Source organism: Canis aureus, chromosome 23 (genome assembly GCF_053574225.1).
Source record: "Canis aureus isolate CA01 chromosome 23, VMU_Caureus_v.1.0, whole genome shotgun sequence".
Taxonomy (NCBI): Eukaryota; Metazoa; Chordata; class Mammalia; order Carnivora; family Canidae; genus Canis; species Canis aureus.
In genome coordinates, this window is record NC_135633.1 from 42885520 (window position 1) to 43029698 (window position 144179).

The window sequence follows — 144179 nt, forward strand, 5'->3', positions numbered from 1 at the left end:
ACTTATTTCATTCAGCATGATATCCTCCAGTGCCATCCATATCGATGTAAGTAGTGGGTATTCATCCTTTTTAATTGCTGAGTAATATTCCAAAGAAGTACCACATCTTCTTTATCCATTCATCTGTCAAAGGACATCATAGCTCCTTCTTCAGTTTGGCTATTGTGGACATTGCTGCTATGAACATTGGGGTGCAGGTGTCTGATCATTTCACTACACTTGTATCTTTGAGGTAAATACCCAGCAGAGATATCCATCTATCTATCTGTCTATCTATCTGAAACCAGTAGTTTCAGAGAGTCTAGATACAAAAAAAAATATATTGGTTCATCTGTTTCTATTCTTCATTTTCAAAACTGTAGTATTATTATGATATGCTATTTGAAACCAAGAATACTACTATACAGTAGTATAAGATACAATGTCTATTTATTTCTAATAATCGTACATAAATGTAGCCTTTCACTAATTTTTAAATCTATACTAGAGCATCTAGAATATTCTGAAGAAATCTGGTACAGTTTTTATTTCCAGTACAAATCAGTAAAAATATCCTAAAGACACCTAGTCGAGGTCCAGCTTTAGCTTCATCTTCTCCATGAAGCCTCTCCTCATTTCTTCCCGCTCTAATCTGCCATCTATACCCTATAGTCATACCTACAGCTTATGAAAACAGTGTGCATTTCACTGTTTTCTGGTGTTTCATGGAGAGTCCCTTTGCCTTTCAGACTAGTGTGATTAGAAGGGAGAAAACATTCTCTAGAACTCAGGACCTGTTCATCTTCACCAGCTCTATGGCATCACAAGGTTTTCTTTAAAAAATATGTAAATTGGGCTTTCAGTACACCATAGGGATGAATATAAGAGACATTGTCACTGACTCTTTTTATGGATCCAAGTACTCTACTTGTTTTGACCAAAGACATTTTCTGGCTGTAGACTAATGGGCCATGACTAATGAGCTTGTTCATCCAAGCATGGGTTTAGTTACTTGAGTATGCAGAAGAGGAGAAATTAGCTTGGAAAAGCAAATACTACTACTACTACTACTACTACTAGTAGTAGTAGTAGCAGCAGCAGCAGCCGCAGTAGTAAATATGCCTCACACTTCACATTAGTATTTATTTTGGAGTTTAACAATCACTTATATTTTCCACATTTACATATCACAATTAATCCTTCCAATAGCTGTTGAATAGGTGGTATAAAATAATGAATCAGATTGTGAGTTCTGTAGTCAGACAGATCCTGGTTTTAATCTAACATTCCCTATGATTTTAGTTTCTTCAATGGGGGGTAATCATTCCCTTATAATAAAGTGAGGATAATAAGGTCCTTAGTTTATGGTAAAGGTTAATAGACATAATGTATATAAAGCAAATAATTCATAGCAGAGAAAAAATGATCAGTAAATCTTAAATATTATTAGCGTTTTCCTTGCAATTATTGATCTGCTGGTATCACAGAAGAATTACTTTCATGCCATTCTTCTTATTTATAAAGTTCTTGGCACCTGACTTAGAGTCTACACTAACCAATTTCTGCAGATATCTTGTGTGATTGTAATATCTACCCACACTTCACAGTTTGTTGACCTTCTCAGGCCTGAAGATTTCTCTTCCACTCACCTCAGCATCCATAGTCATAATTGTGTCTCTTCATTATCCAAATTCTCTGCTCCCGAATCACTAATTTAAGCATCCTTTTTTCTGACAATCATCTCCTGTTCTATCTTGCTTACTCAAAGTCATGTGGAATCATCAGCACCTCCACTTCATTTATACTTCTGCCTAAAAATTTTATTCTCCTCCTGCCTTTAATTACTTTTAATCCAAGTTTAGAACTCATAGTCTTCATTTTAAAACTCCTCTGCCAAATCTAATCTTTCCTTCCTGCTCTATTTTTTTAAGTCAAACCCATCTAGAAAATCCTACACCATTTCAAACCTCTTTTCTCCATTCTTATGCCTAAGAAGTCAAACATTGGTATGAAAAATTTACACAGATTTAAACTGGTTTAAATTTGTGATGAATAACCTCAATAGGTCTAAACACCTAAACAATTCTGTGGTATTTCTTAGATAATTCTTAATTTATTTTCTGCAGGACCTTTCTCAGACCTCCTCAATTCTCCTCAAATCTCTGAATATATCAGTTCTTTCTTACTTTAATAGATACCCGTATTGCGATTTACACAATCACACACACACACACACACACACACATGCACACCCTCCTCCTGAAATGTTGATGTTCTTTAGGCTTTGGACATATGTTCCTTTGCCTACACTCTCTTCCTTCTGACTATTGTGCAATGCTTTTTTTTCCCCTCAGGATACTCTCAACATCTATGCCCAAAGCATTACTTACTATTCATATATTATCAGCTTCTTATATATCTCCAGCTAAGATCTTTTGAGTTCCAAACCTAAATTCCAACTTGGTTCCTTAGTATCCCCACTTGAATGCCTCAGTGGCATCTCAAATTTAGCATGCTGAGAACTAAATTTATCTTCCTCTTCAAACCTAATTCTCATTTATACTTTTCCATCTCGACAAATGGCAGAGCCATCTATCCATTCCAATACCTAAGTCAGAAATCAAAGGTGTTTCTTTAATCCCCTTTCTCCTTCATCAAGTCTCACTGAGGATACCTCAAATTTTTAAAATCTGTCCATTTCTCTTCATCTTCAAAAACACCACTACTACCTGTGCCAGACTTCAGTCTACACTGTCATTGTCTCTCACTGCAACCATTTTTTGACCATATGCCTCCTCATTCATTGGTCATTATCTAGCCAGACTCCACATTTACATAAAACATATCTGATCAAATCATTCTTTTTTTTAAAGATTTTATTTTATTTATTTATTCATGAGAGACACACAGAGAGAGGCAGAGACACAGGCAGAGGGAGAAGTAAGCTCTGTATGCAGGGAGCCTGATGTGGGACTCGATTCTAAGACCAGGATCATGCCATGAGCCAAAGACAGACCCTCAACCACTGAGCCACCCAGGCATCCCTTATCAAATCATTCTTATGCTTAAAATCTTTCCAAGGTTTCTTAACCATTTTAGAATAAAAACAATGTTCTTAACATATCTTGAAGGTACCATAGGATCAGGGCCCTATCTATCTTTCTGACACATCTTAGCTTATATACTCCTCATTCTCTATGCTTTCTAGTCTGCAGTGTCTGTGAGGGAAATGCCAGGCTATTTTGTTCCCATCTTATTCTTAGTGTGTTCCAAAATCCCTAGAACCTGGGTGGTGCCAAATATATAAAAATTGATAAATTAGTAGCTAAGTGACTTATTCAAGACTCTTAGTACAACAGTAGGAAAGACCAAATCAAAGACCCTAAAAATTTTCTAGCAGAGTCCAGACTAATCTCATCATTAACATATTAGAGATGAATTGAGCTAAATATGGACCAGGAAAAAGAAAGGCAATAGTATCTTTCTTGCCAGATGCATCCACAATTCCTAATCATTAATATCATTAACCCAGATTGAATTGGCATTTCTAAAATATCACCAGAAAAGGAGGAAGAGGAGGAAGAGAAGAAAAAGGAGACGAGGAAGAGGAAAAAGGAGGGGAGGTAAATAAAAGGCGGGGGGAAGAAGACTGCTGAGGCTTTCAGAATGCACATCTGAACTCTAATTACAAACTATTCATTAGGAAAAAAAAAAAAGTAAGATGACCAAACAGAAGAGAGCTTAAGAAAAGCAAAACCAAAACCATTTTGTTTTTATTTTCCCCCTTGCTTCTCTTTCATTTTACCTTCTTTGTAATAAGTCTTGAAAATCATCGTTTTTAGCACAGCAAACTAAACAAGCTCTTGGCATTTCTGATACAAAAGAGGTGCCATAATTTCATGCCTTTACAAACACACACTGTGAGCAATCAAGGGAAAAAGGAAATTAAAAACTAATTCTGGTGTTTATTCTACTCATTTATTTTATCAGTCATCTCAGTCTCACACTGAATAACAATCAACAGTGTTTGACAGACACACCTAGGGGAGGCGAGACATCTTCTCTCAAAATCTCCAGAAAGCTTGGAAAGGAAAGCCAAATAGCAATGCTTCAGGGGGCCGTCTCTAATTATGCGATCAAAAAGCATCAGCACTAACATTTCCAGTAAGTGTAGAACTACTAAAATCAGAAGTTGCAATGAGATATCAACAATTTTAAAAACTGGAGTTCCTTTATCACAAACTCAAAATATTTGACATCCCAAAACCATGACAAGGAAGACTGTCTCTAGAAAAATAGACACTTAAAGGAATGGTAACCAATCACTAAAGTTTATCTGTGGCCACACCTAAATATAATTATGTAGTTTGAAGTTCATCTTGAGGCCCGTGGTGATCCCTTTAGTGCAGATTCCATTTATGCCTCACCAGCATTATGGAAGTGATTCATAATGCATAAAACCAAATTACCCATCAGAGGAGAGCTAGTCATTTGCTGCTTTTGAAACTCTACTCAAGAGCTTGAGGTGGGAGCTAGACAGGATGGGAGCCATTTACTTTAATTATCCTTAAACATCAACATTACAAGTAATAAGGAGGCCTAACTTTACTCAAAACAGTACAAAGATATGCGCAGAACACACAACACAAAAAGAATGCTACTGAGGCATATGGATTTCTGTCTTAATAATCTACCTCTAATATTTGTAGCAGTCAGTAATAAGTACAATGTATGCTTTATTCCAGTCTTTATTCCTAAATAAATCTTAGCAACCAATGAATCAGTAAGTATTTATTGAGAAGTGGTTGCAGGTTGGTTTCCCTGGAAGCAAACTCTGTGATGGATAGTTGCAGGCAGGAATCTATTGAAGATCAAAACTTGTGAGGGAGTGAAGGTAACAGCACTGGATGGAAAGAGAAGCTGGACAGTTAAGTCACAACTTAGGCCTTTGATGATCCTAGATTCCATGTAGAGCCCTGCACTGGAAGAACTTCACCTCCAGAGAGAAACCTTCAGATGGAGGCAGGAAAACTGGGCCTTTTGTATCTCTCTCACCCTCAACAACAAGTTTTTGAATACAAGCTCTCTTCAGTGAAGAAAGCTCCAAAAGAGTGACTCCTTGGAATGGTATTGAAGGTCTGGGTAACATGGCATAAAACTCACTAAAAACTTATTATGGGGATCCCTGGGTGGCGCAGCGGTTTGGCGCCTGCCTTTGGCCCAGGGCGCGATCCTGGAGACCCAGGATCGAATCCCACATCGGGCTCCCGGTGCATGGAGCCTGCTTCTCCCTCTGCCTGTGTCTCTGCCTCTCTCTCTCTCTCTCTCTGTGACTATCATAAATAAATAAAAATTAAAAAAAAAAAATTAAAAAAAAAAAAAACTTATTATGTATCTGCTCTGTGAAACCCCTGATATTAGTAAAATTATAGGGAACACAAATTGACATCCAGCAAATTCGTACTTACCCTTTGTGTCCCAGCCCAAATATTTACGAGGTCTGTGGACATTTTCTAGACAAAAAACATTTGCTTCCCACTCTGTTTTCTCATCACCACTGTTTGTGGTAATCCTTATCAAACCCAATCACTCGTCATTGATTCCTGGTCTGTGTCCCACACTGGCCTATGTGTTCTTTGAGGGTAGGTTGCAATTTAGATGTCACTTTCCTAATGAAAACCTTTCAAAACACCCTAAGTAGCCATACTTCATTTGTGATTCTCAAGAACATCAAGCTTATGTTTCTACCTAGCATTTATCCTGACTCATAATTTTTAGGTTTATTTGCCTATTGTGAGACTACTGATGAAACCATCTAAATAAAACTAATCATTTAAATGTTGATGGTTTTATATTTGTATTGGATCTAATTAGTGACCTACAATGAATCAAATTTTGGTTATGTATTTAAACACTGCTGGAATTTAACAAAACTTCCATTTTTTATACCAAGAAGCCAGTTTCTGTATATATATATATATATCTTGTTTATTTCCAAATCTCAATTTAAGGTATTTATTTCATGGCTGCTCCTTCTTTAAGACTATTTTTTTTAGAAGAGTTTGTAAGTTCAAAGCAAAATTGAGGAGCATAGAAATTTTCCAGTTACCTCCTGCCCCCACACATGCTTGATCTCTCCCATGATCACCCCCACCCCCAGAGGTGTACATTTCTAATAACTGATGAACCTACAGGGACACATCAAAATCAATCAAAGTCCATAGTTTACACCAGGGCTTACTCTTGGTATTGTACATTCTATGAATTTGGACAAACGTATGATGACATATATCTATCATAGCATATCATACAGAGTATTTTTCATTGCCCTAAAAATCCTCTGTGTCCTATTCATCTCTACTCCTCTCTATACCTCGCAACCCCTGGAAACCACTGATTTTTCACTGTCTCCATAGATTTGCCCTTTACAGTACACTATATAGTTGGTATCTTATTGTATGTGCCCTTTCAATATCGGCTTCTTTCACTTAGTAATATGTATTTAAAGTACTTCCATGACTTTTCATGGCTTGATAGCTCATTTCCATTTAGCACTGAATAAATATTACATTTTCTGATTGCATCACAGTTTTCTCACCTACTGAAGGGCATTGTGGTTGCTTCCAAGTTTGGCAGTTATAAATAAAGCCATCATAAACATCTGTTATTTGTGTGGACAGAAGTGACCAATTCCTTTGAGAGTGTGATTATTGAATCATATGGTTAGATTATGTTTATCTTTGTACAAAACTGCTAAACTGCCTTCCAAAGTGGCTGCATCATTTTGCATTTCCGCCAACAATGAATGAGGGTTCCTGCTGCTCCACATCCTTGCTAGCATTTGATGTTGTCAGTGTTCTAGAGCTTGGCCATACTAATAGGCGCATGGTGCTATCTCACTGTGGTTTTAATCTGCATTTCTATGATGACATATGATGTGGACCATCTTTTCATATTTGCCATCTGTATACCTATATTGGTTAAGGTTCACTAAGGTGTTTGGTCTACTTTTTAATCAGCTTGTTTATTTTTTTATTGTTGAGATTTAAAGTTCTTTGTATATTTTGGATAATAGTTCATCAAATGTGTCTTTGTAATTATTTACTGCCAGTCTGTAGCTTGCCTTATTTTCTTGATATTACTTTTGCAGAGTGAAAGTATTTTAGTTTTAATAAAGTTCAGCTTATCAATTATTTCTTTCATGGATCCTGTTTTTGGTGTTTCGTCTTAATGCATTACCACATCCAATGTCATCTAGGCTTATTCTATTAATATTTTAGTTACTGATGCATTTACTTAAGTCACTTGCTTCAACCCCCAATTAATACATAATTAAGCTGTGAGTATTAGAAAGCATAATTGCCAAAGTGTTTGGATTTCTACAATTCAATGTTTCTCCTCTACAATCAGGATTTATAAAACTACTAAAACAGTAACTTTTTTAAAAAAGACAATCAGGGTAACTCATAGATATGTAAGAGTTTGTCTACTAGATCTTGTAGGTGATATTGCCTTTGGTCATTCAGAGGGAGTTAAATATCATAAATTGAATATATTCAACAGGTGTTTGAAATTTAGAAAGGGGAAATTGGAATCTTTTTTTTTTTTTCAGTACAGTCCCTTATTTCTTCATCTTTCTCTGCTACAGTAGTATATTTTGGCTGCAAAGCCCTCTGTCCACAGAGATAAATTTTCCTCCAGGTAAATTAGGCTGTTTTATTATTAAACACTCCCTCAGGGATCCCTGGGTGGCGTAGTGGTTTGGCGCCTGCCTTTGGCCCAGGGTGCGATCCTGGAGACCCGGGATCAAATCCCATGTCGGGCTCCCTACATGGAGCCTGCTTCTCCCTCTGCCTCTCTCTCTCTCTCTCTGTGTGTGTGTGTGTGACTATCATAAATAAATAAAAAAATTAAAAAAAAACTCCCTCTACTATTGCTAAAAAGCCTCTAAGAGCATAAGTAGATTTAATGATATCAACAATTACTATATCTGAAATTCAGGTCATTGAAGCTGAGCTCAAGGTCAAAACCAGGCCAGTTTCTGATTTATAAACATTCACTTTGCAAAAAAAGTTTAAAAGGTCGTTGCCCACCTGGTGTGAGATTTCCTATCACCCATCACTCAAGCTTTGTGAAAAGCAATTCTTTGAATTCAGAAATGGAAACTGAATGATATGAAAATAGGAACACAAAAAGGAACTTGATCCTGAAGTCTAGGTTTGGGCTGGACGCATGACATGGTAGTCCACTTACCCCAAAATATCTTCCACAAACTGCTTGATATGCCTAAAATGACAATAATTTATTCAGTCTAACACAGGATAACACAATGGTTAAATGTTTTGACTCTAGAATCAAACAACCTGGATTCAAATCTCAGTTCTACTCTCACAAGGTATTTGTTATAAACACACTTTTATATTCTTCTGTGTTCATTTGCTCACCTGTAAAAAGTGATAATAAGAGGACTTGCCTCATTGGATATCTGTGGAACTAATGAATTCTTCTACAGAAATTGCTCAGAACCATGCCTAATATGTATGAAGTGGTATTAAAGATAGTATGTGAATTACTGTTATTGAACCATGCTTCTATCATCTCTATTTTTTAAAATTTATTTATTTGAGAGAGAGTGAGAATGAGAGAGCACAAGCAGGGGGAGCAGCAGAGGGAACAGCAGAGGGAGAAGGAGAAGCAGGGCCCCATGTGGCTGATCCCAGGATCCTAGGTTCGTGACCTAAGCCAAAGAAAGGCAGACTGAGCCACACAGGTGCCCCTGTCATCTCTTTAGTAACAAATTAACTGAGGCAATAGAAATTCTAATAGAAGGAAAGAAGGGAAGAAGGAAAAACTAGAGTGATATAGAATGAAGAAATATTTATTCAGAAGTGAAGGAAGGTACAAAGTGAAAGAAGGAAAGGCACCAGAAGAAAAGTACAGAGTGGGATGTGGCATGGTGTCAAGAAACATTTAACCTGATCATTAAAATCTTGGCCATGACTGAAATTATATCGGAAGGAAACAGCCACTTCCTTACCCTTCTATATCTTCCTTTCTTTTGCACAAAATGAACCAGTGAGTCTTAAGGTGCAGAACTCAATCTAGGGCTAAGGCCTTCAAAGATCTCTCAGATAATATGAGCCAAATGCTTTTAACATTGTTTCTATTGCATACCTAAGTTTAAATTATAACTAGGACTTCACAATTCAAAGTTTGGATATAGTCTTTTGCCAAACCTTTTGCAACTCTAAGCAGAAGCCTGTGGAAAAACCTCCATATGAAGCCCAAGGAATAGAAATACAATGAAAAGGACAAGAGTCCTGATGACAACAGCTGATACACAGAACCCAAAATGGAAATATAAAAACCATCTGTTAAAAATTCACATTTGATGAGTTGCAAGCCACTGGGACTTTTTAAGGCTTTACTATCTAAGCATGGCTGGAACTGCACTAGTTGCTGGATGCTCAGAGAAGAAGCTGACTCCAGTTTACCTGGAGCTTGGGCACTAGTAGTTAAGGAGAAGCAAGAATAAAGGGAAGATAACCATTAAGTAGCCCTTCTCAGAAAGCAACACAGGAGAAAGAGGAAGGAGGCTGAACAGATCTATTTCCCTAAGAGTGCAGATTCTGACACCTTAGGCCAAAGGGAGAGCCATTTCAAACAAGGTCATGTTAAAGCAAGAAGAGAGAAACTCTTTTTCCAAAAATTATGTAACTCAAGCTTTCTAAGAATCTCTAAGCTTCTTATATTGAGTACTTAGTCTGTGCCAGAATGAAGGCAGATCACTTACATGTAATATCTTACTTAATCATTATTAAAAAATTCTATGATTGACTGATTTTTTTTAGTCCATTTTATAGATAAGGGAACTGAGAACCACAGTGAATAAGATAGTAAGTGGTTTTAATAAGGTCACAAAACTGTTTTGTGGTGAAACTTCAAATTCCTCATTAGAACCTGAAAAGCAATATAGTTTATACTAATAATAGGATATTCCATAAAATTTTTTGCTCTCTATTTCCCAAAGAAAGAAAGAAAAAGTAATAATAACAATTTAGAATTTCACCAGGAAACTCAGACTTGTTTCAAACATAATAAACTTCTGCAATTTCAGATACACTGATGATTCTTAGAGGCAAATAATCACCTCTTGCATATATAATTCAGTAAATTATCTCTCCCAAGTAGATAGCATTACAAAGCTTTGTAACAGATCATGTGAGTTAGTAGATTCAGAAAAAAAGTTTATTTTTTCTTTAAAAAAATAAAACTACTTAAAAAAGTGATATAGTCTTGTTTCCTTTCCCGATACATATGATTTCACAGATGCTTATGTACACACACACACACACACACACCCTCTTACATCTACTCATCTCCTCAAGAGAGACAAGAGTCCATTATAAACACATTAGATTAATTTAGCCCTGTCTTTTCTGTATCGTTAACTTGTTTTATTCTGGCTGTCTATATGTCAGTGTACATTAACTTCTAAGAGAAAAATTAGAATATCCATCCCAAAGCTTAGCTAAACTTCATCATCATTCTTCCTTGACAACTCGGTTCTTTGACCCCTTTTTAATCTATGTCCCAAGTTTACAGTTAGAGAAAGAAGCAAGAGGGTGAAGTTGATGTTAAGTAAGAAAGCATTTTTGTCTTTCCAGTGTATAAAATCATTAACTTCAGGAACCAGAATAGGGTATAAAATGCCATCTTTTAATATTATTTTCAAAGATTTTTTTCAAGCAGGCCAGCATAAAAATAGAAATGGTGCAAGCAGACTGATGGAGACATATCAGACATGTAATTAAAGCTATAGGTGTGCAGAGTACTGTCAGCCCAGACATGTATTGTCACTGATAAAGAAAAAAGAAAAGAGCTACAGACTTTTAAAAAATCTTTTACCAGTTAAATATATCAAAAATATTTCCAAGACTTTGGAAATGTTGTACAATATGTGTCAAAGAGAAGTCTCATTCTCTCTACAGCTCTGCTTAATGTTTTATGTTCCCATCACTTCTGTTCCCTCCTCTTTTGGTGATATACATGTTGTGTCTGTGGACCTAAAGGGAAAAATCATGTAAACACAATGTCTGCATTGATATTTTTATAGTTTGTCCAGAGTGAAGACAGCATCTATTGAGTGTGATGCTATTCCATGGCAGTGTATCAGTGAGAGACTTTGTAAAAAAGAAAGGCTAGATGCTAAGTTCCTATTCTGCCTACTAGGTAAATTATGTATATTGCCTATTTTTTTAAAATTCTAATGCCCCAGTTAGATAAAAAATTAGTAATTAAAAGATTTTATGTCATTTTTTAAAATGCCATGACTGGATGTGAAATGGGATAGCCATTCATTGACCTTGTGTGAAATTCCCATTTGGAAAATACTGGAAGTTAATTAATGCAATATTATTCTATTTTATTTTATCAATTTTTAATTTAAATTCATTGGGATCCCTGGGTGGCGCAGCGGTTTGGCGCCTGCCTTTGGCCCAGGGCGCGATCCTGGAGACCCGGGATCGAATCCCACGTCGGGCTCCCGGTGCATGGAGCCTGCTTCTCCCTCTGCCTGTGTCTCTGCCTCTCTCTCTCTCTCTGTGACTATCATAAATAAATAAAAAAAAAAATTAAAAAAAAAATAAAAAAAAAAAATAAATTCATTTTAGTTAACATATAATGTATTATTAGTTTCAGGGGTAGAATTTAGTGATTGACCAGTTGCATATAACATCTAGTGCTCATTACATCAAGTACCGTCTTTAATGCCCATCACCCAACTGCCCTGTCCCCCCACCCACCTCCTGTCCAGCAACCTTCAGTTTGTTCCCTAGAGTTGAGTTTCTTATAGTTTAGGCCTCTAGAATATGCCATTAATTGAGATTTTACAAATCTAGCATTTACATGGAAGGCAACGAAGATAGCAAATATTTGACTAAACTAAATGATCCTTTGGTCAGAAGTGACAAAAATCCAACAAGGCTAGTTTAAACAATACTGAGGAAAGCAATGAAAAAGAATGATTATTGAGAACTTTCTGTATTCTAGGCATCTAGCTAAGTATTTCTCATATATTAGCTCTCAGAGAATATCCCATGGAGCAATGACTATTATTATCTGTTTCTTGACAGATGAGGAAATGAGGCTTAGAGAGCTCAAGGTACTTGTCCACACCCACAGCTAGATAGTGATGGTTTGAGTTTAGAAATGAGATAGTTTGATACTGATGCCACTGGGAAAGAAAGGAAATGTAGTAGAAAACTAGAGATGTTCACAAATCAAAGGAAGAACATAACAATGCCTCACAAAGGCAGGAAAGAGGACAGGAAATAAAATCAAGAATTCTTTTTCACCAAAATCTTCTTGTATCCTCTCCTCTTATACATTAGCAATGACCACATGTCAAGGAGAGCAGGCTCCCAATTACCTACTTTCACTACTAAACTGGAAAGGACACAGCCTCACTATGACCAGTACCCAGCATTAGAACATTCTAGGGAAAGGTCTATGAATACCTGCCCTTGGCCATGACACTATGCTGGTGAAATGCTACAAATGGTCCATTTGCAGGTTTGAAGGAGGTGGGAAGTGTTTGGAGCCATCATGGAATCTCATGTAGGGAATTGGGAAGGAGAGGTTCCCCCCAAAAAAGAAAAGTAAAAGTGCTGTTAACAGAGAAAATAAAGATGATTGTATTAGAATGGAAATAACAGTGGGTGTCCATTATGCTTGGGCTCAGGTTCTAGATTCCAGCTTTGGCTTAAGTTTGATGTGTCAGGGGTCTTGGGGAATACAAATGTCTTTGCAAATGTCTTGGCATTCCCCATGTCTTTTAAATTGTCTATAAAAGAATAGTCATTCCTATCCAACTTATTTCACAATCCTTTCCAATAAGAGAATGTTTTTTAAAAAATAAAAATCATTCATGTGATTTATGATCATTTCAACAAGGCAATACTTTGTACTATTTATGGAGATAAAAATGTTTATGAACTTAGTAAATTGTGTACAAGATTTTGGCTTGCTGAAGAGACAATTTCTTTCAAGGGCTTTAATAATACCGCATAAAATACCAAACTCCAAGTGTGAAATGTATACTAAATATAATTTTAATTTTTTTATGAAAGTAGATATAGAAAGCCTTTAGCTGACAGTAAATCCTATTAACACTTTTCATACTTCTATATTAAAATAATCATAACAAAATCTTCTATACACTTTTCACTAAATATTTTTGTAATTTACTCTTTAATTCATCTATGCATGTACTTACTTGTTCATCCAAGGTGTATTAAACTCCTACCACAATGAGCTCAAATTAATAAGTCTGACTCTGTTAATAAAGACACAGCCACTAGGCTCTGTTGATTTCACTCTAACAAATCTTACTAGTAAAAATGACCTCAAATTTGTCTGCTTTACTGATTCTAATAGTCTTGCTCTGCCATCAAATATAATTTTCCCCCCGAGGCAATGAGAATTTCATAATAAAAGTTTAATTTTCTAGAATCACAGGTAGCCTGTGATTTTGTTTTACATGTTACCTTAGCATTCTACCCTAAACTTGGTAGGTCAAACACCATACTACTAGATGGCTCAGCCCATATCAGTCCACTGGAAGAGTTAAAACATGTTTTAACAGAGAAGAGACAAACTCTCCCCCTGGGTTTGAGAGTTTCAAGAGATAATCGGACATTTATAATAACAATTTAAAAATTCCTTGAACCATTTCATTCTTCTAACCCCTCCTAAAATTTACCTAATCATGAGGGTAAATGTCTACTCAAAGAATTAAAATGAGGAAAAAGCATTCCTTGCTATCTCAATTAGTAATATCCAACCTAGGAACAGAAATAACAGCAAAACATAAACATCCTTTCTATTTGTTTCATGCACTATCATTAAACACCCAAGATTATGTTTGCCCATTTTCCATAATACTAAGTCTTTTCTTATACATAAATGACCCACATAAATATTATTTTTCTTTACTCAGTGGTTCAAGAAAAACTTCATTTCCACTGCCAATTCTTGCATACATGTCACCATATAAATAAACAGTTCCTATGGATAACTTTACATGTCACATAAGCAGACCTGCATATCTTGAAAGAATAGGTATAAATATTGAGGCCCACTGGGTCCACATTAACAGGGAATCAAAATAGGATTAGAAAGAAACTTCTACAACTCAGAAAGTTCAGCATTGGTTTCTCCCATAGTGACAGGGGTCAGAATAGCCAGTGCATCGTCCTGTCTTTTAAACTTATTTTACTCAGTGGCTGGGAAGAAATTACAAATACACCTTGAAAGTAAAAATAATTCTGAAATAAAAAAGAACCACCCAAATGAAATTTGATGTGAAAGCTCCTGACCCCATTTGGCAGAATAGAAACCTCTGCTCAGATTTGGTTATCTCTAAGGCAAATCCCCTAGAGTAGTCCAATCTATGTTCCCAGAACATTTAAATTTAGAATGTAATTTACACAGGAGCCCTCCAAATCTGACACATTCAGAAGCTCTCACTGAGTGGAGTCATATTTGTATTCAGCACTGGAAGATGCTAACTGCTACTTGCTAAAGTGGTGCAATTTGCTGAAATTTCTATTTTAAATCCAGCATCCTTTATTAAAGAAGTTAGTATGTGGCATTGTGTTCTTAGTTACCTGCCAAAAGGCAACCCCCATTTGCTGGAAGTAGCTGACAGATGCTTCCTTCATGATAGAACCTGACTGCCCATCAATGTGTTTTAAGATGTCCTGTTGAAAGTTGGGCTTTCCCATCAGTTTTATGCATCTCTCCTGACAAAGGAGAAACTGTAATGATAAAAAGAAGCTACCAGAGAAGGGAAAGAGCATATTGTCTTCTACTTGAAACTGAAGACTGCTATGTTTGTTTCTACATCCCCAAAAAGCAGCTGAAATCTAAAAAGAAAATGGGAACAGATTTTTCTTAAAAGTATTTCAAAAGAGTGATAAGCAGAGAGGAGAGCTTATCATTCAGAATAGAATTTCCAAATGTCTGAGTATCATGTCCATTTCTTTTTTTATAATTTTTTTTAAATTTTTATTTATTTATGATAGTCACACACAGAGAGAGAGAGAGAGAGGCAGAGACACAGGCAGAGGGAGAAGCAGGCTCCATGCACCGGGAGCCCGACGTGGGATTCGATTCCGGGTCTCCAGGATCGCGCCCTGGGCCAAAGGCAGGTGCTAAACCACTGCGCCACCCAGGGATCCCTTATGTCCATTTCTAAGAGTGTTCTCTGACATGCTCTGTCCCTGCCTACTCACTCAGTATCCACACCGTCAAAACTCCTACCTCTCCTGACATCCAGGCTTGGAAGACACAAGGCAAACCCTTCCTCCAGCAAAACCGACAAGGAGTGAAAGTGTCCCTAGGACCTCAAGTCTCCACAGAAGTGGCTCCTCCTCAGAGAAGGCCTTCCCTCACATGCAGACTTGATTAGCTCTCCCATTATAGGTTTTATTGGAATCCTGCACTTTTCCTTCATACTACTTATTCTGATTGCACAAATGCCATTAAATGATTATTTATGATATTATTTGCTTACTGCAGATAGTTTGAAGGAAATGAATAAGCAAATGTCACTAAAGCGTGGGGAAATACCTGGGTTAAAACTATGAGAAATTTAATTATTTAGTATGCTTTTCTACAAAACACCTAATAAAACAGAAGAAAAAGGAAGAAGGAAACAGCAGAGTGAGAGAGAGAAGAAGGGAGTGAGGGAGAGAAAAACAGATTCACCTGAGGGAATAGCCCATGGTAAATACAGTTTAAGATGATGGTGCATCTGGAGTTAAAACAATGTGACCACATCTGGATTCCCTCTCTCTTTTCTGAGCTCTGTTTCTACAGGTTGGCTCCTTTTGGTGGCCTTGCTTCATGCTTTCATGCTTACTGGTTAGTGCAAATAAAAGAGTCTAGTGCAAAAATAAAGAGTCTGCTTCTTTAACAGCAGCTGAAGTCATAGAATTGAGTCCTTTTGGCCATGAGTTGACTTGGCACATGTGCCCATCCTTGAGCCAGTCACTGTGGCAGGGATTTGTGGACATGCTAATTAGCTTAAGCCAATCAAAACTCATTCTCAGAGCCAAGCATAGGCTATTCCTTTCCAAATCTCATGCTTGGAAAATTCAGGGAACTATTCAAAAGATCAAAAGTAAAAATGGATGCTCTGAGCACAGGAAACAAATGTTTGCATCAATGACCTATTACATTTTGCACTGGAAGCCACAACAAGGTTTTCCATGGAGAAATAGCTAATCCAGATTCAGGTTTTTAACTGGCATCAATGTGAAATAGGTATCAAGGGAAGAGCATATTCAAAAAAGCACTGAATTCCAGTTCATTGAAACAAAATGCCTAACTCCATTTCCCCGTATTTTAGAGAAGGTGTCAAAAACTAGGCTACCTTTGAGCAGCCTTTGAGCTGCAGCCTTTTACTAATGTAAAAGCTGCAACTCAAATAGATGCATCCACCTAATTTACTACGGACTGAATATTTATGTCCTCCTCCAAAAATTCATGTGTTGAAACCTGGTCCACAGTATGATGGTACTTGGAAGTAGCCTTCTGTATGTGATTAGGTCATGGGGGCGGAGCCTCATAAATGTGATTGGTGCCATTATAAAAGGGACCGCAGAGAGCATCCTTGCCCCTTCTGCCATGTGAGGGCACAGTGAGAAGATGGCTGTGATCCAGGATGTGGGCCCTCACCAGACACCAAATCTTGTACTTCCTGGCTTCTAGAACTGTGAGAAATAAATGTTTAGTCGTCAGTCTATGGTATTTTTGCTATAGCAGCCCTAACAAACTAAGACATAATTCCAGTACTATTTGTGCTACACACAGGAAGAAGGGGAAACTTTCCTATCTCAGCTGATGTCACACCAACTAAAAAAGTTTATCAGTTAGCTTTGCTGCATAAAAATTCACACCAAAAGTTAACGGTTTAAATAGCAACCAAATATTCAGCACACAATCTTATAGAATGCAATTTGAGCTAGGCTTAGCTAATTTGGGCCTACAGAGTTAACCTTAGCCAGGAGTCACTAAAGCCAGCTATCAGGTCATATGGGGTCCCTTATTTCTCCTTAATGTTATCTATCAATGTTCAGTAGGTTATCCCAAGTTTACAAACAGAGCAGCAGTCTTCAAGGGGAGGAAGAAACCAAGAACCAATGTGCAAGTGCTTTTCTAATTTCTAGTTACATCACATTTGCAAATATCCATTGGCTACATCAAGCCACATGGTCAATGCCCAAGTTAGTGTGAGAAAACAGTACTCAGAGGCATGGAGAGAGGAATATGTGAACAAACTGGGGCTATCTTGACAAACAATCTACCACAGTGACCAATAATTTGACCCAAAGTATTAACCACAGGATCGCTTCTTACTTTTAAACTTGAAAAAACATTATTTCTAAGTACGACTTCATAAATTCTTAGTGCTGTCAGGATTTAGAATAGTATTTCTTATTCAGACAATTACCCTAAGACTCCAGTTCTGGAACATTGGAGGGATAAGTTTTCGCTTTACTATCTCACTTAACATCACTGCATTAGCCCTCTCTGACACAAATATTCACAACTACACTGCTAGTAAAATTCATAAGGCTTTTTTTTCCTTAGCTAAAAAATATAACATAGAAATTATAATTAGTGCTAATTTAATTTAATTCTGATCTTAATATTATCAGTGTTGTTTTCATTATTAATCTGCTCTCACCAGTTTCAATCAATTCTCAACAGTGAATCTCAATCTAAAAGCTCATGATAACCTGTTCAACTTGCAAATCAGGTACGATTAAGTTCCTGACAATAACAAAGTCTACTAAAAACTCCATAAATTGGGTAAATTAATATCTATCTTAATGAAGCTGAGAAAGTATTAAATCAAGAAATCTAAAAACCCAACTTTCCTTTTTAGCCATGAGGGAATAACAAGGACCAGATTTACTTTCTCACTTGAAATAACTAAAAACCATAGAAAATGTATGAAAGAATAATTTTCAGATTTCAGACAACAGGTAGTGCAGGCCAGTGATCCTTTAGAGAAAGGAAACATACAAACTAAATCTACTATTTCCCACTTAGTGACTGAAGAGAGTTTCCGGGTTGCAATACAAGGGAAGAGAACCCAAACAGAGCCTAGAGTCTTCCTGATTTAGAGAGAGAATTGAGAATTCAGAAAGGCCATGGTGACTAGAATTTATAGGGCAGAGTATCAGAGAGGACAGGTATACGGATGGGTGAAAACTAGAAAGAGAACGGGATGGTGGGAGTTTCAAAGATTGCAAAGTTCCTCTCATGTCTTCAGCAGAGCACCTAAGGCCAAGTAAAGAACTACCAAAAAGGAGCAGATGAAATAATCTGTAGGGTTCACAGAAAGCTTGGAGGGGTTTGTGTTCTCATCAGCTAGAGTGGAAAAACCTTGTGATACATGAGTAGGGTACTGGGGCGGGGAATAGCCCTAGGTTAAAGATTTCTCTGGTTATGCCTAAAAAGGCTTAAGAGCAAGCTGTAAAAGAATCAAACTGTTTCTAAGCAATTGAATTACATTCCAGAATATGATCAAGAATATTTATAAAAATGCAAAAATATCCAAGGTTAAATTCAATTCTTCATTCCAAAAAATTATTAAATTTAAAAAAAATTATTAGGCATGGAAAGAAGCAGCAAAATCCACAATAAAGGGGTAAAACATTAATAGAATCAGGAATGTAAATGGCACATGATAAATTGGTAGACAAAGACCATAAAACAGTTGTTGTAATTCTAATCCATATAACTAATGTCCATACATTAAAGAGGATAAAGGAAATCATGAGCTCACCGAAGTTTTTCATAGAAATTGATTTTAAAATTTATATAGAAAATCAAAAGACCTACTGTACCCAAAATTATTTTAAATAATTGTTAGAAAATTATTCTAGCTGATTTTAAGATTTACTATCAAGCTACATAATAAGACAGTGTGCTAGTGATATAAAGATAGACAAACAGACCAGGGGAATAGAACTAAATTATACCCACATGTACATTGTTATGATCGTTGACAAAGATGCCAATGCAGTTAAGTGGGGAAAGGATAATATTTTCAACAAATGGTGATAAAAATATATATACCTTAACCCTTACATCATTTATAAAAATTATCTAGAAATAGACTAGAGACTTAAATGTAAGAGATAAAATTATTTGAGGAAAGGAAAAGGGACATTGGTTTTGCAGAAGTTTCTTAAATGTGGCACAAAAAGCCTAAACTATAATAGAAAAAATGTTTAGGGGCACATGGCTCAGGTGATTAAACTTCTGCCTTCAGCTCAGGTCATGATCCTAGGGTCCCTGGATCACCCTTCATCGAACCTGCTTCTCCTTCTCCTCCCCACTTGTGCTATCTCAGTTGCTATCTCTGTCTCTCTCTCTGAAATAAATAAATAAAGTCTTTAAAAAGAGAGAAAAATCAATAAATTAGACTTCATCAAAATTTTTAAACTTTGGTTTTCAAAAGACACTGTCATAACAATAAAAAAGCAACTCAATGTTTATGGGGAATATTTTTGAAACACATATCAACAAAAGACTTGTATCTAGAATATAGAATAAACTCCTGCCACTCAATAACAGGAAAATTTGAAGAGATGCTTCACCAAAGAAGATATACTGATGGCAAATAAACAGATACAAGTCATTTTGAGAAATGTAAACTAAGACTACAATAAGACAGTAGGACAGATCCACAAGAAAGGCAAAAATTAAAAAGATTGATCATATCAATTGTTGGCAAGGATGTGGAGCAACTGAAACTCTCAAACACTGATCATGGGGATATAAAATAGTTAAGTCACTTTGGGAAACAGTCTGGTAGGTTTCTTTCTTTCTTTCTTTCTTTCTTTCTTTCTTTCTTTCTTTCTTTCTTTTTCTTTTTCCCCTAATAATCTTAGTCCTAATTTATGTCATTGAACCAACTTTGATTTAAAAAAAATCCAAAACAAAAACAGGAAATGTAGGAAGAAGTAGAGGAGTAGAAGTGTTTTTCCCTATTTCTACCACTGGGTGCAACTGAAATTCCCAGACATATATACAACAAACATGAGAAGACCAAAATGTAGAGAGAAAAGATAGATGAGCTAGAGGCTATAGGACTCAAGCAAGGAATGACTCAGTGATAAGTCTCCTGGTTTTCTTTTCCTTTTTTAAATTAATGAATTAATTGTTTTATTGAAGTATAGTTTTTGTTTTTGTTTGGGTTTTTTGTGGGTTTTGGGGGAGTAAGCGGCCTGGCTAACAATAGTTTGGCAGTTTCTTTAAAAAATACATCTACCAAATGATCAAGCCATTACATACCTAGGTGTTTATCCCAAATAAATAACAGGATATGTCAAAATAAAGACTTGTATATGAATTTTTCCTGGTAATAGACAAAATGTGGAAACAATCCAAATGCTCATCAACAAATACATGGATCAACCAGGTATCATAGGTCTATCCATTCAATGAAATATTACTCATCAATGAAGGAATCGACTATTGAAAAATACATCAACATGGATGAATCTCATATACTTAAACTAAAAAAATACATAATGTACAATCCCACCTATATAAAATTCTAGAACAAATTGATCCATAATGATAGCAGGCAAAACAAAGCTAGTAATGTGTTCTTTTTATTTGCTGAATATATTCTATTGTACAAATATAGCACGATTTGTTTATCTACTCATTTTTTGATGAAGGGTTATTTCCAGTTTGGGATTATTAAGAATAAGAATATTATGAATTTTCTTATACAAGTGATTCTGTGGACAAATGTTTTCATTTATCTCAGTAAAAAACCCAAGTGGAATTTCTGGGCTGTGTAATAAGTATTTGTTCAATCTCACAAGATATTGCTAAAGAGTTTCTGAAGTGGATGCACCATTTCCATTCCCTGAATGAAACTAAATATATGAAATATATGAGTTTCAGTTCTCCACATCCTCATCAACAGTTAGTGTTGTCAGTCTTTTTCATTTTCACCATCCTAGTGAGTGTGAAAGGGTGTTTCATCATGATTTCAATTCAAATTCCTCTGATGACTTATGATGTTAATAAATTTTCATATGCTCTTAATTCATTCATATGTTATCTGATGTGGAGTACCCAAGTCTTGCCCATCTTAATTGGGTTAGTTATACTTTGATATTTATAGAAGTTCTTTATATATTCTCAGTCTCAGTCCTTTGTCAGATGTATATGCTATAAATATTTTCTCCAGGCTAGTTTACCTATTTATTTCCTCAATGGTGTGTTTTGATAAGTATGTATAATTTTGATACTAAAAATTATAATTTTTTTACAGTTAGTACTTTTATGTGAAACCTAAAAACATTGCAAGATGTACCATATTCATAAATTGGAAGGTTAAATATTGTTAAGATGTCAGTTGACTATATTGCTCTCTGGGTTCAACATAATCCTACTGCAAAATACAGCAGTTTTTTGAAGAAACTCACAAGTAAATTCTAAAATTTTAAAGAAAATGCCAGCTATATACCTCTAAGCATCAGATTAGTATTGAAAAAAGAGAACTAGTTTAAATCACCAATACCATTTTATTTTTTTAACTTTTTAAAAAGATTTTATTTATTTATTTCAGAGAGACAGAGAACATTAGCACAGAGAGAGGCAGAAGAAGAGGGAAAAGTAGACTCCCCACTGAGTGTGGAGCCCAATGCAGGGCTTGATCCTAGGACCTCAGAATCATCAATGGAGCTGAAAGCAGATGCTTAACAAACAGAACCACCCAGATGCCCCCCAATACCACTTTATCTTAATAATTGCTATAAAATCACAGTAATCAAGCCAGTATGATATTTTAATGAGGACAGAAAATAGATCATGGGACATTATAAAGAGTTCATATTTTGACACACATAAATATGGTCAATTGATTTCATCAAGACTCCTAGTCAGTTAAATGGGGAAAGAAAAAGGATCTTGAACAAATAGTGTTAGAAATCTTAGGTTTACATAAGAAGAAAAACAAAACAAAACAAAACAAAACAAAACAAAAACCTTGATCACACTCTATTCCCAAGAAGTGATTTAGAATGGATAGCGAAGGTAAACTTAAAACATAGAACAATAAAGCTACTACAAGAAAACAGGAGAAAATCTTCATGTTCTTGAAATAGGCAAAGATTTCTTGGACAGAAATCTTAATTATACTTTTTCAAATTCTTCCCAGGCTATGGAATGAAACAGATTGGATTCATTCATCTGAGCTCATTTGTACATGATGTACAAAAGGTGTAAAACATGGCCTCTCAGAAAACAGCAAGAGAATATTTGGATAAACTAATCTTAAGAGGAATTTAGTACATAAGATTAAGAAGAAATTATATTGAAGCAGAAGAAACCTCCCCAGGTGCCTTTGTAATAAAAAGACTGCTTTCTTACTTTTGGGGCACCTGGGTGGCTCAGTCAGTTAAGCACCTGCCTCCGACTCAGGTCATGATTTCAGGGTTCTGGTATCAAGCCCCACATCAGCTTCCTGCTTCTGCTTTTGCTTCTTCCTTTGCCTTCCCCCCTACTTTTATCTCTCAAATAGATAAATAAAATCTTTAAACAGGAGACTGCCTTCTTACTTTTAAGTTGTATCTTGCTGCATGAATAGTTATGCTGCAGTGACTAATGTACTGTGGAGACCTTCCAGGACTGATCTGCATTATTAGGGTTAATGAGTGAGATTTCCTGGAAAGAGAGGTCATTTCCCAATGTCAATCATCTGATAAGAGGTGGGTCATCACGTAGGAAACAGGAACCAGGAGGCACAGTGAATTTTCTACTTTTCTTGGTTTAGATAGAGACCAAGAATTTATCAAGCAATGGCAAGTACCTAGTACATGGTGTCTCATTTAAATCTTTGCAGTCTTGGGCAGTGGCCTAGCAGTTTAGCACCGCCTTCAGCCCGGGGTGTGATCCAAGACCTGGGATAGAGTCCCGCATCGGGCTCCCTGCATGGAGCCTGCTTCTCCCTCTAAATGTGTCTCTGCCTCTCTCTCTCTCTCTGTCATGAATAAATAAATAAAATCTTTAAAATAAATAAATAAATAAATAAATAATAATTCTTTGCAGTCTTTAGAAGACACAACTAATCTAACATGTATCTGTCCAACTGAGTTCAGAAATGGGTTCAAAAATCTTATTGCATATAATGGCTTAAATGATAACCACATATTAGACTTGGCATGTAATATTATATGTTGGCAAACTGAATTTAAATAAAATATTTTTAAAAACTCAGGGACATTCCTGGTCTAAATGATTAGAAGAGGTCTCCTAAGTGGTATGTTTTAAGATAGTATCTATTAGGTGAAGTCCAGCTGTCTCTCTTTCCTAGGGAGAAACATAGAGAAGATTTTTCACATGGATGGTACAGACATTAGAGGCTCAAGAAAACAAGTTATAACATTCCAGACTTCTGACACTCTGTATTGATTGGTTTTGGTTATTTCCTAGATTTTAAAAAATTTTACATTTTAGCTCGGTCTATGCAATGCAATATTCATTTCCCATCTTCTTTCTGCCTTCCTAGCAAAACCCTGTTCTGTTGTATAACCTAACCTATTTCACATTGCCTTGTGCTTCAGACAGTCTATTGAGTCCTGATTGGTCGAAAATAATTATGGACAGTCTCAATTTTGTTATCAGTGATTGGTGTTTGGATAGGTATGTGATACAGGCTGGCCGATGAGACACAAAAAATCTGAGGGCATCTAAGAAAGACTCCCTTACTCTTTAAAAGGAACACATGAAAAGGTAGTTCTCTACTTCCCCTGAATATCCTCATGCCTAGAAATGACTTCTGAAATTGTTGCAATTATCTTGTGACTCTAAGTGACACCAAACTTAAGAAGATGAAACTTGATGATATCACTGAATCTCTGATCATATGGTGCTGTAGATCTGCCTTCCTTTGGATTTCTTGATATAGTCCCATAAATTAAAGTAACTTTGAGTACAAAGTTACCATTTCTTGCTACTAAAGCCACTCTAAATAATATCCTTTTTTATTAAAAAATTCTCATCCCTATCCCCATTTTAACAATTAGGCCATGGGGATATATGAAACAGGCTTTGGTTCATAAGTGATCTGAGTTAAAAGTGGAGTAGAACAGTTTCATGCCTTTCTGTCCCTGTCCTCACTTTGCCCAAAGACAGTGCCAACTTTGGAGAGTTTCAGTTTTAATTAAGGAAGACACTATTTCTGCTCAGACCTCCAAATCACACTAACGAGATCATTCTCTGGCAGTTCAGCCTTTCTGCACGTGGCCATTCTGCTCCGTAGCAGTAAGTAAGAGGGAGAAAAGAAAGCTACATAGATGTCTGCTGGCTGAGCAGGTACTTATCCAGGGAAGGAAAGTCAGCTTCATTAAACAATGATTATCAGATTCCAAAAAGTCACTCCTATATTTGCTTTTGTGTTTTAGAAGTTAGAACATTTAGGAGGCAAGATGGTTTTTATTTTAAACTTTCTTTTTTTTTTTTTTTTTTAACTTTCTTTTTTGATGCTAATCACTAAGTAACATTTTTTCCTTCTGGCCTGAGGTTTTCCACATTTGGTCTCTGTCTTCTTTTTGGCTTAATTAATTGGAGCCAGAATACCTTTCCCATCTGCCCTGTGTTACCCACTGATTTTCAGAGCAATCTTACAGAGGTGAAACAAGAACAAGAATGTGGTTCTTGGCTGAATGTGGTTCTTGGCTGATGTAGCAGCCGAGGAACTAGAAATCTGGTGGCTGGAGATACTGCTGGCTAGAGACCACATTATGAACATTCATAGGGAACCAATGGACTCCCCACACTGCTCTTACCCTACAAAACTCTGGTGTGTCCCAGCAAGTGAAGAGGCCACATCTGAACATGTTTACACATCCTAAGGTTAATCCTTTCACATACTGATGATAGTTATCATTCATATTGGCCCTAAGTGCTTTCAATTCAGCATTCCACTTATAGTAATGGTCCATCTTTGAACACTGAGTATGTGCCAGGCACTATGCTACCTGTTTTGCAGGTGATTAATCTTATTCAGTCCTCACAGCTGTCTTGCATAGCAGAGATTATATTTCTTTTATACCTGAGAAACTAAGTAAAGGAGAGTAATCTGCCCAGAGTCCCATACAATCTAAGTAGCATAGACTATATTTCACTTTAGTCCTATCTGACTCTTAAGCCAATTCTCTTAAGCACTAAACTTCTTTCTTTTTGTTTGGCATACCTCTCCCAAATATATGTCCCTGAGGGTATATACTCAACAATTAGCTCAAACTAAGTAGGCACACAAATGCTCAATACCCAGTTGCTGTTATTAGTATGGGATAATGTGAATAATATAGGAAAAAAGCAATTTTATTGATCCAGAAACAAATCTGGCTGAGTAACTCCGGTCTATGATGAAATTATCTTAAGTATGGCACTTATCTTGGTTATTTAAAATACAATTTTCATTAATCTAGGTCTAGGAGTTGGTGGCTATAATAGCTGCTTAGCCAAACTGTTCTTGGTAACAGGCTGAATCTAATTTGTGCCTTTGTCTATTGAAAAGAACATTAATTGATTAGTAGGTCACCCTATTACAGTGTTAATAAATGGGAAAACCTTGAGAGTCTACTGTTGGCAATTCAGTTCACATTGTTTTTTCATTAGTGTATATCAACAACTAGAATCTAAGGTTCTTGTGAGACTAAGATTGTCCTAAACGATGAGCCATTTGGTGGCAAGAACTATGTCCAATTTATCTCATTTCCCCCAAGAAATAACACACTGCCTGGCACATAGAAAATACTCAATAAATATTTGTTAAGTTGAATAAAATGTTTTACTTAGGTGGAATGAAAGTACATTTTATTTCTATAATGAAAATAATTTTTAATATAAGTATAAAGGGACTTTTAGCTGAATTTCTATTTTAAATGTATTTTGTGAGTCTGATATTAAAAGAGAATAGAGGTTGGCAAGTCAGGAACATGTGCTCAGGTCTTACTTCTTTACTAAGAATTTTTTGATTCTGAATAAAATGACTAACTTCCTAATCCTCAGTTTTCATAGAAATAATATAGAAAATAATACCTCGTGGAGTTATGATTAGAAAGATAGACATAACAGTTCACTCAGATTATATAATCTATATGTGTAATATATGTATAATTACATATGTATACATACATATGTATACATATACATATGTATATCATATGTATATCACATGATGACACAATATATAACACCATAGCACAGTGTGTTTGGTCTTTTTTTCTTTTTTTGTAGTAATCAATTCTAAAATCTCAATGACCTACAATAATGAATATTTACTTCTTGCTCACTTTACAGGGGGGCTTTGAGATGTAGGCTATAGTTCTGCTCTAGGTTGGATATAGACCTCTACCATGTGTCACCCAGAACCCAGGCTGAAGGACCTACCTGAAGGCTCATGGAAGAGAGAAGAAACACAGAGGACTAGTAGAAAGTTGCCATGTTTCTAAAAGCTTTTCCCATTTAGTTGTTCAAAGCCATGTCTCTAAAAGCTTTTCCCATTTAGTTGTTCACATGGCCAAGCCAAAATCAGCGCGTCAGGAAGCATCCTCATCTACAGGGAGAGAGGAAATTAATAATTTGACTAATTATGTCTACTATGATGTATTTTAACCTACTATATGTATATATGATGTACTATAAAGATGAATTTTAAAATTTAGTTTCCTTTTTCATTAACAATCAAACCAACCACACATCTCTTGAGTGTTAGCTATGTTCCAGACATTGTGCTGGTGGCTAGGAGCCACTGGATTTAATTCTGTTCTCAAGGAGCACAAAAATGTTTCCTAATTTTTACAATCTTAGTCTGGTACTATTGTGTTCCAAGCTATGCAAAGTGTTGAACAAGAAAATAATATTTTTCTAGTTAGTGTCTATTAGAAAGTATATTTTTGCTAACTTCTCTCACTTTAAAATTTTCATCTAAGTGACCTGAAAGAAACAATGTTGCTGAAAAACCATTTGACATTAAAGATTAGCAGGCAGCATCCAAGTTAGGAACTAAGTAGTTACATAAGTTAGCTCAACTTCTCTATATTCCATATTTTCAGCTACTTACTATCTTGTTAAAAGCTTTTGAATACTACCTGTTAAAGATGATTGTATTCAAATTGACATGAAAGACACTATATTTCCTTATTTTCCATTTATAACTTTTAAACATTGTTCAGAAAATAGTTTTCCTATTTCATTTCCTAATGAAAATGTATTGTTTCAAAAGGCCAGAAAGCTGACAGAACTCTGCTATTAATTGGAAATGTGGTCTGGGTTTTGTGAAGTTACTCTCTAAAAGCAGTGCTGAGCTTGGAAGTGCACATGTGTATTTATAAACACATGCAAAAACTTTCAGCAAAAAAGTTTTAGGCAGGTCTTGCATCAAATTACCGCATTTCGTGAGTTGCTGTGGAAACAGATTAGCCCTCTGGAAGTGCAAAACCATGTTTAAGTCTAATGCAAAGAACAATCCATAGCATGAAAGAGAAGAACAGCTGGGAGCTGAGGTAGCATAAGCTGACATGTCAGACAGTAGCCAGACAAAGTGAGCCAGGCACTGTCTGGAAAAAAAGGGCAGTGGGGGTTGGGAAGAGCAACAGAACACTGTCAACAGAGTCAACAAAATGGACCAGCTGTTCACTCTCATCATAACAAGAAAATATAGAGAATTCCAGGGATGAGGGTTAAATTTGCTGAGAGAATAAAAATTTTAAAAATCAAATGAATAAACAAGATTACCCAAAGCAACCTCTACTGAGAAGCTTCTGACAGGAAAATGCAATGCAAGACTCTAGGTTCTGGACCCTGTGCACTCACTGTTGACTTGTTTGGGATATAAACACTGATACTAGTTTCTCTCTCTTCTTAGGATATTACCCTCTTGCTTCATGGCTCTTTGGGAAATTGCCTACTTCAGAAAAGTCATGCTGCAGCACCTCTCTTCTCGCACCATCTCGAAGAGGAGAGGAAATGTCTATACTGAAATTGACTCAAGGAGGCATCTTGGGAGCATAGTATTGATAGAGTATTTTGGCAGAATTTTCTGGGAGGCAGGACATCTAGAGCTAAGTTAACTTGCTTTTCTGAGTTGCATTTTCCTTGCTGGGCAAAGGTAGGACAGCATATGTCAAGTGTGCTGGTGTCAGAGAAAAAGATTTGGGGATCAAATGGGTTGAAAAACATTATCTTCTTGAATTCTAAAGATTCACAATATCCTCTTATACACTAAATGTGCTAAGAAATCTCAAAGAGGGGAAAGGGCTGTTCAACTATGTTTAATCCAATGTGTCTCTCATTATTTGGCCAGAGAAGCTTTTTATTATTTAATATCTATTAAGATCCCCCAGTGACATTGTACCCTAGAGTTTGTGTTGGGAAATAATGGAGTAACTTTTCTCAAGGACATTTGCAGCTCTGAAATCTGCATTCTAGTCTATATTTTTCAACAAAAGTTGACGTGTGTCAATGCTTAAAAGCCCAACCTTGGCTAGCACATGAGAGAAAAGATTCAGTATCTTTGAAATGATCATTAAAACACAGAAGATGGCGTTGGTTTCACATATAAAGCATGGTCAGTTGATAAGTACAGATAGATTATTTTAGGGAGTAGGTGCTCTTCCAGCCTCCAGAGTATAATTGAAATGCAAGTCAAGCTCTTATCCACAGGCAGCATCAGGATAATATAGTTTAAAAATAGCATAAAGAGCAAACACTCTACAGTCCCACAGTTTAAAACTTAGCTCTATCATTAATTAAGTGTAACGATAGGCAAGTTACTTAACCTCCCTACATCTCAATCTCTTTTTCTAGAAAATACAAATAACCATAGTGTTCACCAACACAATACCTGACACATAATAGTTGTTTGGTAAAGGTTAAAAAACACAATTCAATTAATAAGAAATTAGGATGAACCTTAAAAAAATAAAAAAAGAAATCCTTAAGTCAGACCTTTTGATGACTTTCTTTCCAGTTTGAGTTAAGGAGGATATCTAGAGTTAACAACCAACACTGAAGCCACAAAACTGGTTTTTTCTTTTACTTTTACATGTTCCCCCTCCAAATTTATTCTCTCAGTGATACTCTTTCTAAAATCCAAATAAATATAATTGTGTCATCTGCCTACTTAAAGTCTTTCAATATCTCTTTATTGTCTGAAAGGTGAAAGTTAACTCATGTCACAAAGGACCTCACTTTCCTGGTGACTGTCCTCCCCTGCACGTCACATCCCTGTGTGCTGAAGTTCTCACCTAACCCCCTGGGATATTCTGAATGCACTGCCTGTGTCCTAGGTGGATGTCTTTCACACTTGCTGCTCCATTTGCCTGAAATAACCTCACACCCTCACTTGCCTGCAATTTTCTGAATTCCAGACTCAGCTTCCATCACCTCCTCTATCACCCTTCTCAGAGCTTCCTCCCACTCCAGTCCTCCCAGAGTCAAGTCTGCCCTCTGGGTGTCCTTACTAAACTCTCATATCCCATTGCATCATCCTTGGGCTGCACTGAGCCCATCTTAATATGCCAAACTTTCTGCTCTAGTGTTCCTCCTTCTAGCGATGCCATCCATCTACCTCTAGACTATTGAAAAAAAAATCTGCTAACTGAAGACAGAAAGTAATAGGGAAAAATTTCTCGAAACCCTTATCCTCGATAAATGTCTTTATGGCATGGAAAGATGTTTCCCTGAAATAAATGTTTGTATGTAATAAGTGTTCATAGAAGAACTGGAAGCTCAGGCGGTGCCTAGGTTTAAATCCAGGTTCCTCTTCTTCCCAGCTCAAAAAAAAAAAAAAAAAAACCTTGAGCATATTCATTTTCCTCTGGGCCTGTTTCCATTTCTGTAAATTATCATACCCACTCCAGTCTTTGTACAAGGTCAAGTCTAAAGTAACTGCTTTTTAGTTGTTAGTTGTGCTGTTTTTACTATTAGTTGTAGAATTTCAAGTTTTTCTTTACTATAAATTCAAAAGATTCAATATATCATCCCCATGTGAAAGTGTCTACAAACTTTAAAGAGCTATTGAACTGTTAGCTATTGAACTCAACTATTGAGTTGTTAGTATTGCTTATTTTATTAAACTCAACAGAATACTCAGTCAGTTGTGAACTGGCCTCTAGGTGTGGTAGTTTGGTTTGGGGCTGTAAGTATCATAAATAGTGTAGGCTACTTAGAAATTAAGATTGGGAAAGAATTTCTGAAATATCTCACCAGCCTGAATATTCAGTGTTGGGAGCCCTCACTGGTTCTGTGGCCTTAAGACTATTGTTCCCAGATGGCATCCCAGATTTGCTCTAAGCATTGCAAATTCCATCTTCTCTAAAATGATGGGTAATTGAGTAAAGAATGAAACTGACACCGCAACTGTCTGGCTCATCCATGTTTCCTCATTCTCAGTAATTCAGTAATTTAACAGAGAGCAGATGAAGGTTGAAGAACCAAATCCTGAAACTTCATTCATTCAGCAAACAGCTGTGACCTTGGGAGAAAAGTAAATGGGAACCCACATATAATAATTCTTTTTTCAGTTTGTTTGTTTTTATTTTCCCTTTTAGTAATGACGTGGCTCTGGAGAGATTCTCTTGGGGGAGAATCTGACTAAATGGTGAGGTGGGTGATTAAGTAACGAAGTGTTGTGTTTCCATTGTCTCACAGATGAGCACAACTCTCCTGTCCTCTAATCTGCTAATTCCTACATCAATAGGGTATCTTATAAGTCATGAATAAACATAAAATTTACAGAGCCCAATTAAGGGATTTATTTTATTACTTACACTGAATTATAAGCACAATTATTTCCTCCCTTCAACTATAACCACAAAGGACATTTTAAATTAGGATGCCTAGACTGAACAGCCCAGAAGACCGACTAGCAGGAAACAGGGACAAACCTAAGGCTGGATTTCTAGGCTGGCTTCCAAGTTTATACTCCTTCCAGAGATCAGAAATGAGACCTGGGCAGCATTTAGACTTTGAGGCCTCAGACAATAGATTTTTCCCGCTGACCTTTGAATTTAGGTGGCCAATTGGACGGCTATCAGTTATAATTAGGAATGCCAAGTGGAATACAGAACATCTGCTCAAAAATAAATTTCATATAAACAACACTTTTAGTATGACTAGAGACATACAGTAAAAATTTGGAATATACTAAAGAAATTGTTTTTCTGAAATTCAAATTTAATTGGGTCCTATGCATTTTTATTTGCTAAATTGACAATCCTGGTTATAATCAAACTAATGGCCTTATCCAGCTCCCTACATAAATTTTCCAATAAAGAAAAAAATAGAAGTTAAGTTCTTCCAGATCGTGGAGTGCTAGTCCCTGGCCACCGCCTCCCTTATATTCTACTTTCAAATCCAGAAAGAAATAGTTCCTTCGATGGTAATAAGGTACCAGTTACTTCCTTTGCCTAACGGACCTCTTCCCCAGTCTTCCCCTTAATTCTTATTCAGGTAGGAGTAGAGAATGGGAAGGTGATGGAGTATTTCAGCCAACGTGAAAATGTGCAAATTGCAAAGCAAACACTTGTAACAGAGAGAAACTGTTTCTAGATTTCTGTACTTTCCTTCTGAATAATTTATCTAGGCAAATAATGTAAGAAGATACTTTCTTCTTTTGGGAGATATTTCAATATGGAAGAAAGAACATGAGTTTGGGAATCAGGGAATATCGTTTCAAATCCAGCTCCCGTGATTTACAAGCTGGATGAGCTCTGTTTCTCAATATTTTTGATCTATAGGGATGCCTGGGTGGCTCAGTGGTTGAGCTGCTGCCTTCAGCTCAGGACATGATCCCGGGGGGTCCGGGATCAAGTCCCACATTGGGCCCCCTACATGGAGCCTGCTTCTCCCTCTGCTCATGTCTCTGCCTCTCTCTCTGTCTCTCTCTCTCATAAATGAAATCTTTAAAAAAATATTTTGACCTATTATATGTAACAATAATACAATATCAGTCTTATAGGGTTATTGTGAGGGTTTACATGGTATGATGTAGGAGAAGACTCAAAATGTTGGTTTTAGGTTCTCCTCCTCCTTTCCCATGAGATAGTAGAAAAAAATATGTATTTGTTTCTGCTCTGGCTTCTGACATAGAGCTCTTAAACCCCTTGTAATTTCTTGGGTGATAGGACTGTGTATTGTGTTTTAATGAAGTGACTCTGGATGGGCTTTTGGAGGACTCCTGGATGGGGGCTGATCAGTTGGAAGGCCAAGCTGTGATTGGAAGCTTCAAATGTAGGGACACCTGGTAGCTCAGCAGTTAAGTGTCTGCCTTCAGCTCAGGGCATGATTCTGGGGTCCTGGGTTCGAGTACCACATCAGGGTCCCTGCATGGAACCTGCTTCTTTCTCTGCCTATGTCTCTGCTTCTCTCTTTGTGTGTCTCTCATGAATAAATAAATAAAATCTTAAAAAAAAAAAGGAGCTTCAAATGTTTAGCCCCATACCCTATTTGCTTGAAGAGGGTGGAGATGTGACAATGGAGTTAATGACTGATCATGCCTACATGATGAAGCATCCATAAAAATCCCCAAAGTATGAGGTTTTGGGAGCTTTTCACATCTATATACTGAGAAAGTGACCCATCCTAATTCTGCAGGAACAGAAGCTACAGCACTCAGACCCTCATAAACCTTGCCCCATGTACCTTCTCCTCTGGTTGTCCATCTATATCTTTTATCAAATCTTTTAATGAACTAGTAATTGTTAAATGTTTCTTGAGTTCTGTGAACTGCTCTACAGTTTTAATTGGCATCTAAAGTAGTATGAGGGCGAGGGGGTCAGGCTTATGTGACTGAGTCCTTACCCTGTGGGATCTGACATTATCTCCTGGTAGACGGCATCAGAACTGATTTAAATTTATAGGATACCTAACTGGTATCACAAAGAATTGGTTGGATGGGGGCACATCGTTTGTGACCAGACGTGTCAAAAGTGAAGTGCTGTCTATGAAGGTAAAAGAAGATACACAGTCATTCTGACAGGTGTAAGGTATATGCCATCTATGTTTATTGCAGCATTATTTACATTAGCCAAGATATGGAAGCAGCCCACTTGTCCATCAATAAATGAATGAATAAAGAAAATGTATAAACACACACACACGCACACACACTATTACTCAGCCATAAGAAAATAATAAAATCTTGCTATTTTTAACAATATAGATGGATCTAGAGAGTATAATGCTAAGTGAAATAAGTCAGTCAGAGAAAGACAAATACCATATGAATTTAAGAACACAAAAAAATGAACAAAGAAAAAAGAGACAATCCAAAAAACAGACTCCTAAATGCAGAGAACTGGTGGTTGCCAGAGGAGAGGTGGATGAGGGGAATGTATGAAATAGCTAAAGGGAGTTATGAGTACTATCATGATGAGCACTAAGTAATGTATAGAATTGTTGAATAATTATGTTACACATCTCAAATTAATATGTTTGTATGTTAATTATACAGACTTCAATTTTTAAAATTATACTTCAATTTTTAAGAACAGGAAAACAGAGGAGACACACAGTGAAGAAAGACATAGTAGGGAAGAACTGAATTTTTCCCCATGCAGAAAGGTGGAAAAGAGTTTTCCTTCACATTCTCCTTCTGGATTCTTAATTCTTTAGAGGTTTATTCATTCATGAAAGAATGAAAAGATGAAACTTTTCATCTTTTAAACCTAAACATAGCACTGCTTCCCTATTAATCATAATTTCTCCTATTAATCATAATTTCTCACTATATTTTCCTAACTTAGAAATAAGTCCATCCAATCAGGAAAATGTGAAACTATCCATTCCCTTTGCTTGTCTATCAGCATATTTTCATACAGAAGATTTTGATCTTTGTTATCACGGCTGCCTCCATTCTAATATCCATTCTGCCATAGCTAAATACCACTTACACATGCATAACAATCTCATGTGAGCACTCAGAGAGGAGTGCTGCCTTAGAGATAATCTCTTCTACACCCTGCCTAAAGCACAAATGCTTTTAGATGTTCGTCCAACTTGGGCCTGAAGAAGATTAGTGCCAGGGAATTGCTATTTGGCAAAGCCGTTTGGAATACAGGAAATGGTTAGAATATGTTTGCAAAATTAGGCTGAAACCTGCCTAACTGCCACTTGTTCAGAGGTAAGCTTTCTGGACTCATAAAATTCTTATCTCTTCTACTTTAGGACTGCCTTTCAAATGTTTTTAGACATATCAGGAACTGCTAAATGATTTTCTTCCCTTCTTTTGGCTAATACTGTAAAAAATATTAAGCCTCCTCCTCAACTCTCATCTTCATGTAACTTTTGATTTCCTACCTTGTTTTTGGTATCTTGAAGTAATATGAATATATTAGAGTGACACCAGCTGCTATAACAAGCAGATCCAAAAAATATACGGTGTCTCAAATACATCAGAAGTTTATTTTTTGCTAGTGCAACAGTCCAAGACAGCTGTTCATGGCTGGCAGGTAGTTTTTCCCAACTTGATGTTATAGACACGCAGGATCTTCACATCACTTGACTCTCCGATGCCCTAGACCTTCATTAGCATTGTCTGCATCCAACAAATGAAAGGAAAAAGAAAAGTGTGGAGAACATACACATTTTTCTTAAAAACCCTTTCCTAGATGAGATAATCATCACTTATGCTTATATTTTAAGTGGGAAAAAAATCATATGTTCTCATCTAAATGCAAGGAGGGGATGAAGATGACCTTGGGAGGTATGGCCTCTACCTAGGTTGTCTCTTTCCTGCAACAACCTTATATCGTTGCAAAACAATTTTTTTGCCACAATAACTATTTCTGCTATAGTGTGGGCGTAAATCAGATTTGGCGATGGAGTCGCAAAGTGCTATGAGCCTCAGATGACAAGAACCACTCCTCTATTGGCCTTCTTTCTTGGCTGTGGCTGTGCTACCATCACTTTTACCTTCACACTCCTTCAGTATCTTCTACTCTGTTCCACCAAAAGACTGACCCATTTAGCCCCGGTGGCGTAGCTGCTTAGTGCTGCCTGAGCCCGGGGTGTGATCCTGGAGACCTGGGATCGAGTCCCACACTGGGCTCCCTGCATGGAGCCTGCTTCTCCCTCTGCCTGTGTCTCTGTCTGTCTGTCTCTCTCTCTCCCTCTGAATGGATAAATAAATAATTTTTTTTTTTAAAAAGACTGACCCATTACTTTATGTGCCCAAAAGACAAGAAAAATGCTGTTAATTATTCTGACACAGTAGTTTCATAGTATGACTATATATCTCAATTTCTAAGATTTTAAAATTTGAAAAAAGAAGAATCTTAAAATCATCACATATGTTATCTGCTGTTTTACACACACACACACACACACATACACACACACACACAGCAATGCATACCTTACTTTGTTGGGTCTTTTTTCCCCCCTTTACTTCAGAACTTCCATGTATTATTCCTCTTATCCAATATACCTACAGCACATAGGGGATTGTTTTAGCAATTTAAGAATCTCCTAATCACAGGATATTCATTGATCCATTCTGCCAAAACTGTGTTATAAGAAGTGTGATTTGAGATTGGGATTTAGAGTGTTTATGTTTTCTAACCTTATCACTGCAGTTAGTCACATTGAGCTAAGCAATGGCCAATGTAAGTGGCCTGAGAGTTTGAAACTCTGTGAACTCTCATCTCACGTTTAGTTCATTAAGATCAAACCACACAAGCAGTCGTGTCATTCACTTTTAATTTTAACTGAAGATAAAAGTTATAGTGAATTCCACAAAATGGGACAACCCTTCTGCATAAAAAGAATTGAGAACTTTCCTTCTGCTAAGTTTTGCAAATGATGAAAAAGCCTCTTTGGGCCTCACAGATACTCTTTCAGTGGACTCTCATGGGCCATAAAGATTTCACTATAAATCACTACATGGGACTGAGGCATGGAAGGATCCAATAAAGTGGAGATATGTTATTTGTGAGGAGTAAGTTCCTATGAAACTTTTTTTTTTTTTTTACCAGCCAAGTCAATAAATATTTATTGAGAAAGGTCTATGTAAAAAGACACTCTTTCAAGTGTTTTGAATAGTAAGAGAAGGGAGTTTCAGGGACAAGCAAGTTGCAGGGATCTGGCAGGGGTGAAATAGGGCTCTCTGGGCAGTCAAGGGGGAACATTGTTTCTTTGTTTTTTAAAGATTTTATTTATTTATTCATAAGAGATACACACAGAGAGGGGCAGAGACACAGGCAGAGGGAGAAGCAGGCTGCCCACAGAGAGCCCAATGTGGGACTCCATCCCAGTCCCCAGTATCATGCCCGGAGCCTAAGACAGATGCTCAACCATTGGAGCCACCCAGGAGCCCCTGTTTGTTTTTTAAGTAGGTTCCATGCCCGGAGTGAACCCAGATGCGAGGCTTGAACTCATGACCCTGAGATCCAACACTTGAATTGAGACTGAGTCTGATGCCTAACTGACTGAGGCACCCAGTTGCCCTGGCAGTCAAGGAGAAATGGTAGCCCCTCCACGTCCAGACAGGCAGTGTGGAGTTCACTCCAGTATGAATTGCACTATTATTATAAGGCTCAAAACTCAAACAGCAAGTTTGAAGATTTTCTTTTAATTAGGCTAAATGATCGTAAATATTATTATTTTTGGGGGGGGGTTCCAAGTTTTATTCAAGAACTCATACAAAATATTTGAGGTAAATAAGTTTTAATCCTCATCTTCCTCCTCTTCCTCGTCCTGGTTAATCTGGAAGTAACGCAACTCGTAACTCTCTTTGCTGTTAGCAACTACGCACAACCAGTCACGGAGGTTATTCTTCTTCAAATATTTTTTGGTGAGATATTTCAAATACCTTTTGGAAAAAGGCACCTCAGAAGTTACAGTAATTTTGCTCTTGCTTCTTTCGATGGTTACATCCCCTCCACCGAGATTCCCAGCTTTTCCATTCACTGTGATTCTCCCTTGAAGAAACTGCTCAAAATTGGCAGCCTCCATGATTCCATCTTCTACCGGGTGGGTGCAATCAAGGGTAAACTTCAGAACTTGCTTCTTTTTTTTACCCCCCTTCACCACAAGCTTTTTCACGGGCGCCATGCGGCAGCAGAGGCAGAAAGGGAGCATAATCTGTAAATATTAAAGCATCTTGGAATTCCTTAGCCAAACTTATGGCCCAAGGTTGGTCCTGTGTTCAAGCAGAGGTGGATTGCTAAAGGACAACACAGACAATGTGGAAACTGCATTTGAGCCAGCAAGGAGACATGAAGAGAGCAGGCAATACAGGTCTCTAAGATGCCAACCATGCCCAGTATACACTCTTGGAAACAAAAACAAAAGACAAACAAAAATAACTGTTTCCTTTAAATTATTCATTCTCCCAATGCTATGGATATGAGCTAAACCTTAAAACTGGAAAATCCAGTTTTAAAAAAAAATCCTCCTCTTCTCTTTTTTAGAGATGAGACAGATGAATACTGTTAAACTCTCTCATTTTCCCCCTTGCCCAGTCACTATTTATTCATTCAGCCACCTACATTTTTGCAAAGCTTACTTTTTGCAGTAAAGGCCAAAGGCTTCCTAATGGACTCTGAAAATGGCTGCATAGCCATGATGAGTGATCAGAACTCCTTGTCTCTGTCAGGAAAACAACCCGGGAGCTGCCTGCCATTTCCATTGGGGAGTTTTGGAAAGTTTCACTTCCAATAGCCCTATGAATGCATTGTTTTGGGGGCAGAGGAGAGCTCAAGAGGCTTGTGGAACATGAGCCCTGGCTTTTGAAGTTACTTTTTCCTGTACATTGATTTTTCAGAGTTTGATTTTACTTTTAAGACAGGAAATATAGAGCTAGGTTCCATTCACACTGTAAGTCATTTACCAGAAGAAAATCAAATCAGAAAGCAACAGAGTTGCCCCAAAGGCCCTAGGGCAGGCTTGGGGGAGAGGGGCATGGGAGCAGTGGAGGAGAGAGGGAAGAAGGAGGAAAAGAAAAGGAGACTGGAACTCCAGACTGCAAGGAAAGCCTATAAGCCTTTAATCTCTTAAGCACTGCAAAATGATTAAACTCACCTACCCAACACCTGCCTTAAAAAGAATGCAGATATGTGGAAGAAAAGAAAATTCAGAAATTTACAAAAGTGCACTTTGGACATCATGAAATATTCATTTGGGATTCAGAGGGCTGATCCCACTTAGCATGTTAAACACATATAGGTTCTGCTTGCAGAATTGGAGAAGAGTCTGAGCATTTATAAAACAGATCCCTGTCTCACATTTTTCCAGAGGGAGTGGACTAAGAAGAATCCAAAGTAGTAGGTGGTTTCTGGAAGGACAGGTCTGCAAATGGAGCATAAAAGGGCATTCCTTAGGTTGCTGAGGATTTTCTTGGATTGTACTCTGCTAATATGTGCTCAAGGCAGATATAACAGATGTGTGGGGAGACTCTAGAGGCATTTCTTACAAATTTTGTCTGGTTTTAGGGAGGATTTTTCCTCCCATTACAGTGTCATTATCACGGGTTGGATTAAGAAGGTTAACATAAGGGCTGTGTGTGTCCTTTACAGGACCATGTTCACTGTACCAAGAGAGATGAGTTCACTGCATTTGCTTCATTTTTTGTGATGGTTTCATTTTGTCCTCTAACAAGTTCAATATGCATTTCCAAAAATTAAAAATGCCATTCAACATAATCTTATCACTCTTACTTTTAAAACTTTTCCATTATTTTTCAAGTGATAGAATGGTTAATATAATTGTTTCAGTAGATAATTAGGCGCAGAATACAATAAGCAGCTGGAAACTCAATACACCAGTGACAAAAGAATATGATGAGGGAAAACTAAACAAGTGCCTGGCCAATAGAAATATATGCAGTAAAATTAGAATTATTAAATGGTCTTCTGCAAAAATAACAATCTGAAGACTTTGCATTTCTATACCATCATTATCATCATTATTAAGATTTTTATTATTGGGTCTGATCCTATGAAGAGCCAAAGAAAATAAACTACTATCTGGGAGTAATTTGTTCCCCCATATGATGTGAATTAACTTTGCTTGGAAAATAGGGTCCCATTCTGAGCACTGGGAAGAGATCACCTCTAGGGAGTCCATCCAATGTGAGTGCAGCAGCAGAGGCAGCAGCCAGGAAAACAGGAAATTATGAGGCCAGCCCTTGACCAGAGGGAGTCCCAGTCTGCTACAGCTCACAGAAGCTGTGTCTGACAGTATATTCCCATGGTACCGCAATCTCTCCAGGACTCCCAATGGGCTACATTACTTCAATATTTATTGCAGGGATTGCAGATCGTAGAAAGTTCAGTTTTTTCAGGAGTGGCACAGAAGAAAAAGCAAGGACTTGATATCCTATGTAAGCCCTCATCTATTATCTGAGCACACAGTAGGGAAGGGGAAAGTAAAGAACAATTTTTTTTTCTTATTTCAGGCAGCCTCTCCCTTCTATTTCTTTCCCTAGAGAGGTCTCAGACCCTTTCTACCCAATATATGCCTTATGCATGCTTGCCAAGTCAGTGCAATCATATCACAACTCAATCACTGGCACAAAAACTATTGACTCATGATTGAGATAGTCTAGTGGTCAAAAGCCCAGGATTTATCATGAAAACAACTTTACCACTTATGAGCTGTAGGCAAATGGTGTAATAATCACAAAACTGCCATTTTCTCATGTGTAAATTGGGTGATATTGAATTTAAGTTAAATAGATGAGGCACAGCATATGACCCAGTGTAAATACCCAATAAATGGCAGCCTTTAATATTATTTGATGCAGTCTTAAGAAATGACATAGAAGCCCTTTAGGCCTAGTATGTTGCTTCATTTGACAAAATTTTCTCTGTCCATCAAATGCTTTATGTTGGGTATATGAAAGGGATCATTGTTTCACCAAGGATCTTTTGTTTGCGTTAACTTAAACGAACTTGGTCTAGCTACAGCAAAAGAAAAAGAAGAGGAATGGAGAGGTGGAATATATAAGTGGTAGTACTTCTTAAAATCAAAGTAGCTACATCACCACAGAATCCTATTTCCTCAAAGCACCAAAAGTGACCATGTTGATAAAGAGACTGCTTTCAGCTATTTCAACTAGAAGATGCTAGTGTCCTGGATTATACGATTTAATTGAAGGAAATTCTGATGCAAACAAGATACATTTTGAGATGGATGGCTTACTCAGTGAAAGAATGAGTTTGTCTCTACTTGCTGGTGAGGTTTCAGATGATATTAATACTAGAATATATTAATAGTATACATGTAATATATATAATATATAGTAAGGTTATATTAATAACAGAAAAAAGAAATTTCAGGTGTTGTAGAAGGAATGAAACTAAATTCTTCAGTTATAGCAAAGAATGTTTTGATGAGGAGCCCTGAAAAAAAAATATACAATCACAAAATAACATCTCACAGGAAAAAGAAACTAAGATTGCTCAGAGAGTACCATCTGAAACTAAAAGTCTCACTACTGAATGCCAACTTCTTGATTCAACAGGCCTGAACTACAGTAATACATTCACTCTGGTGGAGAGGAGACATTACCAGGCCAGACATTTCCTATGGTGATAACCTATTTACCTTTGTACTTCTAGGCCCTCAGTGAAGAACAACCAGAAGAATTTTGAACTTAAAAATAAATCCCAATATTTTTCTTCATATTATCCATGCTGTGATATATTCTTAGCATATGTAAAAATTGAAGAGTATTTGTGTTCAATTCTGTTCAATCAATTTGTATGTCATCATATAATGTTCTAATATTCAGTGTTCATCCAAGTGTATTTTAGATATGATACTGTTTCTTGAGGGAAGTAGGGATATTCTGCACATTTACCATGCAGAATTTAAAATGTATTTTAAAATTTCTAGTAGGCACATTTTTTAAAGTAAAAAAGTCAGTGAACTTAATTTTAACCTATTTTAATATATTAATTAATATAATAATTAAATATTAATTATTTAATATATTAATTTTAATATATCCAAAGTATTATCATTTCACATGGAATAAGTCTGAAATATTGATGATATATTTTGTATTTTTTGTACCAAGTTTTTGAAATTTGGTGTACATTTTACACACACGTTATAACTCAATCTGGACTAGTCACATTTCAAGGGCCCAATAGCTACAGGTGGTGGGTGGATACTGTTTTGGAGGGTAGCTCCAGTGTCTTCCCGAAATCAATCACTAGAAATCTCTCAGTAACCATGTACTAGTCTCTCTGTCTGATTCTCTTTTGCTCTTTGCTCATTTTCTTCTCCCTTTGGGATCATCTTTCTCTGATTTCTCTGTGCATGCTTAAAATGACTGACCCACAGCAAGAATATTTAACTCTACTTAAAATCTAACCACACTCAGATGCTAACTATAATCCAAATCCCTAATCCATCAGGAAAAAAGAACCTAATTACTTAACTTGCCATGTGTCCACCCCAGTTCCTATCAACTAAGAAGGACAGGAAGAGGTATAATCACTATGGTTATCCGGTTTGAAATAGATCGCTTAAACCTACAATAAAGCGCTAATTGACTGTTTTCTGGGATTCCTGCCAAGACTAACATTTTCTGCAGACAATAGCACCTACCCTGAATAAAAATTGTTAAACTATGTTGGTGTTTGATCTTTTTTTTAAAAATTGAAGACATTATTTTTTGTTTGTTTGTTTAAGGCCAGATAAATATTGTAGGCTCCGTGGGTCAGGAAACAAAATTAAGGACATTATATATATACTGTGTAACCATTTAAAAATAGTAAAGAACATTTAAATTGGGAGATACCGTGTTCTGGTTAAGAATGAAAAAGTCACAGGGAGGAAAGGCACCGCACAGAGAATATAGTCACTGATAGTGTAATAGTGTTGCATGGTGACAGGCAGTAGATAGATACACTTGTGGTGAGCACAGTATAAGGTATAGAGTCCTTGAATCACTATGTTGTACACCTGAAACTAATGTAACACTGTACGTCTATGTACTCCAATATAAATGCATACATAAGTGCATACATATCATTCTTGGTTCAAAGGCTGTGCCAAAACAGGCCAGGTTTGCAGGACAGGCCATAGTGTGCAGACCTTTTCCCTCCTATCTCTGTAACGTACTATTACTAAATGATGGCCTAGGTTAAGCCTGATTCTTTCATCATCCTGTGAAACCTGCAACAGCCTCTAATGCTAACAGTATGATGAATTTTAGCTCTGCTGTTCAGAAATTTAAAAGAAAGAGACTGTGCTCTGCTGCAGCCAAGTGATCCCCATGATTAAGTGGGCCATGCTTCCTCCCATTGCTTTTAGGTTCTCTACAGTCAGCTTTCGAAGGGGCATTTCTCTCTCTCACACACACAGAAGGTAGAGCTACTGAGGAAACCCACCTTCTAACAAGCCACGCCTGGTCACACAGATCCTGGCTCACCCCCAGGTAAGCTACTGCTACAAGTTTCACACTGGCAATTATCCTCACTAGCAATGAAATCAAGCTACTTTCCAGGACAGGCAGAAGTACCAGAGCATCTTCTGTATTTAGTTCCTTGTCTTGGACACGTGGCTGAACCTGAGGTCATGTTCCATTATATGAAAATTAGAGTTGGGATGCCTACCTCACAGGGTGGCTCTAAGGACAATATGACTAATGCAAATAAATCCCTCAGTACCATGATTGACTGACATATGTGAAACCTCTGAATATATGCAGCCATGATGACAGTGGTGGTAATATGACAATGTATGATGACAGTACTAGCGATTAAAATTAGATAGTCAAACCAAAGAGTTTCTCCTAGGAACACATGAAATCACCTTCACATAATCTTAAGTTCCAAGGCCTGTTGCCCCATGAGCAGGCATGCTAATATCTGAGCCTTACTTATATGATTCAGATCTGGAATTCCCACATCAGTGTCCATTCCACACATTTCCAGTCATTCCCACTTCAAATATTCTAGTGAGGGGCAGCATTTGCCAGCAATGTGTCCCATGAAAATTTAATTCTGTAAGTCAGACATTTTATACCACACATGTGCATGCATGCACCATATATATACAACTTCTCTGGAACAAATGAGTTTGGGAAATATTGAGCTAAATTAAGTTAAACATGTTTCCTGAAACAGACTTTTAAAACACTTATACTATGATAGTATACACTGTGACTCTGTATGAGGGTACTAAAGAAAAGTATCATTTCCCAAATTTATTTGACAGAGATAGCCTCACTGAGCTGCTGGTAGTGCCAGCTTTCTTTAAAATACCATAATAGACATTTATTGATCAATTAATATATGCCATGCTTTCTACTAGAACTATTATTTTACTCTTAAAATAATCCTATGAGGAAGGTACTATTCTATACTATCAATTCTGAGGGGAATCTGAGGAAAACTCTCAGATAATTTATATTCTCCAAGCTCAGATAATAGAACCCAGATCTGAACCAGGTAATCTAATTCCAGAGCCTGTGCCCTTGATCCTCACTAAATCATTGAGAAGACCAGTATGTGATATCCTATAGTCCAGATTAGGAGCTAGATAAAGGCAAATCAGCAGGTAAAAGTGGATGCTTTAGACTTATAACAATAACTTCCAGAGCAGCCCCGGTGGCGCAGCAGTTTAGCACCGCCTGCAGCCCAGGGCGTGATCCTGGAGACCCTGGATCGGTCCCCACGTCAGGCTCTCTGTATGATGCCTGCTTCTCCCTCTGCCTGTGTCTCTGCCTCTCTCTCTCTCTCTGTCTCTATGAATAAATAAATAAAATCTTAAAAAAAATAACTTCCAAACTCTTTCCCTTTTCTTTAAAATGGTGACTTTCTCAAAGTCCATTTTTTTTTTTGACAGTATGAAGCTCAACCCACTTTTGCCCTGAGCCATTATATCGAATAATATTGAATTCGGATTCTCAGATTAAATGGCTTCCATTTGGATTGTGGGCTGTCTGCTGGAGTGCTCATGGTATAAGATCATATTCTTAGAGATATACAACCCTGCTTTCAGGTACTGGTTCAACCACTCAAAAGCTATGAGACCTTGAGCATATTATAAAACTTCTCAGAGGCTCGTTTCCCCATCTATAAATTGAAAATAATAATAGTTTTGAGCATCTTTCTAGATAGATCTCTGGAGGAAAGGAAAACAAAAGCAAAAATATACTATTGGGACTACATTAAAAAATGCTTCTGTATAACAAAGGAAACAACTAACAAAACTAAAAGACAACTTACTGAATGGGAGAAGATATTTGCAAATGACATATCTGATAAAGGGTTAGTATCCAAAATATATAAACTTATACAACTCAACACTCAAAAAACAAATAACCAATTAAAAATGGGCAAAAGATGTGAACAGACATTTCTCTAAAGAAGACATCCAAATGGCCAGCAGACACATGAAAGGATGCTCAACATCATTCATCATCAGGGAAATGCAAATCAAAACCACAATGATATATCACCTCACACCTGTCAGAATGGCTAAAATCAAAAACACAAGAAACAAGTGTTGTTGAGAATGTGGAGAAAAAGGAATGTTCCTGTATTGTTGGTGGGAATGCAAACTGGGGCAGCCACTGTGGAAAACAGTATGGAGGTTCCTCAAAAAATTAAAAAACAAAACAAAACAAAAAAACTAACCTGTGATCCAGTAATTTCACTACTAAGTATTTACACAAAGAATACAAAAACACTAATTTGAAGGGATACATGTGCCCCTATGTTTATAGCAGAATTATTTATAATAGCCAAATTATGGAAAGAGCCCAAGTGTTTATTGACTTAAGAATAGATAAAAAAGATGTAATACATACACACACATGTGCACAGACACACATGCAATGAAATATTAGCCACAAAAAAGAATGAAATCTTGCCACTTGCAACAACATGGTTGAATCTAGAGAGTATGATGCTAAGTGAAATAAGCTAGTCAGGGAAAGATGAATACCATAAGATTTCACTCATATGTTTAATTTAAGAAACAAAACAAATGAACAAAGGGGGGGGGAGGAGACAGAAACCAAAAATCAGATCTTAACTATAGAGAACAAACAGATGGTTACCAAAGGGGAGTTGGGAGGATGAGTGACATAGGTGAAGGAGATTAAGACTACACTTATATTGATGAGCACTAGGTAATATATGAAATTGTTGAATTATTATATAGTACACCTGGAATGAATATAACACTATGTTAACTATACTAGAATTAAAATTAAAAAAAAAGAAAAGCCTGTAAATTGGGAACAAGAGTGACACAGGAGGGATAAACTTAAAACTTCTCTAATTTCAGGATCCCTGGGTGGCTTAGCGGTTTGGCGCCTGCCTTTGGCCCAGGGTATGATCCTGGAGTCCTGGGATCGAGTCCTACATCGAGCTCCCTGCGTGGAGCCTGCTTTTCCCTCTGCCTGTGTCTCTGCCTCTCTCTCCCTTTCTCTGTGTATCTCATGAATAAATAAATAAAATCTTTTTAAAAAATGCTCTGATTTCTTTGAAATGCACATCAATTTCTATAATTATTAGCAACAGATTACTAGCGATACAACTTTTATTTGAGACCATGAAACAATGTGTCCTGATTCAGAGGGTGTAAACCTCTGCTTACAAAACTTGCCAGAAGAGTTAGGTGGTGATGGGAGGAGCCATTAAACTTGGAACATATTTCCCTGACTACTCATGTTGCTAACCTTAATTTTACTTGACAAAGTGATAGGTATGATTTTTCATTATTCCAGTAATGATGTTTGTATACACAGCAAGTCAAATTGCAGCATTCAATAAATCCTATGTTCCTGTTCAAAACAGAAAACAAATAAATACATAAATTACATATGTATTTATTTACATAGATAATTTCATATAAAATAATTTTTTTGTAAAAAATAACAGTTTTGAGAAGTGAATGAGTATATGCATGTAAATATTCATTGGATTTAATAAGTTAATATTGGTATATAGTTCAGTAGAGTATCTGGTCTATAAACAAGCTTTATGTAAGCGTTAGTTAAATAAAATAAACAAATAAATACAGAAAGTCTTTTTTAAAGTACACAGTGACCATTTGCTAATATTAGATATCACTATTATTGTGTTAGGAGAATTCATAAAATCTTACCAACTATAGATAATTAGGAAGTTGATAATTACTTTCATTAATAGAGAGTACCTGTATCCTTAAGTCTTTTGTAACTTAGTTCCTTATATACCAGCAAATTATTCTTTTTGTCTGGACACATCAATCATTATTAGATCCTTTGGGAACTGGAAAATAAAAGAAACTCCTTAAATCCTGAAATAACTGCTTAAATCCTTTGTACAAAATTTTAGTATTTTGTGGAACAAGAGAATATTCTTTCCATTTACACACAAGCCTACATGTCTCAATCACCTGAATTCTCACAGTTGCGCAGATTAGGAATCATGCATTAGAAGGCAGATTGCTACATGAGGCAAGCAGCCAGACCCTACAAATAACAGGACAGCTACAAATGAGAAAGAGAACAAAACTTATCCAATTAGAACTTGATGCAATTACTGATTGCTGTAATGCTCATTTTGAGTCAGTGAAAAAATGTCACATTATAATCTATACTTTTAAGAAAACATGAAGTTAAACAGTATAGAAAAATGTCTTCCAGGGACGCCTGGGTGGCTCAGGGGTGTAGCATCTGCCTTCGGCCCAGGGCATGATCCTGGAGTCCAGGGATCGAGTCCCACATTGGGCTCCCTGCATGGATTCTGCTTCTTCCCCTGCCTGTGTCTCTGCCTCTCTCCCTCTCCCTCTCTCTCTCTCTCTCTCTCTCTGTCTCTCATGAATAAATAAATAAAACCTTAAAAAAAAGAAAAATGTCTTCCAAAAATGGTTGAAAACATTTGGTCAAATGGTAAAATTTCAGTTACATCAGAACTTTTATTATCCCAAATTGCTCTGCAGTGACATGTCACTGTATTTGATTTGGTTAATGAGGACATGGGTTTACAGTATAAATTGTAACTTTTGTAACTTTGCCTACTAAATAAAAGAGAGATTGGTTATTTCACCTGTGTAAAATTCTATTTGGGCATTATCTGGAAAATAATAAGATTTCTCTAAGCATAAGCCAAATACTTGGAAAATGGTGTGCTCATGAAATAAGTTTCATAAAAGTGATGAGTAAAAATGTACCCCTGGCAATTATGTGTGGAGGCCTATTCACTAAAAATTGAAATTTTAGCAGGGTTTCTGGAGTGGTTTATTAGGTTAAGCAACAGACTCTTGGTTTCAGCTCAGGTCATATCTCAGGGTCATGAAATCAAGCCCCATGACAGGCTCTGCACTTAGCACAGAATCTACCTGGGGACTCTCTCTCCCTCACTCTGCCCCTCCCCCCTGCTCGCTGTCTCTCTCTCTCTCTCTCTCTCTCTCTCACTCTCAAATAAATAATATTTAAAAAATTTAAATTTTACCTTTTTTGCAGGTTTTTAAAGGCTCAAATTACAATGGATTAAATTATTGAACAATATCAAGTTGCTACCCAGTAATTATAATGCATAAAGAACTTTACAGGATGCTGTTTAGCTATTGTTTCATTTGATTTTCAGATAATAATCACAATAATAATGATGTTAGCAACAACAACAGTTATGTGTGGAACACTATCCTAATATTTTATATGGATTATCTCACTCACTACTTCAAAATAATCCTAAAGCTAAGTATCATTTTACCTAAGAAGAAACAGGTTTAGGATATTAGGTAACTAGTCACCCAGCTAATTATTTGCAGAGATTACATTTCCAACATAAGCAATACATTCTACATCACAATATACTATTAATTCCCAAAACTCTTTTTAGTATGATCATTTTTGAGAAAAATTAATTGTAAAGAAATTAAATAATTTCCAAGATAATTATCAGCAAGTAAACCCAAGCTTAAACTGAGACCTTTTTGACTAGTGATCCCATGCTTTTGTTATGTCCTTTTCACTTTCCCAGTTCAAGGAAGCACGTTATGTTTTCAAATTCTTAACTCAATAAAACCTCACACAAATAAACCCCCGCAGCACAGCTACAAAATGCCAAGCGAAGTGATCTCTAGGGTTTATAGGTAAGAACTCCTTTAAAAAAACAGAAATGCAGAAGTGACTTGGTCAAGACAGCTAGTGCATCAGGGGCTCTCTAGTTAAAATACCAGTCTCACTTACTCTGAGGCTTTAGCTCTAACTCTAGAAGCACACTCCTTTCTACATCTGATCCCAAATCATTTCTCATGAGCAGACAATTAGCATCAAAGTATCATTTACATAAGACAGGAAGGGAATGTGCTTATTATTTCGAGCCTGTTCCTCCTGCTGCAAATTTGTTAAAAGGAATGCCACTCTTGGAAAGGAAATTTATAGTCTGAGGACCAGTTTAGAAGTAATAGGAAAAAAAATGTAACATAATATAAAACATAATCCTCTACTTTCTGTTTGTCTCTGAACTCACTGGACGACTTCCCAGGTGAATGGGACGGACAGAGCCAGTGGTGGTCATTATGGCTGCTCAGGCTTTGGAATGATTCACAGCCTATACTCCACTTACCCACAGATCTTTATTAGACAGCCAAAGTAAGAGACTCACAAAAATCAAGGTGGCTGGGAGGTATGTTTCCATTTCTGAAGAGATATTCGCCCACCATCCTATGTAATTAAGACAAAAAAGTAGGTTGTTCATTGATAAGTCCACTGTGATATACTTCAGTGTTTAATTATGACATTCATCACCATTTGCCTTTGACTAAGAGAAATCCTGCCATATTTCCAGAGGCAACTAAATCCCAAGGTTGTATTAAACAATGCTTCTGGCCTAGGTAAAAACAGCATGGACTCTGGCTATGTCTGGTTCGTTAAAGAGCTCTTCCTGCGGCTCAACAGCAGGAGCCATGCACTGTGCCATTAGCAGCAGCAGTGGTACGCGGCCATCGCGGTGCGCAGCTGTGTGTATGCATTATGAAGCAGAGAATCCCTTTTCTGTTAAAGCCAGAAGGGAAACAAAAGAAGCTTCCAAATGTAGAATGCTTTCTCGTTTTCTTCCTATATTCAGCTCTTCACAGGGGCAAGTGGGAAAGAGGGAGACACAAAATAAAATTTCTAAAGCATAACAATTGTCCTGCAAATTAACAAGTCTTTGGTGACTCACTGGAAGAGAAAGAATTCTTCCATTTAAAGTGAATCCAATATTTGTAATATCATTTTTATCATACTAGAGCTACTTATTATGAATTCAAAAGTTGCCTTATGTTAACTTGTGTTATTTCATTACTGTATCACTTGTTTCGATTTTCATGAAGAATTTTCACAGGAAAGTTAACCCTTTACATTATATTTCCCTCTTGAATTTTGAAGTTTCAAACCAATAATATTGTTTTTGTTTTGCTGTTTTGTTTTGTTTTGTTTTTAGTTTCCCGAAAGCACTTGTGGAGATCCTCTGTTCAGGTACCTTGGATTTGGAAGCTTTGGGGTATGCTCTGGTCATTGTTACACTAAGTGTACAATTTTCTAAGTACTTTAGGGAGTTCCTTTAGTTCATATAATAATGTTTCCAAAAAGTGTTATGTTAGGTACAGACAGTAGTTTTAAGCAAACGGAACTCCTTTGCAGCATTTCAAACTTAGATTATAAACTGAGTAGTGGTTAGGATCACAGTTTACTTAGTTATTTTTATGTAACATTTAGCCAAATACAAGTGTACCAAATACAAATATATATATAATATGTACAAGTCACATGTTTATTGTGTATTTTTCAATAGTAGGATGGTTTGTTAGTTTGTTAGTCTGTCTCCTCCTAAAACTGAAAAATACATATATACCTCTGAATCAGATATTCGTTTTATTAACCAAAAGGTAAATAATATTAAATTTAAGTAATATCTGGCCAAAAGAATGTTATCAAAAGAAGTTTACCACCCATGATCAACATTGCTTAAGACCAGAATTTAGGATGGACATATAAAACATTGAATGTGAGCCCTGTGATGGCAGAGAACATTGTCTATTTTGCTTACTGATGTATCACAAACCTCTAGAACCATCTTTGAAATAAAGATGGCACTCAATTAAATATAAGTTGAATTTTTGAATGATTTTATTCATTTATTTATTTGAGAGAGTGTGTGAGTGGGGCCAGGGGAGGAGCAGAGGGAGAGGGACAAGCAGACTCAGGACACTGAGCACAGAGCTGGGCACAGGGCTCAATCTCACGACACTGACATCATGACCTGAGCCAAAATCAAGAGTTGCATGCTTAATTGACTGAGCAACTCAGGTGCCCCTAAATATAAGTTTAATTGTATTGATTTTTTACCATTTTTTTCAATCCACTTACAAATGCACAGGTTTTTATGATCCTGTGTGTGTGTGTGTGTGTGTGTGTGTGTGTGTGGCTTCTTCATCTAGAGGGACTCTTAGAACGGCTCTGGACCTTGCCCTTCCTGATAGCTATCTTTTTTTTTTTTTATTGCCTTTGCTTTATTTGTCAACCATCATCACATACTTCTAATGACACCTTCATGGCTTAAACTAGCCAGAATTCACATTTGCAACTTGCATCAAGGATCCCTAATAGAAATATTAGTTTTGTCACAAACTATCAGTCTCAAAACTCTATCCAATAGATGTAGTAATCCAGGACATTGTTGAAGGGAGGGGAGTGTGTGTGCATGTGCTAGGGAAAGTGGTTACTTTTTGTTTTGATGTTTAACTCTTTAACGTGGACCAAATGGGATTATATTGCTTACAACCACCTGGATGTGAAGTGAGCAGCCTTACTGAATAATATTTAATTATTGCTTAGACTTAGAGATGTGCCATATGGCTGCTCATTAATTGCTCATAATGATGCTTTAACTACAAATAATTGAAGTAACCAGGCCTTGGAGCTCTCTTAATTTATTTCCCAACCACTTCAGCCATTCTCTCTGATTCCTCTCCATACGGCCACCTCACTCCCTCAACCAGCCCATTCTTCCAGGCCAGAATTTCAGCCAGCCATGGGAGGAAGCAAGCCCAAACAACTCCTGTTTTCCTACTTTTCCCTTTGTAAGGTAGCTAGCCATTTACCATCTGAGAGGTCAGTCTCCCAGAAGGTCTCTGAAGCCAGAATACTTAAAAGGCCAGTATTCTTTTATGAGCAAAAAGCACATGCAGAATAGCCACATGGGCTAAATCCTATGCTTTTGGATCACTATGTTCTGCTCAGAAATCATCAAAGCCTTTTTATACCAGAAAAGTAACTACAAAACCTGCTGTGTGCACACAGGCTGGGTTTTCCTTGAGAAATTGGATATTATTATCAGTATCAGGACTTTAAACAATGGGTCATGACCCATTAGTGGGACTTAAAAATCAATTTAGTGGATTGAAGCCAGCATTTTGTTAAATGTTACTTAAAGTTTTGGAATTAGATTCTGTTGCTCTAAAAAAAAGAATCCTCATTTCACTTAAGCTTCACAAAATAGGTAAAGCTGAAACAAGCTATATAGATGTTCTGCGTAGGCAACACTCACAAAACGTGCCAAGAAGTCAATTTTGTGACCATGTTATGGTTCACAGACATGTAAGCAATGCTGTGTGCCCTCCAGTGGTGCCTCATTCTTGGAAGGATGCTGGCTGATAGGCTCATTTGTCCTTCTATGCTGCTGAAAGAATGAGCATGCTGTGAACATGTAAAGATATACTCAAGTGATAATCTTTGTATATAACTATTTATATTTTTGAGCCATGGATAAGTACCAGATTGCCTTTCTAGGTATGGAGCTTAAGATGAGTATTAGGATTATCCTTTTTTTTTTTTTTTCAAATGAGGAAACTGAGGACCAAGGGGCTAGATAACCTGGCTAATAAGCAGCAGAGCTTAGAGACCTCTGGTCACCACAGCTCTACACTGCTTTTTCACAAAACTGTTCAGGGGTCAAGCCTATGACCTCAAAGCACAGCACCGAGTTTATTCAACTGTGTAAAAGTGCTCCATCAGTGCATCCTGAGCAAATGGTCACAGCTCAAGAACAAAACAGGGGAAGGAGTGTGGATCTCAGACGTTTCTTTGCCCAAATTCTCTTTTTCCTGAGCTGCTCTTTCTCTCTCTCTCTCTCTTTTTTTTTTTTCCAGCTTCACCAAAAAAGAACTGCCTTGTGTGGGGTAACTATAATTTAATTTAAAAAGTTTGCTGAAACTCTCTCACCTTTCTTTTTTCCTTTGTGTAGTCTTCAAGATTTCTAGCTCTCATGAATTTCCTGATATCTTTTGTCTTTTAACTCCTCCATCTAATACAAAACTGGTTCGCTCCTACTCTGAATCACACTGTTTTCACTTATTAAATCTTCCATTTTTAATTTGCCTACTGAAGGCATTTGTCTATTACAGCTTAAAAATGCCATGACTTAATGACACCTAATAGACTGAGAAAAAAATTAAATCTAAACTATTGAAAACAGTCAGCTTTTTAAAAATATATATCATAAAACCACTCTCCAAGAATGCCCTGGAGAGCAAATTAGATAGATGGCTGCAGTTCAATAAAAACAACTTTGAAATGTATTGGGACTGGGTTATTACATGCTTCTGCTGCTTACAGCCGGCATATTTCCTCTTTACTGTAACTCGTAAGTTCAAGCTACAAATACTTCCTATTGACCTGAACTTAGCTGCACTTCAGGGTCCTTCTATCTTGACTGCCAGCTGCCTGCAGTATCTGCTAGAGGGATTTGGTAAGCTTTTACGATGACTCAGATTTTTGTCCGTATAAGCCATGTTTTATGTTGGACAAGTGGATTTTATTTTATTACGTTATTAAGATCCTACAGAGTGGTAAGAAAACAGATGACACAAGAAGGAGGATGACATGGCACAGGGATAATCGTTTGCATCAGAAAGGCAAGGAGAATCAGATTCAAATTTTTGTTTCTCGCTATAACCGTGCTACTTCCCACCTGGCCACTCCTTCCTCCACCTCAATGACTCTTGCCCCCTATTTCCCTTTGCCTTCACCATTGTCATCTGCATACTTTCCTTTCTTCCCCTATTTCAATGTTGAGGTTGAAAGGGAGCTGAATAGTCCAATTGGGGCTAGGATTGAAAAATGAGAGAGAAGTATTGCATAGTTCATGTGGGTACCCATTTCAAGGTACACATTCATTTGTTATGTAGACCCTCCAATCCTGCCAGCCACACTATGCTACGGTTTAAAGTATAGGACCATCTGTATGAGAGGCAAGATAGCATTGGATAGAAACGCTCTAACTCTGGAATCAGATGGACTGGGTTCAAATTATATTTCCATTAATTACTAACATGACCTCAGACAGGTTACTTAGCTTCCCTAAATCTCATTTATAAAATAAACAATAATAGGTACTTCATAGCGTGTCTGAAAATTAAATGAGGTTAGAGATATAAAATGTTTAATAAATGGCATATTGTGAGGACTCAATATATGTTATTTGAATTTTGTACTACCACTTGCCCCACCATCACTACTGTACCACACACTAGTGGAGTGATAGGAAGAAAACAAAGTTAGGTAGAGCTGTGACCACAACAGAAAGTCCACTACTGGGAGGAAAGGCAGAGAGGTAGATATAATCATGGAAAAGGCAGAGAAAGATGGAGCTCAGAGGGTACATGTATGTGGGCTACAGTTCAGATGAGGTGGGCAAGATGAGAGAGCACTTGCCTCAGAGGGGCTTAGCAAAAAGAGCCCTGAACTCTGGTCACAAATCACACATTAACTGGTGAGAGCGCCAGGGCAGACTCAGGTGCTTTGCCTCTTGTTCAACTTAGAGAACATAAAATGAAGGGCTAAACAGACCTCTGATGCCCCTTTCAGTGGGTGGATACTGTGGCACACACCATGAGTGGGTTATAGTCAGTGAAGGTGTGGAGAATCTAGAGGCAGGGGAAGAAGGAACGCTGCAAGGCAGAGACAGAAGGGAGAAGGTATTAAATACATTGGATAATGGGAAATATGGGAGGTATAGAGACATCCAGAAGAAAAGTAATGAACATTGAATGCAATTTTTCCCATTTTCTTTAATGCCAGTGCATTTGTAGGAGGAATCATCCCACATGGGTACATCAAGGGTAGTTCCTCAAATATCTGAAAGTATATAAGGAGCTTTCCTCACATGAGTAACTGCCCTCATGAAACATAAAACAGTTCTGTGGTTGTTAGATATGGTATCACCCAGTGGCCTTAGGTTAAGCTACACACATACACACACACACACACACACACACACACACACACACACACACACACATATTTCTGGAAAATACATTATCCCTAACCCCAATCAACCACCCTTATCTAAAACTAAACTTAATTACTTAAATTGAAGTTGTTAAAACTTCTAGTTAATTAAAATTTCTATATAAATACAAATAGGATTTCACACATATCAGCTGGCTGGTTCAAAATAAGAGGCTCCTGAACAGCATTTTAAAATATTCTCCCACAAAAATAACCCTGAATAATTATTTAGTCCCATAACATTCTGTTGAAAACTATCTTCCTGGAGCGCTCACTGAGCAATATTAAAACAGTAATATGCTCAATCATTTGTCTTTTTCCCCTTTGACTTGTTCCTCTCACACACACAAATAAAATGGCATTAGGAACACCTTAAAGTTTTCTTTCTTTAGCTTGCATTGTATTTTCTTATAATTATATATGTATATATAAACACATTGTGCGTATGCATGTGTGTATATTTTTTAAGCCATCCAACACTCATGCACTCTTCATCTGGTATCAGATATCTGCAGATATACCCTTCTTGACTTTATAGACAATATGGGATCCAAACCAAATCAAAGCAGAACACATGAATCAGGCGTACAAAAATCAGCACAGTATGTGACTTCCAGGCAATTCTGGTTCATTAATGGGCATATATTGCATCAGATCCTTTGAGATACAATGAGGATTTTGCTTGGACATTTGAACTTGAGCAGAATACTGGGACTACTTGTAGTATCTTGCCTCCATTATAGAAATCTTGCTAGGGAAGTAAGCATACACAGAGGAAACAGGCCTGAGAGATGGAGCAAGAGACTAATTGATTCCTGTTCCTACCATTTGAGCCCTTACCTAAAGCTTGAATGAGGTCAGCCTTACCCTCAAATTTTTCAACATACTCACTTTTTGCTTATAAGAAAAGACTGTTGAAAAATAAAAATAAATAAAAATTTTAAAAAAGAAAAGACTTATTTTAAAGAGATGAATATATAAATATATCTAATACAAATGAGAGGGATCCCTGGGTGGCGCAGTGCTTTAGCGCCTGCCTTTGGCCCAGGGCGCGATCCTGGAGACCCGGGATCGAATCCCACGTCAGGCTCCCGGTGCATGGAGCCTGCTTCTCCCTCTGCCTGTGTCTCTGCCTCTCTCTCTCTCTCTCTGTGACTATCATAAATAAATAAAAATTTAAAAAAAATTAAAAAAAATGAGATAAAAAAACACATTAAGCTTTATTAAATAAAATAATTATTTTCTAGTTGGAAGATACACTGAAATCTGACATTAAATCTGTGCATGCTCTTCCACACATGCACACACCCATCCATGCACACATACAACGTGGGCTGACTTTGAAGTTGAAAAAGGCCTGTGATATTTTTTATTTCAAGCATCAGTGACATTTTATTCTTTCTCACTAAAGCCTTGATGTGGTCTATTCTTTTTTTCAAACTAGCTTTTCATAGATATTCCTATTTCTTGGCTTACCAATGACAATTACACCATTCTGAGATATTCAAAGCATGGCCCTTCCAGCACGTAAAGACCTTAGGTTTTAGAAACCTAAATTTTCAGTTTGCCTTTTTATTCAACAGTCACTTAATTTTGCCAGTGATATTTCCTTTGAAAGAAACAGTTCACACTTTCTTCCTATCCAGTTTTTTAAGCTAGATATTTTTCAGGTAGATCACAGAGATAGCTAGCCTCAGATGAGAAAATTGTTCATTTTGAGGATTATCACAGGAACAATTTTCATTTACAGATGATTTTCTCTCCAAAATTTAGTCCCTCTCTGAATGACCTCTCTCTGGTAAATAACCCCAGCTGGTATGTCCAAGTATATCTGTGAGAAAACACACACATTTATTCAGATTTGTGGGGTGTCCCCAAGCACCCATCCTTGGCCTTCTTTCCCTTACTACATGTTCCTTTCTGGATAATTTCATCTATTCTCATGGCTTCAACTACCACCGAAATGCTGATGATGTGAAAATATATTTATCTGGCTCATTGTCATTTTCCAAATTCAGTTCTGAAATTTCTGAGTTGTCCCAGAGAATGCAAACCTTTAGCCAGACTCAGCAAGAAAAAAGAGAGAAAGGACCTCCAAAAAATAAAATCAGAAACAAGAGATGAAAAGCCAAAACTGGGCAGCCCAGGTGGCTCGTCGGTTTAGTGCCGCCTTCAGCCCAGGGCCGGATCCTGGAGACCCGGGATCAAGTCCCACATGGGGCTCCCTGCATGGAACGTGCTTCTCCCTCTGCCTGTGTCTCTGCCTCTGTCTCTCTCTCTGTGTGTCTGTCATGAATAAATAAATAAAATCTTAAAAAAAAAGAAAAGAAAAGAAAAGCCAAAACTGACACCACAGAAATACAAAGGATTATAAGAGAATACTATGAAAAATTATGTGGCAACAAATTGGACAACTAAAATAAATGGATATATTCCTAGAAATACACGATCTTCCAAAACTGAATCAGGAAGAAATAGGAAATCTGAACAGATCTATTACTAGTTATGAAATTAAATCAATAATTTTAAAAAACTACCAAAAAATCAAAGTCCATAACCAAATGGTTTCACAGGTAAATTTTTCCAAACATTTAAAAAAGAGTTAATAGCTATTCTTTCCATTAGGTTTCTAATAAAACTTCTCCCTATAAGTCAGGCAATATAATAGTTTTCTAGAGCTTCCATAACAAAGTACCACAATCTGTGTGGCTTAAACAACAGAAATTGATTTCCTCACAGTTTGGGAGGCTAGAAGTCCAAAATTAAGGTGTTGAAAAGTTTGATTTCCTTGGAGGTCTCTCTCCCTGGCTCATAAATGGCCATCTTTCTCTGGTGACTTCATACCATCTTCCCTCTATGGGTGTCTGTTCTAATGAACTCTTCATATGAGGATACAAGTTATATTGGATTTGGGACCATCCCAATGCCCTCCTTTTAACTTAATAACCTCTTTAAAGACCCTATGTAGTCATATTCTCAGATACATAGGGTTAGAACTTCAATATGAAATTTGACCATAACAGGCAACATAACAGGATTTTTTTTTCTGAGTCAAATACCTGAGAACAGGGTGGATCAAGGGCAGTGTGATATAGTGAGAACTATCCATCTCAGGTATAGTCAATTATGGGGTGCATTATATGGAGAGAATTTAAGCAAAATAGTACACTGGACTAAACATTGATTTTTTTTTAATCCCCATGTTGTGGCAAGTCTAAATAATGCCAGTGATAAAATTCTCCTCCTTCAAAAAAATTTTCTAAGTTCTAAATAATTGTCATGCTTATTCTTGAGTTTTAATAATATATGCACAAGTTTCAAATTAGCCTATTTTATGACATACTATAATAAATATTTTATTCTTCATGAAAATTAACCTAAGAATCTAGTTACATAGTTAACTCTCAACATATGCAGATACCTACACCTGTTTCTTTTTAAAGATTTTATTTATTTATTCTTGAGAGATACACAGAGAGAGAGGCAGAGACACAGGCAGAAGGAGAAGCAGGCTCCATGCAGGGAGCCTGACGTGGCACTCAATCCCGGGACTCCAGGATCACGACCTGAGCCAAAGGCAAGGCGGACACTCAACTGCTGAGCCACCCAGGCATCCCTACACCTGTTTCTTTAAAAAGTAACTTTGAATGAAATCATATGGCATGTCCTTCTCTGAGCTATTTCACTTAGCATAATACTTTCTAACTCCAACCATGTCATTGTAGATGGCAAGATTTTATTTTTCGATGGCTGAGTAATATTCCATTATATATATATATATATATGAAGATGTGATATATATCATCATCATATATTCGTATAAATGAATATATATATTATATATATATATTATATATATATATATATATCACATCTTCCTTGTATTCATCAGTCAATGGACATTTGGGCTCTTTCCATAGGCCATTGTTGAAATGGTTCAGAAGCATTCAAGATTATTTTAGGTATAGTGTATATCCCCATTTCCAATGATAACACATATTCTTGCATTAAAACAATAGATTAAAATAAATAAAAGTAGCACATTGATTGAAAAAATAAAGCAAGAGAACTTGAGGCTTCAGGTCTTTCATTAGAATGAAATGACCACTTGGAGTTGTCATTTGTGTTAAAAATTTAAAATATTGAAATAAATACGAACTGGGTGATATAATATTTTTGTTTGGAAAGCACGAACAATAAATATTTAGCAAATATATATAAAATATCTTGATGAATTTGAATAATGACTTTAAAATTTAAATGCATTCTTCTTTTGTGTATTGTTTTCAAAGTACAAATCAAGAAAGTAATGATGTATCAATTATTACATGATCATTATTGAAAATGATTTTATCATACAAAGAAAGGAAAGTTTAAAAATTATCTGCTCTGTGTGGCAAGAATTCTAGATAGGTAACTGAGAGACATTCATGATCCATCTCTTATTCTCCTTCCCTACCATTTAATATTAAATCCATACAGTCCTTTGGATTTTTGTTTTCAAAGCCTGTCTGATCTCTCCCTTCCTCTGTGTCCTTACTCCACCGGCCTTGTTTCAAGCTCCTACCACTTTTTGTTCAGGCTAATGCAATGTTCTTCTGTTTAGTCTTCTGATCTCGTTTCATCATATGTAATCATTGAAGAGAAGTGGCACAAAGATGTTTTGCATTTCGAGGTTAGGTTAGCAATTGTTTGGAGGGCTGTGAGAGTAAATATGAGTGACTATTTAAGGGACAATAGTAATAGTTCAAGAAGGAGATGATACTGCTTTTGGCTAGGGTGGTAGCAGGAGAGCTGGAGATATATGGACAATAGAAGTTCATAGAAGATCATATTCATTGTCTAAGGCTTTCATGACACCGTACCATAGACTGAGTGTCTTAAAAAAAATTATTTTTTCAGGTGTCTGGAGGCCAGAAGTCTGAAATCAAGGTATCAGCATGGTTAGTTTCCACTCAGGGCCTCTAGATGGAGATTTTCTCCCTCTGTCTTTTTTATGGTCTTTCCTCTCTACATGTCCTAATTTCCTCTTCTTATAAGGATACCAGTCATACTGGATTAGTCATTTTAATGATATAATTATAATTTGATTACCTCTTTAAGATTTCTATCTCCAAATACAGTCACATTCTAAGGAACTGGCAGTTAGCATTCCAACACAAGAATTTGGGGGAGGAGGATGCCTGGGTGGTTCAGTTGTTTGAGCATCCAACTTTTGGTTTCAGCTCAGGCCATGATCTCTGGGTTATGAGACTGAGACCCATGTCAGGCTCTGCACTCAGTGCTGAGACTGCTTGAGATTCTTTTGACCTCTCTCTCCCTCCCCTTCTGCTCCTCCCTCTGTTTGCAGGTGCTCCCTGTTTCTAAAATAAATAAATAAAATATTTTTAAAAATTAAAAAAAATTAATTTAGGGGGAAGAACAATTCAATGACAGAAATATACTTCAGAAGCCTACTAGACAATAAAGACTACAAGAAGCTGTTGCATGAAATGCACTTACATCATGTCCAGTGTGCAGTGAGTTGCTCAGTAGACACCATAATAATGCCATGTGTCTCAGACATAACAAACTTCATGCAAATTTCAGATCACATCATGCTTTCTCATATGACTAGCCTGAATATGTCTATATTTCTGCCTAGATTGTCCTCTGATTCCCTCACCCTCCCACCATTCACCTTCAACTTTTATTTTCCCACTGAGTTCATTATTTGTCATTTAAGACTCAGTTCGAACATCACTTCCTCTTTGAAAATCTTTCCCTCTTCTCTTCTTACAATAAAAATGTATCACTCCTTCCTTTACAAATCTTTTGTAGCTGGTATGCTATATAGTGACTAATTTTATCTGGTGGTATTGTGATAATTATTATAAATGCCTAAATCTTATAAATCTCCAGCTTCTCAAGGCAGAGCTTTTGTCTTTCTTACTTTACTGGTCAAAATCTAGCAATGTGCCCTGTACACAGTAGTCACTCAGTAAATGTTTGTTAGATGAAATAACATATACTAAGTGCACAAATAAAGCTATAATCTATATAACAGCTTGCATCTTCACAAAGTACTTTTACGTATAAAATCCTTGAATGGCCCAATAAAGATGGTACAGAAGCAGAGCAGCATAGTGCAAGGGACAGCTAATTGTGATCTGTGAGGCCAAGTTTATCCCACCATCTGTTTCTATATGGCCTGTGAGTGGTATATATATATATATACACTTGCAGGTGGGGATGAGGGAGCTTACATTTTTAAACACATTTAATAAACTTTTTTCCTTAGAATAATTTTAGATTTACAGAAGAGTTGCAAGAATGTCACAAATGCTCCCATATTCCCCACACCTAGTTTCCCTTGTTATTAACATTTTACATTACTATGGTATGGTTGTCACAACTAATATTGAAACATTATTATTAACTAATGTCAATATTATATTATAATTTCTTTAGATTTCTTTAGTTTTTGCCTACTGTTTCTGTTCCAGAATCCCATCCAGGATACCATAGTACATTCACTCAACATATTTCTTTAGCTCCTCTTGGGTGTAACAATTTCCCAGACTTTTCTTGTTTTTGATGACTTTGACTATTTTAATAAATACTGGTCTTGTATTTGATAGAATATATTCTGATTCAAATCTAGTGTTTTTCTCATAGCTATATAGGGTTTACAGGTGGTCTGGAGGAAAGACATAAAAGTAGTCCCATTTTCATCATATATCAAGTATACTGACATGCTGGTTGCATAATTTTCCACTGATGATCTTAACTTTGATCACCTGGATGAGGTTAAAGAATGATTTTTACATCATTAAAGGTTGGAAAAATTTAAGTGACTGTAAATAAATTTTATTGGAACCCAGCCATGTTCACTTATTTACATGTTGCCTATGGCTTCTTTGACATTACAAAGACAGCAGTGAGAGTTGCAAAACAGACCCATGGCCCACAAAGCCAAAAATATCAGCAATCTGGCCCCGTATAGTGGAAGAATAACTGGATTGAATCACACATAGTTGGGTTCAAATTTTAGCTCTGGCATTACCATCTATCTATGTGATATGTGGTCAATTGCTTAATATCTCTGAAATGTGGTTTCCTTATCTGTAAAACAGGAATATTAATGCCTATTTTAAGATTGTAATGAGGATTATGGATAGCATTTATAAATATGTCAATAATTAGCATCCATTACTCATCAAATAGAAGTTATTATCCCCCATTAAACAGAGAAAAAAGATTCAGAGAGGTAGAGTGGTTTGCATACCCCCTGAAAAATGGCAAACTGGAGTTCCAGTTTTGATTTTTTTTAATAGGTGCTTCAGCAGAAGGAATACCACAAGCTTTAAACCCAGCCTCTGCAATATGACTCTAGACTCTGGGTCTTACTAACTGTGTGTCTTTGGGAACATTAGTCTTCCTCCCTGAGACCAAGTTTATCTACAAAATGGGGCTAAACACATAATATTTATTACAGAAGACTGATGTGAAGATTAGCTGAGCTAATATATATAAATTCACTGTCACATGGGATAGAGTCAAGAAACATGAATTCAATTTTTCACAACATCAAGCTGCATTTATGGCAATAGAAAGCTATTTGAATAGCACTTCAAGGAAAATATTAAAAAGAGGACAAAAACACCAAAGGCAAAAAAAAAAAAAAAAAAAAACCCACAATAATCCCCTGATTATCTCTTGTTTGGATTATTTGTTTTGTACATTTTTCTATGAGCCCAGACATCGGGGTGACTACTAGGTATGAAGCATGGTGGACAGAGAAATGAATGTGATGCAGCCCCTGGCTGCGGCAGTTCTGAATTTTAGTTGATTGCAGTATAAGACTGGAAATGCATACTTCCTGTGAATTAAGAAATCCACAACTGAGGGGCAGCCTGGGTGGCCCAGCGGTTTAGCACCGCCTTCAGGCCGGGGCGTGATCCTGGAGACCCGGGATCGGGTCCCACATCGGGCTCCCTGCATGGAGCCTGCTTCTCCCTCTGCCTGTGTCTCTGGCTCTTTCTCTCCTCTCTGTGTATTCTCATGAATAAATGAATAAAATCTTAAAAAAAAAAAAAGAAATCCACAACTGAGATATAATGATAAATACATTTCTTCACGTGAGATACTCCACTTCTTTGAAGCACTTCGCAATTCCTATTGTCCTTACCTTCTCTGAATTCACCTCCAAAGTATCCATGTATCATGATGTCATTCACACATATGCATGTTTTTGCAAACTCTTCTTTCTTACTCCATAAATGCTTTAGAGAAAGCCCCATCCTGGTTAAGAAGTTAGCTTTTAGAGTGCATCCTAGAGAAGCGTTTTATTTTCTTTCTGGATCCTCCCTTGGCCAGAGTGTTGCCATCAAGACATTGCGGGGGCTTCTCTTGGATGGTACAGGCATTTCTATTTTTTATTTTTTGGGGGGGCGCATTTCTATTTTTTAGATGCTCATCAAATATTAAAAACACTCTGAAAAGAGTAATATCTTACAATATTATAAGTAGTCCATGAAAAAATGCTTACTTTGATCAGCAAAATAGGAATTCAATGAATTTTTAGCTTGATCTCACTTGGTGTGTAGAGTGTATACTTCTTTAGGACAAGGATATGATCAGTTTTCATCTCTCTTTTATCCCCATGCCCAGAACAGCACTTGCACATAGTAGACTCAGCAGATACTTGCTAAAGGATCACTTATACAACAATCAGAAGGAAAAGATTTTCAGTGCCCAGTGATTACTACATAACTTAATCATCATACTGTCATTTTCTTTCCCTTTTTTTTCCCTTCTCTGAATATTTAGAATACATATTCTGTACCATTCTAGATGCTAAGTGCTGGAATACAGTGATTAAGAAAATAGATACAGGGCAGCCCCGGTGGCGCAGCGGTTTAGCGCTGCCTGCAGCCCAGGGCGTGATCCTGGAGACCCTGGATCGAGTCCCACGTCAAGCTCCTGTAAGGAGCCTGTGTCTCTGCCTCTCTCTGTGTGTGTCTCTGTGAATAAATAAATAAAATCTTAAAAAAAAAGAAAATAGATACAGGCCTAACCCATATAGATATTACAGCACAAGGGAGGACAGAAACAAAGGTGCATTTACAATATAACTTGGTAAACGCTGTGATAGGAAGCATAAGTCACAGGAGATGCATCTAATGCAGACTCAGAGGTAAAGAAAAGCTTTCTGAAGGATGTGACTTATCTGAAACATGAAGAATGAGAAGTACAATCTGAATGCAAGTCGGAACCTGCCACGGCCCGGTTTCTTCATAGAATCACAATCAGAAATTGTACATAGCACAGCCCATCAACAAAAAGTAATTAAAAATGAATTCTAATCTTTACTTACATCTCACAAAGAACATTAACATAGTCTGGTTCATTATGCACAGCACACATCTCAAAATACACTATGCTCTCCTTCCCAATTCTGCAAACTTGCACTATCTACAAAGCTATATAAATGTAAAAAATAAAATAAAATCTCCCTTCAACATCAGGCTCTCCACTGCTTCTGTGTACATGTGTCTCAGTCTACATTCCATTCTCCAACATAACTGGAAGATTCTCAGCAATTTCTACTTCTACCACCAGCAATGATGGGTCATTTCAGTAGATCCATGACTAGTCCAGCTTGGACAAAAGTTTGTGTTAAACTCTGTGAAGTATGGTTCCTCTCTTGCTAAATGAGATTAATTACTTAATTACTAATAAAAATAATTTTTAATTAATAAAATTCCCATAATCATTATTGGAATCAGTCTTGCAAATGAAAGGTGGTAGATACTGGAGGAATAATCTGAGCAGAGGAATCATTTTGGGGTGCCTGAAGTATGTTAGGACAATAAGAACATAGCATGCACAGTACAGAGGTACACAAGAGAAGACAGGGGACACAAGTAGAGCCCCTATCATGTAGGCCATATTACTTGCTTTAATAAATTTAAGTAGAGGAAATTAAGACTATCCTATTACTTTCAATTGATAGACACTAGCTGCCTTCAGTGAATGTTGTCCCTTATCATCTAGCTTAATCTCATCTGTGAAAAAATTTAAATCCAAGTATTAGAAAGTTAAAAATAAATATGTTAATTAATTAATTTCTTTATTAGTCACTGGGAACATTAATATCTCAGCTGGATGTGACCAGCTTTGGCTCCCTCTGGCTTCCTCTTTCTGTTGCCTACAGTCTTCTCAAACACATTCCTTCCACACCAGCTTCTCTATGGCAGAGAACTACACTTTCCATGTCTAACCCAAAGTGCCTTCAAGGAAATGTCATGACAATTGACAAAATGAGCAAATGTTTTAGAAATAAACTAAGTAAAATTAACCCAAATGTAGGCTACATCATTAACTAACTCAAAGATATTTATAAACATGAAAGAGCTCTTTAACAGCTTACAAAGTATGCTCAGAGTTCAATGATATCAGCACATGGTATCCCTCTTACACATTCCATACATCATGTCTCCTACTTATGCTTCCACTTTGTGTATGTATCCCATGTGTACCGGTTCTATCAAATAGCCCTAGTCAAGTCTCCTAAATGTAATTTCCTCACTTATAAAGTACAGATAACAACACTTATCTTGGTGGTAAAAGCAGTGTGAAATGATTGTTGTGTAATAACTGTAGTATGTGAAATACCTGGCACAGGAATTTAACTAATGAATACTTAGGATATGCTAATTTCCTTCCCTTTCCTTTTTTGACATGTGGAAGAAACAAATTCAACTTTTGTTCTCTGCTTCATTCTTGGGAAAAAGAATAAAAATCTGACATTGATCTTTACCGTAGGGTATGCCATAGGTCTGAATGGATACAGTGCTATGGAAATGCTAACTCTTCCATGGGTCAAACTTTTACCTGTCTGGACACACACTTTAAAGGAATATATTATCCCAAAATGCTACCTTTCATCTCCATTGTCAATTCTGAGTATTTGTTGTGCTCAGAATGAGAACACATCTGTGAAGGCATTCTCATCTATCCATCCATCTTATCAGTAAAGGATTTATGAGAGGCAACTGGCTGGAGTTTAGCAAAGGCAAAGCTTCACTTCAGCTCCTTTTAGGCCAGGCAAAAAGTCCAGAAGTCCAGGAGAACAATGAGTTCTTCAGTTCTCTCATCTGCTCTGCACCAGGCTATGATTCATGTCATCCAATTCACCCAATGTTCTGTATTAGCTACAAACGCAAGACAAAACACTTCATAGGAATTGAACTGTATTATAAAATGTGGGTGGGACTTTGAGAAGAGATGGCAGAAAAGGACATTCTAAGTAGAGTAGATGCCATGAACAAAGGCCTAGGGGGAGAAGAAAACACAACATTATCTTGAAACAAGGATTAGCCTAATATAGAACATGCAGTGTAGAGTAGCTGCAAGTTTATATGAAGGAGAAAAAATAGAATATCTATTCTGAAAAAGAAAAACAAAATTAGAGAAATCAAACTACATGATTTTAAGACTTACTATAAAGCTACAATAATTAAATCAAGATCAGACAGTAAAGCTTTGCTAATACCAGAGAGATAGACACATAGATCAACAGGAGAAAATTTAGAGTCCAGAAACATACCCATAAAAATGTGGCCATTTGAACTTGGACAAATGTGCAAATATAATTCAATTGAGAGAGGATAACCTTTTCAATAAATTGGAACAAATGGTTGTCCATATATAAAAAAAGAACTTTGACCTAAGCCTCATACATTTTATAAAGTTTAACTCAAATCATAATTCTAAATGTAAAACATATAGTTACAGGATATTTAGGGAAAAAATAGGATAAAATCTCTAATACATGGAATTAGGTAAAGAGTTCTTAAAAATGACACAGAAAAAAAAAAAAAAACCTGATAAACTGAGCTTCACCCAAATCTGAAGCTTTTGGTTTGCCAAAGACACTTAACAAAAGAATGGCAAGATACAGACTGGGTGAAAATATTTGTGAATTACATATCCAACAATGGGCTTTATCTAGAATATATAAAGAATTTAAAAAACTCAATAATAAGAAAACAAACCTAATCAAAAAAGGTCCTGAACTTTACAAATAGAATATAAGAATGGCAAATAAGAACTCAAAAAGTTCAACATCATTAGCCATCAGGACAATGCAAATTAAAAACCAGTTTTTTTTTTGTTGTTGGTGGTGTTTGTTTGTTTGTTTAAGTAGGTTCCACACACAGCATGGAGCCCAACACGCGGCCAGAACTACAACTCCAAGATCAAGACCTGAGCTGAGATCAAAAGTTGACTGAGCTACCTGGGTATGCCTAAAAACCACTGTTTTAATAGCTATATTAACACTATTTGAGCAGCAAAAATAAAAATATTAAATACCAAGTGCTGACAAAGATGCTAAACAACTGGAACTTTCCTACATTATTGATGAGAATGCAAAGTGATACTGTAAAATCACGAGTGGCTGACTGCTGGTAATTTTTGTGTCAACACAGATGGGTCATGGGTGCCCAGGTATTGGATCAAACATTAACCTGGATGTTTCTTTGAGGGTGTTATTAGATAAGATTAATGTTTAAATTGATAGGCTTTGAATAAAACAGATTGCTCTTCATAATGTGAGAGGTCCTCATCCAGTTGAAGGTCTTAGTAGAACAAAGACTGACCTTCTCAGAGCAAGAAGAAATACTTCTAGCAGACTGCTTTTGGATTCAAACTGCAATTGTTCCCTGAGTCTCTAGTCTGCTAGCCTAGAGATTTTGGATTCACTAAGCCTCCACAATCATGTGAGGTGTAGTCAATTCTTTAAAATTGACAGATAGAGGGAAGACTGGGTGGCTCTGTGGTTGAGTGTCTGCCTTCGGCTCAGGCCATGATCCCAGCGTCCTGGCATCAAGTTCCGAATTGGCCTCCCAGGGACAAGCCTGCTTCTCCCTCTACCTATGTCTCTGTCTCTCTCTCTCTCTGTGTCTCTCATGAATAAATAAATAAAATCTTTTTTTAAAAAAGATAGATAGAAATACACGTGTGTACGCATGCATGTTAATATTCATATATGTGTACATATGTATGTGGAATACACACACATGCATATGCATGCACACACATGTTAAATGTAAAAAAATAAGTGATAAATTTCTGAAAGTTTCCTTAAAGGAGCTAAGTGGTTTAGTCACTCATTTACCCATACCAGAGATACTTTTGAGATGACATGTGGTACATACTCTTGCCAGTCAGGGGAAAGGAAATTGTCACAGACATCAGCCTACCTTTCTGAAACTCAGAATTTAAGGCCTTAAGCTATGGGAATAAAATATCTAAAAATTATTGACATTTTCACATAACCTCATACTTGTACTTTTGCTAAGACTTTGATCTTCTACTCTTGTTCCTAAGCACCAAGAGTTATTAGGCGTCCTGCATGGCCATTAGTGAATGGGCTTACTTGTATGAATAATGCAGCAGGAGAGACATTGCTATCTTCATCTCACTCTTTCACTAAGCCCACTGCTGGCTTTAGCTGTCATTTCCAAGGACCACAAGATCAGCAAGGATTATGTACTTAGGACTTCCTGAAAAATAGCACTGAGAATCAATAAAAAATGATTGGTCATTTAGCATAACATACCTTGGAATAATAGGAAGTTTCCCATTTGGTAACAGCTCGACGATGAAGCCCTGGTTTTTCGTGCAGCTTGTTGAGATGTATCTCAGGAGTCATCTCTTGGATGACTGGATCTGTCATGGGTCAGAGAGACAAGGATTTACTTTAATACCACAGACACTTGATGATGCTGTGGCACTGTGATAATGAACAGCTGTTTGCAGCAGCTCTGCTTGCAGGCTGAATGGGCAGGCCCTTCCTTGGATTTTGGAGTTGCTTGTTAGGTGGATGAATATAAATTTTGAAGAAGACTTTCATCTGCCTTTAAAACTTTTCAAAAACTCATTTATTTCTTATCCTCACCTAGATAGTGGGCTCACAAAAGTGGTTTGTTTGTTTTTTTAAAACAAGGACGATAGAAATGGATAGTCTTATTTCCCCAACATTCTGTTACTAGGAGAGACTCGCTATTCTGAGTCCACTCAGGCAGATTTTCCCATTCTCTACTCCATTCCCAGCCTGCATGTATGGGGAAGCTCTTAGGGAGACAATGTGTTGAAATCCAAAGAGCAAAGGCTCTGGAATAAAAAACAGCTCTGACTGAATTCTGGCTCTGAGACTTACAGACACTGGAATCCTTGGGAGACTTGCTTACCCCTGAGCTCAGCTGCCTCATATAAAGGCATAATGGTGATACTGCCTTATAAGGTAGTTCTGGGCCTAAAAAAGAAAGGAAAAATGTATATTAAAAGAGATGTCACATCAAACACACTTAACAAGTAGAGATTAGTATTGTTCTATTGAGGGGCATAATTGGATGATCCCAGGTTTGCAAGGCACTTCAAACCAGGTAGTGGTCCCAGGAAACAGCAGAGCATTCCTTTGTACGGGGCATCTCCTCTTTCCCTTAGGCAACTAGGTGAAGTATAATTGACTCCAAAAGTGTCATTCCATTTTCTCTAGGTAACCAGTTTACTGATACGAAATGAGAAAGTGCTATTCTTATCCAAGAATTGTTGGTTGTTTTTTCTTTTTAATAGAACAAGTGTTCTGTTAGTTTCATTAATGAGGCTCCACTAAACTTAAGTCAACAATTATCAATTGAGTGCTATCTTGTCTCAGACCATTCTGTTAATTTGTGAACAAGCCCGATATGGTCCTCGCCTTAAGAATCCCCAGTTTCGTGGGGTTTAGATAAAAATTAGCACACAATTTAAAAATTGAAATATGCTACAATAGAGAATATGTAGAATGCTATACAAACAAAATATCGGATTTAGGTAGAGGGTAGGGCAATATAGAAGATATTTAAGAGTTATTTATCTGTGGAAGTAGGAGAGCATTACATTATTCCAGACAGAAGGAACAGCAAAGGTGGGTGGAGTGGCAACAAAATAAGGAGCATTTTCTCTGGAGAGTGGAGCTATGAGAAGATAAGGCAGGGTCTTCTGGCTCAGTAGGTTGGACTTCATCCTAAGAACAGAGATAAGCCATCAGAGTGCTTTAAGCAAGGGCAGGCACAATCTTATCTGTGCTCTAGAAACTAGATTACTGTGAATGTAGGATGAAGAATGCATTCAAGGCAGCAAGGCTGAAGGCAGCACAATAGCTAGGAGGCTGAAACAAGCCAAGTGAGAGATGGTGTTTCACTAGAGAAGTGGCAATGGGATCTTGGAATGAAAAGGGCTTCATGGAAAATACTAATTCTACATTGTACACAAATCTTAGCAAATTTTACCAAAAAGTTAAGTTAAATATTTTAATTAGTTGTAAACACACTTTGTAGTTTCATTTTAACTGGTAAAGCATCCTCACACAAATAGGCTCTAGCTAGGGAATCATTTATTTAAAAAAAATCTGTTAGAACTTTTTATCCTGATGAAGTCCCAATAGTTCGTTTTTGCTTTTATTTCCCTGCCTTTGGAGATGTGTCTAGCAAGAAGTTGCTGCAGCTGAGGTCTAAAAGGTTGCTGCCTGTGTTCTCCTCTAGGATTTTGGTGGATTCTTGTCTCACATTTAGGACTTTCATCCATTTTGAGGTGTGTGTGTGTATGTGTGTGTGTGCATATGGTATAAGAAAGTGGTCCAGTTTATTCTTCTGTATGTGGCTGTTCATTTTCCCAACATCATTTATTGAAGAGACTTTCTTTTTTTGCATTGGATCTTCTTTCCTATTTTGTTGAAGATTGGTTGACCATAGAGTTTAGGGTCCATTTCTGGGTTCTCTATTCTGTTCCATTGATCTATGTGTCTGTTTTTGTACTAGCATCATACTGTCTTGATGATTATAGCTTTGTAATATGGCTTGAAGTCTAGAACTGTGATGCCTCCAGCTCTGGTTTTCTTTTTCAACATTACTTTGGCTATTCAAAGGAAATAGTTAACATAACTAAAAGGCAACCTACAGAATGGGAGAAGATTTTTATAAATGACTCATCAGATAAAGGGCTAGTATCCAAAATCTATAAAGAACTTCTCAAACTCAACACCCCAAAAAACAAACAAACAAAATCCAGTCAAGGAATGGGTAGAAGTCATGAACAAACATTTCTCCAAAGAAGACATACAAATGGCCAGCAGACCATGAAAAAATGTTCAACATCACTTAGCTTCAGGAAAATACAAATCAAAACTACAAGAGATAGTATGTTACACCAGTCAGAATGGCTAAAATTAACAATAGATGTTGGTGAGGATGCAGAGAAAGGGGAACCATCTTATACTATTAGTGGGAATGCAAACTGGTATAGCTACTCTGGAAAACAGTATGGAAGTTCCTCAAAAAGTGAAAAATAGGGTGCCTGGGTGGCTCAGCAGTTAAGCCTCTGCCTTTAACTCAGGGCGTGATCCCAGAATCTGGGATCGAGTCCCACATTGGGCTCCCTGTGAGGACCCTGCTTCTCCCTCTGCCTGTGTCTCTGCCTCTCTCTCTTTCTCTGTGTCTCTCATGAATAAATAAATAAATCTTTTCTTTAAAAAGTTAAAAATAGAACTGCTCTATGACCCAGAAATTGCACTACTAGGTATTCATTTGAAGGATACAAGCAGTGATTCAAAGGGGCACATGCACCCCCACTGTTTATAGCAGCAATGTCCAAAATAGTCAAAATATGGGAAAAGCTCAGAGGTCCATCAACAGATGAATGAATAAAGATGTGAGATATATATTGAAATATTAGTCATCCATCATAAAGAATGAAATCTTGCCATTTGCAATGACATAGATGGAACTAGAGGGTATTATGCTAAGCAAAATAAGTCAATCAGAGAAAGACAAATACCATATGATTTTACTCATATGTGTAATTTAAGAAACAAAACAGATGAACAGAGGACAAGAGAAAGAAAAATAAAATAAGATAAAAACAGAGAGGGAGGGAAACATAAGAGACTCTAAACCAAAGGAAACAAACTGAGGGTTGCTGGAGGGGAGGTTGACAGGCTGATGGGATAACTGGATGATGGGCATTAAGGAGGGCATTTGATGTAATGTGAGCAGTGGGTGTTACATGCAATTGATGAATTACTGAATTCTACTCCTGAACTAATAATACTGAATATGTTAGCTGAATTGAATTTAAATGAAAGATTTTAAAAATAAATCCATGAGAATTGGCATACACAAAGCACTCTAGACTTACAAAGCTGAAGCTGCCACTGTCACATAGGACAACTGTGCCAAATAGAAAAATAACAGGAACAGAAAATAAATGTTTTTTGTGTTTTATGAAAAAGTTTTCATCAAATCTTGGTCAAATAAATGAACAAACAAATAAATAAGTGATGCTGGCTTGTATTTATAGAGTGGAGATGGCAGGGAAGTTCTGAGAAGAAGAAATAAGAATGAACATCCACGTGGAGGAGATGGTGGATGAAGATTCCAAGGTAGGAAAACACAAATGCTGAGGAGCTCTGAGCAGTGTGGTGCATGTTGCATGCATGGGCAGGGGCTGGTGTGGTAAAGAATGGCACACACAATACATGTAAGAGTTGGCAGGCAGAAAGTTTGGAGGATGGAGAGTTTAAAATTCTTTTATAAAAGTGGAAACACTTGAGGTTTCTGGGTGTGAAAATAGGTAAACAGTGCCAGACCCACCATCTTAATTTCTTCTTTTCTTCTCTTTTAATTTTTTATTAATTTTTAAAAACCCATCACCTGTTTCCCTTTTCACTCTTTATCTCTCTTTTGCCCCCTCATGTCCTGCTGTGCCAGTGTATGTGTGTGCACATGCACATGTGCATGCATGTGTGTGCATGTGTGTGCACACATGTTGTAGAGGGTTATCAGGCTTATAATACAAATATCTCTTTCACGGAATTGATCCCTCCATGCAAATCCTCATGATGTTTCCTTACACCTTGCACTTTCTTATCTTTGCTATTTTTTTTTTTAAACAAATGCTTCACTTCAAACTCTTCCATTCTTTTTCTCATGCTGTGGGGCTTCCAACTCTCTTTTTGATCTGGTTGCTTTTGTGGTTCACATGACATCCTTGATGAGGCACAGGTTGTCATACACTCTCCAGGGCAGACTCTCCACTGCTCATGCTTCTGACCACAGTCCTCTCCATGGACCAGCACTCCCAGTACAGACCTCAATCTCTGACATCTAGAGGAAAAGCTGCATTTCATAGTAGAAGTGATGTCTATAGTTCTGTCCTAACTAGAAGTGGTAAGAACTAGTAATCAATTCCTTGGGAAACCCTGGCTTTGAAGCAAGAGCCTGGTTTCTTTAAAAAAAAAAAAATCCCATTAGGGGATCACTTTTCTAAGAGGCAAGACAACTAACTATGCCATACATGGTGCTTTTTGATTTCCTCCAAATGTCTCTAAAGCATCTTTAAGCAAGACTGAAATGGAGTTTTCTTTGATGGGGATCTACATAGCAGCAGAAGGAAATTAGACTCTTTGCCAATAGTGCTCACTGGATACTCAAGACCTAGTCTAGAGTAACTCTTTCATATGGATACTACTCAACTGCACCTACTCCAAGCCCCCACATATCAAATATTTCCTTTAAAGAATGGAAAATCCTTTTGCAATATAGAAATGGAGTACAAGAGGGCCTTAATATCTCTTGACCCCTTTCAAATTAAGACACACAGAACAAAGCTTTCTGAGCTATGTACTACATCCTAGAATAGAGCTTTACAGTTGCCATCAGTTCAGCAAATACTTATAATTCACTGTGTGCAAGGCCTGGAGAATCACCAGCAATGAGGTCTCTCCTCTCAAAGACCTTATAGTCTAGTAGGAGAAACAGGTAAATGAAGCCACATCATAAGGCACTGTGATAAGTGTTCTGATTGCCAAGTAAAACGTTCGTTAATAAGTAGTACAGACGGCGCAGAGGCTTAGGGCACCAGGAGAAAGAGGAGATCAGAATTTCAGCTTAAATACTTCTTACCTTTGTGACGTTGGGCATATTTCACTCTGATTCCCTCCACTCTGGTGCCCTTTTACTCTGATGGCATGTATTAAAATCCTACTTATCGGGGATCCCTGGGTGGCGCAGCGGTTTGGCGCCTGCCTTTGGCCCAGGGCGCGATCCTGGAGACCTGGGATCGAGTCCCACGTCGGGCTCCCGGTGCATGGAGCCTGCTTCTCCCTCTGCCTGTGTCTCTGCCTCTCTCTCTCTCTCTGTGACTATCATAAATAAATAAAATTAAAAAAAAAAAAACTTAAAAAAAAAATAAAAAATAAAAATAAAAAAAATAAAATCCTACTTATCTGTATTGGTTTTCTATAACTTCTATAACAAGTTGCTATAACAAATTACCACCAAAAAAGGTTGCTTAAAACAACAGAAATTATTCTGTCATAGTTCTGAAGGCAAGAAGTTTAAAATCAAGGGGTCAGCGGGGCTTTACTCCTTCTGGAGCTGGCCAGGGACCCTCCTCAGCTTCTATGGCTGTCCACATTTTTTTTTTAGGTCCACATCGCTCCAATATCTGCTTCCATGGTCAGATTGCCTCTTTCTCTTCTGTCTGTCAAATTTTCCTCTGTCTCATTCTTATAAAGATACTTGTAATTGGATTGAACAGGTCCCACCTTGATAATCCAGGGGAAGTTGGGTAAGGTCCTTCTCTCAAAATATTTCAACTCACATAACATCTTTTGCCATATAAATTAATGCTTATTCTTGTAGCATATAAAGTAATATACAAAGGTTCTAGGGATCTACACATAGACACATCTTTTGTGACCACCAGTCAGCTCACCTCTTAAGACCCAAATAAATACCACTTCCTGCATGAAGCCTTCCATGGTAGCCTCCAGCTCAAAATAGTCTTTACACAACCTGAGAATCCATAGCAATTCAATTTTATGACTCCTAGCACTTTATTATTCCTTAGCCTTTAAAAGTAATAATTTCTCTGCAAATCAAATTTGCCCTACCAGACTTCTTGATAGTTAGACCATATAAATTTAAACTTCCTTTCAACCTAAAGAGTTTATATTTCCTTTCTTGGGGCTCTTTGACTTTAGGGACCATGATGTTTCAACTCTATATGCCTAGGATGGCTATCAAACTCTTCCCCATATAGTAGTAGATGGAAGTAAATCTTTGTTGCATGAATGGATCACTGGATAGATGGATGTATGTATGATTGATGTTTTCAGCTTTTGAAAGTACTGTTGTTTCAGAAGCATTCAGAAGCAAATATTAACCACAATATTTGAAAGAGTGGTTCTGTGAAGATGTAATAAAAAAGAACAGCTTTCTGACATTAGGCTGCATTTTTTGGATTCTGAATAATTTCTCCACCTATCATCCAGAACAAGAGATTATTCACCAATACAGCATTTTTTCTTCATGTCATTTAAAATGGAAAATGCATGTTCTTCTTCTCAGTGGCTAGAGATTCCCTTACTTCTTGGGCAATACCAATTAATACTCTAGGCATTGGCTTGAAGTTAAGGAAGTCCACTTTGCAGTTGGCAGGACACATAACTGAATCACAGGATATGCCTACTGCCCAGCTAGCTTCTAATTATCTGTGATCATGTTGAAGCCTGGAGGGCGAATTGTAGTTATAAAGTATGTATGGTAATACAGGTGTCCTCGGTTGGACCATCGTTTTGTAAAGTGCAAGCAGTGATTGATCTGACAGGCTAAACCACAGGCCATCTGCAGCCTGTCTAAAGGAAATGTCCAGCTCAAAAATCAGACTCAGACTACTCTCCAACTTGACCTTTTGCCTGAGCAGCTGGAAGGAACACGGGCTCATGGTACTGTGAACCAAGTGCACATTCACTCACAAGCTCCTTGGGTGAACACTAAATATGCTGATCTATATTTATTGCTGCTTACCAAGGTCTCAGTACTTGAAAGACTGTCTAATAGCTGCTCATTGTGTTAAACATTTCAAGAGAGAATGTGGACATTGCAGCAAGGGAGAACTCACCAGAATTATAAGGGGGAGTTCCATATAGATCTCTGAGGCTCCAAATCCAGAACCTTCTGTGGGCACACATGGGCATGCACCTGACTGCCAGGAAGCACAGAACCAAACACAGAGCTCAATCCTCTGTCTCTGGCTTCAATTCATAGCTTTGGATCTAACTCCCTATCCCCTCTCACTTTATTATTTTTTCATATCTTTTAAGTGACAAACAATAGTATATTGGATGGCTTTTCATGAAACAGTTTTTTGGAAGTAGAAGACATTTACAAATATAAATAAATAGAAATAATACAAACCTCTTTTCAAAGATTAAAATATGGAGAGGGTATTTTTAAAGGAAGAAAACCTTCTAGAAAAAGAAATGCCCTTGGTTTAAAAGAGGTAGGTAGATCATGGTTCAGCTCTGCCACAAAATCTGGGTCCTTAAAGAAGCCAGTCATTTTTCCCATGACTTGTGTCTTCTTTTGTCATTGAATAAACATATTCAAGCATCTTCTATGTGCCAAGAAATGTGCTAGAAAACATTATTATAGCTAACGTTTTCTGAGGATCTCCCTATGTACCAGAAACGTCTCCTACAAGCATCATCTCATTTGATATTACACCTACTCAGTGAGATCAGTGCTATCATCACCCCATCTTACAGATGGGGAAGTTAACATTAAAGAGTTTGTGGGGTGGTAAGCTGTGGAGCTATAATTCAAATCAGGCTTTAGAGCTCCAGAACCCTGAGCTAACACAACAGACCACCTTCAAGAAGCCCAGGACAGACAACTACCATGCTGTCTGGGACAATGTTTAGGAAAAAAAAATTGAGGAAAGGAAACTTGAAAATGTGTTTTGGTAACCTAGAAGAAGAGAGATTAGTGAAAAGATACAACAGAAAGGAAGAGGAAATAAACTTGTGATGATGGTGCTGTTTGAAGAGTTATTTATAAATCCCGCTGTAGGATACTAAATGTCTCCCTCATATGTGTAATGACTGCCCATTTATTACTTAGATCTACGCACAAACTCCTGCAGTACCAGCAGGGAATCTCTGTAAACATTCTTGAATGCGCCATAGCCCTGAGTGAGTAACATGGTCCCATAAAGACAACTCTAAAAATGTACTCTGCCCTTCAGAAGAGATGTTTGACAGCTTTACTGGAACTGTGTTACAGTCCTTTATTCAAGGTTTGCATGAGAATACTTATACTTTTCATTGGCAACAGACGGACCATCAGACGGTCCATCAGTTTAACCATGAAAATGAACCCAGGCATAGCAGCCAACGGTATTGTCGAAATAAGGCAGGTCCCAGGGATATAGGAGGTGATGGGCACTACTATAGCTAAAAGAAGCTGCACACACAGAACACATTTTTCTGCCCACCTGTTATTTGCTGAGAATTAAAGTTATTTTAATACACAAAGCAGATGAGTACTTTCTTTACAAACTATTCCTTTTTTCTCCCAAAGATTTATTTATTTTGAGAGAGAAAGTGAGTAGGAGGGAGAGACAGAGGGAGAAGAAGAGGGAGAGGGAGAGAGAATCTCAAGCAGACTCCCTGCCATGCATGGAGCCCAATTGGGGCTCCATATCATGATACAGAGACCGCAATCGGAGCCAAAGACAAGAGCCAATTGCTTAACTGACTGAGCTTCCCAGGTGCCCCTATTCCTCATTTTTTAAATTGACCTATCACTGACACACAATGTTACTTAGTCTCAGATATAAACTATACCTCATTTAAGGCACAATTTGAACATCACCTCCACACAATTTGAACCGTTGCTGCCTTCTCTGGTTAAAGAGTTAATTAGCCCCACCAGAGCTGTGTAACTTCTATTAAAGCACTTATATCATTTATTATATTTAATTATACATTTACAGTCCCTGAATGGGTTATGAACCTCTGATACATGTATGCTCTAATAAGAAGAATATGGGTGTTAAAGTCAGAAAGAATCATCCAAGGTCAGAACTTGATATCGATAGAGTTAATTTAGTTAACCTTTTGAGCCTTCTTTCCTCCACCTGTCAATTGGGAGATGGTGATATCTACTTGTTAGAGTTCATGCAAGGAGGAATTAGGAGAATAGGTGGGAAGTGTTAGCACATTTCTAGTTACTCAACAAAAGATAGCTGTATTTTTATTATTCTTGTGTTGCTGATACCAAGTGCCACAGAATATGTGTGCCCCCAAAATGTCCATTATTAACTGAATGAATATCACTTTCCTGTGGCTAATAATTAATTGATATGATAGAACATTAAAAATAAATTGAGGATTTATGAAATCTGTTCTAAGTGGTTTTTCCTGTCTTGGTGGCCCTATTTCAAGGGTAGTGGAGTGAAATAGGAGTTCAGACCCCCCTCTCCCTTGGCATCCAATGCATTGATAATATTCTTCTCCTATCCTCAATGAAATGTAAGCACTAAATGAAAGTAAGCACTAGAGAGTGCCTCCAGTTCTACACAGCCCTCAAGTAGCACTGTGGCCTTAAGCAAATTACTCGGTTTCTGAATCTTTAAAGGGGCAATCATAAATCTTGAATTATAAGAATCTCATAAGGTTTAAATTTGAAAATGTGACTAAAACAACTGCATAAAATATACTATCAAGGTAAACTTTTTCTCCCTATTTCCCACCTTCTCCACCTTTCTGATAAGCTGATGTGATTAAAAAAAAAAAAAAAAAAAAAAAAACGACGAGAATGATTGATTCAGCCAAACCAAGGTCAATGACTAAGGACTAGTTGTTCAAAGTTTTCCTTTTTCTGGTCCCTACCTCTTTGGTTTGCTTCTCCCCACAGCTGAGACCACTTAATTCCCACATGCATATTGCTTCAGCTCCAGGAGGATTTAAACACCTCTCTCCTGATGTGGGGCCAAAGGATAGAAGGAAAATAAATCATTCATAAATCCACCCATCCATATACTCATGCCATCATTCAGTAAACACTTAAGGAATAGATATCATAGGCCAGGCTCTGAGCTAAGTATTGGAGACATGAAGATATAAAAACAATACTAGTAATAATAATAATAATAATTAATAATAAGAACACAGGGCCCATGCTCTCAAGTTGCTCACCATTTAGTGAAGGAGACAGAAATATAAGCAGACCACTGCAATGCAGCATGACGACTATAATGCAAGAGGCCAGTTTCCACGGGCAGATGCTTGAGCTGTGTCTGTGTCGTACACAAAAACTGCAGCACGTCAGTCCCCATCCCAAGTGCTAACTCCTGTTTCTGAACTTGGTCTCACTCGCATTCTTGGCACCCCAGTGCTCCAAGGACAAGTGTCCTACTTTGTTCTAGTCAACCTGTAATCCAGGAACTCAAGTTTCTCCCTCATGTCCAATCCCATGATTAGGACCCACATCATGTTAATAGGCTGCCCTGATGTTTCTGCCCCTCCTGGATTCTGACACTGTCACCCTGGAGGCCCTGTCATAAGCCTGCTGAACACATTTGGCCTCTGCTGCTTTGTTAGCATTACCTTAAAATGGCCTGCACACTCCTGCAGACTAGGATTTCTCTCAGCACTTTGTCTCCTCCATCCTCACCACCACCTCCAAATACATCCTGACATATTTTCCACATGATCCTTCTATACTATAAACTCTGAAAACCACCTACAAGGAAGGTCAGTGGCATACTTTACTAGGGCTGGGAAAAAAAGACTCTTGGGATTCTTTCCCATGACTCTTCTCTCCCTATCAAATGATAGAAAGCATTCAAGATCAGTAACTTCTGAGTATTTGCTATATACCTGACACTGTGGTAGACACTGGGGAGATATTGGTAAGTGAGCCGCATAGATGTGGACCCCCTCCAGTCACATCTATGACCCAAACCCCCGAAACAGCTCTTGCTACGGTATGAACAGCAGTGGACATGGAGGGGGTCGTTGGCTCCAATGTCCCAAGGGGGGGGGAGCTATTTTGCAGAGCTCCTAGTATCTGAAGGTATAATTAAATCTTTCTCATCTTTGCTCTCTGTTTCTTTCCCATCTTAACTCTCTGATTCTCACATCCTCTTACGAGAGACATATATTAAATGTAATTATACTTTACAAAACTTTCAAACTTTCAAGAACAGCTGTGTTAAGTGCTTAAAATAAAGTGTCTCCTATATGCCTGGCATCGTGCTATATACAAAGCCCAAAGAAAGGTACATTAGAAGCAATTTCTGCCCTAAGTAGCTCACAGTATAGGGGGAAAAAATGCAATATAAAAATTACCATAAAATATAAATTATAAAACGCACTATGTTCAAGTGATTGATTCTGCTTAAGAGTGGCATGTGGAAGAAGATTACATATGCCTAGAATCCAAACTGAAAAATGAGTCCTGCATTTCAGATACCATTGATGTGGAATCATAGACACCTAGTCATCTCATCTACATATCAGATTAGCAACATTCTGGACATATCTCAGTGTCAAAGTATTTCTCAAGAAAAATGTATTTTCAAGATCTTCACATATCTGTTGGAAAAGAGGGAAGTATGCAGCTACATAAAAAGTGCTACCATTTGCTGGTACTAACATTCTGCTGAGCTTCATGCTAAGACATAGGACTGTAAATAATTCTCACAGCTGGCCTACAGTGTTGACATTAGTATTTTCCCCAGTCTTCTGATGAAGAAACTGAGTTTTGGAGATAATCCTTCGCTTGCTAGATCAAGTGTCAGGCAGTGACAGAGCTGGGGTTTAAACCTAGGTCTCCCTCCCTCAGAGTCTCAGCTACTTCCTGCTATGCTTTGCCACCTAGAAAGATTTTCTTCATCCCCTCCCAGCTCTGTCTTTTGTTTATTGTAGTATTTCTTTGGTAGAATTTTTCTGGGTGCTTTACATTTACATCATTTCATATTTACTCCTGCCAAGTGCTCAGCTGGAGACACAGACAAAAGCAAAACCTCCATTCCTAGAGGAAGTCATTTAAACCAATCCCAACACCATGTGATTAGAAAACATGACCCTACTGGTTATCAGGTGCTCCAGAGCTTGTCTTTCATTTGATAACTGAAACCCATCAGGAGCACCTACTTATTCCAGCTACTGGAGGCACACAAACTTAAAGAGATGGCCTCTCACCTCAAGGGGCAGAGAAGGCTTCTTGGAAAAGGAGGCACTTGCATGGAATCCAGGAAGGTGAGGAGAAACTGGGTAAAGTTGGGAGTGTGTTGTGAGGACATTTGAGGCAGAAAGATAGCAATGTGTGAAGGCCCTGAAGAAAAAGTCTCTGCCAAAAACAGGAGAACCATGCCTAGATTAATATTAATTTTCCTAACTCGTTATATAAGTGCTGAGCATAGGGTTAAGAAAACTGGCTTTAGCATTAGGCAGATCTGGTTTCAAACTTGGCTCTCTGTACCTTGATCCCTCACCTATAAAATGGGGATAATACCTATTGTGAGGAATGAATGAAACCACAGAGTTTAACAATGGTAAGCATTTTTTGTGTTGTTATTGGCACTTCTATAGCACTGGGTGACAGAAGAGACCATTACCATCCAATTAGGGACTTATATTATACGTTGTTTCAAGCCATAAAATACTATTGCAGAATCCCCCTCATAGTCTCCAAGGGAGGATATGGATCAGCACTGTTTATGGTATGAGAGCCATAATTCTCCTGTGATCAGGCCAGACACATCTATGAACAACGCATACAGGAGCAAGCAGTAACTGACATCCAGTTTTGCTGTGTTTTCTAAGAATTATAATGGCCTCAGCTTCCTTCCTTCCTCTCAGTGAGCTTGAGCAGAACAAAAACAGAATTTATTTCATTGTACTGCCAACACTTCATTTCATTTCCCTGGAATAATTCTCTGGGCACATCCTTGGCTGTTTCTTATTTGTCAGTCCTCTCCCAGTGCAGCTTAGGAGATCTTAGAGGAGAGAAGCCAAATCAATATTTGAGCTTTATGTGGGCCCTGAAAAAGCCCTGAATACACAGCTGAGGCCCAAAGCTTCCTTGAACACAGCCCTGTCCCAGGAGTAGGCTCCTGACCTGGAAGTGAGGCAGGGTGGCAAAGGCTACTCCACTGTGGTTTGCGCAGGACCCCAGAAGACACCAGATGCCTGGCACTCAGAGGTTATACAATGGCTGTCTCGTATTGACCACTACTGCCATACCCTCTTGACATCTGCAACTGCCCTGTCACTCTGAAGTGGGAGTCAGTGGGCCTGAGTTCTAGTCTTAGCTCTGCTGTGTGACTTTAAGAAAATCGTTGACTTCTCTGATCTGTTTTCTTGCCTGAAAATGGGCCAATTGGCCTGGTGGGTCTCATTCTGTGCTATTTAGAAAAATAAGAATGTTCTTTTTCATTATTTTAATAGCAATGTACTCATTCAATAAGTTATCCATGCATTCCATGAACATTAATTGCATACTTACACATACCAGGCCCTCTGCTGGGGATACTACTGAAAACAATGTATTTCATGGACTTTGCCACTCTTGCTGTCTTGCTTAAGAGTATGGACACAACACAATTACCTAATTGCAAATGTTATGAGTTAATATAAGGCAAGAAGGAAGTAATAGTAACTCTTTCCTACCCTTCTTAAAGCAGAACAGGCTTGGAGGCTTGCGCAGAGCATTGAGCAGTGTGCACAGGCTCATGAAGATGAAGTGGGTATGTTTAGATAGGCACAACATAAGGAGAGTCACTGAGATCCTAAAGAGACTTGAAACTCTCCACATGAAGGACTATAGAAGTATAATCAGAGAAGACCTGGTAGAGGGGATAGAAATTTTTTAAAAGTCTTCAAATAATTAAAGGATTATTACATGGAAGAAAGATTAAACTTGTTCTATGTGGTCTCACAGAGTAAAATTGTTACTGGTGACTGGAAGCTGGAGGGGAATGGATTTGGCTCAAAATAAGAAATCTCACAAACTAAATATATAACAGAATAGTCTGTTTCAGGAGGTGGTGAGTTCCCTGTCACTGAAAGTGTTGAAGCCAATGCTAGACAGATGACCGTAAAGGCAAAGCACACTTCACTGTAGTGAGTATCTAGACAAAGAGTCAGTGGTCCATCCACAGTGAGTGAACGAAGGAGTAAAGTAATCAATGTACCAAGGCCCAGAACACATACTGGTGCTTTGCCAGTGGGGCTGAAAAAAATTACCTGTAAAATTCTTCCCATTCTGAGAATCTAGAATTCTATAGATCTATGGTTCTAGTAGAAGTTTGCTGGGTGAAGAGGGATTTGAGGAAAATAAAGGAAGTTCCCATCATACCAGATCTTTCACATCTGCTTGAAATTGCAAAGGCTCTCAATTTCTGACTGTGAAATGGGAGCAATAATACTTGTATCATAAGGTGTGTTTTTTAAAGACAGAAGAGAAGTCCTTAATATAGTGGGCTTAAATGAATGTATCCGTGCAAAGCATTTAGAATAGTGCCCGGTAGATATTCATTTTAGCTTTGGGTAATGAGATTTCGTTCCTTTTACACTCAGAGACTTCTTTAGGGGAACAGCATGTTAACATGGTCGTTATATGAACCCTGAGAGAACTGGTTGGGGAAGGAGAAGGAGTGAAAGCTTGAATTCTCGAACTGATTGAACTTGAGATAGCTGAAAAGTCCCAGACAAAAGAAGTGTCCCTAAATCGGAACAGACAGGGAAACTACAGGAGCTTGGGCAGAGATGAGGAGAAATAGGAAAGAGAAAAATAAATGCAAGTTACCAAAGCAATCTCCTGAGTGTGGACTAAGTGGACTGAGCTAATGGACTGTACCTCAAAGATGTCTCTCCAATCTTTTTCTCCTCTTGAATTGCAGGGCTGCTGTCCTGAGGACAGAGAGAAAAAACACAGGTTAAACCAATGAAGCAGGAGCCAGAGCAAGCAGGCAGGGTCAACACTAAAGGTAGGAACCTAGAATGATTTCCTGAGGGGTTAGAGAGCATATAGCTGCAGACCCATGTTGCTTGGTGAAAAAGGGAGAAAAAAAAAGTGTTAAGCTGATTCAAACTACAGAAAAGTCTTCCACTTGGTGCCACTTGCCTGCTTCCGCCCATCCTCCACATTGGTTAGTAGAATGGATTTGCAGGAAAACAAAGCTGATTATGTCTGCTTAAAAACTCTAATGAGCTCCCCATGACTGTAAGATACATTAGATGCCTTAGCTCCGGCCAGCCCAGGACCACTTCCTGGGCTTCATCTTCTCCCTTTTTGCCACATATCACAGCATGCTCCCATCATGTGAGGCATTCCATCATCAGACCCTTTTTGGTCTTCCTGCCTTTAACATGTTCCATTCTCTCCACCTGGCTTCTGCCCCACACAAACCCATCTTCTTCTTTCTTCTTTCCTTAAGACCTCATTTGGGAAGCCTTTGTCCAACACCTCCAGCACCTGAGTCCAACTTGAAGCCTCACTAGAGTTCGTTTTTCCCAGTGTTCTTCAAATTGTTACAGAGTTTTTAGAGTGAAGCCAGAGTCCCACTCCCCTAATTTGGTAATGATATCTTCAAAGACAAGGGAGTATATCATTACATCCCAAGTGTCCAGTGCGTGCCTGGCACTTAGTAGGTATACTATAGATATTTGTCAAACGTTCAAACTGAACTTCTTGGAAGCAAGACTCTTTATAAACAAAATAAGATTGCTTGCATATCTGCTATAATTTGTCATCTCTTTTATTTATCTTTTCTCTCTCTCTACCTTTTTCTGTTCTTTGTACATCTGTACACTTATTTCAGCTTCACCAGACACTTATTCATCTCTTTTGATTTAATTTATCCCTCAAAAGATCTACTGTGCATGGGCATCTCGGCTACAGAGCCTCTCCTTCATAAATATCTGCTAGATAGTTTTACGGTTTGGATGCCTTCAACATTTTAACAGAAAATGCTTAAGAAGACTGCTCAATAAGCTGCATCATTTGCTCACACTCAAAAGGGACTGAGATGTGTCCATCAATAACAACTCACATTGCATTAAAATATAGATTAAAACACATAAAAGTAAAATAAACTTCATTTAGACTTAATAAAATTTAATGCATTTTTCAAGAGGGCCAAATATTTTCAAAGGTGGACACTTTCAGAAAAAGCTATCCTGACAAGGAAATGTCCCTCTGGAGGTTTGTTATTGGGATTCAGGATTGGTTAATGGCTTTGTTCTCATCATTTCATGATTTAATGTGCTAAAACTGACAGCTTTATCTCTGGATTTTTCAGATGGGCAGCAGCACTTCCTTAAAGGGAGGAAAAGGCACAGACACATCCTAGCGCCGAAGGAGGACCTGTGTCTTGAGGCACTGTGCCTTAATTGCAAACTTATGTTAATGAGAGAAGCAGGACAGATGGGTGTGGGGTGGAAGAAAGGAGAGCTTGTACACCATTCAGACCAAATTCACTCTCACCTAATTGAAAAGCAGAGCTGTTTCTGGCTTCCCTTAGCACTCAGCCCGGATGATCCAACATGTGGATTCCCTATTAACTGTTTCTGCCTGTGATTTTTGTGAATTAAGAGAGGAGCTGACTATGTTTTTCACCACATTAATAGCAGGGAAACATATGATGAAGTGCCATGCTCTTTTCTAGGACCAGCTGCACTTCCAGCCAGACTCTGGATGGAGAGGCCCACATGACCTCAGATTACTCAACTGTCTCTCCCCCACTGACAGTGAGTGTCACTGTGACCAGCAGCTCCCTGCTGGCCTGGGGCCCAATCATGGTCATGACCACACTGGTGACTGGGCAGAGAGATAAGTGTAGGCTTCACAAGCCACTGGGTAGATTTTCCAGGAAGAGAGAACTACTTGAATTCCTAGCCTCACTGACGTTTTTCTTAATGTTAAGCTGCACAGGAAGCTTCTTCAAATCATTCCTAAGGCTTTAAAAGGATAGCACTGCAATTCTAAGAAGCATCTCTGGCCTGTTATAGCACCTGTACAGGCGTAACAGTATTAGGTCAGTGAAAAAAGAAAGAGAAAGACACATAGGAGTCTGATGGCACATATCTCAGTAGTTTTCTCATGCTTCCTCTTATTTCTGGCAGATCATAATGCCTCATGACTCCAGGATGTTGCAGCAAGGTTTTATTTTTCCTTAACAATGTGGACATCTATGTGCACTCAACTGTGTGTATGAATGTATATGCAAATGTATATACATGCACTCATATGCCCATGAGTATCTCTACAATGACATCCAAGTCAAGGATCATTCCAAAAGTTGTATAATCCCCCCCCACCCCCCCAAATATTTCTATGGATTGGAATTACATTGTGACATCATCTACTTCAGGGACCGCAGCTGGGTTTAACCACAAGGACCACTCAGATATTTGACACTTGCTCCCCACAGACAACTCTACCACCCTGTCATACTTGTCACTGTAAAACCTGAATAAGGAGGTGGAGTCTGAGCACTCCTCTTCATCTTTCTTGCAATTCTGGTCTCACATAATGTGGAAGATGAGGCTGAAGTTTCTAGAGACAGGCAAGTATACAAATTTGCTAGGGCTACCATGACAAAATACTATAGACTGGGTAGCATAAACAATAGAAACTTATTTTCTCATAGTTCTGGAGGCTGGAAGTCCAAAATCAAGATATTAATAGGTATGTTTCCTCCTGACGCCTCTCTCCCCACCTTGTAGAAGGCCACCTTTCCCTGTGTGAAAACACAGCCTTTTCTCTCTGTGTGCAGCCTTGATGCCTCTACTTCTTCTTATAAGGACACTGGTCATATGGGGATATAGGTCCACTCTAAAGGCCTCATTTTAACTTTATCACTTCTTTATTTTTAAGATTTTATTATTTATTTATTTGTTTGTTTGTTTGTTTATTTATGAGAGAGAGCGCATGTGGAGGAAGGGGCAGAGGAGGGAAAGAAAGACAGAATCTCTCAAGCAACTCTGTGCTGAGCACAGAGCCTCATGTGGGTTTCGATCCCACAACCCTGAGATCATGACCTGAGCTGAACCAAGAGTCGGATGCTCAACCGATTGAGCCACCCAAGTGCCGTCTTAACCACCTCTTTAAAGACCTCATCTCCAAATATGGTTACATTCTGGGATACTGAGGGTTGGGAATTATACATATAAAATTTGAGAGGACATACTTCAGTCAAGAACACCAGGTTTCTTCAGTGATATCACTACAAATATCATCATCAAAGTTTTATTCAACTTGAGACTGCTGGCTTCTGGAAACTCCACATTTTGACAATGATATGCTTATATAAATCATTCTATAGATACCTAGTTTAGGGCAATAGTCATCTGTCTCTTGTTCATGGACAAAACAGAAGAGAAGATTTTAAGTTTAATCCACTTTATGTTTTGTAAGGGGAATATGTCAAGTGGTATCTTTTTTAATGAGACCATTTGAAAAGCATTTATTGTGACTAAAATAATAATTTGAAAAGAAATGCAGGCCATCCCTCATATAAAACTGGAGAAGCTCTCAGAGCTATATTTTTCTGACTCATTGAAATTTCTTCATCTGTTATCCTGCCTGCTCCTTTATTCCCAATTCACTTGTGATACTGGAGAAAATAAACTTTTAAAAAATCTTCAGCCAGACAATGTAGCTCAATCAAAATTAGAAATATGCAATATTCTTAAATAAGTTATAAAAGACTTCTTGGAATACTTCATCATAGTAAGATATTTTCTTCCTTCGTGCTGTCTCAATCATACTAATATTAAATACATTATTATTATTATTATTGCAAAACAAAAGCAACACTGTTATATTGTTGAGTTAAAGACACTTTGCTGAGAGCTTTATATTTCTTATTCCAGTTAATTTTCACAACAGCCCTATGAAATATGTATTATCAGTATTCCCATTAAGAAGATGAGAAAACCTAGGCTCTATTCATGGTCAAATTATTAACTACTTGTTTTCTCCTTGGTCCCAAATCTGTGTCCAACTCCTGATGGTCCAACAAATCAGTCTTCTATCCTACTTGATTAAATAATTCTGTTGCTGAGCCTTAAAACAGCCTCGCTCACTTTTGCTGAAAATCTGACTCACTAATCCAATCAAGCCCAAAGTTCAAGCTGGTCCACTGGATTGGTGTCTTCTTAACCTTCCCCATCTTCATATGCAGGAATGTCTGAAAGCTTGAGACAAGGGTAATTTTTTGACTCTTATACTAGTTGAGTTCAAGAAGAATTTTGATAAATCAGGATATTTTTCACTATACAGGTTTGGAAAAATCTTGTTATTAACAATATAACAAACAAGAGATGATCAGCTGATGAAATTTAATATATTTCTCTCTTTTCAAAAGCATCCAATTGGACCTACCCAAATTGAGCAGATTCTCAGATTAATGTCCCAATAAAAAATAGAACAGAATCTCTTACAGAAGCAGAATGTCATCAATAAAATAAAGACATTATCTATAATATTAAGAGGCCACCAAGTTCTTTTTCTTCTTAGGCCTTCCCAAAAGGAATTGTAGTCAAGTGTCCAAACCTTCAGCAACTCTGATACTATCTTTCTTTCTTTTCTTTTTTTAAAATTTTATTTATTTATTCATGAGAGACACAGAGAAAGAGAGAGACAGAGAGAGAGAGAGAGGCAGAGGCACAGGTAGAGGGAGACGCAGGCTCCATGCAGGGAGCCCGACATGGGACTCGATCCCGGGTCTCCAGGATGATGCCCTGGGTCAAAGGCAGACACTCAACAGCTGAGCCAGCCAGGCGTCCCTGATACTGTCTTTCTTTGAAGACACCACTCTGTTGCTCTCTTACGGGGCCAACACAGACCTTACTGAGCATGAAGACCACTCAGAACAATCTAGTTGACATTGAACTTCTATTTATTCGTTTGCTTTTTTTGTGTCTTTATTCATTTTTCCCTTGAATCAGGAATGAAAAGTGAGGCTATCTTAATTACATGAAGGTATTCTGAGGGACTCATCTCTCCATCAAGATTCCATGCTTCTTCACAGTCTGGTAAAAAAAAAAAAAAAAAACTAGCTGAAAACTATGTGGGAATTATTAAGATCATCGAATAAATATCAAAGCTGGAAGACTGCTAATTGACTTTATTTAGTATGTTCACCTCAATGTTGACTAAAAGTTTGGGAGTAAGAATTGTTAATAAATACATATTTATTTAAAAAGTGGGAGGAGGGAAACAGCATTTCTAGCAGGTAGGAACACTGCTCAAGGGTTACAGACAGCAGTGTGTAAATTCACACAAACTCATAAAAATGGCCTAACTGTATGTAATAGAACACGAGGTTTAGGCAAGCTCAGGCAACACCAGGTGCGTGGCACATGAGAGAATATTCCATATTGCAAATAAATTCAAGTGCATGCCCCCAGTGGAGAAAGTAAAAATGCAGACCTCATTATTATTAATAGAATTACTTTATGCCTCCCATCAAAATATATTTTTCTGCACTATCCCAGAGCTGATAGTAACAACATGCACGTTTTGTATCATTTCAGAAGATTCTCTTGTCATCTCCCACAGCTATGAAATGTCCACTCACTCAGAGTTCAATTATTAAAATGTATTTGTCAGTACTCCAGTAGCTATAAATCAATGCCAGGCACCTCAAATGGATATATTTTTGGTTCATGGTATGCTGCATGAGTCTTTCTCTGCACATACAGCGGGGAGAGGTAAAGAATAGAAGGAAGTAGGCTCTACTTCCAACTGATTAGAGATATTCCCACACTAGAACACCAGCACACTTACTATGTCCTAGACATTTTTCTAGGTGCTTATGTTGATTTATTTAGTCCTTGCACCAAAACAACAGGAGTAGAGTTATTATTATACTATGTTGCAGATAAAGAAACCAGGGCACACAAAGGATTAGTAATTTGCCAAGGTCACTTTTAATGGTAGGTGGAGCTGGGACTGAGCCAGGGTGATCTGACTTCAGAGCTTGTGTGTTTAGCACTCCATCCTATAGAAATGGCCATGGTGCACCCAGTACTCATCTACTTGGAGCTCCTTGCTAAGCAAAACATGACAGAACTATTCTCACATCAGAACACTTGAGCCATGTTCCCAAATCTATCATCAACTCAATGCAGGACCTTGGAAAATGCCTTTTAAACTACTTGACAATTAGTGTTGTCATGAGAACACATAGCAAGTGTGAAACATATTTGCACAGCTTTAAACACTATATAGATACAAAAGGCCCAAATTTTGTTTATTAAAAACATAGAGTTAAGGGGAATATTTCATTCTACCTTTGCTCAAACTTCATTTATTTATATAGTGTTGTCTTATTTATGTTATACATATGTAATATTTTTCTGTAACTTAGTTTCTAATAATTAAATACCTTTTAAAGATCCATCATGAGGAAAAATGTCATCTAATAATTTGCATTAATTTACATAATAAGTAAAATAAAAAGCAGTTATCAACATACTACCTAAAATCATTTCACATACCACTGGGGTTCAGGGTTGAGGGGCGCAGAATAGATCTTCCAGAGATCTATTATGGAAAATACACATATATGGAAATTTTCTTATTTTATTTTTTTATTTTTCTTTTCTTCTACCTTCATTTCTTTCTTTTCTTTTTTTTTATTCTTTCCTTTTTTCCTTTCTTTCACAAATACTTAATGAGTACATATAATGTGCCAAGCAAGGTTCTGGAAAACTAGAGAGAATTCAGAATTAAATATTTCATCAAGTTCCCTTCCTACCATAAAAATAATAAACTAACCACAGCTAGCATTAAGTATGATGCTGGAGGCTCTAAAGCAAGTATAATGAGGCAAAGAGAGAGCGAAGTAGGCATGGGGAGATCTTCTCCATCCTCTCCAGATCCCCTCTGAACACATTTCCACATACTTCTTTCCGTTTGGGGTCGGCCAGTGGGAAAGGCTCTGACAGGAGATGGCAAAGTAGAGTAAGGGGGTCTTTCTTCCCACTCTTTCCCTGCAAGGCCATTGGGTGGGGAAGTGGGCTTCGGTGTTCCCCAGTCAGCTCTCTGCATGCTGGTCACAAGGACCTGACTGTAAGGGGAAGGGGATGCTGTTTCAGACAGGGGGCCACAGAAGACCCCTTGAGATGCTGACATTTCTTCTTTGAAGCAAAGAACGTTGAAGGACAGAAAACAAGATAAATACAGATTTTCACTAAGCCATAATTCAAATCAGGTTTTTTCCTTCCAGGTCCCTTGGATACAAAATTCAGAGAAGAGTCATCAGAGAACCAAGGAGAGTGAGCTCAGGCATGTAGATTAAAAGCAAGAAAAGGGACATAGGAGATGAATAGACAGAGAGAAAAGCAGCTCAAGAAAGAGAGAGTGTGGAAAGGGACAGAACTTCTGCTTAGGGCCAACCATGCCATGGCCCAGTCTAAATCCTCCACTCCCAAGTTTATGAAGACCAAAGATTCCCAGTATCTGATGACCTGGTTTATCCACACATACAGCTACCATTTGTTACCTGCACATTAAGCCATAATTTTATTTTTAGTTTTCCAAGAAATGCTACTTGAAACTAAAAAAATAGTTTAGGTATTTTTGAGCTAAAAGTATTCTCCTTTTAATTCCCTTTGCTTTAGTTTCTCTTTTTCCTTAATTCTTTATGGCTGGAAGAATATAATTAATTCAACATGGTTGCTTAGGGACATTTTCCAGGTCCTGCTAGGCAAACTGTAGACATTTATTCAAAATTGGGCCTAGGGAATAGAATCTCAAGTAAATAATTTATTGTATTTGATATTAATTCCTCTAGATCATCTTACTTTTGTGAAAAATACATGCTAGTTTTCTTAGACAATGGGAAATATTTGTAGCATCACCTATTTCTGGAATATCTTTATCACCCCACAACTTGTGCTTAGACAAGCACAAATTGGAGTTCAGCATCTCAGGGCATTATTCTGAAAATGTGCTCATTTGACAAGGTTTTTTGAGCCTTATGGACTTTATCCAGAGCACAGTAAATTAAACTTTCTAGGATGAGAGAGAAATACATTTTTTATATTACAGTTATCAGGAACCTGCCTTTTGGGGAGCCCTTCACTCTAAAATTGGTGGCCACTCATTTGACCCATCTTCTGTGGTTAATCTGAAATTTTAAAATGTATGTTTTGCTGAATTTTGATATGGCAACGGTTCTTTATTTTTCTAAATAACCACTTTGAAAGAATGAGCTTGCAATTTAAAAACTAGTACTTATTATTTCAGAGCTTTCTAACATATGACTCAGGCTGAGGGCTTGCCACTCACTTACTTTTGGCCTGTGTGAACATTACCTCCCGAAAATCTACAGAAATGTTTATACATGCTATGTTAACTGTGGGCTCTTCTGAGGATTGACTGGAAATTAAATACTCTATGCCTTTTTTTTTTAGTTTGGATTACTATAAATTAAAGCAAAAATAGAAACTGTATTTTTAGAGTAAATTAGAGTTTACTTTGAAAAATGTACAGGAGCAAAAAAAAAATCTTTGCCACATTTCACAATAAATAAAATATTGTTAACAAATGTGCCAGTGTTTCTGTGGGCAGCTTATATTTTATTTGGGAGTTTTCATATAAGTAAGTAATCATAGAAAATGTGGCTTTGCTTAGCTCAGACTTTGGTTCTGTAATGGGCCTTAAAAACTATTTACATAAACTCTTCATTTTACTGACAAGAATATCCAGAGCTTGAAGAAAGGAGTGAATTGGCCAAGAATGGCTTAATCTCTTCTGAATTTATAGAGAGGTACCCCAGAGCCTCTCTCTCTGCCCTCCTCAAAGCTTTGATGAGGACAACTGAAGTGGGTCAGACCAGGGAGAATGACTGTCAGGAACAGCAGAGACCCTCAGGGACCAATGAAGGGGAAGATATCCATGGTGACACTCTAAGAAGACAGGACCCAGTAATTAAAGCTGTACATTGTCCCACCTAACCATAACAGGATCCCAGAACTGTAGTCTCCTCTTACAATGAATCTCATTCTCTGCCTGGCACTTCAATATAGAAGCTAGTGAGTGGTTTATCCTCTCTAAGGCTTTCTGTACAGCTGTGTTGAATGGTCACGGCACAGAGTGTTCACCCACAGGGGCATAAGGACTGAAGCTTAACATTCCCATCCCCCACTCACTAAGGCATGCTTTGTGGCATAGAAACATATTGAACCACCACAGAAATACTAAATTATGATCTTTCCAAATGGGATACCCTAATTCACCTACAGAAGTCATATGAACTGGTGGAGTCCTAGATAGATTCCATATTTGGAATGTCTTTTGGAAAAATCTACCTTTCAAGTGGGTAACGGCTAAATGACCTTCATTAACAAAAACGTTGACTTTTTTTTTTTTTTTTTTTTTTTTTTAGTTGTAGGAGTGAGAAGGAGGGTATCTATTCCTCCTTCTTTATGCCAATTCTTCATAAAATTTCTAAAGGAATATTTGGCCAGTTGACAGAATGTACAGGGCCCTGCCATTATAAATAGTCATTCGTGAATTTATAACCAGGGGCCATTTTTCATATTCCAGTAATGATTATTTCTATGAGATACTGTGGCATTTTCTTAAAGAAGGCACTTCTACAAATCCATGCCCTTGGACATGTTTTAATGCTTCAGTTGTGTTTTGACATTTTCATGTCTTCATTAGTGAACTCCTGCAAATCTCTTTTCCTTGAAACCATTGCTTGCCTCTACCACCTCTCTCAAGAGTCATTTGCTCACTGAAGAATTAGGGCAATTTTTATTACTCCCAACAATAAAATAATGTGATGTCTTTCTTTGTATGAACTATGAGGGATCCGTTATTCTTATTTATCCCCCCATCACACTGAGAATTCAAGTCAGTTTAATTTAATTCAATCCATTGAATCACAGAATGTTAACCCTGGAGCAGTATTTATAAAGTGGCAACCACATAGGCAGGACATTGTGCACTGTGCCCTCCTCTGTGGCCACCATGTACTTTTCCAATTTTCCCTTCATCTCCCGTCCACTGAAGATACCCGGCAGATACTACTAGGATATGTGTTGAATAACAGAATGAATGTATAAAATAATTACTTTTCTTTTCATCAATGGCACTTTCAAGAGCCCCAGCGTGAAATTGCTCTATGAGCATATGGCCCAATAAAACACAGCAAGGCAACAAGAAAAATCCAGAAAACTTGCTGGAGCTACATTCAAGCTGATCTTAAGCTTCTAAACCCCACATCTGCCTGTATATTGTTTCTGCAACTGGACTAGAGGCCGCTAGAGTGGCTGTTGTGAGTGCTGCCTACTAATCCTAAGTAGCCCAAACTCTCCCTTCCATCTGCAACTCTCCTCCTTCCCCATAATCAAACAAATCTCATGGGTGGTCATTAATACCTGATCTCAATCTTGCTTTCTTCCATTTTCACCTCTACCAAGATCTCCAAAATCTTTATATTCTAGGTTATTTATTACAATATAGTAGGAAAAAAAATACATTCATAAACTAAAGCACTGATCTCAACTAGGTGAGAAGGATGATGGAAACAATGAGGTGGGGGTGAAGAAAATAATAAGATCAAATTAATTCCAGATTGCTATTTAGGATCCTTTGCATGAAATGAACATGAGATCCTCTAACACTAGAGCTCTGTTTCACTTCTTTACCATAGACACTAAGGTCGTCTCTGAAGTAATAAGTGCTCTGTTGGCCTGAGGAAGTTAGTACAATTGGCACACCTTACACCAGAACCTGTGCAGGCTTTGTGAGTGATTAATCACCTCAACTAATTTTATTCTGATTATGATGACTACCTATAGTTAATTCCCCACATACATATATAAGACTTTCAAGGGCAGCTGTGGAAAGACATTCTTTGGTAATCTCTTCCTCTGGTCATGTAACCAATGGAGTCAGGAGCTTCTCCACATGCCTGAGATAAACTTGCCTGCTGAAGGCATAGCCCTTTTCCAGAGTTTCTATGCTGGATAGAAACAAAGATCACATGGACCTCTGTACTCCTCCACTTTCCGTCTTCTGCAGCAACTTAATAATCTGATTTACTACATTTTCATTTTCATGGGTGTGTTAAGATCTCTGAACAGAGCAGGATAATCAATGATTCTCTACCTTAACCTAAGATCTGAACGAATTAAGAAATGAGTGAAAGACAGTGGTCAAAATATCCCTTTATGACTAGTAATGGCTAAGGGAGAGATTTAACCCAGTATTAGAGTAAAACAGGCTTCTTAATACTATACCTACAAGTCAGGCTCCTTCCTCTCTATACCCTCCTCTGAGTCCCAGACCATGCAGGTAGGATTTGCGGAATGGAAGGGCAATGAAGAACCGCAACTCCCTGTGGGCACTTGTTCCCAAGAGGAGTTGATGAGCTGAGCTTTATTTTTCACATATTTCCTAGTCAGATTAGGCATTGGCCCTCCCCAGAGTGCTGAGTGAATAAAGGAGTGGAGAGGAGCCAGAAGTATTTAAGGAAAATCCCTTCTAATGTAAACCAGAGGTTGCGAAGAGGCAAATTGACCAGTGGCCAACCCTACAGACAGAAACTGAATCTGTTTCTAACTTTACATTCTCATCTAGAGTGACTTGTCTATCATTTTTTGGGGTCTATTTGGCCATTCCAGGAGCAGTCTCTGCCATTTCTGAGATAGAGGCAGCCATGGGTAAGGGTTTTATTTCCCCTTCAATAATATTTACTTCTGAACATTCCTGGCTAATTATACCACTTGGTCAACCAAATCAGGCTGGCCAAACCTCCCACAGGAGCCACTGTAGAAACTGCCCAGAGACTACTCACTTCAATAGCCTGAAAGCTGATCTGGAGTCACTGATCAGTCTAGACCCTCTGGCTCAGCACATGGAACCCTATGTAGGCTGGGCAGTTAACTTGTTCAGAGCCTTTTCATTTTCCAAATTGCTACCGTGGCACTAATTCCACTCTTCAGTTGAGATGGCCAATGGATGATTTGGCACACTTACCACCTCTGCTGTCTTCTGAAAAGCTCACTGGGTAGATGTTAGGGTAATAGTGTTAAGTTCCTGGGAATAAGGTAGAATGAGGATAAGTTAGACTGACATCCACAGGATCAGTCTGTATCAGATAAACACACAGTGACACCTATAGATGTGTTGCTAGTTATCATAGGTATTTTTGTATTATACTATATTATACATTCCCTTAGGACAGGGATGGATGTCATTTTACTTCACAGTTTCTTCTCAGTGTCTTGAAAGCTTCTTATAAGAGGAAGGACCTAGTGTGTCCTGGAGGGAACATGGGCTTCAGAGCTTAGGGGTGGGGTTCAGCTCTCTTAATGGTTTGGGGGCACATCCCTCCACCTTCCTGATCTTCAGCTTTTTCATATGCAAAATAAATACAAAACTACCTCCATGTTCTTATGGTGAGAATTGAATGAGATTACTTAAATTGTTTAGTACACTACCTGAATCACAGCAGCAAAAAGTTGATTGTACTAGATAAATTCTTATTATGATAATCGACCACATAATCAAAGAGATGGCCTTCAGGTTCACACTTTGGGTATCTTCTAAAGCAAAAATTTTGACCAAGGAGCTTAGCCTTCAAAGAATAGGCTTTACTCTAATTAGCTGAGTTATCATTCATTCTTTGTGCTTGTTCTCTGGTCTTGACCCTGTTTTAATGGTACCAGCCTAGAGTAGTGCCATCTTACAATGGAAGCAGAAATAGGAGCCATGTCAGTGTGAGATTTCCAGGGGGAAATAAAAGGAATAGGACTGCATAGTTTAAGAACCTATATGGGACAGCTGCTCACAATTCATTCAGTTAAAAAGTAGCAAACCAGCAATTTGAACCCATATCTGTCTGCTTCCAAAGCATTTACTCTTCCCACTAAACCATTTGCCAGGCTAGTTAGTAGGTATCATTCAGATAAACAAACATGGCTTCCATGGGTACATTAGCAAACAGAACTCTTAAATTAATGGTAAGTCTAAATATACTGAATAGTAATCTCTTACGTCCGTAATATTTTCTAGGCAGTCATGGAGCCATGGGGGGAGGGGAGGGATATCAGATAAATGGACTGACTATAAATAAATTTTACTTCTTTTATTTGTGCCTTCTCAGTCTTTATTCCAACATTCTCCTAAACTGACCTCCCTGCATCCACAACAGTGTCTTTCCAATTCATCCAAATTTTAAATACTATTGTGCTTTGATATATAGTAAATGCTGGGTAAGTACATGCAGGATAAAAATATGAACTTATAGCCAGCATATTCTAAGTTAAAATCTTGCCTTTATGCTTTCCTTACAACATACTGATACCTCTTCATTGCCTTTAGGTTGTTGGAATTCAAGATACTCATCTGTAATCATACTATATGTCCAAGTCATACTGAAATTTTTACATAGCCCCAAACATACTTTTCCTCAATATCTTTATACATGCCTATTCCTGGGATACTCTTCTCACATTCTCTTTGTTTCCTATTCATTGATTTTCCTATCCATTTAATATAGAAGGAGGCCTTCTCCAAACTCTTATAAGACGAAGATAGGTAACTACTTTTTGCTTTTTCGTTAACCTATCTAGTGATATTTATCAACCTCTATCCTCTCCATATCTACCTATCTCCATTAAAATACAAGTATTTTGGTTTTTTATTTTTTTTAATTTTATTTATTCATTCTTGAGAGACACACAGAAAGAGAGAGAGAGAGAGGCAGAGACACAGGCAGAGGGAGAAGCAGGCTCGATGCAGGAAGCCTGACGTGGGACTCAATCCCAGGATTCCAGGATCACGCCCTGGGCTGAAGGTGGTGCTAAAACACTGAGCCACCCGGGGTTCCCAAAATACAAGTATTTTGAGAGCAGCTATTCTTTCTGGGATAGCACTATGTCTAAGCTCAGTAAGGGTTTGTTGAATGAACAAATAAGTCAGTCACTGAGCAAGGTCACAGACATGAATATGAAAGTGTTTGGAAGAAATTGGCAGGATAGTACATGTGCACTGAGTCCAAAATCCTGAGAGGGTTCAACCTGATAGTTCCCCTACAGTCTTTGCCATTTTACACATGCATCTCCTAGGGAGTTTTTAGGCCATCTTTATCAACAAGAATCAAATCAACAAGTAAGGAAATTAAATGTATTTGTTGAATTAAATTTGAATTGAACAAGCAGGAACTTTTTAAAGACATAATCTTTATATTCAAAAGTTATAGATCATTTTAGATCTCAACAATAAACTGGTAGAAGTTATCTAAGAAGATATTCATCCAAAAAATATTGAGTGCCTGCTCTGTGTTAGCAGAGTGCTAGAAAATGAGGTTATCAAGGTGAATAATACTCACTCTACATCTGTAGGTTTCATTTTTCTCACCTTAAAATAAGGATTTTAGAAAGTACCTATCTCATTGAATTACTGTGAGGCTGAAATGAGTTTATTCATATAGTTGTTTAGAATAATGCTGTCTCAGAGTAAGCATTCAATAAATGTCAGCTATGGTGAGGTGGTGATGAAGATAAGATAAGTATGATGACGACGATGGTGCTACCACATGCAGCTTACAATCTCATAGGAATGACACACTTAACTGAATTACTGTTCTATACTGTGAAAGGACCATAGAAGAGGAATTAAAAATGGTAACCGCATAACAAAGAGAGTAATCACTTCTGCCTGGTGCTGGCAAAAAAGATAAAACTGATCAAAAAATCTTCATTGAAGAAGAGACAAATCTGACCCTTAAAGAATTAATAGGGAGCAACCTAAGTGTCCATCAACAGATACATGGATAGAGAAAAAATGGGTACATGTACATATATGCACACTGGAATACTACTCAGCCATAAAAAAGAATGAGATTTTGCCATTTATAAAAACAGGGATGGATCTAGAGAATATTACGCTAAATGAAAGGAGTCAGAAACAGAAAGACACATACCATATGATTTCACTTACACATGGAATCTAAAAAACAAAACAAATGAATAAACAAAACAAAATGGAAACAGACTCATAAATGGTGATTGCCAAAAGGGAAAGGGTAGAGGGATGGATGGAAAAATAGAAGGGGATTAAGAGGTATAAACTTCCAGTTATAAAATAAATAAGTCAGTAATTTAAAGTACCGCATAGGGAATACAGACAATAATATTGTAACTTTGCATGGTAACAAATTGTAACTATACTTATTATGGTGAGCATTTCATAATGTATACAAAGTTGAATCACTGTGTTGTATACCTGAAACTAATATAATACTGTATGTCAATTATACTTCAATTTAAAATAAAAAGATTTAGTAGGAGTTTGCAGGCAGTTGAAAAACTTGTCTTCAGGTTCTCAAGGATTTCAATCCTGTTTTTATCCCTCTATAATAAGAAGAATCTTTTCCATATATGAAGGTCTTAACAGCTGGGCTGCTCATCAGGAGAAAGACAAATGTAGAGGTACAGGAAATAAGTTTCCTCCCCACTAAGGTTTATTTGTCTATTCCAATTTTTCATAAAATATTTTTTATTTGAAATTCTTTTTTTAAAGGATTTTATTTATTTATTAATGAGAGATACAGAGAGAGCGGCAGAGCCACAGGCAGAGGGAGAAGCAGGCTCCATGCAGGGAGCCGGAGGTGGGACTCGATCTTCGGTCTCCAGGATCAGGCCCTGGGCTGAAGGCGGTGCTAAACCGCTAAGCCACCCAGGCTGCCCTTCATAAAATAATTTTAAAGTATTTCAATAAAATGTGTTAATTAGGTTGAAGTCTGGATATATTTTTAAATTTAATTTTTTAATGGCTCACCTATCAAAAAGAGATTATCTACCTAATTATTTTCATGGCACCTATCACAGGTATCTTCTTGCTTTGACAAATGCATTCTAGTTTTAGGCAAAACATATGTGCCAAGAAAATTACAGTGTCTGTCAAGCGTGGAGGAATCTGGAGTACACACTTTGCTATGGAATCATTCAACATAGAGTTTAAGAATATGGACACTGTCCTAAGATGAAATTGTAGGTCCTTGTGAAGATTTTTCAACCCCTTTAACTTTGTATTTACTGATATTTAAAAAAAAAATCAAATAGATATCAAGTCAAAGAGGTCCCCTCACTCCATGTTATTCAACTGTTTTAATTCTAATGTGAGGATTGCTGTAACAGTATTCATATCCCAGGAATGAGCCTTTCTCCTGCTACAGCAATAATACTTCATCTTTAACAAGTATGGAAAGTATGATGGTCCAAACAGGTCCCCCTTTTCAGGAGGACAACTGCCTCAGAGCCAAGCTTGTAAAGCTATAATAGGCCTTAATTAGCCTCTAGTATTTTCACCCTTTCATTTGAATGTCCTCACTATCTAAAGTTTGTTCTATTGCTTTCTTTCTTTTTTTATTTTTATGTTGTAAAGTCATTATAAATCCACAGCAAATAAACTAGCCAGAGATTAATACCACTGGCAACAATATAACAACAGTAGATATAAAAAATACAGCTGGAATCCACCATAAACGGGTGAAACTGAGCTCCAAAGAGTGCTTCACTGTTCAGTTCATAAAAGGCTAAATGCTGTCAGCCCAGCCACAGGAGGACAATGAAACTGGCTTTCCCGGACAGGCACAGCAACTCATTGATCAACTCTGTCACTTCAGACAGAGTTAGCAAAGGGAAATAGATCTCTCTCCTTCCACTCTGGCAGTAGGAAGCCAGGGAAGGCATGGAAAGAGAGAAGAGGGCATGATGTGTAAATATTAAGGCAAGCAGCCAGGCTTGTGGAGAACCATCGGGAAATCTCAGATGAACCTGCTTTGGGATACTCAGTATAATCCATCACTCACTACATGGAACCCTGCTGCACCCTCAAAGCCTGTTTCATAGGTGGCTAAGTGATACAGTTTAGAGACCAGGAAAGTGAGGACCAGACTTTTAAGTTGGTAGTCAAATATAAAAATATATACTTATAGGAAAATTAGAAAATGTACTGCAATAGGATTGTTTCAGAAAGTCTAGATACCATGGTTGGCAAATCCATGAGATACTAAATTTTCCAAACAGATTAAAGTATGTAAAAAAATTGCTGATGGCAGATGTCTATTTATTTCATTCATGGATTTATTATATGTAACTATATAACTAACCACACACACACACACACACACACACACACACACAATGTGCTTAGCCTTTTCCTAGATACTAAGATTTAGGCTTCACACAAAGCATAATGAAAGTGTGGCAAAACAGAGATAACTAACATGTTTTGAGATTAGCTCAGGCAGGAAGCTTGAGGGACTCTTGGAAGACAGAGCATTTAAGTTGGATAAGTTGGATCTTAAAGCCTAAGTAAGATTTCAATAGGCTAAGTGGAAGGCAACAGGATGTTTCAGAAGAAACAGCACAAGGGATGCCACAAGGCTGTGAATGTGCATTCAGATAGGAGCAGACCGATAAAGTTAGAGCATGGGTAGGTAGAAGGGGGCAGTGGAAGGTAAAAACAGAAAAGTGAGAACACGCACCACACTAGAACTTTGAAATTTGCCCTCTAGGCAGTGGAAGCAGTTGAAAGTTTGTGCAAGAGGACATGATATGTTTTAGGATAGGTATACATCAGTAGAAAGGATCAATTACAGGAGCAAGACTGAGAGCAGTAAGATCACTTAGGAGGTTACTGTGATATCACTGAAAGAGGGATTAAAAGACAAAATAGATTGAACTAGTTATTCATTAGATCTGGAGTTTGATGAATGGATAAAGAAGATGTGGTCAATATATACAATGGAATATTATTCAACCATTAAAATGACAAATACCCACCATTTGCTTCAACGTGGATAGAACTGGAGGATATTATGCTGAGTGAAGTAAGTCAATCGGAGAAGGACAAACATTATATGGTCTCAGTCATTCGGAGAATATAAAAAATTGTGAAAGGGATTAAAGGGGAAAAGAGAGAAAATGAATGGGATATAACAGAGAGGGTGAAAAACCATGAGAGACTCCTAACTCTGGGAAACAAACAAGGGGTAGTGAAAGGGGAGGTAGGCGGGGGATTAGGTGGCTGGGTGATGGGCACACGGGGGCACTTGACGGGATGAGCCCTGGGTGTTATGCTATATTTTGGCAAATTGAACTCCAATAAAGAAATACACACACACAAAAATGATCTGGAGTTTGAAGGAGAAGAGAGTTTTAGATCTACGGCTCTCAAACTTTGATATGTTTGTGAATCATTGGTCTTGTTAAAATGCAGATTCTCATTCAGTAGGTCTGGGTGGAGACAAAGACTGTATTTCTAACAAACTGCTTGTTCATTAGTCCCATACTTTGAGTAGCAAGGTTTGGGACCACCCCAGGGATACTATCCTTGAGAGGCCATGATGTTTCACTGAATGAGATATGTTTGGATCGTATGATGCTACTGACTTCATTACTGGACACTCAGTGTGAGGCACCCCAGCCAAGAGTTAGAAATTGGATTGTTTAGAAGGTAAAACTAAAGCTTGACTTTAAGAGTTGGAAATCATGGGAGGGGAAGAAAAAGGCCAAACCTGAGTGGACAAGATTGTCCAGGGAGAGAGAATGGTGAAACAAGGATTAAAAACAGTGCATTAGGGGAAATCTAGAACAAAAGGAGCACTTAAATAATTACTCATTGATGGAATGAATGAATGTGTCTATATTTAAAAAGCAAATGGGAAGGAAATAAAGAACCAGAAAAGAGAGAAGAAGCAGTTAAGAGGAGCTAGACAGGGATGTGTAGGTGGCTCAACAGTTGAGCATCTGCCTTTGACTCAGGATATGATCCCGGATTCCCAGAATCAGGTCTCACATCGTGCTTCCCACATGGAGCCTGCTTCTCTCTTTGCCTGTGTCTCTGCCTCTCTCTCTCTGTCTCTCATGAATAAATAAATAAAGTCTTTAAAGAGAGAGAGAGATTGAAGCTCGACAGCTGAGTCACAGAAGGCAAAGGAGGGAAGGTGCCTGCTGAACAAGAAAAGCTCAGGAATCCTAACTGTCAGAGAGGGCTGGCATGGTCTTACACACAGCTGTACTGGTCGTGCGCCACCCAGACTTCTCCAGGATTGGAGCTCCCATGCTCCCAGATGCTGATAGAATTGGCCATGATGACTCAGCCGAATCTTTTTCTGCAAATTACCTTCCCCAGAAAACAGGAGCCCCACTCGTTTATCCCCCTTTCCTTTAGGTACAATAACTGGCCCCTGGTAGGATAGAAAGGCTGAGACCCTTGCCTCAAAGTGCTACTCTTCCAAAGGGGCACCCAGCTCTCGAGAAGCTCATGGGAATCAGTTGAAGCCTTGCTGAACCTGCAGGACAGTCTGGCTCCTCCTGCCCAGGCCTGCTGCCTTCACTCCCTCACAGGTGGTGTTTCTAAGAGCACTCCCCAGTAAAATTTCATCACATAGTCTGTTTCCCAGAAACCTGACCTGAGGCAGATGTGGAGTTTATTCCTAGAGATTAAATTGCAGAAATCATTCATATTTGGAACTGCATCTCCCTTGGCCTTTTCCTGAACTGCGATCTCACTCCTTCACCTCAATCGCCCTTTGTGTTTCTGCTATTGAAACTGTCCCAGTTAGGTGCTACCACACCATATGTGCAGAACAGCCTGGCAAACTTGGAGGGGGGGCATTTACTACAATAAGGTCACATTCCCAGCTGTTGTGTCATGTCTTCCACATCTTCTTTCATCCTCCTCCGCCTCCTTATTTTACAGAGAACTGTTTACGTACAAACTCCCTCCTTCCTTGTTTCTATTATCCACCTGCTGTTGCAGAAAACTGCCTTTATCTTATGTACACTTTAAAATGGAAGGACATGCAGCCCACTAATTAAATTTGCAGATCAAGCTAAAATGAAAGGCATAGAAAAACCACTAAGGACCAGCAAGTAACATAAAGGAGCTGCACAGCTTAGAAATATGGGCAGGAAATTACCAAATGAGCCTCAGCATGGAGACCTGAAAGCTAATCCAGCTGGAGGAAAAGAACCTGAAACACGGCTATTTAAATTTCCAGGGAGAAACCTGGAAAGCACAAGACCAGCAGGAAGGGGAGAAAAAAAAAAAAAAAAGAAGAGGAAGGTGATATTTAGACACTTCAACATAAGCTTATGGTACAGTGAGCAGAATAAAAAACAGAGTGCATTTCTTGGCTGTATTTTAAGTCACATTACCACACATGGCTGCAAGGTGATCCCTACACGGAGCTGCCATGTGGTAGCACGAGGGTGGCTTTCAAGGGCTTGGGTAATTGACTGAAGTAGACAAACAAGGGGCACTGGAAAACAGGAACTGAAACAATCGAGGGATGGGAGTGACTGAACTGCAAGAAAAGGAGATGTGTTTGACATAGGTAATTCATCTGGTGCCAAGGGGGAATAAAGATGAAGATGAGCATGGGAACAACATGGGCCCTAATGAGGAGAAGCCTCTGCTGGAGTGTTGCATGTCAAAATGGGACTAAGGCTGGGAGAAGAAAAGGCAGTTTTGAAAAGCTGACAAGTACTTTCAAATGGGTGGCAACCATGGCATAGTCATCCAAAGGGAGCTGTAAGAGAAGCCCCTTCGATGATGCACCCAAGACTGTGAAAACAGCCTTTGGAGGCCAAGTCTGAATGAATCTAAGACCAGCTTCTGACATTCTGACAAGGTTCCATCATCATCAGTCCAGGTACAGAGTCAGTCAGATAACATCTGGTCTATTTTCATATTTTTAATAGATTCAAGAAAAATGGTTTAACAAGCAGAACATGTGTCTAGAAGTACAGTTGATGTTTCATTAGCCCAGAAGCTTATATAGGGCTGGCACCTTCTCTCACTCATCTCTGTATCCCAAGTGTTTAGTGCAATAAATAGACTTATTCAATGTGTTCTGAATTAATGAATGATGGAAAACTGGGTTCAAAAAATATATATTCTTGCAGGGAATTTCCAGCCCACATTTCTGGCAGTCTACAGGCTCAGCACTTCTGGGCTCTTTGGGAATTTTCCCCAAAGCGGCTGTATTCCAGAAAGAGATTTGTGCTTCTTTTGCTGTCCTGGGCTCATAGTATCCTTTTTCAGGGGTAGAAAACCCCTCAGCATGAGGTTGGGCAGGCTCCCACATTTAAAAATTAGATAGCTTCTTCCTTTCTAAAGTCCAAGTGAGAAACGGAAGAAGTTGATGGGAAGTGTTCATTAATTTATTGAACAAATGTTAGGATGCTGTACAGTTAAGCAGTTTAAGAGCATGGGACTAAGAGCCAGATGGCGAGATTTCAAATTCTGTCTCCGCTACTTCCTAATTGGTTATGTCCTTTGGCAAGTTATCCAACCTCACTGTGTTTCAGTTTCTTCATTTGTAAAATAAGAATAATAATAGCTCTTGATGAATGAGGTCGTTGTGAGGATTAAATGAAATAATCCATGTAAAGAATTTAGAATTCTGATCAGTAAATCTTTCCTGTGTGTGTGTGTGTGTGTGTGTGTGTGTGTGTGTGTGTGTTGAGCACTTACCATGGGCTAAGGCACTCCTATACACTCCCACACACTGAGGAGACAAGGTATTAGTCAGACTCTAAGCAAGGAAGTAAGTAAAGACTATAATTTCAAATGGAGATGAGTTCCATGAAAAAAATAAAATGACATAAGGTTCTGGAGACTGACTCAGGTGCCATATTTGAATAGCCAGAGAAATACTCTGAAAAAGTCTGACTTGAGATCTGAATGACCAGAAGGAGCCAACCATGGTCTGGGGCAGAGGAACACCATGTGGAGATTCTGACTTAAGGGGGAAATAGGCTTGTCATATTCAAGGAAGACAGAGCCACAAGGCCTTATGACGAGAGAGTATAGGTAGATGAACTCCAGGAGGTAAGCAAGGGCCAGACTATAGGCAGAGTCTCATCACCCAAGATAATGACTTTGGATTTTCATTTTAATGCAATGGAAAGCCACTGGAGACATTTGAACAGAGAGTAGCATGATCTGATTCAAATGTTTAAAGGATCACTCTGACTTCTGTCTACAGAGTAGACTATATGGCCCAAGGGAAGAAGCAGAGGAACGAGGTGGAAGTGACTGGCTATTGCAGAATCCAGATTAAATACCATTTGAGATAGGGTATAGCAGTAGAGATAGAAGAATATGATAGGTTTAAATATATTTTAGAATAGAACTAATTGGACATTCTCTCAGATAAAATGTGGTAGGAAGTTGAAAATAAAGAACCTATTAATATCTTCAGTGTCCAGAACTTGATTAAACCCAGAATATTTAATTTTTTAAAAACGTTCAAAACAATGATTATATATAGTGCCTAACTTTAAGTAGCTTTAAAACTACATTCCTCAGGATCCTGGCAGGAAACAGCATCCCACTCAGACTTTAATAAAGAAATAATCTACAGAGGCATGAGCAAAATGAAAAGAACCAGCAAGGTGGGTAGAGAACATGGAAACTATCAAAAGTGAAAAGAATTGGCCACCACCACTTCTACATCTGAAAAGGTAAAGGGAGGAAATAATATTAACAAGGTCCAGTGAAACCTGGAGCCATGGAACTGAGCCACCTGGCAGGAGATATAGTCCTGGAGGGACATGTCACTGCCACAAGCTGTGGCCCAGAGCACAAAGGATGTGAAAGTAGGGAGTAAATGTTTTGACCTCTCTCCTCTCACACTTTAATCTCCAGTTACTGCCTTCCATACCCAAACCCAACTGGAATGCAGACAGCAAAGAGCCTGCATGATAATATGTATTGTCAGCCTCCCCAAAGTACAGAACAGGATAAAAGAAAGCATAGGATAGATATGGGTTCATTGAGAGCACAGAGCAAAAGTTAAATTAAAGCATACAAACATACAAAATTGTTAAAGAAGAAAGAAAATACAATCTGGAACCAAGTATAACCTACCTTCAGGGTTTTTACACAGGCTCAGCCTAGACCCAGCCAGTGTCCAATGCAAATTCTTCCATGCAAAGGACTCAAGGATACAAGATTTCCCTTCTTCTCAAGGTAGCCACTACCTGTTCCCCTTCAAGGGTGTGGTGGGGTGGGGCAGAACCATGGCTACAGAGGGTCTTTTAATATCCTTGTTATCTCTGAGGCAAAATGCAGAGTTATTATTGCCAGTGGCTATGGGGAAATATATAGGGGATAATACAAAATAACTAGGACAAGGAAGTTATAAAACTCACAGTTCTGGGGCACCTAGGAGGCTCAGTAGGTTAAGTGTCTGCCTTTGGCTCAGGTCATGATCCTGGGGTCCCAGGATAAGGTCCCGTGTTGGGCTCCCTGCTCAGCAGGGATCCTGCTTCTTCCTCTTCCTCTGCCCCTCTCCCCTCCTCATGGGCACCCTCTCTCCTTCTCTCTCATAAATAAATAAATAAATACATACATACATGCATACATACATACATACATACTCTTAAAAACAAAAACAAAAACCTCACAGTTTTAACTGCTATGGCCATGAATCTATGGTGCCTGAATCCCTGTGAGACTATAAATGAAAGACCCAGGGATCTGTCTTTTGCTTTTTTTGTCTCTATCTCTCTGAAGCAACATAAAATCAGCTCAGTAGCCCCCTCCCTCCTAGCCTAGATAATACATAACTCCATGTTTTAATAGAACACCTTGACCAAAAAATACCCATCTCATCTCTCCAAAGAGCTGGAAATACCACTATGTCAGGATTCCATACAACTGTTGGTGAAAAAAAGTTTTCAGGACTCTCTGGGCTCTTATTCCTCTCATCTGTATCACCATCCTTATCCAAATCTACATTTCACCCAACTGCCTAACACTAAGCAGCTGTGCATGTTCAGGTCATAGTCTCTGAGGAGCTCCTTGTTTTCCCATGGAATGTGACTTGCCTCATCATCTTACAGCCTGCCTCCACTTTGTCTTCTTATCATATCAGAGGCTAGGGATGCCTGTATGCACAATAAATCAATGGCATTTTAAACTTTCCCTGTGGCCTCAATTACTATGCATCTTAGTGCAGCTTGCTGTGCTGATCATCTTTATGATTTAACCTAAATTTTTAATGCTCCATCTCAGTGCAAAGAAATAGGATTTTTTATGAAAATGTAACTTTTAGTTTAGCCCACCAGACAATTGCTGAATAGGTCATGAAATCCTGTTAGAATTTACCATCTAGACTATAAACTCAACGAAGACATAGATCATGTCTGCCTTAAACATTACTATATTCCCTAGAGCTTATCAACATACCTAGTATACAGTTAGTGCTTAATAAATACTGATGAATACTGAATAGCAAATTAGTTTGCAAATGACATTTTCTAGCATCATTCCTGCCTCTGCCACCTTAAGTTGGTACAAACATGCATGCACACACATGTACACTCATTCTTTCTTCTTACTCATACACATAAAATGCCTTCAGTGCTACTTAAAGCCATGTTTAGCTAAAGGTATACAGAGACTTATCAATGGAAGAAAGCAGAGAATATTCCTTTAAAAAGAATGAGACAACAAAGCTTTCCCTTGGCAATGGTCCCAGGAATAGTACAACCCCCATCACTCTCAAGCTCTGTCTCTGCCAGTTCAGAGAATCTGTGCTCTGAGAGCCTTTGCCTATTTGCTTCCTCTCCACAATCAGTGGGAGGAATTCAGTTCAATCTCTTCATTCACTACTACCTTTGCTTCATCAAGTTTTTAATAGAGTAGGGCTTTTCCTCTCAAGGAATTCCACAACTTTTATTGGACATTCCAGAGCAAGCATCTGTATATCCTTGTTCCAATCTTCCTCTCCCCAAAAGCCTTCCCTGTATCTCCTCCCTCACCCTACGAAGGCCCATTTTGTATTTCTCCCACCTATCCCCACCCCTAGCCCCATCCTTACTCTGCATGTGGTATATTTGGTCCTTATGTAGTGATTATCTTTGCCTTGCTTAACTGCATATCTATTTCATAACTAGACTATAAACTCCTTGAGGAAATGCCCTGTCTTTTCATCTTTATATTCCCCACACATATGCCGCCTCCAATCAGAAATATGGTCTTCTCTTTGGTCCCAGAGCTGCCGTTTCTTTCCAGCTTTGATCTGTCAAAAGAAATATTATTTGGAAGAGGGATCTAAAAATAGAAAAAACAAAACAGTCAGGTTGAACCCATGAAAGTAAAATGCTCCCTGAGAAGTGCACTTGCAGAGCTCTAGGTTAAATGCTATTTGAATCCTGGAGATGGATTTCCTCTGGGAGTTCCTGCTTACCTTCCTCAGGCATTAACCGGTGTTGGCCCAACACCAGAAGCAGTGTGGTCCCTGTCTCCAAGCAGCATAGCACAGCAGGCTAGGGGCTGGACAGAGACAGCAATGATATATTAACAGCATCCTCATGTTGTAGTCTGTGATTACACCTTGCACATACTGGGTGGTGAAGAAAGAGTCTAATAATACTTAGAAGAAAGAAAAAAATAGAAAAGAGAGACCTTGCATTTATATATATGGCTTAATATTGAAGAGTATTTCCATTGTTATAGCTGATATTCACAACAGCTTTGTGAAGCAGGCTGGTTAGTTATTATCTCCCATTTTATAGATGAGGACACTGAGGATTAATATTTTAATTACTTGCCTAAGGCTACATAGCTATAAATGGTAGAGTCAAGTTTCAAAACTAGGCCTCTTGACTCCTAGACTTGAAACTACCACACAAGTTTCAAATCTTTTGGGAAGATTTGAGAGAGGAAATGAGATTTCTCTAAAAAATTCTACTTCACTTCCTAAGTAATGTAAGTAGGCAAGGAGAGTGGATATCATAGAAATGGCCCTCCAGGGGACAGAAGACTAAGAAACTTCTTATTATGAATTCCAAGGTCGGGCCTCTGAGATCCACATTTGAGTTCGCGGTGCCACTTAAAACCAGAAGCATTTCCACCTTATTGCTTCAAATTTTACCAGAACTGGGACTATTCCATGAACAAAAGCTGCTCTAGAACAATAGAAGGCTTCTCACAGCATAAACCAAAATGCAGATGCCTACATAAGAGAAGCTCTATTCTAGCCCAGACCTCAGCAGTAAAGGCCAACCAACCACTCTTTTATCCTTTATGCACTAGTGCCATAGCTCATCTGCTTCTACAAAGCAATGGATAATTTATGCAATTTCCTTATGTAAGATCTTAAAGAATATCCAATGTAAACCTGCACATTTTCAGGTTCTGCTACTTAGAAATGCAAATTATTTACATGCTTGCCTTTGATATGTTGTTATTATATCTCATTACCAACAATTGGGATTTCCTGTAAGAGAAAATTGTACATCTTTCCTATGAAGATACATTTTAATAAAGCATAAAAATTTTCAACACTCAATTATTCATAGTTGTATAGGGAATACTTAAGATTCTATTTACCAGAAAAAAAAATCTATGCAGAGATGTATGCCTGTATTTTGTTGCCCAGGGGAATAGCATGTGCAGAATTCAGATTTGCATAGCCAGAGATGTTGCTAGATCTGAGACTTTTTCCCTCCTCTTCCAACCGTCTAAAACTTCTGGCTTTTAAAAATAGTTGTTATGTGTATGGATCTGAGATGAGGATGACAAAATCCTTCATGGTGTCAGAAGAATGCCATTTGCTAATCTGAAGTAATGGAGGCTACTTGGACAGAATTCACATTCATTTAAGCTGTACAAAAGGAAAGGAAGAAGAGACTTTGAATTCAAAACATTAAAGAGAAATTGGTAGAGGTTTGGAAGCTTGACTAGAACACCTTAAATTAATATTTAAACTGAATTCTGAATACTAGCAGGGCCATGAGAGAATCTACCAGAATTCAAAAGTCTAAGAATATAGAGCAACCTAGGATTTGAGCTAGACCACCTGGCAATTCTTCTGCCTTCACTCATTGAATGACAAGCATTAGGTGGATTCTATGGAAAAGAAATAGAATAAACAAATACTTGGGCTCAGAACCAGCATGCCAAAAGGTAAACTGTTATTATATTTGGCTGAAAAGTTCAGTACCTAGAACAAGGGGTGAGAGTCAAGGCTAGAAAGACAGGTGGGGAATGTCTCAGGAATCCCCAAGCCACTTTCAGTTTCAGTAGTTTGCTTAGAAGAACTCAGAAAAGTTGGTTTAACTCATGATTTCTGTTTATTTCAACAAAAGGATACAGACTAAAATCAGCAAATCTTAGCAAGTACATGGGGCAGAGTCCAGGAGAGACAAGGTACAAACTTCCCATTGTCCTCTCCCAATGGAGTCCTAGGGACAGCACTTAATTCTGCCAGTAGCAATGTGTGACAACAGGTATGGAGTATGACCAACCAGGGAAGCTCACTCATGCTCTGATATCCATGTTTTTTTTTTTTAATATAAAGATTTTATTTATTTATTCATGAGCGACAGAGACAGAGAGAGAGGCAGAGACACAGGCAGAGGGAGAAGCAGGCTCCATGCAGGGAGCCTGACTTGGGACTTGATCCCGGGACTCCAGGATCACACCCTGGGCCAAAGGTAGGCGCCAAACCGCTGAGCCACCCAGGGATCTCTGATATCCATGGTTTTTATTGAGGGTCAGTCACATAGGCCTACGGCACCTTTCTGATGACCTTAATACCCAGTTTTCAGCCTCTCCAGAGATAGAGAGCATGGCCCAAAGCACCCACCATAAATCACACTCTTAGCACACACTATCTGTGCAAGATCCGCAGATACATAAAAACACTCTTGTCAGGCAGGATAATCTAAGGACTTAGGGGTTATCTTCAAGACACTGTCAAGTGCCAGTCCTTTCTTTAGTATGTACAGATTTGAGAAACTTAGAGCTCCTTAGTTAATTCTTTACTGCACAGGGACTAAAACATGGAGGGCTTCACGGGAATCCTTGAATGCCAGAGGGAGAATAGATAGCTTACTCTAATAACAGAATTTATAATGGTTAAAGGAGAAAAGGTAAAAAACTAGAGAACCAATTTTAAATGTTTGTACTTATCCAACTAAGATATTCTGAAAAAGTATAAGTTCCAAGGAGCATTTTAAAACAGGAATTACATGATGACATTTATGTAATGTTTAATCGGGCAGCAATGTGCAAGACTGCACTAAATTATCAAGAATAGGAAAGCTTCAATCCCAACATATTAAAACTTCAGTCAAGAAAGCACAGTAAACTCTCACCACAGATCATTGCTTGTACGTAGAGATGATCCCAGCATTTGGTAAGAGGCTATAATAATTGGTCTCTTGAAATGATTTCTAACTCCATGTGTTTAAAATGATATTCTACTAAAAATAAATGCTGCAGTAATATAATAATTTTTAAAATAACTATTTTTCCTGATTTCTATTTCTTTTTTTTTTTCCATTTGGCCTGTTTCACCATTCCAGCTGTCAAGCTGTTTTCAAGGACTTAGGAAATGACTGTGACAGTCCCAAGAACAGAGAAGGGGAGAAGGAGAGAGAGGAGGGAGCCTCTTCTTTGATTTTTATGCATTAAAAGCTTAGGCACTTGAAAAGGTACATATAAAAATATATATACATTTATAAATAATATATAAATAATTTTATATATGTATATATAAATAGTATGTAAAGATATAAAATATTTTTATATATATAAACAAATCAGCTTGACCTAGCCTTTAGTCTCAAGGATGCCCTACTGAAAGGAAAAAATGTCAGAAATGAAAAGGGAGTCATGGTTTTGTGTGTCCCAGGGGGAGGAGCTCAAGACCAGCTCCGGGAGGTGGCATGTGCTGTAAAGAACTGAATAGATGGAAAGTAGGATAACTCCATGATGCCTAGAAAAGTTCTTATAGATAGGACTTAGAGAACCTCAGAGACTTGCCTAGACCTCAAACACAGTCTAGAAGAATGACATGCATACCTCTAAGAGTAGCTGGAATGTGGCAACGCTAGTGGCCAGACTGAAAGTTGCCAGGTAGATGTAAACAGATGTCTCTAGGGACTCTTCTTTGTACCTCACACCAAGCCCTGGATGGAACAATAGGGGTCTCAGAGGAGGCCTGTATAATTACATGACAAAGAGGACCCAGTGGGCCTTGTGTCATAATGCTTTGCTATGAAATCAACTCTCTGGGATGTAACAAAATTCAGGGAAAATTTTAGAGTTTGACTCCCAGATTGAAATGATTTTTCTGACACTCTCCAACAGAGTGGCACATTAAAGAAACTGTCTGGTTACAGGAACAAATTAAGCTATACCTCTCACACATGTTAAGCTATACCCCCACATATGTGGGGCCAGATCCTATACTGGCTCTATGACTTCCTTACAATTTGTAAGGAAGTAAAGTGAGTTCCCCCATCACCCTGTGCCTACTGGCCTCCAGCGCATCATATATAAAAATTGTTTAGGTATCTGTCTCACTGAGATGAACTTTCGGAGGGAAGGAATTAGGTCTTACATACCTATCTTCAACGATCAGAATGCCTGGATGCCTTAGTAAATTTGATGAATGAATAAATGTTATTTTAGAAAAATAACAAGTATGGGAAACTGAAGTGGGTGAAAGCAAACCACAGTGCTGCCCATTAAACAAAGTTATCCAATCAGGTTTCTGCCAAATTACCAGTCAGAATTTCTTAATACAGTTTGACAGGGTTCTTCAGAAAATATATTTATCAATGGGTTGTTCTAGATTTGAGTGGACACAGTCTGACAGCCAGTGATAAAGTAAGCCTGACAAAGGAGGAATTTTTATTTTAAGATGTGGGAAATATACACTAGGATGAAAAGGCCCTATTTCCACTAGAGTTTATGGAAAACAATCTCTAGGCTGCCAATATCTCACTTCTGTGGTGAGATATTTCCAGGTTTCTCCCCTATGTATGTTTCTTGTAGGTTCTAGTATGAAAGACTTCAAACATGTGCACGCACATGTACACACACACATACATTTCATCACAGCCAGGTTTCAGATAGGAGTCATGTAGAATTCATAACAATCAAAGAAGAAACATAGCAGAGGCCAAAAAAAGAAAACAAATTACCCAAGTTTATAAAAACCAAGCAGTGTCCAACCTACTGCTGAGGAGCAACACTCTCTGGAAAAGCAAATGAGGCAATGCTCCTTTACCATTTTGCAGACTGCTGAAAGGCAAATGTATCCTTCCAAAGTTAAATATCACTCCTTTTTTTTTTCTTTGAATTTAAATTTAACTTTATTTTCTGATCAAACTAACTGTCTGTGGAATGAAAGAAATTCATTATCATGTAGAAAAGCATTTCTCTTGGTGGCATGTATCTAGGCAAGGAAGAAAAAAAGAACAGTTACATGAAAACCATAAGGTTCAGGCTCATGGCGAGTTCTCTGTGCACATCACAGAGGGCTGTGATTTATTAATATATCCAAATTGGTCCCTAATTTGTCCCATGGATATTTAGCTGAAAAAATTAAATATGGCCACAGAATGCCATTTAAGGAATGATCAAACCAGTTCTAAGACCTGAGGTGTGCCCTTGGCAGAGTTTTAAACAAAGCTTAAACCAGGCGTTTTCAATCTCCTCATGAGATAATTTAAACCCACCCGAAAACTGCCCTTCCATGCCTGCACACAGAGATCCCTGTGAGGAGACATGACTTCTCTCATCTTTTCCAACACTCAGAACTCCAAACCTGATTCTGGTAATAATTTCTCCAGACCAAGAGCACAAGGTATAGTTGGAAAGCCCATCATGACATTGTGGTTTTTGGAAGTGAAGTGAAAGGTAAGTTATTCCAACCTCCTACATGATACTGAAATCCCTTCTACATTATTGCCAAGTAATTAGGTAGTTTCTATACAACTGAACAAGTAGTATAATCCACCTTTTAAGAGGAACCACTTGTTTCTAACACTTAAATTTATAACAGAAACCTCCATTTCACAGATTGTTATATTTTGGGAAATTGACTTCTGATGATGTTGCAATGGCAGCATCAGTATTAGTTGGTGTTTTCAATGTGCCAGGCTCAATGCTTTTTACAAATTTAGAATTAAGTACAACGTAGATATTTATTTTACATTATTAAATATGAGTTCGAATGCAGAAAGAAATCACAATAAGTTAAAAACTTTGAAAAAAATTCTAAGTGCCAAAGATATGAAAAAATCCAGAAAGCATAATATTTTTCTTAAATGCCTTCATTACACATCTCGATAGTATATTTATGCTTTACCTAAACTTTATTTTTTGGCTACATGCTCTTTGATCACATAATTACATGACAATAATTTTGTAATAACTTTGATGGTGGTGATAGAGTAATAATTTTGCCATTTCTCTAGCATGGTTGATTAAAATGTATTTTTATTATTTATAAATTAGAAAATCTTTTTGAGTAGTTCCACTACCTATTAATGGTAATGTCAGCAAAATTTGTAGAATTGCTATCATGTCTGAGAAAATCTGGATCAAGTTTTTTTCATGCCTGAACTGCAAGATCCCAGCCTGACTTTTGGGATGTCAAACATTCTTTCTCCTCTACCACACATGAAACACAAAAACTTGTAACTATTTTACGAATCTGAGAATTAATATTTCTGTCATCCATACTGGAAAATTCTGAGTCAAAATCTCTCCTCATTCTCTCTAGTCTCTCCTTCTAGGACTCCTATTGGCTTTGCATTAGACAGAAACATTCTACTTCTCTTTCTCTAATATTCACATCAAACTTGTAAGAAATTTTGGCTCTACTCAAAAATATGCCCAAGATCTGGTTATTTGTCTTTATTTCTGCTGTTACATCCTGGTCCAAAATATCATCATATGTTTCTTAAGTTTTTGCAAGTTTCCTCACTGATTTATTTCTCCATTTTCTCCCTATCGTTTATTCTCAAAACAGCAGGAAGAAGAGTCCTGGTAAAAATATTTTTCAGATGATTTAACACGTAGTCGAAAGCCTCCAACGGCTTCCCATTTCACTCCAGATACAAGCAGAAGTCCTTACAGTCCCAAAAGGCCCAAAAATATCCCCATTTCCCAGCCCTGTTTACCTCTGTAGCTTCTTGTCCCTCTGCTCTGCCCCCCCGTCCACTACCAACCCATGGACTTCCTTCTTGCTCCTCTATCATGCCAAGGGTGTTCCCAACCCTTTCCCTTAGCCTAGAAACCTCTTTCCCAAGGTGTGTGCATCACTGATTTCTCATCCCAGATGTCTGCTCCAGTAAGAGTTCTCAGTGAAGATCTTGACTACTCTACTAAATTTGCACAACCATACCATACTGGCTCTTCATCTACACTTGCTATCATATATCTGCCCTATCCCAGGACAGTTACCAATATCTGAAATGCTGTGGATTTTAGTTACCAAAGTTCTTTACCATCTCTCTCATTTTCCCTATAAAATATATATTCCATTGAGGACAAGTATCCCTCTCCTCCTTCAGTTACATTTCCCAGCATTTAGAGAAATGTTAGAGATGTAGCTGATGCCCAATTACTAGTGCTTGCAAAATGATCCGATGCATTCTCTATGTCTTTTAAACTCTCTTTTATATTTTTTTCTTTTCTCTTTGTGACCCATATTGGTTACTTTCTTCATATAAATCTCACATTGTATTGAATCTCTTCAGTTATGCCTAACATGCTCTTCAGACATAATGATTTAACATTCAGCATTGTTTTCCAATTTTATCAAAGTCTTTTAATAATAGCTCTACTGAGATATAATTTACATACCATAAAATTCATCCGTATATATTTATTTAATCAAGTTTTGTCATTTTTTCCACTCCATTTGGAATTTTTCATAGTAACCTATTATTTTCATTATGATTTGTATTCTTTCACATCTTTTAAAAATTATTTTAAACATAAGTTTATAGCCCTTTATGTTTTCCCATTATCTGATATTCTTGGGTGGCTAATCCTCTAGGTCATTGTACATTGTATAGCATGTGGTTAGTGATTTTTGCTGTGAGCTTATCTTTCCTATAGAGTCTTTCATTGTGTATAGTCCATTTGTTCTGTGTCCTGGGAGCATCCCTACAATAGGTTTTTGTGTGTGCATCTGCCAAGAGTTCTAAGGCTTTCTCTGGTTCAGTACCAGACTTATATTAATCTCACAAAACCAGTACTACAAGAATTGGAATCTGCATCCACATATGAGGAAGCCCTGAATTTAGAAATGCTCATGGGTAAGTACTGCTTTTTTCCCCATTCAGAGCCAAAAAGTCACACTTCCAACAGCTTTATTTTGGCTGGTAGAAGGTGTTTTTCTTGTCATCTTTTGGTATAAGGGCAGCCTTCCCAGGACCTCAACTCTGCCTATATTAGGCTCCCCCAGGGTCTTTACACTTCCAACTTGAGCATTTGCCTGGTTTTAAATTCCCTCTTTGTTTCTAGCATGTGAGAATTTCCAGCTTTTTCTTTTGAGTTTAGATACTTTTTTTTTTTTTTGGCCATGTTACATGCACCATTTCTATATGTTTGTAGTAAGGGAGTCTCTGTTAGCTCAATCCACCATACTGGAATTAAAAGATACCAGTTAAAGGGTTTTTTTTTTTTAATTATTCACTTAAAAATTAGTAGAAATAAACTCTAAAAGAACTTAAAAACTCAACCTTAGTATCTTGAATTAAGAATCAATTAAAAATATAGGTTCTGGAGCTAGACTACCTGACACTGAATGTCAGCTCTGCTTCTACTTGTCTACTCAACTTGAGTAAATTACTTGACTATCTGTGTCTCCATTTCATCAAATTTAAAATATGGATAATATAGGACCTACATTTTAGGGTTTTCTGAACATTATGTGATTTTGATACACTTAAAGAACATAGAATAGCACCAGAAACACACAGTGAATGCTTGATGAGACTTAGTTGATAATATCATCCTCTTCATCATTGTTGTATTAAATTATGCACATGGAGCCCATCCCGTATATTTTTGTGGCCAATTACAGTCAGATGTCATATTCCTTTTGCCTACAAAAATGTCTGGCAAATAATTGGTATTCCTAAAATATTTGTTGAGCAAGAGTTGTTTTTAAAAAGCATTTTAATCTATTCAAAATAATGACACATTTTTGAAATGAGTGCTAGTAAAAATCAAGACAGTATGGACTGTTTATCAGTTCCTCAAGTCATACTATTTTAGATTCCAGCTTTAATCATATTAAAATAATACCTTCTAGATAAATTACTCAGAGAGGTTTTATAGCAAAACTAAAGACGAATATAACTTAAAAATTTAATAACAGAGACATTAGGGGAAAAACTGGTGGTAAGAATTTAAATCAGTTAAATATAACAAGAATAAACATTTGATATAAATATGGCTATAAATAGAATATAGATGAAAAAATGAAAGATGTACAAATAACATATTAGTAATAATCACTGTATCTAAAAATCCCATGTTATACACAAAAAATAAACACAAAATGGATTAAAGACCTAAATGTAAAAAAAAAAAACAAACCATAAAAATCCTAGAAGAAAACAAAGGCAATAATCTCCTTGACATCAGCCTTAGCAACATTTTTCTAGACATATCTCCTCACACAATAGAAACAAAGGCAAAAATAAACTATTGGACTATACTAATAAAAAAGCTTTTGCAGAATGAAAGTAACCATCAACAAAATGAAAAGGTGATCTACAAAGTCAGAAAAGATATTTGCAAATGATTTATCAGATAAGGGGTTATTATCCAAAATATATAAAGAACTTATACAACTCAACATCACAAGAACCACACAAATAATCTGGTTAAAAATGGGCAGAGGACCTGAATAGACATTTTTCCAAAGAAAACATACAAATGGCCAACAGACACATGAAAAGATGATCAACATCCCTAATTATCAGGGAAATGCAAATCAAAACCACAATGAGATATCACTTTGTACCTGTAAGAATGGCTAGAATCAAAAAGACAAGAAATAACAAGCTTTGGTGAGGACATGGAGAAAAAAAGACACTTGTGCACTGTTGGTATGAATGTAAATTAGTACAGCCACTGTGAAAAACAGTATGGAGTTTCCTCAAAAAAATATTTATATATATAAATACCATATGATGCAGTAATTCCACTACTAGATATTTACCCAAAGAAAACAAAAACACTAATTTGAAAAGATACATACAACCTTATATTGATTGCAGCTTTGTTTACAATAGCCAAGATATGGAAGCAGTCTAGGTGTCCATCCATTGATGAATGGATAAAGAAGACATGGGATACACACACACACACACACACACACACACACAATAGAATATTACTCAGCCATAAAAAAGAATGAGATCTTGCCATGTGCAACGACATGAATGGACCTGGAGGATGTTATGCTAAGTTAAATGAGTCAGACAGAGAAAGACAAATACTATCTGATTTCACTTATATGCAGAATCTAAAACACAAACAAACAAATGAACAAAAAACTAGAAACAGACCCATAAATACAAAGAACAAGTTGGTAGTTGCCATGATGTGGGGAGGGGAAACGATGGGTAAAATGGGTGAAGAGGAGTGGGAGGTACTGCCTTTCAAGTATGGAATGAGCAAGTCAAGGGAATGAGAGGTACAGCACAGGGAAAACAGTCTCTCTCTATATAGTCTCTCTCTCTCTCTCTCTCTCTCTCTATATATATATATATATATATGAAAAAATGAAAGATGTATAAATAAACATATATATATGAATAGATTTATTTATTGAATAGCAAAATTAAAATAAATAAATAGATTTATTTATTCAATTTATATATATATATAAAATCAATGTTATTCGTAATAAAAATTAGGAAGTGGGTAGGGGAAAGGTGACAAGACTAAGGCATGCTCCTTTTTTTATAGAGAAAAGCTAAATAGACTAAACCAATATTTTTCAAATTGTTCTCTGACTCTAATCCACAGTATCACATGCATTTTTCATTACTCTCCAGCACAAACGTATGTCCAACATCTTGATGTACATATACATTTGAGTGTAAAATAAAATGAGTTCTTAAGGTAGGCCATAGCTAAAAAGATTGAAACACATTGCACTAAATTGGTTTTATGTCCCACTATTATGCTGTGATGCACATTTTAAAGAACATTTAAAGAACATTTTAAATTTGACCTTGTGTTTTCTTAATTTTGATAATTAAAGATATGTTGGTTCTAGTGTTACTTTACAAACACATCTTTGAAGTACAATTTTTTATAAAGATGTGTAGGATATATTTCAGTAAAAGAAATGAATCAACAAAGAAGCATAAATGGAAAGCATAAATCAAAATGTAAACCTCAAATAAAACACATTTGTTCAAAATAGATTAGAACAGGTTAAATGCCCAAACGATAAGAGAAATAATCTGAAACCAGGTTCAAATGATCTAATCATGCGCTGCTAACTGCAATAACAAAAATCAACAAAAGTTTGTGATTTTAAGGTCCAGTAAAGATGTATTAGGGGAAAAAAGAAAAAAAAATGTAGTCTAATATATAAAAAATCAGCCCTGGTAGGATTCCAGAGAAAAACTCACTTTAAAAGACAAGGGACATGTCATATAACAAAGAGTGCAATTCAGGGGTGCGTGATCCCAGGATCCTGGGATAGATCCCAGGTCTGGCTCCCATCTCAGCAGGGAGTCTGGTCCTCCCTCTCCCTCTGCCTGCTGCTCCACCTGCTTGTGCTCTCTCTCCCAGTCAATAAATAAATAAAATCTTTTATAAAAAGTTCAATTCGAATTAGAAAAAAATTTTATACCATATAAGTGTATAATAAATAAATATAATAAATTTTGATGCCATTAATAAGGTTTTATTATTTTTATATATCATTTATATAAGAAGCTTTTATAAATCCTATTGTATTAGTTATCTGTTGCTAATTATTCCAAACTGAACTGCTTAAACAATAAGTCTTTATAATGTCACAGTTTCTTTTTTATTTTTTTAGGGTTTTATTTTATTTTATTTTTTTATTTGAGAGAGAGAGAGAGAGCAGGAAAGACAGCATGTGGGAGCAGGGAGGGCGGGAGGAGTGGAGGGACAGGGAGAAGCCGGCTCCATGCCAAGCAGGGAGACCGATGAGGGGCTCGATCATAGGACCCTGGGATCATGACCTGAGCTGAAGGCAGACACTTAACCAAATAAGCCACCCAGGCGCCCCAATGTCACTGTTTCTGTGGGTCAGGAATTAGCCAGATGATTTTGCCCCAAGTTCTCTCCTGAGGTTGCAGTCAAAATGTTGGTAGAAGCTGTTATCATTTGGAGCCTTCCCTGGGACTGAGGATTGATTTCCAAGATGGCTCATTCACATGACTTTTTTTTTTTTTTTTAAGATTTTATTTATTTATTTGACAGAGGGAGAGAGAGAGTGCACACAAGCAGAGGCAGCAGCTGGCAGAGGGAGAGGGAAAAATCAGGCCCCCCATGGAGCAGGGAGCCCGATGGGGGCTTGATGCCAGGACCCTGGAATCATGACCTGAACCGAAGGCAGATGCTTAACCAACTAAGCCACCCAGAAGCCCCCATTCACATGACTATTGACTGAAGGCCTCAGTGCCTTACCCTGTGAGACTTTCTGCAGGTTGATTAAGTGTTCTTAGAACATGACAGCTGGCTTCCCCTAAAGAGAGTGATCTTAAAAAGAAGGAAAGGCATAAAACTGTGCTTTATGACCTAGCCTTGGAGATCATATACAATCACTTTTGCTACATTCTATCAATCACACAGAGAAAATCCTGTAACAATGTCAAAGGAGACCATGTAAAGGCATGAAATTTAGAAGCAGAGCTCATCTTAGAGGCTGGATACCCTTCACCCCCCCCCCCAAAAAAAAACCCAAATGCACAAAGGCTGTAAAGTTTCAAATCATAAAGTAAAACACACAATTAAACATGAAAAAAATCACAAATAATTTTTTTTTAAGAGATAGAGGTAAGGGGGAGCGGCAGGGAGAGAGCGAGAATCTTAAGCAGGCTCCATGCCCAGTGCAATGCCATGGCTCATACTGACCATCCTGAGACTATGAACTGAGCCAAAACCAAGAGCCAGGCACTTAACCAACTGAGTCACCCAGGTGCCCCAAACTCACTAATAACTTTTAAAAGCAAATATTTTAAATAATATCTCTCAGACTGTCAAAAAAATTATAAGTCTAAAAAACCAAGTGTTGGTGAGGTTTAGGAGTAACAACTCTTAAATTGCTTGTAAAAAATATAAGTGATTTCAGCCACATGAGAATTCAGAATTATCTACGAAAGATAAATTTCTTTCTTTTTTTTAAAAAAAGATTTTATTTATTTATTCATGGGAGACACAGAGGCAGAGACACAGGCAGAGGGAGAAGCAGGCTCCATGCAGGGAGCCCGATGTGGAACTTGATCCCAGGACTCCAGGATCATGCCCTGAGCCAAAGGCAGGAGCCAAACTGTTGAGCCACCCAGGGATCCCCCGAAAGTTAAATTTCTGAGTATCCTCAGATCTATCAAAACACCAGAATTCATTCAATTCTTCTCTTTGTTCCATAGAACTTCTTGCTCTACCCTAGAGAACTTCTTGCACCTGAGGATGTTTCCAAGAATATTTTTTGCTACATAATTTGTAATAGCAGGAAAAAAAAAAACCCTAGAAATAAGATAAGTGATATTTATCTTTGTGTGCTGAATTGTGATTGACTTCTAAATTTTCTTTTTATAGCTCCTTATTTCCCAAATTTACTATAATGGAGTCGTATTAGAAACAAAAATGCAATGGCTAATACAATCACGGTCTAGAAATAATGTAAGTAAAAGGAAGACAGAGTTAAAAATGTGGGTTTGATATAAATACTTTCTGGTACAATACAGAATATATCATCCCTTAGCTTTCTGATCACATGTCGAAATGTAAGAAAAAAGATCCAAGTTTAAATCCAACTTAATAGTGCTTGGGTGGCTACAGTGACCTTGCTTAAGTGTCAGCTCTGCAGATTAAAAGGGCAAAACTGAAATGCAGTTTTGCAATGACCCTGGACCTAATAATGAGGTTGACACTAAATAATGAAACCTTTCCCAGAAGATATAACATTTCCAAACCCTGCATTTCTCAGGAGCTACTTTGACTCAGACTTCCTGGAATCTCGAATACATACAGCTATTAGGCCAAAAATAATTTTCAAACACCTCAATGGCTTATAAAGTGTGGTACCTTAAGGCATCATACATCTGTTGCTGCAGTTATGAACTGGCTGGATGGGATACAGAGAGGTGGGTAAAGTGTTTTCAGTATTCTACTTCCCTTCTCAGTACCTTCATTTCCTGAGCTTTCAGCCGGAACTCTCTGCCCAGTCCCACTTTTCCGTGTCAGGACTTACCCAGTACAGTCTTCCTGCTCTGACCGGCTCTGGCCTGGACACCCCTGATGCTTCTGGCATAGACTCAGTGATGCAAAGGCTCACATCAGGCCTTGAGTGTTGCTTAGAGTTAATGCATGTCCAGCTCCATCCTTCTTTGGTTGCTGCAGGCCACTTTCAGGATAGGAAATGCTTCTCCTTTTTGAGGGATGATGAACCCTCTACTACTTCATGAGTTTCCACTTTCCTGCAATTTCCCTATGGATGTAAACCCTTGTTTTTGATACATGCTTCAAAATACATCAGCTTAGAGTCTAACAGTGGATATAATCAAGCCCGCAATTACTGTACATTGGGATGATCATTCAGCAAAACAGCTAACACTTCCAGAACACATGTTCCAGGCACTGTAATAAGAGCTTAATATATATATATTATATATATATATATAATATATATATATATAAAGTAATAACATATATATGTTTTATATATATATATAAAGTCATAACATATATATGTTTTATATATATATATATACATAGTGACTCTATGGTGACTATCCCAACCATCCCATTTGGGATGTTATGACATATATACATATATATATATATATATATTCAGTTAAGCTATATAAAAATTCAGCATTTTGTAGATGGGAAAATTGAGGCATAGAAATATCTTGAGTCTTTGCTCTTACATAGTACCTGATATTGCTATGAGCTCTGTGGAAGCACAGAGGATGTACATTAATTCATTCTTGGATTTCCTTCAGAAGCTCTAAGAAGACAATACAAGCAACAGAATTTGAACAGCATCTCTTACTCCATGAAACACCAGGGTTCATTCAGCTTTTCTGACTCGTTGGACAGAGATCCCTCCCGTCTCACTCACAGCTACCACACCCAGAGATGCACTCTCAAAGAAAATAATCTTCCCTTAGACAAAAAGGCTGTCCTTATAGCACAAAGGTGGATGACCTGCTGGCCCTCCAAATTAGTCCTCATTGTCCATTTATAGAAAAATGGGGGAGGCAGACTTTGAATAGAAAGATATCCTGGGGATGCCTGGGTGGCTCCGTGGTTGAGCGTCTGCCTTTGGCTCAGGGTGTGATCCCGGGATCCAGGATCGAGTCCCACATCGGGTTCCCTGCATGGAGCCTGCTTCTCCCTCTGCCTGTGTCTCTGCCTTTCTCTCTCTGTGTGTCTCTCATGAATAAATAAATAAAATCTTAAAAAAAAAAAGATATCCTACATGATGACAGTTCAAATACCTCACTCTCAACCAATGCTTTCAGTGTGGGACATAGCTCTCTCTCCATCTTGAACATTTGAGAGTAACAGCAATAACACAGCATCAACAATAACATCAATAATTATATTCCTCAGTTACTGAGCACTTTCTGTGTGCCACGTACTAAGCACTTTACACCAATGATATCTATAAATCCTCAGAGTAATACAATAAAGAGGCCTTGGTTATTATAACTTTCCAGATGGATACTTTTAAAGAAGAGAAGAACTATTTTGTTTAAAATGACACAGATAGCAAGTGATAGACTTGATCCATAATGAAGCCCATCTCCAAAGCCTGTGCTCAAAACTGTTTCATATACTCCCTCCCTTCTATCCTTCTACTGACTCTGGCACTCCTTTTAGAGAACACTATAAGTGATTGGGGGCCATCAGCTTCCCACTCCAAATAAGCCTATCATTCTTGCACACATGAGTCCTTTGAGCTCTCTGGCACCAATTCTGATAAACTAAATCCCAAAGAAAGACACATATTTACTTTCTGTAAATTGGCTCCCAAGTACTACCCTAATAGATGGTCATACTGGTTTCACAGGGTTTTTTTTTGTGGCTTTTCTCAAAGAGTTTTCCCAATTTTCCAGAACTAACAAATTGCTCAAACAACTAAATAAATGACTTTGAGAAAAGGAGCTAATATATCATCAAACATTGCTAAGAAACATGAATAGTGCTGGACTTCTATCATCGAATGTTCAGAGCTCTCAGCATCCATTCACTTACTCTGATGCCACTCTTGGTCTTCAGGGCCATGTTCCAGGAATACTAACACATCCCCACTCACTTCAGATAGTGGGCTGTTTCTCTCTGCCATAAGATTTTCATACTATCCCCTCTATTAGAAGTGCCCTTCTCCCTTTATAGACATTTTCTGTCTGAATCAACCCGTTTTTAAGTCCCAGTTTAAATTCATCCTTCTCTATGGTGATTATCCCAACCATCCTATTTGGGATACAACTGCTTTCTATTTCACACAACCATTGCATTTTCTGCTTCTTTATTACCCCTGTCACACTGTGGTATGTAGACTGGTTTAGAGTTATTTATTCATATGCTTATCTCTTTTACTGGATATTAATCTCCTTATATAAATTTCCAGGTATGTGTGTGTGTGTGTGTGTGTGTGTGTGTGTGATTTTATCCCAGGACTTTCCTGTTCACAATTTCTAGACCATAGCAGAGACTTAAAATAGATGTGCTAAGCAAGCAGAGAGTGAATGAATGAATGAAATTTTCTCTCTAGTGACCCTTATTAAGATTAAGAGTGTAAATCTTACCTACGGAATTGGCTAAAAGGCCAAAATTTCATCTCAACTACATATTTAAAAAAATACAGAGAGAGAGAGAGAGGTATGAATATAAATGCATACATATGCTTTCTAGTCAGATAATAATAATAATAATAATAATAATAATAATTAATACATAATGAATAGCATATGCCAGACACTGTTCTAAATGCTTTACCTATGTTAACCTATTTAAACCTTACAAAGGCCTAACAGAATACTATTATGACGTACACTGTAAAGATAAGAAAAAAATTAGGTGCAAAGAGGTTAGTAATTTGTTCAAGATCTCAAAGCTGGAAAATGGTGAGTTGAAGCCTGCATTCTGTACTCCTCCAAGCTTACTGCCATTGTCCATCCATAGAAGACTGAATGTATGAGCATTTAGTTATTGTGCTGATGAATTGGAGAGAAACACCATTTATGTTACATTTGATTTCTCATACTTGTCACAGTAGAACTGCTTGAGGCCATTGGCTCTCTTACTAATTTTTGTCATCCACCATGATTCAAAATAAAATACTATAAAAACTCATTATAAAAATTGAAGAGAGAAAAATCCCATCAGAGTTGATAAGGAAGATACCTTAGTATACCTCTAGGTAAAAGACTTGTGGACAAGCTGTAGACCCTCTCATGTACGATTCAGCATCAACAGAGCATGGGTGAACTGACTCAACTGATAAGGATATTTGTTTAAAAGTAGCAATTCTTTTTTTCCAGGTTGAAAGGAATTTTTTAAAAATTATCGCTTTTTGGATCTTTTAGGAACTATTGCTTTTCAGGCCAGGAAAACCTTATTATTTAGGTCATGACCTCAGCTACCCAAAGAGAATTAGAAACTTTTACCTAAGTGTTAAATTTAGAATCAAAGAATTATGAAAGTCTACCTCCATCAGTACTTATGAAAAGTGTTTTTCCCCCTGAATTTTTCTTTGAGCCTCTCTTTATATTATCACACACATTAGCCCTCAGACTCCCATTTAGCATTTTGAGTTAAGGGACATTCTGCTTCAAAAACATTCTGAATACACTACACAAGATAGGTTCTCACTTTTCCTAAATGTGTTAGCCCATCTCAAAGATGACCTCCAATGAGCTCTGCCTCATAGCATTCTCACTCTTATGTAACCCTCTTCCTCCACTTTGAGTGGGGATGACTGGATATCATGGAAATGGTGGAGTGTGACTTTCAAAACCAGGTCATAAAAGACATTGTGGGCTAACATCTCATTCTCTTCTGGATCACTTGCTTTGGAAGAAGCCAGTTGCCATGTTGTAAGGATACTCGAGCTGCCCTATGGGGAGGTCTATGTGGCAAAGAATTAAGGCCTTCTGCCTATACACAGCAAAGAACTAAGGCCTCATGCCAACAGCCAACAAAGAACTAAGGCTTCATGCCAACAGCCAGCAAAGAACTAAGGCCTCATGCCAATAGCCATGTGAGTGAGCCACCTTGGAATTGGATTTTCTAGCCCAGTCAAGTCTTCAGACTTCTGCAACCCTGTCCAACATCATAACTTCAACCTCATTAGTGACCCAAGCCAGAACCACCCAGGCAAGCTATTCCTGAATTTTTGCTCTAAATGTTTATTGTTTTAAGCCATTAAATTTTGAGATAATTTGTTATACAGCAATAGGTAACCAAAATACAATTTTAGAATTGATGACTGATCTTGCCAGTGCCTTTTTTATGCATTATTACATTTTATCCTCTCAAGAAGTCTTAGAAGTATTATTATAGCAAATTAAGGCTAAAAGTAATTGCATAGCTATGAAGTGCCTGAATTGGCCTTGAACCCAGGTCTGTCTGCTTCCAAAGTCCAGTTTCTTAACCATTATAGTGAATCATCCAATGCCCTATTTTTGTTAAATGACCAAAGTAACTGCCAAAACAGATGCCATCAGTCCAGCTATTGGTCTACAAGGGTCTCTCATACCAGGAAATCTAAACTTTTAGGCAGAGTGTTCAGTGCTTCAAAAGATTGCCTATGGTTTTTACTAGCTTATTAACTACTGTGAAAAAAATAAGTACTTAATACAGCCAACATAAAATTCATATGTTCTGTATTAGGTGCTGGGTTACTCAATAACCTTCTCTCTCCATAGTCACTATGGGACTGTTATCCGAGGAAGTCATTATTCCAATACCACACATTAAATTAGAGTAGACTTATGAGTTTAGATTTGGATGCCAATAGGAGGGTTCTTTTTATCACCACAGTTTTTTCTTGTTTAAGCCAAAAGCAACACCAACTGGTAATCATCATAAGCAATATAAGATCATCTAAGTGAGAGAGAATTATCTAGCAAGTTAGTGAGACTTCCAGAAAGAATAATTTCTAGGTTTTGCATTCTTAGCTCAGTACCATTTTTCTACAGACTTGAGAAGTCCAGAAAGAGCTGACTAACAGAGGAGCAACTTGTCAATAACATGTGAGAGGAAATAAATATGGCTTTAAAATACTAATGATGACGGGGCACTGGGTAGCTCAGTTGGTGAAGCTTCTGCCTTCAGCTCAAGTCATGATCTTGGGGTCCTGGTATCAAGACCCAGGTGGGGCTCCCTGCTGAGCAGGGAGCCTACTTCCCTCTTTCCTGTCCTTCTTTCTCATACTCTCTCTCAAAAAAATAAAGAAAATAAATAAATAAAATACTAATGATGATGAATAGCCTTATCTATCCCTTTAAAGTTTATAAAATCTCTTTACATATATTTGCTTTCAGGACATTTACTATTATATAAGGGATTATGACAATGTCAGAGATGATATAAATGTCAACTATTACTACAACTCTGTTTTACAGAGGAAACTGAGGCTCAAGAAAATCAAGTAAGTCACTTTCAGTGATGAAGCTAGTCATAGAATCAGGAACTCAAATCTGAGGCTTGATTTCATACCCAATGCTCTTGCAGAGCCTACGTATGTGTCAACCATCTTGGTACATGTCACTCAGGTAGCACGCTGCCTTGTCAACAGTAGACTCTCAACGTATTTTAGTGCTACTTAAAATGGGATGCAGCTCATATTGCAAGTGGAGGAGGAAGGAGAAATGGGTTTTCACGGAGCAGTCCTACTGCATGCTTTATTTCCCTTCTTCCTTCTATGAATTTTGAACAAGCAAACAAAAGATTAAAACATAAACTGTCATGAAACTAGATTCCAGAATGATGCCCCAAATACAGACACATTTTCTCACCTGCTTTGTTTCATTTTCCTAGTTATAGAAGGTGTGACTGCTTCGTGGAGAATATTATGCATAATTAATGGATCATGTATTATAGGCATAAGGATCATCTTGATACTCCTTCCTGCACATTTCATTTGAATAGTCAGAGTGAAAGGTGGACTATGGCAGCATTGGTATTCCTGGCTGGGCCATTCCTTTCTGACCACTCTCATTTCAGTGCAGCACAGTTTAGGTAATAAACAGCCCACAAAATCAGTTGCTTTCACTCAATTCAGCTATATCTGAGTCCATTAATTAAAGCCAGATTCCGAGATAATCTCCTGATACTTATGTCAGGACTAGGTCCAATTCTATTTTAAGATGTAGACTGCAATTTAAATGAAGGTGTGGGTCCCTTCTTTTTCTCTCCTCCTTCCTCTTCTCCATTCACCCCCTCACCTCTCTTCCCCTCCCTCCCCTTCTACCAGAAGTAACACAGACATTGTTTAATGCATCATTGCTAATAGTAAAACCATATCATTCAGGGTGCTTGTTCTGGGCTTTTCCTGTCAATTTGTTTACATGAGTAAAGGCTTTTTAAAGAGCTAATAAATGCTTTACCTGCATTTTCTCATAGAAAAGTAACATCTGAACCTAAATAGAGACAGTCTCATGAGGGCGTGTGTGTGTGTGTGTGTGTGTGTGTGTTCCTTTGCGACTGCACCAAAGTGTGCATCCATTTTGTCAATAAGGTTACTTACAGAGTGTGCTGCTGTTTGTCGTTCTTTGTTACTTTAGAAGGTAATATTTTAATACATACCTTTTCTTAAAAAGAGGGAAAACACACTGTGAGAGAGACCTTGGATTAACATTACTTTGTGTGGATGGAAACATATGCTGATTTAAAAAAAAAAAGCACATTTCCATGAAAATATGTCTAAAAGCTGGTCTGAATTGTTCAGCATCAGTATTATTTGTTACTGATTGACATACTTTTCTTTTCTTTACTTCCTTCCTTCCTTTTCTTTCTTTCTGTGTTTCATGAAGTTACCTTATTCTCACTGAAACCAAATTATGATTTTTCTCCAAGGGTATTAGGTTTTTAGAACTATGTGTTCAAACTATTAATATCCAAAGAACTCATGGTGAACTCCACAACAGGCGGTTCTGATATAAATTGTACTCTCCATGTAAAAATATAGTCTTCAGCTATTAAGTACAACGGATGTGGTTTCCTAGTGCATGTTTAAAATGATTTAAATGCTTCATAATATATGACTAAATGTAAATGAATACACTTAATATACTGCAAGCACATTCATTAATTAGAGTAACCTTTAAACTTCTATTGTTAACTAGAATCCCATTTTGAAATTTGGACTGAATTTTCCATGGCTTATTATAGTCATTGTAGCCTATCACTGAGATGTAATATGCTGGAATTCCATAAGCGCATACAAATTGTACAGCCCTAATTTTCTCAAAGAAGGCCAGCCTCCCTTAGTATTTTCATATATTATTATGCAGCCATTGTGAAAGTGTAGAATTATGCTGAATTTGACAAATGGTTACTTTTTAACTATAGAACTAAAACAAGACTCTAACAAATGTGTTCAAACAAAATGTGTTTGTAGACACTAGCCTACATGATAGGCTACCCTGATGGTAAAGAAAGTCAGATTCTTACCATCAAAGTTAATGGCATTTGTACCTGCAGTCAAATGATGTTATGCCAATGGAATATTCCCCCATATTATTTTTCTGTGTGTCAACAAATGGGCATTTGAAGAGATTCTTACAGAATTAGAATTGATAATGAACAATAAGTAGAGAATGGGACCAGAACTCATCACAACAAGTTCACTCCTCAATTCCCATTACCTATTTTATCCACCTCCCCACTCACCTCCCTTCTGGTAATCATCAATTTATTCTCTATAGAGAGTCTGTTTCTTGGTTTCTCTCTCTCTCTCTCTCTCTCTCTTTTCCTTTGCTCATTGTTTTTGTTGTTTCTTAAATTCCATATATCAGTGAAATCATATGGTATTTGTCTTTCTCTTACTGACTTATTTCACTTAGCATTATATTCTTTACCTCCATCAATGTCATTGCAAATGACAAGATTTGATTCCTTTTTATGGCTGAACACACCATTGTATATACTACATCTTGTTTATAACACTGTATGTTAACTATACTGGAATTAAAATTAAAAATTGAATATACAGAAACTTTAAAAAATAAAATGTAAATCATGATACTTCCCTGAGTGAAATATTGTGAGAAATAAATCAAAACTGTGAGAATTTGGGATGCCTGGGTAGCTCAGCAGTTGAGCATCTGCCTTCGACTCAGGATGTGATCCTGGGATCTGGGATCAAGTCCCACATCAGGCTCCTGCAGATGGTCTGCTTCTCCTTCTGCCTGAGTCTCTGCCTCTTTCTCTCTCTGTCTCTCATGAATAAATAAATAAAATCTTTTGCAAAAAGATTTTTTAAAAAACTGTGAGAATGTAATGAAATCAAATGATCTATGTTAAGCACTGTACCAGTTATTTAGGACTTTGAAAGAATATTGCAAAAGATTAAGGATCATTCATTTGTAATACTTTACTTGATTGACTTGAAATCAATACAATAATTTTATAAAAACTTTCTTTTTAAATCTTTGCATCATGTTTTTAGAAAGAGTAAAACAGCTTTATAACTTTAATAAACGGAGTATCACTTAAACTCAGTTTAAGTGTGGAGATTTTACTTCATTAGTTACTAGGCGTCTGGGATTTAGAGTTAGCCAGATCTGGTTCACACTTGAACTCCACACACAAGGTAGAATACCTGGAGCAGGCTGCTGATTCTTCCTAACCCTTCAGGTCTTCATTAGGTAGATGGGGATACAACAAACTTCAGAGGGCTATTATGAGGCTTAACTGAAGTGTGGTATGCAAAGGCTTTACACAGAGTTCTTGGCACATAGTAAAGTACAAAACAATAAAAATTATTATAATGGCAGTGAGTCTACTTACCAATATACAAGTGGTTCAGTCATCAACAAATATTTAAATATGCCCATTTTAATTTCATAAATAACATCACTTCAAGTATCACACGATCTGCCACAGAACTCTGAGAAGGTCATATTTAACTCATGAAGAAGTTATCCAAAATATAAAACTAAGAGATGTCTTTCTTAGTGTAGTATATCACACACAAATGTGTGCATACACACACACACACACACACACACACACACACTCTTGCAAATAGTAATTCCCAATTTCCTGTAAATGCACAGCTATCCCCAAAAGAAAATCTTAAGAGACTACAATCAGGTCTTCATGAAGGGGCTAAAAAATGTAGATTCTACTAGGCTAATTCATGTTTTTTACCTGCTAAAAATACAACTCAGCTGACATGGCCCAACCGGGAGTGATTTCTCCTCCACCCTAAAGCTCCCTCAGAAATTACGGTAGTTTTAGGTTATTTTCTATTGTCCTTAAACATAATAGTGTTCAGAGTCAGCTCTGACTTTTAATTTTAGTCACTAGCTTGATGTGTGACTTGGGCTAGTTATTTAAACCATCAGAGCCTTTGTTTTCTTATTCAGAAAATGGTCATAATAGTTCAAGGATTTTGTGAGAGTTAAAAAGAAATTCATTTAAAAATATTTCACTGTTCTACACACAGTGAATTATAGTCTCTTTTCTTTAATTAATAGCAATTGCTTTGAGGTGTGTTGAGTTGACCAAGCTAACCTATGTTCCCCAAATCCCCCCTTCTAGTATGTTTCTAGATAGAGTGAGCTACAAGAGAAATTTTTTCAGAAGAGTCAAAGAATGGAAAGTAGCATACATACATCTTCTTCCGATTATTTAATCAGAACTCTAGAACTCTAGGTCTGCTGTGAAAATGTTTTACTGATGTAATTAAAGTCTCTAATCATTTGACTTTAAAGTAGATTGTCTTGGTGGGCCTCAATCAGTTGGAAGCCCTTTAAAAGACTGCTTCGCTTTCTGAGAGAGAGCAATAGACACTCCTGTGGATAACAAACTCCAGCTTGTGTTCATGAACCTCAAGTCTATTCATAATCTTCCCTTCCTGACTGCCCTATGGATTTCAAATTTCTCCCAAATTAGTTGCATAATATGAATTAGATGACAGATAAATAGATAGATGATAGATAGATAGATAGATAGATAGATAGATAGATTTACTATATATCTATATACAAAGAGTGATAAGTTGTGTGTGCATGTTTGTGTACAATACTGGTTTTGAACTCTGACCGATACAATACCCAACTTGATGACTATCTTTTTCATTTTATTTGGGTATCATTATTGTTCTGGTACACAGGTGCAATGATGATAAGAAGAAAGGAAAATAGATTTAGATTCAAAATAGAAGAATGTCCCAAGCCAATGCCTTAGCAGTATGCAAATGTCCCAATGTCTTCACAGTATGTAAACATAGGCAGTAATTTAATCTCACATGTGCAAATGTGAGTGAAATTGTCACCACATTGTCTACTGCATAATAAAGGCTCAACAAATGTTATCCCTTTCCTTTTCTCCCTTCAGCTCATAAGATTTAAGAGGAATAAAACAAACTATGGCATACATTTTATTTTATTAATTTGAGGAATACCTATTTAGAGCTTACTATGTGCCAAGCACTGATAAGTAATTTACAAACATTAACTCCTTTAATCTAGCTATCAATCCTGTGGCGTAGGTATTATAATCATTTTTTAGATGAAGAAACCTTACCAGGGAGGTTAAGTAACTTGCTTGAGGTTAAGCAGGTGGTAGATTAAAATCCAGGAGGTCTGGCTTCAAAGACAATATGTTTGGCATAATATGCTATACTATGTATGTGAAAACAATGTGAAAATTTTAGAAGTATAAATACAATATAAACATAAAATATTACTGTATTAGTTTGCTTGGGATGCTATAATAAAATACCACAGACTAGGTGGCCTAAACAACAGAAATTTATTTTATCATGGTTTTGGAAGCTAGAAACCCAGATTCAAGGTATCTGAAAGTATAATTTTTCCTGAGGCCTCTCTCCTTAGCTTGTAGACGGCCAGCTTCTCACTGGGTCCTCACATGGTCTTTCCTCTTTGCCTGTATACCCCTGGTGTCTCTCTTCATTTCCAAAGTTTCCCTTCTTATAAGGACCCCAGTTAGGTTGGATTACGGCCCATACTAACAACCTCATTTTAAGTTAATTATCTCTTTAGAGGCTACATCTCCAAATACAGTCACATTCTGAAGCACTGGCAGTTAAGGCTTCCACATATGAATTTGGGGGGGAACATAATTCAGCCCATAACAATAGCTGTTGCTGGTATATTATTACTGCTCTAATAATAACCTGCCTATATTAGGTATTCACTAGCTGTACAGTGAGAGATTGAGCAAATGAATAAATAAATGTGGAATAGCTCTTCCTGAGCAGTGCAAGGGCCTCTGATCATTCCTCTATGATTTGAATTCTGGAAAATTGTAGATCATTTTGTTATTTCCTACCTAATAAATATCATATCTTTTTTAGGGAGAATTTAAGAAACTGAAGAACTGGTTATTTATTTATTTGACTTTAAATTCTGCTGCCATTTCCAGCCAAAGTGCTTTTTAACCCAATGAAAATGTGGTCTACAGAAACCTAAAAGTTTTAAAGTTGCCATAAGAGAAATCAGTGTCTTGAGGACCTTGAGAAATGTCCTCATAAGAAAGAGAGAAGTAAAACCTCTCTCTGTGTACACCAGTTAGGGTATTCAGTGTGCCACTAGAAGTGTCGAAGGCTTTAAAGAATGAATCTCTGGCAGCAAGTTCTTGCTTTCCATGGGCTGCTGGGTGGGCCAGAGGTACATGCCTTTCTAGGGTGTGTAATCAGTTTTCAATTTCAAAGTTTGTTCTTGGGGCGCCTGAGTGGCTCAGTCGGCTGAGTGTCCAACTCTTGATTTGGGCTCAGGTCACATTCTCAGGTTGTGGGATGATGACTCCTGTGTCAGCTCTGAGCTCAGAGTAGAGTCAGCTTGGGATTCTCCCTCTCCCTCTCCCTCACACTGCTCACATGCACGTGCATGCATGTGCACTCTCTTTAAATAAATACAACCCTTTAAAAAAAGAGAGAGAAGTAAGGCAAAGGACAAAAGAAGATAATACCCAGAAGGTTTTTCAAAATGTGTCTGAAGCTGGAACAGTGATAGGGGATAGGCAAGGTAGTTTGTAATATCAATAACTAGAAGACTGTATTATTAGTAACTATTCTAAAGAAAGGAGACTGTCCTTTACCTTGGCATTTCCAAGCTTCATAGCAAAGGTTGGAACTGGCTAAGTCAGCAAATGGTCCTCTGTTTTGTAGATATAAGGTGTTTTCTCCAATATTCTAAGAATTGTTTTGCTCAACATAGCAAGAGAAACTCTGAAAGGTTATATAAGGGCCTACATGGCGAAGGAAAATGAGAGAAGCTTCCATTTATTGAGCACCTGCTATGTGGTCATTGAAATAGCTAATATTTACTGCACATTTATATTATCCAGTTACTCTGTTTTTCACAGATTTGCTCATTTATCATCACAAGAAGCTTATAAGGTAGATGCTACTATAATTCTCATATTATGGATGAGGAAAGGAATTTAGAGAAGTAAAATATCTTGACCAGAATATAAAGAGGATTTGGATCCATGGAACGTAATTCTAGAATGCCTGTGCTTAAAGATCTTAAGACAAATGTCACCATTATCTTGCTTGATTATCCCACAATACTCTAAACAACAGACACTGCCATCATACCAATGAAGAAACCAAACTCAAGGAAGGCTGGATAATAATTTGCCTTAGGTCACACAGGAAATAAATAACAGAGCTGGAATTCTAGGTATCCATAACCCCAAACTCCATTTCCAAGCATACCTTTCTCTGTGGTTCTCTCAGGATGATAGAGAAAAATAACAGCAACATTAAAGCATCATTTCATTCTCTGGCTAAGAAAGCACTGAATCCTAAATAAACGGATATTTCTGACTAGAATATTTATAAAGGTTAATGAGAAACAAAATGAGCTGAAAACGAGTAGGGAAATAGTCCCAGCTGCAAATACCAAACTTATACATATCTAACTATATAAGAAAATATTCCAAGCTGAAAGTCAAATTTTTTCATCAAATGCAGATGAATCTGCTAAGCAACACTTTTACCATTTTATATCTATATTTTGAGGTTAACTGAATGTTAGCAACATAACTCTACCTAATCAAATGTTGTTAGGTTATGATGTAAGTGCTCAAAAGGGGAACTGAAGACTCAACTCCTACACTGAGGAAGTTCTCACAAAATCAGGGAAGATAATCTGTAGTTTCTTCATCTTCCCCCTTTAAAATTATAAGGGTGTTTTATTTTTTTATCAGAAGGGAGGGAAAAAAGGGAAAAAAAAGGAATGGAGTCACTTGTACCTTTTTTTAAATGGAAGTAGGCTTTTGGAAAGTTGACAGCATGCATCTGATAGAGGTCTCCTCTTCACTATGTCTACTGTGTACTCATGATTCACAAGCAAAGGCCCTGGTGGCACCTGTGAGCATCAGGTTGGGTAGCCTTGATGATCACAGTGTTTACAAATCTCCAAGTTTGGGAGGGACCATAGTGACATAATAGCATTCATCCAAAGTGAATAGAGAATCCAGGGCAAATTCCCTTGGCCCATGAGAAATCTCTCAACAGGTTCCAGATCACTCCCTATCTGCCATGGTTGCTGGGTTGCATCCTGCTTTCTTTTATGAAGCCAGTTCTCTCTTATACTGGCAAGGAAAATGAAGATCAGAGGCAGTCGTATAATAACCTGCCCTAAGTCACAGAGCTGGCAACTAATAGGATTCCTTGTCTATCGGGCTAATGGCATCCTCTTTTTTAGCCACATCTGCCCTAATTTATAATAGTTCCCTACTTACCAGACTGGAGAGATTTCAGTGTCCAAACACCTAAAAACACCAACATCCAATGTTACTATCTTTCTCCCCTTACCTCTCTATGGCACTCATCATCCTGACTTCCCTATTCCTGTTAATGTCACTAACTTTTTTTCATGTCATGCAGGCTCAAAATCAGAGGCAGATGCAATTCCCCTCCTTGTCAAGTCCTACTAATTCTGCTTCCACAATATCTTCAAAAATTGCATGGGAGAGCTGGGTGAGTCAGTGGTTGACAGTCTGCCTTTGGCTCAGGGAGTGATCCCGGGACCTGCAATGGAGTCCTGTATCGGGCTTCCTGTGGGGAGCCTGCTTCTCCCTCTGCCTTGTCTCTACCTCTCTCTGTGTGTCTCTCATGAATAAATAAATAAATAAACAAACAAACAAATAAATAAATCTTAAAAAAAAAAAGTTGCTCCATTCTAAACATCCCAGTTGCCCACATTAAGTTTAGGACACCATCATCTACTTGCATTTAAACTATAAAAAGGGCTTCATAATCTCTCCCCTCTCTTCTAGAAATGTTGCATTCTAATTCATCTTTCCTTAAATCTATCATTATACTACATCCAAATTAACACACCATCCTAAACATGTCCTCCCTAACATAACATGCCTTCCTAACATGTCATCATATCACTCTCTTGATCAAAAACCGTTTATACAAACTTAGTCCAAGTGATTTCTACTTGTGTCTCCCACCCATTTTAGAAGTCATAAATCAAATCTTCCATGAATCTATTCCATGTGATATAAATTGGGTGTGATCCTTTTAAACTCATTAGTTTAGCTTATAACTTTTAAGTGGCACATCTTATTTCTCTTCTTATTTCTCTTAATTTTCTTCTCTCCCACCCTACTATTTGTTATTTGATAGGAGACCACATCACATTTTCTCAGCTTTTATGATACTTAATAGTTTCTTTACCCAATAAGTAATCCATAAATATTTATTTCCACTGGATCCCACTTAATCAAATAGACCAAAATTAAAGTGTCAAGGCCTGCCTAGAGCTAAATCCTTAAATTTAACATATAACACATTATGATGCATCTGCTAACTGCTAGGCCCTGAGTGAGATCCTTAGGAAGAAGAGGAAGTAGGACACATGTATGGGTCCTCCTGTTAGCTGCATCCACTCTTGGGGGAAACAAGTGAGGATAAAACTATTAGACCAGGTAGAAACAATAAGTCACATTCAAGGAAAGAAAACCAAGATGGATCAGAAAAGAAAGACAAACCAATGTCTTGGGAAGTGCAAACTGACATTCTTTAAGCCAACTCCCTGGTGACTGCCTGACTTATGTTTTAGAGAGCGAGAAATATAGAATACCAGACTTCTATCTAATATTTACTTTCGAGGAAGTACACACAGCTTATATCTTCCCCTACATGTTTCCCTCATGTGCACGGTGTAAAAATGGCTTTCTCACTATCATGTTGGGCAACATGCCTTCATCATGTGGGCTCTAGCTAGGAGAAATCACAGGGGGCAAACCAGTTTTCTAATGCAGGGAATCTCATACTTAACAGGTTAATACAGTAAGAGCTCACGTGAGAGGGATAAGAAAGGAAGCACATTACAAAGGCTACACAGTATTGCAAGTAATTCAAATAGTTGTGTTAAAATGGAAATCACATAAATATTAGATGTGTGCTTTTCCGGGTAAAGGCTCTGCAGACCAAATTGCCAACAGGAATGAATTTTAATGACTAGTTTATAACCTCTGAGATGCTTGAAAATCTAACACAGTTGTAGTTAAAATGTAATACTATTATAGCATCAGTGCAATTAACAATTCTGCAGGGAACACTCCCTGCTGAAATTTTAAGTTTGCCTCACTTTGGGAAACTAAGCTCTTTCTGGTCATTTAAGATAGAATGTGTCTAATTTATTGATCTATAAATGTTACCAAAATATTTGACCCCAAATATTGAATCATATTACTAAACAATTCAGTCTCTCCATGGGATAAATGTAAATATCAACATAAAAACTGACATTTATGCTGGTTTACAGTTTCCTGTTTTTATGAACACAGTCAATTCTTTTTAAATCACTTGGGTCTTGAATGCACAGTTAGGAAAACATTACAGACCCAAAATGCAGGTGCCAATAGAAACGTTAGGTCACGGAATGGCTGCTTTGCAGCCTAAATACAGCTTCATTTTCCATGTTCTAATGTGAAGTCCCTCGGTAGCACCTCCATTAAAAAGTATGGCTTTGGTAATGGTTTGCTTATTAACAGGAGAGCAACTCCTGATATTATATAGACTTGTAAAGAGTTAGTCATGACCACTCTTAGCTTTCACTAAGATCAAAAACCATATCTCATAAACTTGTGGACAATAGGGAGTAAAAAGAAAATGGCATTTAAATCCATACTTCAAAATATTCTTTTTCCTGTTCAGAGAACACAAAATCAATGCTTCATATAAGATCAAAACTAAATTTATCCCTCAGACCCATGGCTGACCATGTACAAAGGAAGCATACAGAATTGTATATATATTCTTGAAATCCCAAATTCCTACCATTCAGGTTATTCTTTAGGTTAAAGTAGCTTGTCTTCAAAAGGTCTCTCTTAAAATAAGGTTTTATTTTCCTTGGTGAGTCACCCATCTATACCTTCCTATTAGCATATTTTAATGCCAATTTTATTCCTCAGGCATATAAGACAGAAGGACTCTAAGAGATTAGCTGCAGAATAAGTGGTCTTATTTCAGAGCAAAAAGGCAGAAAGCAATGGGCTAGAACATAGCATAGGGGCAAATCAAGAAAGCAGTTAAAGATCAGGCTAGAACCATTAAACAGTGTAAGTCCTGAATGTGGGGGATTGCTTAAGGAAAAGTGATTTCCATAGGAATATGGGGTACACAAACAAAATGGACCCATCTGTAATACTGCCCCGAGGCAACCATGCTAAATTCTCCATGAAGCCTTACAAAGCCAAAAGGAATAAAATGTACATGGAATATTAGCTATATAGTATTCTACCAGTAAAAAATGCCCCAATTAAGGTGTTTGGCATTGGTCCTAGAACCTAATATTGGGAAAGGCAATCTGCCATAAGCTGGGTGTACTAAGAAGGCAAAATCTAAACGCTCTTTACTCAAGCATTTCTCAGAGTTGTTTTGCAGTGAGCAACTGTGAAAAATGAAAAAAAAAATGTCTCCTTCTGGGATTAAGAGCACACTGTTCACTTTTAGCTACAAAATGGTGAGTTCCCCAAATTTGGTGGTCCTTGGCTGTAATGAAATCTGAATCTATTCACAGCCCATGTGGGCCCTTATCACATTGTCCTGGTGGGACTCAAAGGACAGGGGGAGGGCAGGGAGAACTGCCCACATGCTGATGCTTATGATGCTTGTTGCACCATGGGTAAGAAAAAGTTCTTTGTCTCTTATCCAGCAGCCTTGTGTCTTCTAAGCATCCATGAAAACAAACTAACGAGTAGAGTTAAATCTCAGAGCACACACATTACTACTTCTTGAAGTACACATTTCAGCAACTCCACCAGGAGATCTTCGATATCCCTAGAACTAGGGATATATTCCAAGAGTTGAAACTAAGGATAAAGGTCTTAAATACAATACAATCTTTACACTACAGTACAATTCAATTAAGCCACTGAATTTAAGGATTTTATGACTATTCTGCTATCAGTTTAAAAGAACAAAATCAAGTCTACCCTTACAGTTAGCTTCATGGATAGCCTTATACAATTTGGGACTCTTTATTACTCTAAAATTTTGCTTCCTTTATTAGCATAGATAAGATTTCTTACCATTCTTAGAAATAATAAAAACAGGTACTAATATGCCTCCCATTGTTCTAAGTACTGTATAATTATTAACAATTCAATCCCTACAGCAGCTCTATGAGGTAAGTACTATTACTATTACCCTTATTTTTACAGACAAATAAAATGAGGCACAAAGAGGCTGAATAACTTGCTCTAAGCAGCCAGCTGATAAATAGCAGAGCAAGGATTTGAACTCAGAAAGTCTGTCTCCAAAGACTGCATTTTTTTTTTAGATTTATTTATTTATTCATTTTAGAGAGAGAGAGACTACAAGAGTGAGAGGAGGAAGGGACTGAGGGAGAGAATCTTCAAGCAGACTACCCTCTGAGCACAAAGCCCAACATGGGACTTGATCTCAGGACCATGAGATTATGATTTGAGCCAAAGCCCAGAATCAGATGCTCAACCTACTGAGCCATGCAAGCACCCCCATTATAAGTCTTTCTAGAAAAAAAAATATGGTTAATTATGGGCTGAAAAAAAAGAAAACTAACAGTTTTGAACACCTCTTCTTGCCAGAATTTTTAATTATCTCATATAAACATCTCCTTGCAGGGAAAATATTATCAACATTTTTACAGATAAAGAAACAGTGCCTCAAAGAAGACACACAATTCTGCCAAGATCATAGAAATAGGAAGTTGGAGAAACCAGAATTTGAATTCAGGTTTCACATATTCCAAACTCTGTGTTCTTTCTATTACACAATGGTGCTCAAGACACTTAAAGAAAAGGCTATGGATATAAGACACATTTTTCCAAATGAATAATATAATAAGTCCTTTTTGACTTAAACAGAAATGGAAACAGATTGAAACTGCTCAAGTGACAAGATAATCTTGTCACTAAATGCTTCCCATATTAATTGAAGGTTTTTGTTTTTTTTTTAATATGTTAGACTTTGTACAGAGGAATTCCATTCCCTGAGTATTGGCCAATCACATTATTGTTCTTTCATTTTAATGGGCACTTTGTTTTTAACCCCATACTTTAGTATCACATAATTAGCAACGCACTGGATCCTATGACTAACTCTCTGCTAACTATATAAATTATACTGGTATTTTAGCCTGTCTGGGGCTCACTTAAAATGATAGAATAGTGAGCTTAAGGAGATTCCAAAAGCAATTTAATCTCATCTTTGAGGAAATAAAGGCCCAGAGAGGCAGCTGACTGCCCTAGATTACACAGAGAGGTTAAGGTAATGCTGAGTCCAGACCACTAACAGCTCATCACTGAGATCTCACAAGGCCTCCATTTCTGTACTTCTGAGAATCTGTGAAATTCTTTACCTCCAAAAGTTTACATCCATCACAAAAACCTCAAAATAATATCTTTTGTCCTTAGCATTTTTTTAAGTTTTCCAAATTAAATCAAAATATTTTTTGTAAGTACAGTACAATGAATACTCACATATCCAGTATCTAGAGCCACTAATTGCTAATGTTACATTTGTGCTCACTTGCTTTGGCTTTATGTATTTGCATATGAGTGTGTTTGTGTACGTGTGTGTGTGTATGTATATGCATACAAACATATTTTTGTCCATGTACAGTCAATTTATGATACATGATGTAAATGTGTTCTATAATGTCACTGCAAACACTAAATTAATGAATACTGAGCCATCATTCTAAGGGGAAATACAGGATTAGGTTCCTGCGAGCCTCTGGTCGAATTTTTATCAACAAATCAATATAGAACTTTGTTTCATTTGTATTTCTGTTTAAAGTCACCTTACTTGATAGTGTTGTAAATTCAGTGACAGTGAACTCAGAGCCAGAAGCACTATGACTCATGCTGAAACAAAGTTCATCTAACATAGGTATTTTCTCCATAAGGAACATCACAGGCTTCTTGCACTCAGGCACACTAGACAGCACTTCAATACTATGCATGGGGGCCATTTTTTTGCATATTTTTTATTGGAGTTCGATTTGCCAACATATAGTATAACACCCAGTGCTCATCCCATCAAGTGCATGGAGGCCATTTTAAAGTGGACCAACATTAAGCACAAAAAATATTTTTAAAATGTGGCACTAAACAGATGGCAAAAATGACAATTATTTACAAAACAAGAGCTGACATAAGAAGGTGGAGAGACGCCTTGTTGATCTCAGCTGAGCACATGTATTTCAGGAGATACAAATTTTTCATCACTTGGCACATGTCTGCAAATGACCATGAAATCACCATGAATATTGGTCTTAGGGTTACAAATAACTTAACCAGTAGGCAAAATTTCAAGTACGGAGGCTCAGCTATATATATTTAAATTGAACCATTTAAATTAAGTAGCAAACTTCATGACATTTTACCCCAAATACATCAAAGCTGGTTAATTTTGAGTAGTGTACCTCTAAAGCAAAAGTGAAAATCAATGCACAAAAATATTTTGGAAATGGAATATCTTGGAAATTTATAAACTGTGGGTTCCCAGACCTCACATTTTGAGGAATCATAACTATCATTTTTGGCCTCTTTGACCCATCTAAGCCATAGCATACTGTTCTCAAGTTTGTGACCTGCCTAATAGGTAGGGCCAATTATAGGACACTACCTCAGATATTCCTGGAATGATCAGCAAAACAGTTAAGTATCTCAATTATCTCTATAGTCCTGTAGCAGAGTTATATGCCTCTCTGCCAGTGTCTTTTTTATGTTAATTTTGGATTTCATCCTCTGATATACATGATTTCCCTGAGCCCATCTCCAGTGTCCATGGACCTGACATTCTTCATAATTGCTCTAAAGCTTGCCCCAGTCCACTACTGTGGACGGCAGTGAAGCAGGATGAAACTTTACTCTATACCTCGTCTTGAGCACTGTTTCTATTTATGCTGTATTGCTTATGTGACCACATGTCTCAGAAGCTAGAGCCAAATGCAGGTATGAAACATCAGCATTAGTCTCTAATCAAGGCTATCCTTTTGTTTAGCAAGGACTATTGATCATCCCAGGCTTCTGTATCCTCCCCCAGGCATCATCATTGAGGAGCAAGGTTGCTGAGGACTGCATGGGAATAGAATGGGGAGATGAAGCATTGATCCTGATCTAGTAAAACATGTATTGCTGAGACAGAAAGGACTTCGGGATTCTACGTTATCTGCATTCATTGTTGATGATAAAAGACTCACGGTTCTTATGTGCCTTGTGCTTGGTTTAGTTGATCTGGAGGAAGCTTCTGAGGGCCACTTACACCATAACTTGAAAATTGTATGTGGCCAAAGACTTTAACAAGGAAAACTTCAAACAAACCAACTAGCTGCTGCCTCCTCTAGCGCCCTTTCTGGAAATTTCCGCATTACACTCTGAGCCCTTACACAGTCTATGTCTATAGAGTCCTCCAAACAACTGAACTCTCTCCCCTCCAGTATTTCATGCCCCTGTGTTCCCCTCTGTCGGCAGCATCCTTCAGCCTGTGTTGTAATTTTTTGTCCACAAGTCTGTCTCTCGTGCTAGACTGTGAGCCTTTTGTAGCCTAGTAAAGTCTGTACCTTGTTCATCATTTAATCCTCTATGGCTAGCACAGTTCTTAGTACATAAGAGAGCTCAAGGAATATTTGATGCATGAAAGACTGAGTGAATTTGAACTTTCTCTTGCTCTAATTAAAAGCACCATTTGTCCCATTAGAAGCTGTAACCTCTTATTTTATAAATTTGGAATTTTTACGATTAATTCATAAATTTGGTTTTCCTCACATGATTGCATATTTCCCCTAACTTCTTGGTTTTCCTCGGTTCCCCCATTCAGGAAGGAAGCTAGATATTAACTTAAGCCAGCTTATTTTTAATTATCTGCAAAGTGCAACTTTTCCACACTGCCATAATCCCCCTGTAGGGCAGAGAAGCTCCTAATAAGCACAGTCTCTGGGGTGCACAGAAAGATGAAGCAAGGAAATGGCTGCTAATCAACTCACATAACTTCGTTGTTCCTCAGCTGACTTGGAGGAGTGCTGACTTCTCTTGGGAGGTCACATATGTCCTCTCGATCTGCTGAGCATCTGAGTATATGTGTGCCTCTTGGGGGAAGTTGACACAGGTCCTAATGAATCAGTTTGAGTGGGCAAGGTCTGGGACCCATCATTTGACTTCAGCCACACTTCATCTTTCATGAATCACAAGTGAGCTGCAACACACTTATTTTTTTTTCCAGAGGA

At 37.6% G+C, this 144179-nt stretch overlaps 2 long non-coding RNA genes and 1 pseudogene across 2 annotated transcripts; all 3 read right to left on the bottom strand.

The window, feature by feature from the left end:
- Nucleotides 1-36702: 36702 nt before the first annotated feature.
- Nucleotides 36703-37163, bottom strand: LOC144295502 (large ribosomal subunit protein eL22 pseudogene; annotated as a pseudogene).
- Nucleotides 37164-48624: 11461 nt separating this feature from the next.
- Nucleotides 48625-83115, bottom strand: LOC144295503 (uncharacterized). Its single transcript, XR_013362635.1, has 4 exons — nt 83011-83115; nt 68560-68624; nt 67929-68038; nt 48625-48712 (listed from the first exon to the last, which is right to left on the bottom strand). It is a non-coding gene; the product is annotated as an uncharacterized LOC144295503 (long non-coding RNA).
- A 4975-nt stretch (nt 83116-88090) lies between these two features.
- LOC144295504 (uncharacterized) lies at nt 88091-112227 on the bottom strand. The gene is made up of 4 exons (XR_013362636.1): nt 112072-112227; nt 108449-108534; nt 95209-95268; nt 88091-88241 (listed from the first exon to the last, which is right to left on the bottom strand). It is a non-coding gene; the product is annotated as an uncharacterized LOC144295504 (long non-coding RNA).
- Between the last annotated feature and the right edge of the window lie 31952 nt (nt 112228-144179).